Raw genomic sequence first — 138,404 nt, forward strand, 5'->3', positions numbered from 1 at the left:
CGGCTTGGAAACCCGAACCCCTTGATCTAAGCAAGAGGGGGCAAAGGCCGGGATTCTCAGTACCCCCGCCCCTGTTAGTGTTTCGATGGGTGCGCAGTCCTTCGGCGCGCAAAGCCTCTTCCAGTCTCTTTGAGACTCTCCCAATCCGAAGCGCCCTGGCCCTTGGGCCGATGACTCAGCAGATGGGAGAGGGGAGGGGGTCAGCCTGACTCAGGAATGGGAACTGCTCCCCGTCTCCAGGGAATCGAAACTGGTATTCCCTCCTCCAGGATCGCGGCCAGAGCCGAGCCGGCCCTTAGGAACCCCAGAATGCCTCCCACCTCTCGTTCTCCCGCCCCTTAGTCCTACTACCGGCACAGGGATTTGGAGCCCTACTGGGCGGCGGGTGCCGGGCATCTCCCTTTTCCCCCCTTTTCCCGTAGTCCTCAAGCCTCTGTTTACAGGCGACCAAAACCCTGGTTACAGAGAGGAACCGGGGCGTCCGGGTCGAGCCTCCTCGTCACGGCTTCCAGGAAGCCCCCCTCCCCCGCCCCTTGCGAGTGAGTCACTGGCGAGAGGGGAGGCTGCAACCGTGCCAGAGCCGCCCGCAGCCGCCCAGCTCACGGGACCGGCCGGGAAGGCCCCTCGGCCCGAGAAAGCGCCGCACCAGGGATTCCCCCGTGCTCTGTCGGACGAGCAGATCAGCGTGCCTAGCAGAATCTCCCCACCTCAACACAAGCCCGCAGTCCGCAGTCACAACCTGCAAGAATGAACTTTCCACCATAATAACTGCACTCCGTGGCAATGATTTATTTCTACCACCGTATTTTCAGTCAGGGCAGCCAGCTCTGGAGACCCCCTTTAAAAATTAGTGTTTTTACCGTACCTTAAGAGAGCATCACTCAGGGCAACTCCTTTACAGTAAAAGACGTGTCAATGAGGGGAGTGATTTCTGCAAACGCTGAGTTCTTTGAAGGGACATCCCTTTATGAGAGTCCCATCCGACCATCAGTTGGGGATGATCCATTTCTTCCATTTGAGACAGCTTTCCAGCAAAGAAACCCTCCATCATAATAAAAGATCTCCCCCTTTCCAATCTTGAGTTTTCTTGAGTGCAAACTCCCTTTAATATGATTTAAGGCCCTGGTATTAAGCTAATGCCATTCACTAACAGAATAACTTGGCCTCTTCATGTCTGGGTTTCCCTGTGTTTAAAATGGGCATAATACCTCCTTGAGTTAATGTATGTAAGACACTTTCTGCAATTGTGCCTAGCCCAGAGGAAGCCATCAGAAGCGCCATTATTTGTGTGAGGGTGAGAGGACACAGCGGTCCTGTATTTGGGAAATGAGGCCCCTTTCCAACCTCACCAGGTGTCTGGGACCCCACCTCACCCCCAATCCTCGTGAGTGGGAGCAAAGAGGGCGGTCCAGGTCTCAGGATCTGGGCAGTTCCGGAGCAAGACCGTCCAGGATTGGGGAGGCTCTTCTCTCACTGTTTTGCTCCTGCGGATTTCTGTCTGTGGATGTTTGTTTCTTCCAGTTTTCGCCCCTTCTCCCTGTATGACTCTCCCTCCCTCCCGCTTCTCGCTCTGAATTTGTCTCTTTGGGGACTGTCTACGTCTTTTTCCAAGCTCTGCCTTCCCACCTCCCCTCCTCTCCTCACCCTGTCTCCCCGGCTCTGTGCATGTCCCCCTGTGTGCGTAGCTCCCCGCCCCCCGTGTGTGTGTGTGTGTCCCCATGTTTTTCTCTTTGCGTCCCTCCATTTCTCTCTTGCTCTCCGTTCGCCTCTCCCCGCCCCTGTCGATCAGTGTCGCGCGCGCACGCCCTCTCCGCCTCTGCCCTTGTCAATTCCCCCGGGAGCCCTGCCCCCACCTCCGTCCCTGTTCCCTTCTCCGCGCCTCAGTCTCCAGCCTTGAAAACTGGGCCGACACCCCCACCCCCCACCTCACGCACTCCCCGCGGGGTCGCGACCGCCCGCGGGCCCCGCTCAGGCGAATTCGGGCCGGGATCCAGGCGGAAGGGCTCCGAACCCGGGCCGGCCGTGCTGCGCTGGGGGCGCGCGTCCGGGAAGCGCCCCTCCTCGCCCCGCCCTCCCGGGGCCAACTCCCCTTGGCCCCGCCTCCCCCTGGTCGAATAAAAGTGGCGGCTCTTCCACTCCACCGCAGCGTGACTTCAGCGCTCCCACTTTCCGTCGTCTCTACATCCTTCGGCCATCTGCGCCGCCATGGATCTCGCCGCCATCTACAAGGTGAGCCCCCCAACTGATCGACACCCCGACGTCCGCAACACCTGACTCCCTTCTCAAACCAGGGCTTTCTAGGGCCGCAAACAAATTCCTGCCCCGGACCCGCCCTCCCCGCACCGGTTTCCCTTCTCAAACTGGAACTCCCTAGCGCTTCACACCGGCCCGGGGTTCCTGCCTCCCGTATCAGATCAGTGTGATCCTCTGGGGATGGAAATGGAGCCTGTGGCTTTCTGATCTCGGCCCCAACACGAGTGGGGTGGCCCTCGGAGATGGAAAGCTGGAGAACTTTTCTCAGACCGGGGCTGTCTGGAGGCGGAAATGGCCCCCACACCTGGATTACCCGAGTAGTTGCTGAGGGCGCGGTTTTGCGCGGAGGCGTTTCTGGGGCTGGAGTCTCAGGGTGAGCGGGAGCTGACTTCTGTCTCTTCGCTCCCTGCCCCAGAGGATCTTGGAACTCTAAACCCGAAGAGATCCGGACTCCTGGCTTAATTTTGCCCGCTGTTCCACTTGTGAAATTGGAGAAACCGATGAGCGGGGTCAGATCCCGAGAGGCCCAGAGGGTTAAAAAATTGGAGAACAGCAGTCTGTCCTGACTTTAGGGCCCCTCTGATCCAGCCGGGGGAGCCGAGATTAGTGGGTCCCTCGGGATGAGCTTAAATCGCGAATAAACCTCCAAATCGGGATCCTTGAGATCCGGAACCCGAGTTGTTGTTTTTTTTTCCCTTAGGGCGGGTGGGGCTGAGGCCGGGAGCCCACAGACCGGACTGGCAAGCCCTTGGTTGCCCTGCAGCTGGGGCGGGGCGTCACCCTGTATTTTCGGTGTCTTAACCGATCGTTGTTTCCACAGAGCCTCCTGTCGCTGAGCCCTGAACTGCCATCCGACCTCGGAGAGACTGAGTCCAGCACCAGCTGGGCTTCCTCGGGACCCTGGAGCCTCAGCTCATCCGACTCCAGCCTGCCTGAGGCCGCTGCCCGCCTGCCTGGCCGCTCCACCAGCCTGGTGGAGGGTCGCAGCTGCGGCTGGGTGCCCCCACCCCCAGGCTTTGCGCCCCTGGCTCCTCGACCCAGCTCGGAGCTGTCGCCCTCACCCACCTCGCCTACCGCGACTCCCACCACCTCATCCCGCTACAAGACTGAACTATGTCGGACCTTCTCAGAAAGCGGGCGCTGCCGCTATGGGGCCAAGTGCCAGTTTGCCCATGGCCTGGGTGAGCTGCGCCAGCCCAGTCGCCACCCCAAGTATAAGACGGAGCTCTGCCACAAGTTCTACCTCCAGGGTCGCTGCCCCTACGGTTCACGCTGCCACTTCATCCACAACCCCAGCGAGGACCTGGCTGCCCCCGGCCATCCCCATGTGCTGCGCCAGAGCATCAGCTTCTCAGGGCTGCCCTCGGGCCGCCGAACCTCGCCACCACCAGCAAGCTTAGCAGGCCCTTCCGTGCCCTCATGGTCCTTCTCGCCCTCCAGCTCCCCACCACCGCCACCCGGGGACCTTCCACTTTCACCCTCTGCTTTCTCTGCTGCCCCCGGGACACCTGTGTCCCGAAGGGACCCCACCCCAGCCTGTTGCCCTTCCTGCCGACGGGCCAACCCCAACAGCGTCTGGGGGCCTGTGGGTGGCCTAGCTCGGAGCCCTTCTGCACACTCCCTGGGATCTGATCCCGACGAATATGCCAGCAGCGGCAGCAGCCTGGGGGGATCCGACTCACCTGTCTTTGAGGCTGGGGTTTTTGGGCCACCTCAGCCACCTGCCGCCCCTCGGCGACTTCCCATCTTCAATCGTATCTCCGTTTCGGAGTGACAAGTGCCTGCCTAGTACAGATCAGCTGGATCTTAAGGGGGGCCATTTCTCTTGTGCGTGGGTTCCACAAGGGGTCCCGGGGCTGTAGGGAACTGAGGGACTCGTAATCATGTAGTTCTCCCCACCTTCCAAAGTGCATTAACTCACTCCCCTGACCCCCGCGCTGGGGCAGGTCCTCAGCGTGCAGGCTGTTTGGGAAGGAGTGTTTTATGGGGTCTTTTAAAAAAATGTAGCAAGTTTGAGGGAGGTAGTAAGCCTCTTCAACTTCACCCCTGCCCAATGCTGTGAATAATAAGCCCCCAATGCCCCCTTCCAGTTCTTCCTAGATCCTGAGGCTCCAGTGTCTGGTGATAGGAACCTCACCTGAAAGGGAATCCTGGTGCTCAAACTTCCCTCCAAAAGCAAGTAGCCAAAGCCATTGCCAACGCCCGGCTCTCCCACCCCCGCCTTTGGGCCCTTTATTTATGACGACTTTATTTATTCTAATAGATTTTATAGTATTTATATATATTGAGTCGTCTGCTTCCCTTGTATTTTTCTTCCTCTTTTTGTAATATTGGAAACGATGGAATAATTATTGTTATAAGTATACACTATAATATATTAAGTAATATATATTGTTAAAAATTTATTTTTGTGGTTTTCTGGAATTTTTAAATAAAAGAAATCTGTGTAAATTGGAATCCCGGCTGTTGTGCGGTCTTGAGGCAGTAAGATGGGAGGGGTGGACGGTGTGGCCTTTTTTAGAAACTGGAATCAGCTTCGGGTAGCTCCTCCAAACCTACCCAGAGCCCAGGCGCTGGCGGCACTTACCTGGCAGGAAATGACGTCACCGGGCCCAGCCGTTCACCTGAGAAGGCGGGGCCAGGTGAGATCACCCGAGAGGAGCCGGGAGGGCCAGTTCCCGGGGCGTGGGGGGCGCTGAAACTCCTGTCCTGCCCGACTCCTCGACCCAGCTCTCGGCAAGGCGCGGGCGGGGACGAGATGTTTCCGTCCCCACGGGGCCGAGGGAGGAGGGCGGGGCGGAGTGGGGAGGACGGAATGTGCTGGGGCGCGAGCCCAGGGCGGGCGAAGGCAGGCGGCCGGCGCGGCGGGTGGGGGAGGGGTAGTCTCGGAAGCCGGGGCGTCCTGGGGTCCGGAGAGTGTGGGGATACGCAGGTTTTCGGAATCTTGGAGGAGGCATCTTGAAAGCCTCAGGATTCTAGAATCTCAACACTGGGGAATCTCAGACTTGGTCTTCTGGAGACCTAACACTAGAACGTTTGAAGAATCGCAGAACTGTAGACTCTGGCTTTCCGGGCCCCTTGAATCTCGAATACCAAAATCTTGGCTGTCGGGATTCGGGAGGCTCGGGATTGCGGAATCTCGACTTTTCTGAGCCGTGGAAACTCGCGGTCTCTCGCCCCAGGCGGGGTGGGAGTCGGCGATCGCGAGGCCAGGGAGGGTGGGTTTCGGTCGGGGCGGGGCTCCCGGGAAGGCCGCGTCCTCGGACCATACAAGGCAAGAGGCGGCGGGAACCACCCTGGGGCGGAGGAGCCCGGCGCTCCGAGCCCGGAAGCTGCCCAGCGTCAGCGCCTGCGCCCCGCCCCCTTCCGTCGCGGCCTCCTCCCGCTTCGACCCCTGCTTCTCTGCTTACCCCTGGTTTTCCTCTACCCCATCTTCGTCTCCTCTCCCCACCTCCCCCCTCCTCCCCCCTTTCAGTTCCTCCTCGCCAGACCCTCCTGCGCCACCCTTCCCCTCCCCTACGTCCCCACCCTCTCCAGTTCTTCCCCTCCCCCCAGCACTTGTCTCCCCTTCCCCTTTTTCCTTTCCTTCTTGCCTCCATCCTCCGTCCTCTATCCCCTGTTCTCTTCCTTTCCAGTTCCCTTCCTCTTCTTGCTTTCCTCTCCACTCCTCTCTCCCTGCCCACTCTTCTTCCCCTTGGTTCCACCTCCCTCCTCACCCCATTTCTGCCGTACCCCATTCCCTCCTAGAGTGCTCGTCTCTTCCCCTCCCATCCTCATGCCTCCTTGACCTCTCACTCCTTCGCCCTCTCCCGTAGCCCACTGATGGGCCCTAACCTTTGATCTCCTCTCCCACGAAGCCCTCCCATCCCCGCGCTCCGTTTTGGGAAAGGGCTGGGGAGAGAGACAGAAACCTAGAAATGTTGGAGAGGAAGCGCAAGCTACGCAGATATATACAGACACTAAAAGAACAAGAAGTAACACAAAGAGTTCTTCCCTTTGCAAAAAAAACAGATACTCTGCCCCTTGGAAATAAACTAATAAACCCTTGTTTGAGAAAACAGCACCTGCCACGAGTTACCAGTGCAGAGAGCCGGTCCTCTTGACTTTCTTTCCCTCAAAGCCACAATCCAAACCAGCAGCAACCCTGTCTGATTCACTTTCTAAAGAGATGTTACAGCCCACCCTCCTGACTCCTCTCTGGCCCCACCTGCCCGTAGCTTCAGTCTCTTCCCCACTCCCCCGCTAAACAACCAAAGGGAAACTATCATGACACCTCAGTCAGAACACAGAAATGCCCAAGTCCTAAGTCCTAATCGCCTACACAGCCTGGCTCTCATCTTTGGTCACTCTTGCTCTAGTCATTATGGCTTTTGCCGGTACACCTCAGCCACAGGGCCTTTGCACTGGCTGTTTCTGTTGTACTCCCCGAAGTATCCCAACAGCTTGCTCCCCTTCTTCAGGTCTCTGCTCAAATGTTTTCTCAGAGATGGTCCCTGACTACTATTATTGCAACCCCCTTCCTCCCTACCTTGCTCTACTTTTTCCATGATGTTTATTATCACCACCTAACATATAAAATTACTTAGATCTTAGATTTATAGCAATCAGCCGCCCCTCCCCCCAACCCTTCACAGTCGAGTGTCAAATCCTCAGAGGCAGGGACTTTGTCTTGGTCACTGCTGTATCACTCACATCTAAACCCCAAACAGGAACCAGTCACATAGTGGTCACAAGCTTCAGAATTTATTGAAAAAAATAATCGATTCAGAAACGAGGACAGAGAACTCCAACACACACACACACACACACACACACACACACACACGATAGTAACTGAGGTAATTGATGTTAATTAAACATTGTAATTATTTCACAATTTACATGTATCTAAAATTATTTTGTTCACCTTGAACTAACAGCGATTATATATATCGCGATAAAACTGAAAGAAGAAAATCCAAGATAGAAAAAGATGGACAAAGAGACAGTGTCACTTACATAGTTTGCCGAGAACTGACACTGCCTGACACATCTACAAAATTCTTAAACTGAGATTTAGACCCAAATTCCCAGACATCTAAGAGGCAACACCACCCCCTGGTGACGAAGAGGAAAACTGCACATCCCCACAATAGAAAACACTCCCTAACCGATCTTTCACCAGAGTCCCAGCATCCTTTCCAACCTAAAAATTCCGACGATCGAAATGTTTATTCTTTTAAGTGACATAAATGTTTAGGTTGATTAATAAGAATAAATTTATAAATGGTAAGAGAAAATTAAAAACTGCTCCAGGTGAGGATCGAACTCACAACCTCGGCATCGCTTCGCTCGCACTGCCATATAAGTACCGCGCGCTAACCGATTGCGCCACTGGAGCTTCGGCCGCACCCCTGCGCCTCGGAGTCCTTCAGTCATTCCTGACCACGTGACCTTGGAGGCTAGCCCCGCCTCTACTTTGCATATACAAATAGGAATCTTTGGATTGGCCGATAGGAGAAAGTGCGTTACCAGTTCCGGCTTCTCACGCCTGGAAGGCTCTTGCTGTAAAAGGGAAAAGTCTGCGAGGCTTTTGGTATGTGGGGGTGTAGCCTGTCCGGGACCGCCTTCTCATCAATATTCAGAATCCAGGGAGGAGGGGGTCTTAACCCTTTGCGGGCTGGCCGGCCGGAAGGCGGCCCCTCCCCCCTGCGGGCGGGAACAGGATATGAGCCCGGGCCGGGGGGGAGGGGAAGCCCCAGGCGACCGCCCCCCGCCCCACCGCTGGGACCGGACTCTCCAGCCACAGATGTGGCGCCGCCGCCGCCGCCAGTTCCCGGTGCCAGCCATCCCGAAGCCTGAGGGGTCTACAGTTGCAGACTCCAGCCGTCCGAAATTCTGCACCGCGTCCTGAGAGACCCCCGAAGCCCAGGCCCCAGCGTCCAGGCAGGCTAGAGGACCCCAGATATCCAGGTGCCCAGCGCCCCCTCCTGGAGGAGGAGCCAGGAGTCCGGGACATCAGCCCCGCGCGACCCTGGAGGCCGAGCTTCCTGCAACCGGTTTCGAAGAACTTAGGATCTCAGACCGGAGATTCCCTCCAGAGTTTTTCCCAGAAAGCTGAGCCCAAAACTCCCGGGACTGGAGGAACTTGGGATACGGACTCCTAGAGCCTCATCCAGCCCGTTGGGGGCTGAAGCGCCCACTAAAAGAGGACCCTGGAATTTGGGACTCTCTGCGCTCCTGTCTGGAAGTAGTTTAACCCCTGCTCTTAGAGTTAGGGAACTCAGGAATCCAGCCCTCCCCCCACCCCACGACCCCGTCTAGAAGACTCAGGAATTTGGGTTCCCAGCACCCCATCTGAGACTCGAGCGTCGAGGCTCCCAGCATCTTCCGTTTAGAGGACGAAAGAAATCTGGACCACTGCTCCCGGTTTTCCGAGAGACCCCGGATTCTGGTTCCCGGAGCCGGAGAGCCCGAAGTTCACACCCCTGACTTGCAGAGACCCGAGAGTGCCGGCTCTGCGCCTCCCCGGGGACCGTGCTAGGGTCAAATAGGAACCGGGCTGCCTCGGTTAGGGGCTGGAGACTCCCGGGGAGGTGAGGGGGGAGGCGAGGGGCCCCGAAGGGCTGGGGGAGGGGGCGGCGCCGCAGCCGCTGAACAATGAGGGGGCGTGCCGGCGGGGGGCGAGCGGAGGCGCCGGCGGGGAGTTGGGGGCTAGAGGGCTGTGGGGAGGCACTGCGGCTGTAGGGACAGTGAGCGGATCTCGGAGGGACTTGACTGAAAGGGGTCGAGGACTCAGGGCCAGCGCCCCGACTCGCAGCCCTCCGTGGGGGAGGAAGCCGTCTGCAGGACCCTGGCATCCGGTCCCCCAGCCTCCTCCGCCCTCCCTTGGGACCCCGCGGCCTCCCGCCCACGGCTTTTTCCCAGCCCTGCCCCTCGCCCTCGGCTCCGACCGGAGCCCAAACGTTCCCAGGATCCCTGAGCCTCCGGCCCCAGACAGACCAGACTCACAGCTTGGGCGACTCTTGTTCGCTTCACTCTTCTTTGTTTCACCCTTCCCGTTTTTTTCTGTGTTCTCTCTCCTTGCTCCCCTCTTTCTATCACTTTGCGACTGTCTCTCCAATTAGTTACTCCCAGGGCCTCCTCCCTGGATTCAGACCATCCTCCTAAATCTCACGGGGGTGGGGGCAGTGTGGAGACCGGAAAGTCTATGGGGTCCTGGTATCCCAGAAGGGGGTCTTTCTGCAGAAGCCGCTGAGCCACTCAGCCATGCCCGAGGGAGCCCGTGGACTGGGCCTGTCCAAACCCAGCCCTAGCCTCGGCCACAGAGGTGAAGTGTGTGACTGTGCGGCTGTGTGTGACACTCGGACAGGTGAGCGGGTGAGGGAGGGGTGGAGCCTGCTGGGCATTCATTCTTTCATTCAAGACCCTACAGCCTCCCGGGCTGACCCAGTGCAGGCAACACAGGCTGACCGAGACAACCTTGGCCCTCCTGCACAGAGCTCCAGGTCCGGTAGGGAGGGGGACTCATCCTGAGGCCCTGAGGGAAGCCCAGCACACAATGGTCAGGGCGGGCTGGGATGGGGAGAGCTCAGAGGGCAGTGGGACCCCTGTCTGGGAGATCAAGGGAGGCTTCCTGGAGGAGGAAGATATCTAAACTGAGAATTGAAAGATTAGGTGGGGTGAATTGAGAGAGGGCAGGAAGCGTATTCTGCGCAGGGGCAGAGAGGTGAGAAGAGGCTGCTTATTTGAGTAACCCGGAGAAGCTGAGTGTGCCTGGAGCCCAAAGGGTAAGAAGTGGTGTGTCTTGGGAAAAGTACGCACTGGAAAGGTCTCTAATGGCCACCTTGCAGAGGGCCCTTTGGATCTCAGGAGTTTGGACTTTACCCTGAGGGCAGGAATGGGATTATCCTCGTGAGAGTAAAAGAGTCAGGCTAAATAATAAAGTTCTCCCAGGATGACACATGGAGGTGGATTCAAGGAATGGGGGCCAGCAGTTCAGAGAGGACCCTGCCTGGAGAGGACAGGGCTGGTTAGAGAGGGGAGCTGGTTAGAGAGATGTTGATCAGGGGTGGGTGAGTGTGGGGGCTGAGTGCACTTACTCAGTTGAGGACTCCCCCTGATGGCTTGTTCCACAACCCCAGCAGCCCCTGCCACCCCCGCCATGACCTCCCCACGAGGTTCTGGGAGCTCCACGTCCTTGAGCACTGTGGGCTCTGAGGGGGACCCGGCTCCGGGCCCCACCCCAGCCTGCTCAGCCTCGAGGCCAGAGCCCCTTCCGGGGCCCCCCATCCGCCTGCATCTGTCGCCCGTGGGGACCTCGGGTTCTTCGAAACCCTCGAGGCTGGAGCGTGTGGCCCGTGAGATTGTGGAGACAGAGCGGGCCTACGTCCGGGACCTCCGAAGCATCGTGGAGGTGAGGCGGGTGGGCATCCCAGTGCCGTGGGGACCTGGGCCAGCCCTTCCACCCCCATAACCCCAGTCATTCCCACAGGACTACCTGGGCCCTCTGCTGGATGGCGGGGTTCTGGGGCTGAGTGCGGAGCAGGTGGGCACACTGTTTGCCAACATCGAGGACATCTACGAGTTCAGCAGGTCAGGGATGGGTGGGGTGGGCAGGGGGGTGGGCTAGGGAGCTCAGGAAGAGAGGCTGTGTTCTAACCCAAACCTTGGCGCCCAACAGTGCCCTGTCCAGACTGGAACATGGGGTCTTATGATATTGGGCAGGGATCACGATGGGGAATGAGGACCCAGATGAGGTCCAAATATCAGGATGGATCCAGGCAATGAGATGGGGCTAGCGCCATGTCAGATCATGGAGCACAGTGAATCAAAGACTCATGTGCAGGCTGAGGATCATGACAGTGTGAGCATTTGTGTGACTCATCCTGGGAAACCCCGCAGTCCAGACAAACCAAGATGGTTGGCCCCCCAGTGCGGAGGGTGCTAGAGTTCCAGGAGAGCGTGACACCTACATGTCTTAATGACACTTGTTGTTGTTCAGTCGCTCCATCGTGTCGGACTCTTTTCGACCCCGTGAACTGCAGCACACCAGGCTTTGCTGTGCTTCACCATCTCCCGGAGCGTGCTCAGACTCACATCCACTGAGTCGGTGATGCCATCCAGCCGTCTCATCCTCTGATGACCCTTAATTACACTTGTTTTTTTGGGCTCACCGCTTGCATTTCAGGATCTTAGTTCTCCAACCAGGGACCGAACCTGGACCCAGCAGTGAAGGCACCTAGTCTAACCACTGGACCACCAGGGAATTCCCTAATTACACATAAAGTTCTTGTGGGCGGTTTGTGAGTCACGACAAGTTTTCAGGGTCACAATAGGATCTTAAGATTATCGCAGGTCTAAGGGTCCTGACACCCCTCTCCCGGGCTGTGCCCCATGGGATCCCCAAGGCTCATGCTGCCTGTGACAAGATCTCAGGCTGAGGAACATGATGCTGCCCAAGGACAGCGTCTGAGCAGGTTGCTACCTCCCACGTCTTGATCAGAGGACCCTTCATGTGGACGTGACATCCCATCCTGGTAGCCCACCAAGGCCCAGCCTTCTGGTGTCCTCGAGGGGTGGGTGTGTGGGGGCAGGGTGGTCCTTCACCCTTTCTCTCTGCCCCTCCCCAGTGAGCTCCTGGAAGACCTGGAGGGCAGCAGCAGCGCCGGCGGCATCGCTGAGTGCTTTGTGCAGAGGGTGAGGCTGGGGCCTGGGTAAGGGGGTTAGGGTGGGAGGGGAGCAGGCCTGGGCTAGGCTTGGAGGGAGGGGTCATGAGGAGTTGGGCACTGATGTCTCCCTGATTCCCTTGCTGCCCTCAGAGCGAGGATTTCGACATCTACACATTGTACTGCATGAACTACCCGAGGTGAGGACTGAGAAGCACCTGTTGGGCCCAGGCTGTGCCCCACAAGTTGATGTGCGCTAGCCGAGCACCCCCTACCCCAGCCCAGTCAAGTCCCAACGCTGCCGGACCGAGACCATGTCCGCCTTCTCCCTAACCTCAACCAGCCCCTGAGCGTTCCCAAACCCTGGTCACTGCCTGACCCCTCCCAGCCTGGCCCACTGTAGCTGCCCATCCCCCTGACCTGTGCTGTGTCCCCAGCTCCCTGGCCCTACTCCGGGAGCTGTCACTGTCCCCGCCAGCAGCCATGTGGCTGCAAGAGCGCCAGGCCCAGCTCCATCACTCGCTGCCCCTGCAGAGCTTCCTGTTGAAGCCTGTCCAGCGCATCCTCAAGTACCATCTGCTGCTGCAGGTCAGCTGTGGGCCCCCGGGGGGCTGCCTGGGGAGGGGCGAGGTCCTGTCCATTGGCCACCTGGTGGTGCATCTGGAGTGCGGACCCTGGGAAAGCTGGGCCAGCGAGGACCAGGGAGGCCTCTGGTCCCTAGAAACTGGGCCAGCTCTGGGGCAGTGTCTTGTTAGCAGTGGGGGCTGGCGCCCGCTGACTTCACTTCCTGTCTTTGCTTGCTTGTCTCTCTCTCGGTCTCTGGCTCTCCATCTCTGCTCCTGCCTCTCTCTCTCTCTCTCTCTCTCTCTCTCTCTCTCTCTCTGTTCGTCTTTCCCTTCCTCTGTTCGTCTTCCTCTCCCTGGGTGCCTGCCCTCCAGGAGCTGGGCAAGCACTGGGCAGAGGGCCCGGATGCCGGGGGCCGCGAGATGGTGGAGGAGGCTATTGTGTCCATGACAGCAGTCGCCTGGTACATCAATGACATGAAACGCAAGCAGGAGCATGCTGCGCGCCTCCAGGTGACCCTGGGAGAGGGCTGGGACCCACCGTGGGCTGGGGGGGGCAGAGTGGACCTGAGGGCCTCCGGCCGGGGGTCGGTCAGAGCCTTGGGGTGGACTGGGACCTCACAGCCTGCTTGCTAACCACCCTGTCTTGATTTGCGTGCACCGCCCACCGGTGTGTTCCTGGGGTCCTGGCAGGAGGTGCAACGGCGCCTGGGTGGCTGGACTGGTCCGGACCTCAGCGCTTTTGGGGAGCTAGTGCTGGAGGGCGCATTTCGAGGTGGTGGAGGGAGCGGCCCCCGACTCCGAGGGGGTGAACGGCTGCTCTTCCTGTTCTCACGGATGCTGCTCGTGGCCAAGCGCCGGGGACCGGAATACACCTACAAGGGCCACATCTTTGTGAGTTCAGGGACGGGGGCGGGGCCGGATGTTACCTGCCAGGTGTATTCTATACAGAGCTGTAGAGCGAAAGGCGTGGCTAGGGGCAGGGTATACACGAGTGGGCAACTCGCTTAAAAGGACCACGTTTCCTTGAGTCGAGGAGCAAGGTAGGGTTTAATAAGGAGAGGCAGGCAGGGTCAGAGCTATGCAGAGGTGATGTGGACCTAGAAGGGGAGGACCTGGATCTGCCCACCAGGCAAGCATCTACACTACTCTGCAGTCACGTCTTCTTGACCCAGATGAGAGTGGGAGGGCTGGTGAGGGAGAGCTGAGCCCAGCCTGGGGGGGAGGGTTGACGGGGTGGGAAGGGGACATCTTTTATTTATTTACGGGTGCGCTAGGTCTTGATTACTATGAGAGCTTTTGCCCAGTCGAGGCACGGTGGCTTCTCTTGTTGTGGAGTACAGGCTCTGGGGCGCAGGGGCTTCAAGAGTTGTGGTATGTGAACTCAGTGGTTGCGGCTTGCAGGCTCTAGAGCGCAGGCTTAATAGTTGTGGTGCAGGGGCTATTCCGTGGCATGTGGGATCTTCCCTGATTAGGGATCAAACCCAGGTCTCCTGCACTGGCCTGCAGATTCTTTACCACTGAGCCACCAGGGAAGCTGGAAAGGGGACGTCTTTTAGGAGGAGGGGGCTCAGATACACTTGAGGGGTACATGGATGAGTCTGAGGCGTCTCTCTGCCCCTCACCCAGTGCTGCAACCTGAGTGTGAGCGAGAACCCTCGAGACCCTCTAGGGTTCAAGGTGTCCGATCTGACCATTCCCAAGCACAGGCACCTGCTCCAGGTGAGCGTAGGGTGGGGCTGGGCAGGCGGGGATTTCCCGCCCCCCAAGTCCCTAGACCTCACAACTGGCTCCCAATTCCACCCCCACCTCACCCCACCCCCAGGCCAGGAACCAAGAAGAGAAGAGGCTGTGGATTCACTGTCTCCAGCGCCTCTTCTTTGAGAACCACCCCGCCTCCATCCCTGCCAAGGTACAGCTCCTACCACCACTAGGGGGTCCTCAGGGTGCTGGGGATCCATGCATGCACGCTCAGTCATGTCCAAGTCTTTGTGACCATCCTGAACTATAGCCCACCAGGCTCCTCTGTCTGTGGGATTTCCCAATCAGGAATACTGGAGTGGGCTGCCATCTCTAAGGGATCTTCCTGACCCAGAGGTTGAACCTGCGTCTCTTTGCATCTCCTACATGGGCAGGAGGATTTGTTTACCACTGCGCCACTTGGGAAGGCCCCCCAACTCAATAGCATTGAAAGACCCTGAGTGCCAGGGACGGGGGTGGGGGCGCTGTCTTACCGCATGATAAAGTTGGGTTACCTGGGTTTCAGTCCTAGCTCCACAACATCCCTGCTGTGTGATTCTGGGCAAGTAACTTAACCTCTCTGGCTTCAGCTTCCTCACGTGGAGGAATAATAGCACCAACTTCATAGGGCTGTGGGGAGGATTCATCAGTATCAGTCATGTAAGGCACCTGACAGCTAGCAGCACCCTTTAATCAGACCGAGCCTGGGGTTCTCAGGGCCCAGCCCCCTCAACCCTCATGCTTATCTTTTTCAGGCAAAACAAGTCCTCCTTGAAAACAGCCTGCACTGTGAGTCGGGACCTCGGGTTGGGAGGATGTGACAGTAGAGGAATCGCTTCAAAGAAAAAGTAGAATATTAGCTCCAAATCTCTTCCTGTAGGTGCTCCTAAAAGCAAGCCTATCCCAGAGCCCCTTACACCCCAACTTGGGTCTCCCTGCCCACGAGATGCTAGAAGTTTCACTCCTGGACGACGGAACACAGGTAAAGGAGATGGAACCCTGAGGTTCCCCCTCATCCCTCCCCCAGGAACCTGGAGTGGGGGGTCCTAACAGGGTTCCAATCTACCTCTCCCCACAGCTCCATCACCAGGACCCACCGCTACCCGTCGCGGCCGCAGACAGTCTGGTGAGTGCCCTCCCCTAAGAGTTAACTTGGTGTCAGGTGGGGGAGTGGGCCCTGACGTCACTGTGTCTTCCCCTTAGAGCCTCTAAAGGACCTTTACGTCCTGTTGCCACACAGCGGTGAGTGACTGCCCAGCCCAGCCTGGTGCGCCCGTGTCTGTTCCCTGGGCCTCGCGGGCGTCGTGAAGGAGGGGTGATGGGGCCACTCATCAATAACAAGGAATAACACTTGTTCCTCCATCTCACTCTTTCCTCTTTCTCATCTCTTCCTCCCCAGCTAAGCCTAGACTCAAGGTGAGAAGCATTCCACAACGCGTACTCCTGGGTCTATTGGGGGAGGGAACTTGAGTTCCCAAGTCCCTGGTCTGAAGAAGAAGGTGATGAGGCCCTGTCCTCTGAGGGAGGGGATTGGGGCCCCCAGACTCCCGCCCTCCTTCCTTGCCTTCCTCACAGCACACCGGCAGTGCGGGGGAGCTCTACCCGCCCCTGGAGCCTCAGCCGCCAAGTCCCACTTCTGGACCCCCTGAGGACCTGGAGGACACAGGACCCCCCACACTGGACCCTTCTGGGCCCTCAATCACTGAAGAAATCCTGGAGCTCCTGAACCAAAGAGGCCTCCGGGATCCAGGGGTGAGCCAGGCGTCCCCTCCCAATGTCCTTGGGGCTCCAGGCCTGGGTGGGCGTAGCCTGGGATTCAGGGGGCCAACCCACCCTGACACCTTTTGGCTTCCTCAGGGCCCCCTACAGCCACCCCATGATGTTCCCAAGTTCCCCGGAGACTCCCAAGTGCCAGGCGACAGTGACACCCTCACATTCCAAGGCCTGCCCAGCCGAGACTCTTCAGAAGAGGAGGAGGAAGAAGAACTGGACATGGATGAACGGGAGCCTTCCCCACTCCACGTCCTGGAGGGGCTCGAGGGTTCCAGTGCGGCTGAAATTGTCGACATTCCCAGCCTTTCCAAAAGCCCCGACAGACCCAGCCTCCCTGAAGTGCCCAGCCTTTCTGAAATTCCCCAGATGCCCCGCCTCCCCAGCCTCTCTGACATTTCCAGTGTTTTTGAAATGCCCTGCCTTCCAGCCATTCCTAGCGTCCCTGACATTCCTGGTCTTTCCAGCGCTGCCCGCCCACTCCCCTGTGACTCCTGGCTCCAGGGACCCCCGCAGGAGCTGGATGAGACTCTAGCCACCCGGAGAGAACTTTTCCCCGGAAGCACTTCTGGAAAACTGGGCGAGCCCTCCTCAGAAGGCAGGGCAGGGCGAGAGGAGGATGAAGGAGGATCATTCCCAGAATTCCAGCCCCCAGATGTCACCCGGGACCAGGGATTCTCACATGAGTTGGAGTTCCGCTCTTGCTCTGAAATCCGGAGCGCCTGGCAGGCCCTGGAGCAGGGGCAGCTGGCCCGGCCGGGTTTTCCTGAGCCACTGCTGATCCTGGAAGACTCGGACCTGAGTGGAGGCAGTGGCAGTGCAGGAGGGAAGCCGGGAGTCCCGACTTCGGAGAGGTCAGCATCCCGAGTGCGAGAGTTGGCCCGGCTTTACAGCGAGCGGATCCAGCATATGCAGCGGGCTGAGACCCGGGCATCGGCCAACGCACCCCGCCGCAGGCCTCGGGCTCTGGCCCAGCCGCAGCTGTTACCTGGCCTGTCCCAGGAGCAGGCCGAGCCAGGTGAGGTCCAGGTATGTGGTCAGCAGAGGTGGCCCCAGCTGGGGGATCTGTCCTAACTCGACCCATCTGTCTTTGCATGCAGGACCCCTGCCTGCCTTTGGACATGTGCTGGTGTGTGAGCTGGCCTTCCCTCTGACCTGTGCCCAGGAATCTGTCTCCCTCAGCCCTGCTGCCCGGGTTCAAGCTGCCACACCCTTGACTAAGCAGGGAGGCTGCCAGGACAGCCAGGGTCTACATGTTTCAAGTTTGCCTGAGCAAGACCATCTGAGCCTCCAGGTTCCAGCTGCTACCCCCCTGCCTGAGCAAGGAAGCCTCTGGAATACCCAGATTCCAGCCGCCACACCTTTGCTGGAAGAGGAAGACCCCCCAGACAGCCAGGCTGCAGCTATTACAATTTCACCAGATCGAGGCCACCTGGAAATCCAAATGCCAGCTGCCACTCCTTTGCAGGAGCATAGAGACCACGTGGGTACTCAGGTTCCTTCTAGCACCTCATCTCCTGAGCAAAGAGGCCACGTGGACGTCCAGCTTCCCACCAACCCAGCTTCACCCAAGCGGGGCAGTTCCTCTGATGTCACGGTTTCAGCCACCAGTCCTGCACCCGAGCAAGAAGGCTGCTGGGACAGCCAGAGCCCAACCAACACCCCTGTAACTAAGCCAGGAGGCTGCAGGGATGTTCAGTCCCCAGCTACTGCCTGTGGGCCAGCCGTCGATCCTTCGCTCATACACAGAAGCAGCCTGGACCCTCAGATCCCAGCTGACACCCCACTGCCCTTGCAGCGTGACCTCCCAGACATTCAGGTTCCAGGTACCTCACCTTTGCCTGTACACAGAGGCCACTTGGACCGTCAGAACCCAGCTGATGCCCCACCATCCTTGCCCCAGGAACCCCCCGATTTTCAGGTTCCAGCTGCCACACCTTTGCCCCAGACAGCAAGCCTCACGGACACAGACGCCCAGGTCCAAGCCCTCCTGCCTTTGCCCCAGCAGGGAGGCCTCCGAGACATCCAGGGTCGTGCCGCTGCACCTTGGCTTCAGGAACAAAGCCTCACAGACCTCCAGGTTCAGAAGCTGACACCTTTGTTGGAACAGAAGGGCCTCACGAATGACCAGGTTCCAGCCACCGCACCTTTGCCTGAGCAAGGAGGCCCTATGGACACTCAGGGCCCGTTACCCACCCCAGTCCAGACCACCGTGCTTTTGGCCAAACAAGGAGGCCCCTCGGTCTCTCACGCTGCCAGATCAGAGTCTTCAGACTTGACCCCACCCCACAGTCCCCCACCCCCGACACGGAAGCTCCTGGGCCCCAATGCGGCTGCCCTTTCAAGATACCTGGCAGCTTCGTACATCAGCCAGAGCCTGGCTCGGCGACAGGGGCCTGGAGGAGAGGCTCCCCCAGCCTCCCGAGGCCCTTGGTCCTCCTCTGCCCCCACATCACGGGCCCCTTCACCGCCACCCCAGCCCCAACCCCCACCACCCCCAGCCCGGAGGCTCAGCTATGCCACCACGGTCAACATCCATGTCGGAGGTGGTGGGCGGCTGCGGCCAGCCAAGGCCCAGGTCAGGTTGAACCATCCTGCTCTCTTGGCAACCCCTCAAGAATCTGTGGGTCTCCGCAGAGCCCAGGGGGGCCCCGATGCCCCTTTCCACATGTGAGTCAGGATGTCAGGCTCCTTGAAAAGCAGAGACTTCAACCAGATGCCAGAGACCCTCAGAATTCACCCAGAAGTCCAGACACTGAACACAGGTCTAAAAATTGCTGCAGCTTGCAGACACCTGGAATCTTTGGAGAATGGCCCTTGTTACTTACCTGGATTAACCCAACAGGGATGGGGAAGGGGATGTCATTAATATTTTGTTAACTAATATGGAATTATGTATCTTTTCCCATTCTGGAGGCGGTGGGGATGTCAGAAGGCAACAATGAATAGGAAGGTCTGATACGGCACAAATCAGTTGTTCTGAAAATTTGGGGAATCTCAGACTCCTTTGAGAATTACTGAAAACTGGATCCATTACAGTTGGGTGTATGAGTTCAGAAGGTTTATAAGCTGCTTAATGCCTACCCAGGAAAGCCAAGTTAAGAAGTCCCCCCCGACCCCACCGCCAAAAAAAGGGTTTCCCAAGAAAATCCCTTGAAGTTCTTCCTTTAGCAGTTTATTCAGTTTATGTGTCCCACTATCATCCAGTGGTCTCATCTTCATAGCCAATTCTATCCACCCAGCTGTCTGTCTCTCCATCATCTCCCTCTCTGTCCATCTGTCTTCAAATCCATTATCCTACCCATAGACTTGCTTTATTCAGCTATCTTCACCCTTTTCATCCATCATCCTACCCCACCCCCCATCTAGCACCCATTCCTCCATAAATCTACCATCCATTACCCCACCTGTCTGCCTTCTCCAGCCAACTCTATTCATCCATTCGTCCCTCCATATTCCCATTGCTGTCCATTCATTCGTTCATAGATTTCATCATTCAGTCATCTCCTAGTCCATCAAGCCAACCAGCCATTTAACCATCTCTACCACCAGCCAGCCAGCCATTTTAATCTCTCAATCCATCCTTCCTTACCTGGATTCTTCTGGGTCTTGGTACTACAAAACTTCAGAGACAGTTCCATGCTAACACCAGAATGGATTGTGGTTTGGGATTCTGGGAAAAGTGTCCCACATCTGCCTGAGTTCTCTTGGCAACAACTCTCCACCCTCCTAAGTATTTAATTTCTATACCCATCCATCCAGTTCTTGTATTGATCCTTTTACCTGGCCTCTTTCTAGTTGGGGGACCTCTACAGTGCCTCAGTGAACCCCCACCTCCAAGTCACTCAGGTCATGAGACAAAGGCTTTTATTCTAAGATCGTTCTGTCCCCGTCACAGCAGTGGAAGGCCCAGTAAGCAGCACAGGTTAAGTCTCTTTGGTAATCTTAGCTTCTTTCATTGAGCACTTGTGTTCTAGATCTCACTGTCTTCCCTGGAATTCTCTGAGACACCACAGCACCATGGCTGAGTTGAAGCCCCAGCTTTTCCAGGACTTAGTGTGGAACCCCCGCCCCCAGCCTGGTTGCCTCATCTGTATAATGAGGACAAAAGTATCCGCCTTTATAGGATCATCATAAAGGTTCAGTGAGCATATCCTTACTTCCCAAACGTGTTTAAGCCTGATTCTTTACCAACTGAGCAATGAGGGAAGCCCCCTGACTTACTAAGGCCGTGATCAAATCAGATGCCCCAGGATCCAGTCCCAACCCATGAAATCAGAACCCCCAAGGCAGGAGCCCAAGAATCTGGTTTTAACAATCAGTTAACAGCAAAAAATGCTGTTACTGAGTTCTAAACTACATGCCACAGGCATTAGTCACTATTTCAGCTCATTCCTTTCAGTCCTCAATATCCCTAACAGGCAAGTGAGGATCTGTAATCCCCACTTAGATGAGGAAACTCAGGCAGAGGATACTTGCCCAGTCACGTGAGTGGGAAGGCGCAGAGATGAGATTCAACCACACAGCCAAGCCTGAGTCAGCACTCTTGACTGTCTTTGTCAGGTGCTATTCTTGCCACTGGGGGTACAACAGGGAATAACTCCTTGCCCACAAGAGGCTTGAAGCCTGGTACTCCAAAGTCCCTAAGTAATTACTGATCATTAGCTAAAGTGAACAAGGCCTGGCTCAGTAAATGTTAGCTGCTGGCTTCCATTCAGTTATTTATTGAGTGGGTACGATGCCATACACCAGGGCATAGGCTGATTCGGGCTCCTTGGCCTGGACCTGCTCCACTGCAGCCTCCCAAAGGTCAGGACCGAGGCTGGCCCTCCCCGCTTCCGCCCCCAGCTGCACATTCCCAGCTTGAGGAAAGTTCCCAGCCTGGCCCAGGCTCCCAGCGGCGCCGGAATTCTCGGTATTTGAGGAGGCGGCAGCAGGGAGGGCGAAGGGGGCTGTCTACGCCAAGGCCTGGAGCGAGGAAGGAGGCGAGCCCCCTTCGCCACTTCCAGATGTGTCCCAGCTGTGCCTCTGGGAAGGAGCCAGGAGCCTCAAATTAAGGGGGTCTCTGGGCCCTGTGGGAAAACCCTGGGCACTAGGCCTGCCTTGGCCCCTCCTGGTCCCTGCCCCCAAACCCCATCCCTCCTGCCTGCCCAGCTCCTACCTCTGCCCCACGGCCCCAGCTCCAACGCCTCCTCATGAATACCTTTCTTGCTGGTCTACTACAGCCTGCCTTTTGTAAGCTCTAATTAGGACAGGCTTAGAGGGAAAGTAAGGTCGGCTGGCTGCGGCATGCCCTGGGACAGTGCTGCCCTCCTGGGGATGTTTAGGTTAATGCCAGTCAAACCCAGTCAGGCTGTTATTAGTAACTCCAGCTTCAATGCAAAACTTGGTGAGGTGGTTATTTTGCCACGGCACTAACTTTCCCAGCAGCTGCGGTGAAGATACCTGCCTGCCACCCACCTCACAGAGATGGCACCTAGTGGAGCTCCACCAACCATACCTCTGTGTGTAATATCTATTTTCTACACCTCAGTACCATCCCACAAGGTTGTCCTGTCGTAAACATTCTCATCAGTGCAGCCCAGCTTCACGGCCACATGTGGCTCCTGTTTCATCAGTAGGGCAAACATACAGTAAATCCCAAGTTCCTTTCCCGGTTTTTGACAGTGCTGAGTCTTCGTTGCCGCACAGGTTTTCTCTAGTTGCAGAGCAGGGCTACTCTCTAGCTGTAGTGCACGGGCTCCAGAGCACAAGTTCCATAGCTGTGGCATACAACGTAGCTGCTCCACCCCGTGTGAGACCTTCAGGGCAGCGAAACCCGGGTCTCCTGCATTGGCAGGTGGATTCTTTACCAGAGCTGCCAGGGAAGCCCTCCCAAGTTCCTTTTATAAAGAAAATTGGTGAAACTACTCCTTGATCAAGTGTGTAATGATGTTCTTAACAGTTTGCTCAGCAGAAGTAGTGAGGAAGCCCACTTGGGGGCAGATCGCTGGCTGCAAAGGCTGTTAAAGAAGGACAGATGCCCTTCCCACCCCAATGATGCTCACTGCTGCTGCTGCTAAGTCGCTTCAGTCATGTCCGACTCTGTGCAACCCCACAGACGGCAGCCCACCAGGCTCCCCCTCCCTGGGATTCTCCAGGCAAGAACACTGGAGTGGGTTGCCATTTCCTTCTCCAATGCATGAAAGTGAAAAGTGAAAGTGAAGTCGCTCAGTCATGTCGGACTCTTAGCGACCCCATGGACTGTAGCCCACCAGGCTCCTCCATCCATGGGATTTTCCAGGTAAGAGTACTGGAGTAGGGTGCCATCGCCTTCTCCGAACGATGCTCACTAGCTTCCTTTAAATATGCGGAAAGAAACTGAGGGCAACTTAATTCACAAACAATTTACTTCCATATACCAGCACCATCCCCCAGAACTTTCTTCCATGACGGAAGTGCTGTAACATCTCTCTGGCCCAGGGGCAGCAACTGAGTTTACCTACATCAGCTCTTATCATCACATGGCAGACACAAGAGATGAACATGTCCTCAGATCTACGTATTCCCAGGCCCATAAGGATAGTCACATTGAGCGTAACTGGGACTTGCTTTAAGGAGGCCATGGGGAGTGGGGATTACCATCGACATCCTGAAGGATGAAACCAGTCAGGGGAAATCACGCACCTACCCACAACGGGGATTACAGACCCCTACCCCACCTCAATCCTATCTACACTACAGGTTGGCATTAAAAAATTTCCTTTCCCAATACATGCATGGATGGCCCTTAGCTGCTGACTTAAAAGACCTCTCCTCACTTTCTATTAAAGATTACTGATCTTACACATTTCCCCTGCTCTTCTCTGATATGCCATTAAAACAGCAAAAGGACTGAAGGAGATAAAACCCACAAGGACACTCACACAACCAATGACCAGGAACTAAGCCCACCTGAGCTGTGTTCACACACTGGACTCGAAGTTCAGAGAAACTGAGACCAGGCCTGGTCCCGCCCATCTCTCCTACCCACCTCCTAATCAGGGTGGTAGCTTCTAGAAAGGCTTCTGGGGGTGTTTCTTGCATTCCTTTTAGACAAAGTCCCACCACAGAAGACCACAGCATAGTTCCTAAAACCTTAAATCCCACAACATTTATTATAAAGGTGCTATAAAGAGAAACCCTGGTCTTCATGATGGGCTTATCGGTAGGATTTCTGGTAGCGGGCACGGGCACCAGGGCCTCCAAACTTCTTGGACTCGCAGCGACGGGGATCGGCTACCAGCAGGGTCCGGTCGTACTGGATGAGGATGTCTTTGATCTCCTTCTTGGAAGCCTCATCCACATCTGGAGGTGAAAGGACGTGAGAAGATTTAGACGCCAGCAAGTGTCCTCCCACTCTTTGTAGCCCTTCACACGCCCCCACCCACCTGCTGGGAAGGACCCACCCTCACTCACATTTCTGGTAATAGGCCACCAAGGCTTTGGAGATGGACTGGCGGATGGCTGTGAGGAAGACACAGACAAAAGGTACATCAGCTTTATGAACACCTAGGGATGGGACCCTGCCCTCAGACCCACCTATGTGCCCAGTGTCCGGGACTCACCGTAAATCTGGGCTACGTGACCACCACCCTTCACTCGGACGCGGATGTCCACACCAGCAAATCGCTCCTTGCCCAGGAGCAGAACAGGTTCCAGTAGCTAGGGTAACAGGAGACGTTACAGGATTTTAGATCACAACCTGCCACTGAGCCACCTCACGGAACATTCCTCCACAGCTCTCTACAAGTAGCTCTTGCCACTGCTGGCCTCAAAGTATTAGTGGAAGACGGCTGGGCTGTTACTCAAAGCCCCCTATACACAGCCAGCAGAGCAGGGAGGTTTCTAAGAAAGAAGAGTTTGTTGAAGTCAAATTGAATCCTGCCTGAGCGGGTCCTCCTCCTGCGTTGCTCTTTGGACATCAGGTCACCTATTTTTTAAACCTGATTCTTAGAATGTGGGCACCTTAGCCCAATAGTAAGGAAAACCTTTGCAGCCACTAAGCCTGCCCCAAATGGTGAAAAAACCCATTCCTGGGCTCTGTCAGGTGCTCTCCCCACCTGAGCTCTCTGCCCTCCCTTTGCACCGCACAAATTTCCAGAAAAATTACGATGCTATAACTCTACTTTGACTTACCTACTTTAGGCCTCAGCTCACAAGTCTCCTCCACCCCTGCTCTAACCCTTCCACCCGAGTTTGAGTCAGAAACCTTCTCTGGGAACGTCTACCCCAGTTCTGACTGTCTGGGAGCAGTGTTTGGCATTGGGTCCACTCTGTGTCCCCCACTGGATTCGAAGCTCTAGGCGGGCAGGCCCTGGAACCATCCAGGTCACTGCTTTGTTGCCAGCACTCAATACAGGATGTACACACAAAGCCTTTGAGTAAACTATCAGTGACAATAAGCCACAATACTCATCTACCTGCTCTACGAAGGTCTAACTAACCCTGCAATGTAAACAGTTCTTCACTTTCTCACACATCACACACACCAACAACCTCACAGGGAGAATCCAATTTACCCTCACAACAGCCTTCAAGGAACAACCTATCTCCATTTTACAGAGAAGGGAAGTTACTGCCCCAAATAACACAGCTAGAAGAGGCAGAAATCAGACTCAGACATCTTTCCAGTCTGAGCCAAAGAAACTGAGACCTTCCAATAAAACTTTATTCAGGAAAAAAAAAAAAAAGAAACTGAGGCTTAAAAGGGGAGGGGAGAGGAATTCCTTTCACAGCCAAGCACTACAAACCGGACTTCTGTTCTTGTTCTTCTAATGCTTACTGAGTACCTACAATATTCAAAACCTTATTTTAGTCACAATGTTTTGAGGAACAAAACATTGATTCCTGTCCTCAAGAGTGCGCAAACTACTGTAAAACGTCCCCCATTAACTTACTGCAAGTCATCAGGCCCCATAAACTTTGGGAGCCCCCATGCCACTTCGTCCCAAATGAGTGACTTCCCAAACAACCCAGTTAAGCACCTGCTTAATCTTCAACATCCACGTTTCCACTCTCAATTCAAGCTTTCATAATATCGCCTGAACCCCCAACACCAGCTGCATCGTCAAATATCCCTTTTTTCTATTCCCTACTCAGCCTCTAAACGTCCCCTGTTGACACAAGACCTTTCAGTTTCCAAGATCGACGAACTCCAGGAACCCAATTATTTCAACATCTCCGTCTCCAGAGCCCTCCACTCAACCCAAACGCCCGTCTTCAATCCCGGCACCTTGTATTGCAGCGTGCGCGGTTCGATCATCTCCAGGGGTCGTCCGTTCACCTTGATGAGGCCGTTACCTCGTTTGCAGTGCGCCACGGCCGTAGCCGTCTTCTGTGGAAAGCGAGGGGGAGAGAGCGGAGCCACGTGAGCTCTGGGCCTCGGCTCCAAGTAGACCCCAGATGCCTTCCCACAGGCCTCTCCGACACGGGCCTCCCCTCGTTCCTACCATCGGGCGCCCGTCTCACCTTGCGTCCGAAGACTTGCACCGACTGCAGAGGGCCCTTAGACGGCATGATTGCAGGCGTAGAGACGAGATCTTCACCGCGCGGCGCCGCAACCGGAAAAGGAAAGCGCGGGGCCACCCTGGCCGCTTTTCAGGGTCTGCGCAGGCGCGTTGTGCTCAGCGTTGCGACGGGAGAGAGCTTTACGGCTTGTGGGCGGGACTTTGGATTGGCGGCCGGAAGGTGGGCCCGCGGAGCGGAGGGGGCGGGACCTGGGAGTGGAAGGGACTGGCCTGAGCGGTGTCGGGGGCCGGCCCGAAAAGGCGAGTTGTTCAGTCACTCAGTCGTGTCCGACTCTTTGGGACCCCGTGGACTGCAGCCCGCCAGGCTTCCAAGTCTTTCACTATCTCCCGGAGTTTGCTTAAACTCATGTTCGTTGAGGCGATGATCCATCCAACCATCTCATCCTCTGTCGCACCCTTCTCCTGCCTTCAGTCTTTCCCAGTATCAGGGTCTTCTCTAATGAGCCCGCTCTTCGCATCAGGTGGCCACAGAATTGGAGCTTCAGCTACAGCATGAGTCTTTCCAATGAATCTTCAGGCTTGATTTCCTTTAGGATTGACTGGTTTGATCTCCTTGCTGTTCCAGGGACTCTCAAGAGTCTTCTCCAGCACCACAATTCCAATGGATCAATTATTCAATGTTCAGCCTTCTTTATGGTTGAACTCTCACATCCCTACATGACCAGTGGAAAAACTAGCTTTGACTATACGGACCTTCGTCGTCAAAGTGATGTCTGCTTTTTAATACAGTATCTAGGCGTGTCACAGGTTTTCTTCCAAGGAGAGAGGAGGGTGAAGACAGGCCATAATTCACATCCTCAGTTCTCACTGGGCACTGCCAGCTCACATTTGCGTTTGGACTCTTCAGTTATCTCCCTTCACTCCCATCCTCAATAGATTCTCATATGTGCACACTCACCCCCTGCCCACCCCCGTCTTTCCCAGGGGGAAAGCAACCACCAGGAGGTTGCTTCACAGTTGGCAGTCTTCCTATCTTCTAGAATTTCTCCTCAAGAATCCTGGTAGGATTCAGAATACCCCTCCTCCTAGAATCCATCTCCTTAAAGCATCCTCCCCAGAATCCTTTTCCTCTTAGAGCCCCTTCCCCAGAACCTTTCACCAAAACTCCCTTCATTTTAGGAACTTACCTGGTGGTCCAGTGGCCAAGACTCTGAGCTCCCAATACAGGGGCCCAGTTTCTATCCTTGATCAAGGAACTAGATCCCACATGCCCCAGTTAAGACCTGGTGCAGTTAAATAAGTAAATTAAAAAAATATTAAAGGACTTTCTTCCTTTTAGAGTCTCCTTCCAAAATTCTCTCAGAGCCCTCATCTTAGACTCCCTCTTTGCCTAAATCTCCCTCCACTCAGGGTCCTCTTACCCCTCTTTTCCCCCAGAATCTTCCTTTCTTCAGAATCCACAATGCCTAGAATCCCCCTCCCTCAGAAGCTTTCTCTCCCCTAATCCACTTTTCCCAGAACTGCTGCCCCCTCTGAACCCGTTTTCACAAAATCTTCATCCCGGGACTTCCCTGCTGGCTAAGACTCCTTGCTCCCCACTCAGGGGGCCCAGGTTCCATCCCTTGTCTTGGAACTAGAACTCACATACTGCAACTCATGCACAAAGAAAATCAAAGATCTCCATGTAACTAAGACCTGGCACAGCCAAATAAATTATTTTAAAACAAAACAAAAACCAAAATCTATATCCTTCTCAGAGCCCTCTCTCAAAATCTACCTTTCCCAAAAATGCCCAGTCCTCCCACCCCCATCTGAGGAACCTGAGGATGGGGTAGCTCCTTGCTCCCCACTGCTCAGGATGCTCCCTTCCCAGCCAGGAGCTTCCTTTCAGGTGCAGGAGACAGTCGGCTGCCTCAGTTTCTCTGGGTCTGGGGTTCAAGGTTCAAAGGGGCGTGGTGGCTCACGGATGCCTGGAGGGCGGAAACAGAGTGACGATTGGTGGGCGGGTCTGGGCCAAAGGGAGGAACCGGCAGCTCAGAGTCCAGCTCCAAAAGAGTGAGAGGGAGAGGGCAAGGGACCGGGGAGACAGGCAGCAAGGACCCAGAAGCTGACCTGGAGGGACCCACAGACCTACAGACACACAACACCAGAGAGAGAGGTGCACGTGGAGGAGAAGGCAAAGGCTGGACCAACGGAGGAGAGGAAAACGAAGAGAGACATCGGGTCAATCAGAGATGGAGCCAGAAGTCACAAGTGACAGAGGCAGAGGCCAACGCTCAGAGAAAGAAGTCAGCAGGTACAGGCAGGCGTGAAAATTCCAAGACACTTGTGGCAGAAATAGGAGAAAGGACAGCTGCTGCTGCTAAGTCACTTCAGTCCTGTCCGACTCTGTGCGACCCCATAGATGGCAGCCCACCAGGCTCCCCTGTCCCTGGGATTCTCCAGGCAAGAACACTGGAGTGGGTTGCCATTTCCTTCTCCAATGCATGAAAGTGAAAAGTGAAAGTGCATTTGCTCAGTCATGTCCGACTCTTAGCGACCCCACGGACTGCAGCCTACCAGGCTCTTCCACCCATGGGATTTTCCAGGCAAGAGTAGTGGAGTGGGGTGCCATTGCCTTCTCCAGAAAGGACAGCAAAGACTCCCAAATAAGCACCTGCAGGATTAAAGCTAACTGGTGTTTTCCAGTGGGAAGATAAACAGGCCACAGAATGCTCAGGCTGGACACACTCTGGACTGCCTCATGGGGCTGTTTGGGGGACAGGGGACACTTCTAAACTCTCCGGTCTCTCCAGGATGATCCTAATAACCTTGCTGAGTCTGGTATCTTGATTGGGGGAAAGGAAGGGAAGAGAGTTCTCTGAACCATGACTTCCCTACTCTAGGCTCACCATCTCCCCCAGCCTCTGGGAGTACACTTCCAGGTATCTATGGATTGAGTAGAGATGGAAAGGCAGGGACGGGGCATTTCCTCTCCCCTGTTTTCCAGCTTGCTCCCTCTCTCTGTACCTCTTGTTTCCAGGAAACCAGGCTGGAACCAGAGAAAGTCTGGGGATGGGCAAGGTGTCCATGTGGCTTCTCTGGACTACCCTCCTGCTGGTGCTGCCCTTGGGAGGCCTAGGACCACCCCTCTGCCCGAGGGAGCCTTTCTACTTCCTCGTTGCCATCACGAAGATGCTGGTGAGGAGGGAGGGAAGAGCCAGCAGACAGGGGCAGGCTAGTTAAGGAGTGGGGTGGGTGGCATGTTTGTGCAAGGGTCAGTCTCTCCCTCTCCAAGATCTGATTTTCCTTCCTACCCCACAATTACAGGAAAACAAAAATGATGGTAGTCTCTTCACCCCAGATAATCTATTGGTGAGTATCATGTTCCCTCCTTACTGAGGTTGGACGTTTATGGAGAATCCACCAGCTCAGGACACACTGGAGGCCAGGAGGCAGGCAGGCTGGTATTCTGGCTGTCCGATTCTTGATCCACCCCCAGTCTTGACAAATGTATTTTGTTCACAGCTGTCTGTAACACCTAGTACAGTGATTGGAATATAATAGCAACAAAGGATGCTAATGACTACAGCTATTATTTTAAATATATATATATATATATTTATTTGTTTGGCTGCATTGGGTCTTAGTTGTGGCACCTGGAATCTTTCATCGTGGCACACGGGCTCAGTAGTTGCTTCTCCACATGTGGGATCTTAGTTCTCAGACCAGGGATCAAACCCCCATCCTCTGCATAGGAAGGTGGGTACTTAACCACTGGACCACCAGTGAAGCCCCAATAACAGCTATTCTTACATAGTTTCTTACTTGGTGCCTGGTGCTGGTCTAAATGCTTTAAGTGTATTGGCCTTTTTTTGGAGGGGTGCAATCTTAGTTCCCTGACCAGCGATCGAACCGTGAGCCCCCAGCAGTGAAAGCGCCAGCGCGGAGTCCTAACCCCTGGACCACCAGGGAAGTCCTAAGCATATTAGCTTAATTACTCTTCACACTGACCCTACAAGGTAAACAGAGTTGTCACGTATGGATGTGAAGGCTGTACATTGCACAGGGGTCCCACACCTACAAGGACAGCATTCTCATTCTGGGTGTATTTGTCAGTTTCCAGCAGACGGCAGTAAAGTATCTTGTTCTAACAAAATCAGAACGTGGAAGTATTAAGGAAGGAACATCTTTTTGCACTTCTAGTAAAGGTAGGGATTATTCAGAACTCCATTTACCGCTGAGGAAACAGGCTTAGATTGGTGAAGGGGCTTGTTTCAGGCTACAAGTCAGAAACTGTGGGGTGAGGACTTGGGATCAGCCCTTGCCCAGAGACACCAGATCACTCTGTCTCTACAGGTGTGTCCTGCTGAGACTCTCCGTTGCTTCCGGCTGGAGCTGTCTGTGATTGGGTTTGAGGAGGGCCCATCTGTGGGGATTGTTGTGTTCCACCTACAGCGCCTACTGGATGCCCTGGGGTCCCGGCTGTGGGTGACTGGTCAGGGCCCTTGTCCACCCTGCGAAGGACACCCTCAGAGACCAGTCCCTCTTTTTCTGGCCAAACTCTTGGAGTTATTACAGGGGACTTGTGCTCAGGACCTGCCCTCAGCATAAACTTCAGAGGAAGTCTCCCTGGTACTCCCAAAGAGGCCAGGTGGGGAGGGAGAGGAGACCTGATTTCCAGCCCTAGTTCCTAAACCCTAAGCCTTCTCCTTCTAGGCCAGAAGACCTTACCTGTAGCCCCAAGAGCCAGGGGAAGAGGTAAGAAGGAAGAAAATAAGGTGAGATGTGAAGCCTGAAATCTCTGACCTACTGGGGCAGGAGGTTGGATAAATTACCCCACCTTCCCCCATTGTTCTTCCTCTCTTTCAGATACTTCCTCCTCTCTCTGCTTCCAGGAAGGGACAATGCACACTTGTCCTCTAACCTCATCCCCATCCCTTGAGGAGAGGAAGTCTTGTGGCTCATATCCCTGGCTACAAATAATCACCACTTGGAGAACTTTTAAATACTGCTGATGGCTAGGTCCTAGTCTGGAGAACTTGACAACTGGTCTCTGGTGAATCCTGAACATCTGTATTTTAAAAGTCAACTTTGTTGAGGAATAATTTACATACAGTAAAAGGAGAAGGAAAGGCAGAGAGAAGGAAATGGCAGCCCACTCCAGTACTCTTGCCTGGAAAAATCCCATGGATGGAGGAGCCTGGTAGGCTACCATCCCTGGGGTCACAAAGAGTCAGACACGACTGAGTGAGTTCACTTTCATTTTCTTTCACTTTCAAAAGATACCCGTTTTTTAAAAAAACTATTTATTTCGTTGTGCCGTGTCTTAGTTGTGGCATGTGGGATCTAGTTCCCTGACCAGGGATCAAACCCTTGCCCCTTGCATTTGGAGCATGGAGTCTCAGCCACTGGACCACCAGGGAAGCCCCAAAGGTACGCATTTTAAGTGTACATTTCAAAGGGTTCTGACAAATATATATATATATATATATATATATATGTATATAGCCACATTTCAATGACCCCAAAGCAATTCTTTTATGCCTCTTCCCTATCAGTCTCCATCTCTAGTCCTAGAGACTGACTAGTCTGATTTCTGTTTGTACAGATTGGTTTTACCTGCTCTAGAATCTCATATGAATGGAATAATGCTGTACACATCCTAGTATCTGGCTTCTTTCACTCAGTGAATGTTTTTGATATTCATTCATGTGCATTATCAGTGGATTGTCATCATTCCAGGGCATGTATGTGCTGCAACTTGTTTATTCCTTCTCCTCATGATAGACATTAGGTTGTTTCCTGCTTGGGGCTACTATGCATATCTCTTATCTTCTCAACTGTTCTCATGTGCTACCAGATGGAGAGTTGAGAACCCCTGATACATCAAGAAAGAGTTTTCCACAGGGAGAAAATGATGGTTCCCTCTCTTTCCTGGAGTAAATGTCTTCCTGCAGAAGTGTCAACAGGCATTTTTATGTGGAATCCCATTCTAAAGAACTGCTGTTTAAAGGAACCAAGCTTAGGAACTTCAATGGTGGTCCAGTGGCTAAGACTCAATGCTCCTAGTGCAGGGGGCCTGGGCTCCCTCCTTGGTCAGGGAACTAGATCCCACAAGCTTCAGCTAAGAGTTCACAGGCCAGGACTAAATATCCCACATGCTACAACAAAGATTAAGACCCCAAGTGCAGCAAGTAAGAACCCCGTGGCCAAATAAATAAATAAATACATATTTAAAGAAGAAAAAACAAAAAAAGGAAGCAAACTTATAGAAAAAGAAACTTTTTTGTGTGTGCCACTGTCAGCCCATCAGTAACTCATTCCCCTGTAACTAACTAGGTATATATTAAATTTCTGTAAACTGAATCCAGATTTCTCATCGCTTACATGGGAATTTTAGCAATATGTTCTAAAAGCTCCCGATTTTTTTTCCCCCTGCATCAGGTTAATTTTTACCTCTCCCTGATGCCTGTTCTCTTTGCCGTCTCTCTGACAAATAATTCAGTTCAGTTCAGTCACTCAGTCGTATCCAACTCTTTGCAACCCCATGGACTTCAGCACACCAGGCCTCTCTGTCCATCACTAACTCCTGGAGTTTATTCCAACTCATGGTCCATTGAGTCGGTGATGCCATCCAACAATCTCATCCTCTGTCATCCCCTTCTCCTCCCGCCTTCAATCTTTCCCAGCATCAGGGTCTTTTCAAACGAGTCAGTTCTTCGCATCAGGTGGCCCATCCAGTTACATACATAATTTTTCTGAGTTTAGGTTACCTCATCTGAGACATAGGGGTATCTACCTCCCAGGAATGTTTCAGAGACTTGTGAGATAGAATCTGACTTATTTGCAAATTTGTTACTGTTTGCTAAATCCCTGCCTCCTCGCGGCTTAGCACACCGCGTTAGGCATGTGGACTAAATTACTTCTGGCTGATGCTAGGCTGGAACTCCAATTCTTTGGCCACCTCATGCGAAGAGTTGACTCATTGGAAAAGACTCTGATGCTAGAAGGGATTGGGGGCAGGAGGAGAAGGGGACGACAGAGGATGAGATGGCTGGATGGCATCCCCGACTCGATGCACATGAGTTTGGGTGAATTCCGGGAGTTGGTGATGGACAGGGAGGCCTGGCGTGCTGCGATTCATAGGGTCGCAAAAAGTCGGACACGACTGAGCGACTGAACTGAAATGAACTAAGAAAAGGCCTAGAGGGGAGGCCTTTTGACACGCCCATTTGACCCTCCGAAAATGTCGGCTCCACGCCCTACATTAAGAAATCTCTGCCACTCTCAATATGGCGTCCTGAAGTACGTCATCGGGGACGAGCCTCGGGAGTCTCGCGTTAGGCGGGCGGGGCCAAGGGGTAGATTCTCGCGAGAGAGCACGTCAATCCCAGTTAGGCGTCGTGTGAACAGCAGCTGGTAGCGAAGGCTAAAGAGTCGCTAGAGCGGTGAGCCAGTGGGTTGGAGGCCGGGGTTTCAGGCCAGGGGGTTGTTGGAGGCCAGGGAGGCGTAGAGACTGTATTAGGAGCTCAGGAGGTATGGCAGGTGGCGTGGGGGAGGGGGTTCTCTTTCGGGTTCACGGTTACCAGACAAGGCTGCCGGAAGTGCGTTTAGGGATTTTTCTTCCTGGAACCCTAGGGGAAACTGAGGCTCGGGGTGGGATTCCGAACTGCGGGTTGCGCTGAGGCCGCTGTCTTTCCCTGCGAGCAGAAGATGTCGGACAGCGAGGACAGCAACTTCTCCGAGGAGGAGGACAGCGAGCGCAGCAGTGACGGCGAGGAGGCCGAGGTCTGTGGCCGGGACGCTGGGGGAGATATGGGGCCTGGGGACAGGACCAGGGCAGAACGGCTCCTGTGGGAGCCTAGAGAGGATCAGGACGAGCTCTGATCTCTGGGGACTTAGAGGTTGTCTGGAGGTAGAGAGAAATAGGCAAGCCCAAGTCAAGCAGAAGCACAGGTGCTGGGCTTGGATATTCCAGGTACAATGAAATAGCAAGTGATGTTTTTGAAGGACTTGATTATAGTAAGAAATATTAGTTTTTATTTTTAGGTATGCTCAGTCATTGGAGAAATATACTTTTAGTGTTTACTACATGCTAGACACAATTCTTAACCCTTGGGCTAAACCAGTAAACAAAGCAGGTTTTTAAAAAAATCTTTCTTTGCTCTGGTGAAGGTAAACAAACATAGCTGATCAGTTAGTCATTTATTAAGCTAGAAGACACTGGAGAAACATAGAGAAGAGAAGGGGACTAGGGAGTCCTGGTTGAACTTTCGGTAGGACCATGGTGCACCTGGGAGGGTGATGTTTGGTGGTGATGGAGTGAGTCATGTCATATGCAGGATGAGTGTTCCTATAAAGGGGAAGAGCAAGTGCAAAGTTGGGAGCATGTCTGCGGTGGTCAGAAATTAACGAGTCTAGTTTGCCTGTATCAGAGCAGAGTAGCTGTAACAGGAGCCAGATCATGTCAGATCTTGAAGGCTGTGGTGAGGAATTTATCCTTAACCGAGTGAGGTGAAGCCATGTGAAGTTTTTGAGCAAAGGAGGCATACGATCTAATATTTTGAAAAGATCACTGTGCTTTGGGTCTGTTGAATGTCAGTCTTTAGGAACCAATACAGACATTTCCTGGGACATATCTGATTGTAGATATTCTTTTATTCTGCTATTAGCCTCTTATTTATTTTTGATTTATTCATTTGTTGAACAAATGAATATTTGAGCACCTTCTGCTGTGTTCCAGAGACTTCCTAGGTGTTAGGGAGAGTGGAGCAAGGCAAATTTTTGCTTTCACAGAGTTTGCATTTAGTAGGCAATGATTACAGACTGACAAAGAGATGATACTGTGATTACAGAAATGCCAGTTTATTGTTAAAGTTAGTTGCAACACTTGTAAAAAATTTTATGTAAAAATCAGGTGAGGTCCACAGCAGTTCTTCGCTCGAAAAGTGGCACCCCGCCCCCGCACCTTTTTTTTTCACTGTACATGGCTAAGTGAAACCTAGCCATACAACTAAGATGTATAGGATCTTAGTTCCCTGCCCACAGATCAAACCCGTGCCCCCTGCAGTGGAAGCTCGAAGTCTTAACCACTGGGCCATAAGGGAAATCCTGACACCCACCTTCAAAACTGGGAATTTCTCTACTTCCCAGAGTATATTAATTGCCATTTGTCATCATGCAAATTTAAGAAAAGGAAAATTTCATAACGTGGGTTCTGGAAAACATCAGATGGATGGAGAGAGCCATAGGCTTCCCTTGAACTCCCTCATTTACTTACGTTTCCTGTTTGCCCACTTGCAGGCATTTGATTGTCAATCCTTGTCATGCTCTTTGAGGAGTCCTTAGCTTGCCAGAATAGGGATGGGGCAAATGGGAAGATGACAAGAAAGGCCGTTCCTTCAAGCTGTCTCACTGGGTCCTTGGTCCTCTGACTCATGGCTTCAAGACACTGAGCTTGTGGTTAAAGCCGGGTGGTAATGAGACCAGGATCCCCAGTTCCTTTGCCTGGCTGAGGCAGTGTGGTTTGTACTGTGCAGGTCTCACTTCCCTAACACCACGTCGGGCTTTTTTTTCCCTCCACATCAGTCTTTTAACTCGCCTGCTGGCTCACCTGCTCTCACCAGGAAAGGCAGGAGGGCAGTGTGAGGGCTTTCCTCACCTCCAGAGATAGGTCTGACCGGGCTTTATATTTTTGTTTTAGTTGTGCTGGGTTTTCGTTGTGGCACAGGCTTTCTCTAGTTGTGGCTCGCGGGGGCTTCTCTTGTTGCAGAGCGTGGACTCTCTAGTTGTGGCACATAGGGTCCGGTGCGTGCAGGCTCAGGAGTTGCTGCACTTGGGCTCAGTTGCTCTCTGGCATGTCTCAGTTCCCTGACCAGGATCAAACCTGCATGCCCTGCTTTGTGAGGCTGATTCGTTTTTGTGGTTTGTTTTTTTTTTTGAGGCTGATTCTTAACCATTGGACCACCAGGGAAGTTCCCTGGCTGGGCTTTATAGACAGCCAAGTGTTGACATGGTCCTTAAAGGACTGGCTCCTGTGAATACACAGGTGTGTGTGTGTGTGTGTGTGCTAAGTCTCTTCAGTCATGTCTGACTCAGCGACCCCATGGACTATGTGTAGCCCACCAGGCTCCTCTGTCCTTCTCCAGGCAAGAATCCTAGAGAGGGTTGCCATACCCTCCTCCAGGGAGTCTTCCCGACCCAGGGATCAAACCCAGGTCTCCTGCATTGCAGGCAGTTTCTATACTATCTGAGCCACCAGGGAAGCCCTAGATAGACAGCTAGAGATGGCAAATAATGAGCCACCATTGAGGCAGTTATCTGGTTTATTATTCAGCGTAATTCCATCACCAGGGATTAAACCAGTGGAAGCACAGAGTCTTAACCAGGGAAGTCCCTGAGTGATCATCTTATTCATCCATTCAGCAAGTGTTCTTTGAGTTCCTGTTATGTTAGGATCAGTCTCCCTCACGAGCCCTGTGTTGAGGTTGAGATAGTTTATAAGCCGATGGTTACTCTAGGGCATGCTGAGGATGGGCTGTGTCAGAGCATGTTCAAGCCCTGAGGTAACAGAGATGATAGTGAGAACTGTCTCCTCAGAGAATGGGGATCCAGGGTTAGCAAGAACACTGCTGGAACTGACCCAGGGTGATGATGCAGAGTTCCTGGAAATCAGGCTATGGTCCTGATTTGAGTTAAAATAAGGGATGCTATGGGCTAGTCAGAATTCTGTTTTGAACAAATAAAATTGACCCTTGAACACAATGGGTTTGGATTGCTTGGGTCCAATTATATGTGGTCTTTTTTTTTTTCAATAGTATATTATACCCCAGGTCCAAAATGGGTTAAATCCCGAGATTTATAATGGTGGATACTGAGAAACCCTGTAGTTGGAGGGTTGCCAATAAGTTATGTGTATATTTTTGACTGCATAGAGGGTCAGAGTCCCAACCCCCATGTTATCTGAGGGTCAGCTGTATTTTTAAAGCCGTCTTCTGTTCCCAGCCCTGGGCTGGGTGGTGTTGAGGACCTAAGAGTGTCTGAGCTATCTTGGGCCTTTCACTCAGGGAGCTAGCTCACGTGGTCAGGGCTGTGATGGTGGAAGCCCAGAGAATTGTGAGCCTAGAGAACGTGCCTGACTCTCCCTGGTGGGGAGAGGGCAAGCATCACTTCCTGAAAGAGTATTTTGATAGAAGTGTGAGTGAGAGGCAGAGGAAGATGGCTTTTTATGCTGAGGACCGATGGTGGACAGTGCTAGGAGAGCGTGCTGTAAGAGCCTCAGTGGGTTTGGACCTAGCGTTTAGGAGGGCTGCCTGGAGGGCCGCCTGGGGAGGTGGCACAGAGGGAGGGGCAGTGGGCCCAATGTGCACTTGCACACCAGGCAGCTGGGCCTTCGCCTGAGGGCGGTGGGGAGCCCTGGCTGTTTTAAGCAAGGGACTGAATGATCAGATTCATGTTTTAGATCATAGTTTCCCAAGACTGTAGATGCTTTCCAGGTGGGGAGTAATGAGAAGTGCTTTAAGGTGGAATAAAAATAAGACCGGAAACCACATTGAATCATTTAGTAAGACAGTTAATTTCCTTTTTATTTGCATATCTTACCTTTTAACTGGGTCATGGAGAAAGTTTCACTTTAGTGCTACTGTGTCTTGAACACCTTTCTGAAATTTGCCAGTCTCTGTGTTTGGCAGGGAGAACAGGCTTTAGGCTTAGCCTGCAGGAGGCAACAGGCAAGTTCCAGTCATGTTGGAACTTAGTTAACATTGTTTTCCTTTTAATTTTATGGTTACTTTCTATTTATAACAAGTGAAGTGAAAGTTGCTCAGTCCTGTCTACTCTTTGCAACCCCATGGATAGTCCATGGAATTCTCTAGGCCAGAATACTGGAGTGGGTAGCCGTTTCCTTTCTCCAGGGGATCTTCCCTACCCAGGGGTGGAACGCAGGTCTCCCACATTGCAGGTGGATTCTTTACCAGCTAAGCCACAAGGGAAGCCCTATTTATAACAAGCTAACATTTAGAGTTTTAACTTCTGAAATGTTTAAAAGCAAAAGAAGTGCCTCTTCAGTAAAATTTCCAGTGAATTTAAAGAAAAATACCAAATCGGTTGTTCTGATTTGGAGATGGTGAGAAGTCATGAAGTTAATGAGGGAAAGGTTAATGTTTGGGGACACTGTTTGGTATGAATCATGTCCTTTTGTGATTTGTATGAAAAGAGGGGATTGGAGGTCAAGAGACAGGAAAGGAGGCTGGGGCAAAGATTCAACTTTAGAGGGCAGTGTTCTGGCGCAGGCTAGGGGGCTCTGGGAAGGGAGAAGGGATAGATTGAAGAGATAATGTTCAGAAAGTAGAAAGATCAAGAGTTTGGTGCCTAGTGGGAGCTAGAGGAGGCTAGCATGGGTCTAGGGAAAGACCCTGAGGCCAGTTCGTGACATGGTGGATGTGAAGGGCTCAGAGGACATCAGGGGAAGGTATCCAGGAGGCTGTTGGCACATGAGGGTGTCTAGTTCTGGGAGAAGAGTTGGGGACTGGAGACAGATGGGGTTGTCATCTACAGAGACAGGAAGTGAGATCGTGGAAGATAAAAGGGCCAGAGAGAGGAGTACATAGAGGGAGAAGGAAAGTGGGCCTTTGGCTGAACCCTGGTGATTGGCGCCAGCATGTGAGGGGTGAGCCCAGTAAGGGGAACCCGCAGAGGAGCAGGTGGAGAGGTTAGAGAAAAACCAGGAGTGATGCGGCAGATGCCAAGGGTAGAGCAGTTCCCTAGGGAGAGAGAAGTCGGTGGGGTGAGAAGTCCTACGGGTAAGGACCAGAGTCTGTCCACAGAAACAGCTGTGGAAGGTGATCCGTGACCTTGGCAAGCAGTGTAGACTGGAAGCAGCTCTGGGCGTCATTGTCGCAGTGACACGGCCACGGGAGTGGATGAGATGGCCTGGGGGAGTCGTCGTATAGAGAGGGACAGGGACCATGGGTCAGGCCTAAAGGAGAGAGTGCTCAGAGGCCTGGCAGAGGCTAGCCAGGAGGTCTAGGGGAGGGGGAGCCCAGGTCGGCTCCCAGAGGCCGGTTGGGTGGAGGGTGGTGCCGTCACTGAGATAGGATGGCTACTAGGGAGGCCCGGCCAGGGTGGAAGAGCATGTTCACAGAGCAGAGGGGGCGGTGATCAGCCAGGCAGAGCCGAGGTCAGATTTAGGGATGGAGAGCATGGTGTCTGGATTTGGGGGGTTCAGAACACTGGTTCCCCAACCCCCCCACCCTGCAGGTAGAGGAGGAGCGGCGGAGTGCAGCGGGCAGTGAGAAGGAGGAAGAGCCTGAGGAGGAAGAGGAGGAGGAAGAGGAGGAAGAGTATGATGAGGAAGAGGAGGAGGAAGATGACGACCGGCCCCCCAAGAAACCGCGCCATGGCGGCTTCATTCTGGATGAGGCTGGTATGTGACAGGGCCGGCAGGTGCTGAGTGGACGCTGGACTTCCACCTTCGGTTCTGTTTCTCCAGGGTATTATACTTGTTAAACTTTTCCTTTTGGTAAATGTCAGACACTCACTGGTAGGATCGTATACGGTGCCCTGTGTGCTACCAGTAGTGAACAGCTCGACGCTGCACTTGCTGTGTGTATTCCTCCTCACTCCCACCCACCACCAGAAGGTGTTGAAGCAGATCTCAAATACATAATTTTACCCCCAAATATTCCTCTGAATAACCTGTAAGATAGATCCTTTTAAAACACAGAATTAAAATACCATTGTCATGTTTTTAAAAACTGGCCATATGCCGTGTTAGTCCTGAGAAGCTCAGGTGACGTAGAAGTAGGCAGCTGGACAGGGCACCAGAGGCAGACAGATCCTGGCCTGGCTCTGCTCTTTCCTCAGGGGCCCTGGGCAAGTGGCTGCCTGTCCCTCTCAGCCTCTTTACTGTTCTGTGCAAGGCAGCAGGCAGATCTGCCTACTTCAGCAGGAATATTTTCAGGGATTTGGGGGATCAAGCGTGTAAAGCACATCAAGTTGGTGGCAACCCAAAATGTAATGGCCAGGCTGCAGTAAGCCCTCAGAGAACAGGGTTGGTATTTTTTCACGTTGTATGGGCCCACATCATATCTACTGTCCTGTAACTGCTTTTCTGTTCAATGATTGTGGAGGTGTATGTAATGTACATAGTTTAAGTTCAATGAGTTAGGTTAAATGAGTTAAGTTAAATGTAAGAAAAGTTTTCTGAACATTTGGCAGGTCCTCAATAAATTTTAACTGTTAGCATCATCATCATAGAAATATGTTTTTTCTGATGGTTGCTTAGTGTTCCATTCTAAAATGTGCTTTATGGAACCAGTCTCTTAGTGGACGTTGAAATTGTATGTAATTTTCAGTAGTAAGCAGCATTACCATGAATATCTTCATATATATTTAAACATATATGCAAGTTATTGCCTGGGCTAGGGGTTCTTAATCTTTTTTTTGTGCTTTTAGAGTCTGCTGAAGCCTATGGAAGTGTGAGTCCCCAACCCTTCTCAGAATCATGTTGTGAAATGCATAAAAAAGTACATAGAATTACAAAGGAAACAATTATGGTGAAACACGGTCTCTGAATATTAGAAGAACCCTGTAATGTCGATTTCTTTGGTGGCCTAATGGCTAAGAGTCTGCACTTCCGCTGCAGGGAGTGTGGGCTCAGTCCCTAATTGGGGAGGTTCTGTGTGCTGTGCAGTGCAGCCAAAAAGGAGAACACTGTGATGTATGTGCTGCTTTTTTTTTAAGCATATTGAAAAAGCAAGGTTTAATGGAGGATCTGTTAAGAATCTAATTTTGAAGTAGCAATGACTGTGAGTAATATTTTGAGGTATCTGTAGTTATACTGTGCTATGAAAGTACCAGACTTCACTGCTTGACATGCTGTGGTTTGTTGCCATTGTTCATGATTGATGTAAATACTTAGAGATTAGTGAACATGAAGGTGCAGTTTTTTCATCTGACACAGACCGTGCAGATTTTCTACATGGTAAATCCCTAAGTTAAACTGCTGGACAAAGGGGATACATATTTTTTTAAAGCTTTTTGATACCTTTGGCCAAACATAAGCTCCCAGAAAGGTCACGCTACTTGATACGCCCGCCACCATCTGTGCAGGCGATGCCTGTCCCTGTGCTTGTTGCCTGTGCCCAGGCAAAGGGGAGTGACTTGGAACCCACCCCTCATTTTCTTGGGACCCTCTTACCAGAGAGGAAACCAGGGAACAGAAGGGCAGGAGATGCCCTGGGTATTCCTGGTTCTCAGAGAGCTTCAGGCCTTTTTTCGAAGGCTGAGGAGGAGGGAGTCCTTGCTTAGAGAAAAGGTCTTAGCAGATGGACTCAGATCAAGAGAGTGGATAACACGCCATCTGACACAGATGGTGGTCACTAGGGACACCCACTTAGTGGTGGTGGGACTGTCACTGGGTACTGCCTGTGGGAAAGCTCTGTGGCAAAGCTCTGTGGCAGTGCCCATTAACATTCCCCATGCAGGGACCCTTAGAGCGAGCAATTCCCTCTGAGGAATTCACCCCCAGGTACATAAAGATACGAGAACAGATGCTTGCTGCAGTCTGGTGTGCAGTTGCAAATGTTTGGTGACTTCAGTGTGCACTCTTGATTAGGGCCTGGTATAATGAACTCCGGGCTTCCCTGGTGGCTCAGCAGTAAAGAATCTGCCTGCAACGCAGGAGCCGCGAGTTCGATCCCTGGGTCAGGAAGATCCGCTGGAGAAGGAAAGGGCAGTCCACTCCAGTATTCTTGCCTGGGAAATCCCATGGACAGAGGAGCCTGGTGGGCTACAGTTTATGGGGCTGCAAAAGAATCGGGCATGACTTACCAACTAAACAGCAACAGCATGATGAGCTACAGGGCCGATAATCAGGTAGTGCGTGAGGCGTGTGCCGCTGTGGAAGAGCTCCAAGCCGTCTTATTGCTTAAAGAAAGGGTGAGACAGAACAACGGGCTAGAAGATTGTGTGGAGGGAAAGTAGTAGTCGGGGGGTTTATAGGCATTTCTTATGTGTGGCCAGATTATCTCTAGAACAGGAACTGGTCACATGGTTGCATCTGGGAAGGGGACTGAAAGGGCTTAGAAGTGGGAGGGAGACTCACTGAACACTTACCTCTTCTGTACACTTTGGAATTTTTTGTCATGTTAAGTGTTTAGTGTAGTGTGTGATACATACAAAAGAATACATGTAACGTAACGAAGAGGTTAGGTGCATGGACCCTGGAGCCAGATTGCTTCTCAGGTACCAGTTGAGAGCCTTCGGACAAGTTAGATGACCTCTCTGTGTCTCGGATCTCTTACTGTGAAATTAGAAAGATGGTGATACCTCCCATAGGGTGGCCAGGAAGATTCAGTGAGTAGTCTAGCAAGTACTCAGAGGAGGGGCAGGGCATTTGGTGCCCTAACATTAAGTGTTGGCTATTAGAAATGTAAGAGAATAATAAAACCAACAAACCATGAATCTTGTCTTTAAAAAAAAAACAAAACACTATGTACCAGTCTTCCCTTTATAGTTAGGAGGGAACTCTTTTGCTTGCTTATTTGGATCTTGTTTTTAAAATGGATCTGTGGGTGGTGGGAGGGAGGGATAACTTTTAGAATCAGGTGGATCCACACATGAGACTGTCCCTGGGGCTTAAAGCACCTCTGAGGCCTTGGGCAGGAACCTTGCCTGTCCGAGCCTCAGTGTCCTGATCTGGAAGCTGGGGGTCCATAATACCCACTGCCTGGAGGAGATATCTTCTGGGAGCTGGTGTGATGAGGTCACCTTTGCCCTGGCTGCACTGGTGACCCCTCAGCATTTCCGTTTCAGATGTGGATGATGAATACGAGGATGAGGACCAGTGGGAGGATGGAGCAGAGGACATCCTGGAGAAAGGTGAGGGGGGGCCCCACCTCCCGGAGACCGCCGGGGGTGTGGTTGAGAGGGTCTTGAGAGCCCACCCACCCCCGCACTGTCCTGCCCCTCACCCTCCTCACCTTGCTTCTTTCTGTCTTTGCCAGAGAGACCAGCTCTGCACCCTTTTCCTTTTAGGCCCATGAGCTGGGGGGTTGGGGGCTGTGGGGAGAGGACTCTGGGATCCCAGGGCCCCAGTGAATCCCTTCTGGGGGTTGGGGGGGGCAGGCTTTATCCCAAGCTACCCCCCACTTCTTGGGCCAGTGCCACCCCTTCCCTGTTATTTTCCGTTCTGTGCGCCTCATACATTTCGGCTTCTTCCCCAACCACCCAGTGCCTGGCCTTTACTTTTGATTTTCAACCTTCTTGTGTCCTTCCCTCCCCCTGTCCTCCACCCATTGGTTGATTTCGCTGCTATAATTTGGCTCATACTTTGTCTGCCCTCGCCCACCACCACCACCACCACCACCACCACCACCACCACCACCACCTCTTCCTCCAAGTAGAAGAGATCGAAGGTAAGAGCTTGAAAGTGTGATTCCCCCCCCTCCTCCCATGTCCTGACATCTCCTCCTCCCTGCCCGTGGCACCCTCCCTCACCCCTGGCCCCTGTCCAGCCCTGGGGGCTCTGACTCATGCAGGGTCCCCGACTCATGCAGGGTCCCCAGGCAGGGGGTTCTGGGGCCAGATTTGGCCTGGGAAAGTATGTGTGTGTTTATGTGTGAGTGTTGTGGGGTGCAGGGGTGAGGGGCTGGGTGAGTGGCGTGGGGTAGAGTTCAGGGTGTGCATAGACAGTGGTTGTGAGTGGCTAGGAACAACTGGGTGTCCCCAGCTCCTGGGCCCCACCCCCAAGGAGGACACTGGGAGCAGGATGCCGAGGGGCTGAGGGTTGGGGGTTTCCTCAAGTGAGGTGTCTCCTGCCCCAGGACCCAACTCTGACCCCCAAGCCCCCACCGCTTTCTCCTGGCCCCCGCTCTTCATCTCCCCTTACTCACCCTGTCTGCCCATTTCTTTGCAGCCTCCAACATCGACAATGTTGTCCTGGATGAAGACCGGTCTGGGGCTCGCCGCCTGCAAAACCTCTGGAGGTGAGCTGAGATGGGAAAGGGTGAGGCCGGCTTCCATGGGGAGATCTGGGGGCAGGTCAGCCCACCCTCCTCTCCTCAACCTTCCATTCTCGTTCACTTTCTCTCACATACCCCAGGGACCAGCGAGAAGAAGAACTGGGGGAGTATTACATGAAGAAATACGCCAAGTCATCTGTGGGAGAGACGTAAGGGCGTGTGCTGGGCTGGGGTGGGCCTGGGAGCATGTGGTCCCTTAGGAGGGTTGGGGTCTGACAGACGCCCTTCCTGCCTGACTGCCCCTCTCTCTCCAGGGTGTATGGAGGGTCTGATGAGCTCTCGGATGACATCACCCAACAGCAGCTGCTCCCAGGAGTCAAGTAAGAGGGTGGGACAGGAGGGCTTAGGTGGAAATTTTTATGGGGTGATGTGCCCACATGGCTCACTCCCTGAAGTGAATCAGGCCACAGAGTTGCACAGATGGAGTGATGGCTGGTGGGGAAAGAAGGGAATGGCAAGTTGGTGCTCCTTCCTCTGCCTGCTCAGTTGGTGCTTTTCTCTCTCCCTCCTCTGTCTGCGGGCAGCAGGATGGAGAAGGGAGAGGAAGAGGGGTGGGTGCGGTGATGTGTATGTTTCCCATGAGGAGACAGATTTACTAAAGGGCTTCTTTTTCCTCTCCTGTCAGGGACCCCAATCTGTGGACTGTCAAATGTAAGGTGTGTGCCCTGGCCTCATGGCCTGAGGGAGGCAGAGGAGTGGCGAAGCGGCCTTGTCGGGGGAACTCGCCTTGACCTGCCAGTCTCTTGGTCCTTCTTCCTCTGCCTCTGCCCCCTTCTCTCTCCTTCCCCCTTCTCTCTCCTTCCCCCGCCCTCTTCACCCCCTCCCCTCTCCCTCACTAAGTGTCTCCTCCCAGGTTTGCTTGTCTGTGCCTCTTGCTCTCTGACCCCTCCTTCTCTCTTGTTCTTCTCTCTCTCCTGTTTTATCTTGTTTTGACTGCACTGTGTAGTTTGTGCAGTCTTAGTTCAACCAGGGATCAAACCCAGGCCCCCGGCAGTGAGAGCACAGTCCTTTCTAACCACTGGACAGCCAGGAAAATTCCTGCTGTCTTACTTTATCTTTTGCCCAATGACACTGTCTGTCTGTATTTTTTTAATTGAGGTGTAATTGACTTACAATATTATGTAAATTTTAGGTGTACAGCATAGTGATTTGCAATTTTTAAAGATAACTGCATTCGTAGTTATTATAAAATATTGGCTTTGTCCCTTGTGCTGTGCAGTGTATCCTTATAGCTTTATTTTATTTTATACATAGTAGTTTGTAGCTCTTAATCCCATACCCCTATCCTGCCCTCCCCGGCTCTGTCTTCCTTGCTGCTCTCTCCTGCCCACTTTCCTATGTCCTGTTCCCCGTCTTGTCGTCTCTCTCAAGCCTGCCTTTATTCTTCCAGATTGGGGAGGAACGGGCCACAGCCATTTCCTTGATGCGCAAGTTCATTGCCTACCAGTTCACAGACACGGTGAGTCGGATAGGCAGGCAGCCTCGGGGTGAGAGATGGCTAAAGCCCAGAGTGAGAGACAGAACAGGGTCAGGGGTACCAGGCACCCCAGCTGAGCTGCACTGCCTGTTAAAGTGAGCTGCTTCAGCTAGAAAGTGATCCCTTTCTGGGTTGAAGGTGCTTTTGTGCCTGTCGAGGTGCTGTTTTCATTTTCTCTGCATTTCTGGCAGGGTTCCCCAGCCCCTGCACCCCTCTGAAAGTCAGCCATCTCTCTTCCTGAGCCTTTTCTGCCTGAGGGTGAGTTCTTCCTGTTCACCAACCCTGGTGGGCAGCTGTCACCCTCTTGCTGTTTGGTTGGGAGTCCTAGCATAGGGCAGTGTGGCCAAGTGCATCACAGAACAGGCCTGTCAGGAGAATTCCTTCCTTCTCTCTTTCAGTGTTATCAAAGTCCATTGAGCCGCTCCTCTGGGCTGCTCCCCACGCTCGGCGATGCTGAGGGTACAGCAGTGGCTGTGCCAGCGCTGGTCCCGGCCCCGTCAGGGCTCGCTTACATGCAGCACACAAGACATGAAGTAATGCTGACTGCGTGCAGGGCAGCAGATGCTGCAGGAAGGGCACAGATCTATCTTTAGACTGTCGAGCTTTGAATCCTGCCCCTGTGGCTTCCTCACTCTATGACCTTGATCGAGCCACTTCCCCTCTCTGTGCCCCTTGTTTTCACCTCAGCATCTTTAGAATTAAGTTATCTTTGAACATGTCCAACTCTTAAGTCAGGGCTTGTTCTACAGCACGTGTTCAGTTGTTTTCAGAGGCGTAATTGTTAGTTTTGGAACCAAGGCCTGCTGACTGGTAACTTTCTCAGTGAATGTAATTTGTATTAGACCGAGTGCATTGCTTTCACCTGTCGGAGCAGTGGGTGTGTGTCAGTGGTGCCAGTGGACAGTTGCAGGATGTGCAGATCGTGATTCTAAATGTGCTCAGACTTCTGTTTTGTGCCCTAGGCAAGATTCTAGTAACCTCATTTGAGATAGGACTCAAATGGTACATGTATATCATAAAAGCCAAAATCTCTCCATACCCGAGTCCCATTTTCCAGAAGTAATTATTGTTGGTCTGTGTTCCTTGGCTTCATAGGTGGCTCAGTGGTAAAGAATCCGCTTGCCAGTGCAGGAGGCACAGGAGATGCCAGTTTGATCTCTGGGTTGGGAAGATCCCCTGGAGGAGGAAATGCAACCCACTCCAGTATTCTTGAGGAGAAAATCCCGTGGACAGAGGAGTCTAGCGGGCCACAGTCCATGGGGTTGCAGAGTCGGACATGACTGAGGAACTGAATGCACAATCTCGTGTCTTTCCAGACCATCTTCCCTGCATACTGGAAAATGTGCTGCTTGTTAAGTCGCTTCAGTTGTGTGACTCTTTGTGACCCCATGGACTGTAGCCCGCCAGGCTCCTCTGTCCATGGGATTCTCCAGGCAAGAGTACTGGAGTGGGTTGCCATGCCCTCCTCCAGGGGCTCTTCCCGGCCCAGGGATTGAACCCAAGTCTCTTATGTCTCCTGCATTGGCAGGCGGATTCTTTACCACTAGCACCACCTGGGGAGCCCCATGTTGGGTATGTGTATTGTCAAAACCAGGAAAACATGGAATAAAAACTTGAATTTCTATGTTTACATGATTATTAAAATATCTAATACCTAATAGGTATTTTAAAAAATAAAATGGTATTATATACATATCATTCTGCAGAGAGCCTTTTCTCAGCACCATGATTGATCATCTTTCTATGCCCAGGAAATATAAAGTTGTTTCCATTTTTTGCTATTAGGAACAATACTGAAACAATCTACTTGCTTTTTAAAAAATTGAAATGTAATTCATATACGATATGAAAATATATTGCTGGATTTGATGTTCTGTTTCATTAAAGGTTTTTGCATGTATGTTTATAGGAGATTTAGTCTGTAGTTTTCTTATGTTGTCTGTGTTAGGTTTTGGTATCAGGGTAATAATGGATTCATAGGACTGATTGGGAATGTCCCCCTTCTATTTTTTGGAGGCTTTTGTGAAGAAGTGGGGGTAATTTTTAGATGTTTGATAAATTTCACCAGTGAAGCCATCTAATCCTGGGCTTTGGGTGAGTTGGTGGGTGTACGTGTGTGTTTTTTGATTATTAGTTCAAAATCGTTACCTTGTATAGGTCTATTAAGATTTTCTATTTCTTTTTGAGTCAGTTGTAGTAGTTTATGTTTTTCTACAAAAAAGAAATATTCATTTCATTTAGGTTTTTTAATTTATTGGCATGCAGTTATTCATAGTATGCTTTAAAATTCCCGAAGTTTGGTTGGTAGTAATGTCCTTTCTTTCATTCCTGATTTTGGTAATTTGAGTTTTTTCTCTTTTTTTTCCTTGGTCAGTCTGGCTAAAGATTGGTCAAATTTATTGATCTTTTTAAGCAACCACCTTCCCTATTGTTTTTCTAACCTCTGTTTCACTTATTTCCAGTCTGATCTTTATTGTTTCTTCCTTCTGCTTGTTTTGGGATTAATTTCCTCTTTCTTTCTATTTTCTTAAGGTGGAAGTTTAGGTTATTGATTTGAACAAATTTTTAAGTTGGTGTTTGCAGGTGTAAATTAACCTCTGAGCATGCTTTTTTTCTATGATAATAACTGCAGTGCGTATCCTTGTGATGGTGTCGTTGCACAACATGTTTCTATGGGATAAATCCCTGGAAGAGAGCTTGCTGAGGTGGCAGTCGTTCCTGGTACTAGCAGTCATGTCTCACTGTCTCTGCCCACCGGCTTGGCCCTCCAGCCCCTGCAGATCAAATCGGTAGTGGCACCGGAGCATGTGAAGGGTTACATCTACGTGGAGGCCTACAAGCAGACCCACGTGAAGCAGGCCATCGAGGGTGTGGGCAACCTGCGGCTTGGCTACTGGAACCAGCAGATGGTGCCCATCAAGGAGATGACGGATGTGCTTAAAGTGGTGAAGGAGGTGGCCAACCTGAAACCCAAATCCTGGGTCCGCCTCAAGCGGGGCATCTACAAGGATGACATCGCTCAGGTGCCTGGGGCTGGGCTGGGGCAGCAGAGGAGGCCAGGGCACTCTGTTCTATCCTCCCTTCTCTATGCTTTATCCGTTCCAGCCCTCTAATTTAGTCAGAGAGCAGAACCCACTCAGGTCAGGTGAAGCAGAGTCTGGACTTTGTTGCGAACACACAGGAAATGGAGGACCATCTTCTGTGGGTGTTCGATGAATGTTAGGTAATGATCTGAAGATGGTGAGGAAGTGAGCCATGTGAGGTTCTCGGGAAAGAGGTGTGGCAGAAAGCAGCATGTGAGCCAGGATGGGTGAAGCAGAGTGAGCGAGGATGAGAGTGGCAGGAGATGAGCTCAGGGAGGCAATGGGGGCCTGTAGCCCATCCAAGAACTTTGCCTTTTACTGGAGTAAGATGGGAGGCTCCAAGGGAAGCTTGGATTTTAATAGGATTACTCTGCTGACTACATGGAGATCAGACCACTGATTCTCAAGCAGGGGTACCCCCAAGGGACCTTTTACATAGAATGGAGACATTTCTGGTGGTTTTAACTGGGAAATGAGTTGATTCTAACATTCAGTGGATAGAAGTCAGGGATGCTGCCAACATCTGACAAGGCCTGGGACAACCCCGCACAACAAAGGATCACCTGGCTAAGGAAACCCTGCAATAGACAGGATGGGGCCGCAGGAGCAGGGAAATCCGTGAGGAGACTGCTGTCTGGGTTGCAGGTGATGGTGGACAGGACTGAGGTTGCAGTAGTAGCGGGGGGAGAAGAGGTCAGAACTGTTGAAGGCAGAGCTGACAGGTTTGCTTCCAGGTTGGATGTGGGTGTAAAAGAAAGATAGGAGTGAAGAGTGCCTCCCACATTGTGTGCTTGAGCAAAAGGAGGAATGGCGGGGACCTGTGGGGAGAGGAGCAGATTTGGAGGCAATCAGGAGGTTAGCTGCAGTTATGCTGGGTTTGACGGACCTTTTAGACATCCAGGTGGAGCTGTCACGTCGTCAGTGGGTACTTAATTTCAGGCTGGAGGGAAGACAGTCTAGAGAATGAATCTGGAGGAGTTGTCAGCAGTTTCGTTTCCTCTCATCGTGCTCTGTCCCTGGCCCTTCCTGGCATCTCCTCACCCTCTCTGTGTCTGGAGCTGGGGAGGGAAGGCTGGGGCCTTGCTGACCTCCCAACCGGACTTCTCAGGTGGATTATGTGGAGCCAAGTCAAAACACCATCTCCCTGAAGATGATCCCACGCATCGACTACGACCGCATCAAGGCCCGCATGAGCTTGGTACTGTGGGGATGTGCTGCTGGGAGCGGGGAGGGCGTGCTTGATCCCTGCTGGTGGCCAAGTCCTCGTCCCGCACGCTTCCCATCCATGCCTCTTTTCCTACACAGAAAGACTGGTTTGCCAAAAGGAAGAAGTTTAAGCGGCCCCCACAGAGGCTGTTTGATGCAGAAAAGATCAGGTGAGTGTCCTTGGGCTGGGCCGGGTGCCCAGATCTGTGGTGTAGGATGTCCCTTTGCAGATTCTCCTGTAGAGCTGGGCTCCCAGAGCCGTCGAGGGTTTAGATTATGAGTGGTTAAGTTGGCAGTATAGCCTTAGCCAAGTTATTTAACATACCTGTGCCTCAGAGTTTCCTCTGCTGCAAAGATCAGTAAGAGTAACCCCTGCTTCCTAGAATTGCACTGAGACTCAAAAGAATTAATATGTGTGTGTGCCCAAAATAGCACTTGGTACCTAGTCAGTGTGAGGAATGGTGTCACTTATTGAAATGAGATTTATCGACACATCAGACCTTATAGTCTCTTTCCTGATCTCCTAATGCCTGGACACCTCAGATGGGGTACAGAGCCCCTTCTGCTCAGGACATCTCTGTCCCTCTCCCCCTCCCCAGCTGAGTGGACCTCTGGAGCACCCCAGGGTTTCCATCATCCCAGGGCTTCTGGGGGCTCCAGCAGGGAGGGTAGGTGAGGAGGATGAAGCAACAAAAGCAGCCAGTGACACTTGCCCTCTGTTCCTGCTCTGGAACACATCGTAAATGTGAACAGACAGTTTTTTCATTCTGATAAAGGCTGGATTGTAGAATGAGCCTTTTGATCTGCTAGGCTGGGCTAATACCTCTAGGCCAGGCCAGATTAATACTTCACATGTCTGAACTGGACTCATTTACAGCACTGGTCTCCCCCCAACTGGAAATCCCCTTATTGAGAACAAACCAGAGTGACCTTTCCCTGCCCCGCAGCCGTCGGTCTGACGCAGTGCCCAGACCTGCCCAGCTGAGCACACTCGAACCCCTCTCCCTAGATGCACCGTGTGCATGAGAAGATGATGGGCAGGAGGAACCCAAGCTGCTCCGCACACTCCCCTTTTTGAGAAGTGGACAGGCTTTCCCTCCCCACTCTAGCAGCATGGGGCAGGATCTGAGGGTCCCCCTGCCCGCATGACCCATGTGGGTCACCGCACATGCAGGCCAGGAGAGTTAGAGCACAGGCTTGGGAGTCCTAACCCCTGCATTTGAACCTTGCCTCTTAGACTCATAGGCTTGGCCACCTTGACCATATCGTGTACCCTCCCTGAGCCTCATTCTCTCACTTCCCTGGAAAATGAGGGTCCTATTACTGATACCACGGGCTTTGGAGAGGAGTCAGTGAGGTCACCTGTGTGTGATTGTTAACTGTTAGCGTGGTCTGATACTTTGTCTAGCTCGTACTCAACGAGTGAGTGCCTGCCGTGTGCCAGGCACTATTGTAGGGTAAATAGTGAATAAAAGATGCTAAGTCCATGCCCTTCTGGAACTGCCATTCTAGGGAGATGGATCAAACAGGAGCTCATCAGAGGGTGTTAATGAGCCGTCATTAAAAATAAAGCAGGGAAGGGGGCGGCAGAGTGCAGAGGGGCGGGAGCAGTGTACCCTGCCATCGAGGCAGGGCCTTCGGGCTTTGTGAGAGGTCACTTCCACCCAGAGCGGGTGTTTGGGATGGGATGGCTCAGACATCCCCTGTCCACTTCCCCCTTTGCTAGCGGAGGAGACTGAGGCCCAACAAGCCTCTTAACACCCTCTTCTCTCCCCTACAAAATTCCAGATCCCTGGGGGGTGACGTTGCCTCCGACGGTGACTTCCTCATCTTTGAGGGGAACCGTTACAGCCGGAAGGGCTTTCTGTTCAAGAGCTTTGCCATGTCTGCTGTGGTAAGAGTCCCAGAGGGAGTCGTGCCAAGGGTCGTAGGGAGCGGGAAGGCCCAGCTTTCTCCCTCCTGCAGTTCAGGCCCCAGAGCAGTGGGTTATCTGGGTTTGTCCCAGGTAATCCTCAAAGGAGTATCCCTAGGAGAATAACCTCACCATCTTTCTAGCCCGTTAAGCTGGGCTGTGCCTCTGACCTTCATCTGCTTCCTTCTCTTCCTCTTGTTTTGGGGCTCAGATCACAGAGGGTGTGAAGCCCACACTGTCTGAGCTGGAGAAGTTTGAGGACCAGCCAGAGGGCATCGACCTGGAGGTGGTGACTGAAAGCACAGGTATGAGGTCACGGTCGGTAACCCAGTCCAAGGAGAGGGCGGCCCACGGTGAGCAGCCCCCAGGTTAGCCCTTTGTCTGCCCCGCAGGGAAGGAACGGGAGCACAACTTCCAGCCCGGGGACAACGTGGAGGTGTGCGAGGGCGAGCTTATCAACCTTCAAGGCAAGATCCTCAGCGTGGACGGCAACAAGATCACCATCATGCCCAAGCACGAGGACCTCAAGGTGGGGGCCGCACCACTCGTGTGTACCTGCTGGGTTGAGAGCATGATGAGACCATGGAGGATTCTTGAGGTCACTGGTTTTAGTTTGCTTGGGGGTGGGTGCGTCTGACACTTGTCCAGGCCCAGTGGTGTGTGTCTAGGGTGAGGCTGTCTCCAGGTGGGTCTGAGGAGGTCTCTGTAGTCTGGTGTCATATGTCTTGGGGATGGCCCATCTCTATGCAGGGTTAAGGCTTGTCCAGGCTGATATCCTGGGTTTCTGGGGCAGGCTGAGGGTGGTCTCCAGTTGGGGGCGTGAGCCTGGTGTGGGCTGTGGCCTGAACTTTCTGGGAATACGAGTGGAATCTGAAGGCGGGTGGGCACGTGGTCTGTGGCGACCTCCCTAACCTGCTCGCTGTCCTCACCCCCGTCCCCAGGACATGCTGGAGTTCCCGGCCCAGGAACTTCGCAAGTACTTCAAGATGGGGGACCACGTGAAGGTGATCGCTGGTCGGTTTGAGGGTGACACAGGCCTCATCGTGCGGGTGGAAGAGAACTTTGTCATCCTCTTCTCTGACCTCACCATGCACGAGGTAGCTGGTGGGGGGCTGGGAGCGGGGTGGATGTACACGGAGCCACATGGACCCTGCTTCACCCACTCCCATCTCCTACAGCTGAAGGTGCTCCCCCGGGACCTGCAGCTCTGTTCGGAGACGGCATCAGGTGTGGATGTCGGGGGCCAGCACGAATGGGGGGAGCTGGTGCAGCTGGACCCCCAGACCGTGGGTGTCATCGTGCGACTGGAGCGCGAGACCTTCCAGGTGTGTGTGCTGCACGCAGGGGTCTCCTCTCCCTCCAGCTCTTCATCCTGGGAGGTGGCGGAGCAAGGCGGCCGAGAACCCAGACTGCTCCGGGTGCAGACCTGGCTCTGTCGTGCGGGGCTCGCTGTGTAACATCTGTCGGGCAAGCGCTTGTCAGTTAGCCCCTCTGTGCCTCAGTATCACACCTTGTGAAAAGGAAGTAGCAGCGGCATATGCTTCATTGGCTGTGACTGAATCCTGAAGTCAGATATGTACCTGGGCACTGGGTGCTGGGCTTAAGGGCTGGGTGCTGCTAGTGTCTTCCTCCCCTTCACTGAGGATGTGGCAGCCAAAGAGTATAAATGCTTCGGACCCCAGACTCTGGGTTCTCATCTCAGCTCTTTTACGTTCTGCTGTGTGACCCTGAGCTAGTAACTTGCCCTCCCTGGGCCTGAGATTTTCCCTCTAAAATGGGAGCTGTGACAGCACCCACCTCAGAGGGAAATTTGAGGCCTCAGTGGAATCTTGGGTGAAGAGTTTAGCACCCATCTGGCACAGAGTGATGGATAGACATTAACTAGTATGTTAACGTTTGTTCCTCTGATCATCTCAGGTCCCTGATGCTCAGTCAGAATGGAGTCTCCTTCTAGAGGGTGTTTTGGAATGACGGGGACATTTTTGGGTGACCCGGTGCCCAGGGGGTGGTTCCTAACATCGCCTGCCCCAGAGTCAGGGAGTCTAGACATCCTGCAGAGCTTGGGACAGTCTCCCATAGGAAGAACCATCCCACTGCAGGGAAGCCCTGCCCCACATGATGCCTTTCCACTCTCAGCCACTCGGTATCCCCTCCCGTCCCTCCATAGGTGCTGAACATGTATGGGAAGGTGGTGACTGTCAGGCACCAGGCTGTGACCCGGAAGAAAGACAACCGCTTTGCCGTGGCCCTGGACTCAGAACAGAATAATATCCACGTGAAAGACATCGTCAAGGTCATTGACGGCCCCCACTCAGTGAGTATAAGCTTTATCCCATCTGTTACAGCTGAGAGATTTGGGGTAGAGCGTGGCCATGAGCTGACTGTCCTTCCCCCGTCCAGGGCCGGGAAGGCGAGATTCGCCATCTCTTCCGCAGCTTCGCCTTCCTGCACTGCAAGAAACTGGTGGAGAATGGTGGCATGTTTGTCTGCAAGACCCGCCACCTGGTGCTGGCAGGGGGCTCGAAGGTGAGGCGGGCATGGTGGCACCCTGTCTGCTGGCCACCTGGCTCAGCTGTCTGGTCTTCCTTGGCCTCAGGAGCGACACAAATGGGCTTGATGTCCATTTGGACAGGAGGGGAGATGTCAGTGTCAGGTCCTTGGCAAATTGTGAACAAAAAGGGTTTTGAGATTCTGATCTGTTTACCAAATCATTTATTCATTCAGTTTTATGGAGCACCTGTTAGGTGTTTGATGCTGGAGCTGCGGCAGTGAGCAGTACAAAAAACCCGTCTCCTAGCGCTGCTCCTCTGGAGATGAGCAGATAAATAAACACATGTGTAGCACAACTTGGGCTGATGGTGAAGTATAAACCAAGATGAGAGAGAGAGCATGGGGGTTGCTGCTTTAGAGAGGACGCTAAGGACAGACTCACCTCCTTGAGGAGGTGGCATTTAAGCCAGAGACTTGAAGGAAGGGTCGGGGCACCCCATGAATGTCTCAGGGGACAGCACAGTTCCTGAGGTGGGATTTGTAGGAAGTTGTGCAGAACTAGGTATCCGAAAGGAAATCAGATGTGGGATCTGGGGAGCTGGGATCAGGAGATGGTCTCCTCAGGGCCCTGCAGATGGAATGCGGAATCCCCATGGCTTGCAGTTTGTATGTCACCGGGGGTTTAAATTCCTGACCACCACATGGTAGTCCCACTCCTTGCCTTTTGATTGACAGGCCCACAGTGGCATAGGGGTGGCAGTTTTCCTAAAGGGAATTGAGCCATTGTGACCAGAAGGAGGGAGGGATGGCTGCTGGGCAGGTTCAAACAGCAGACGTGGGATGTGTGGGGCCTGGGAACCTGTCACTCAGGCCCTGGCTGCCAGTTCACTTCTTGTCCCTCTCCCTAGCCTCGCGATGTGACCAACTTCACAGTAGGAGGCTTTGCCCCTATGAGCCCCCGGATCAGCAGCCCTATGCACCCCAGTGCTGGAGGTGAGGGGGATCTGGAGTGTGGATATGTCTGGGGGCTGGAGGAGGGATGTTGTTCAGCCTGCACTCACTATCTGCTCGGGGCCAGCCTGCAGATGGTAAGACTCACAGCTCAGGGGAGACCCGACCCCCAACCCCCTGCCAACAGTGACAGCCCAGGATGGTCAGGGCTGTGAAGGGAAAGCCCTGGGATCTGGTGGGGGGCCCCCAGAGGAGGCTCCTAACCCAGAGGTTGGGGGCAGTCAGGCGAAGAGGGGGCTGGAAGGGACCCTGGCTGTGGGCACAGCATGTGGGGGGGTGAAACAGGGACTAGTGACATTCTTCCTTCCCAGGTCAGCGCGGTGGCTTTGGCAGCCCAGGTGGTGGCAGTGGTGGCATGAGCAGGGGCCGAGGGCGGAGAGACAATGAGCTCATCGGCCAGACTGTGCGCATCTCCCAGGGGCCCTACAAAGGTGATCTGCAGGGCTGTGTGGAGGCCCGGGGAGGGCCGTGGGGAGGAGAGCCCGCTTGCTGACCTCCTGCCTCCCCACCAGGCTACATTGGTGTGGTGAAGGACGCCACAGAGTCCACTGCCCGCGTGGAGCTGCACTCCACCTGCCAGACCATCTCAGTGGACCGCCAGCGCCTCACTACCGTGTACGGGCCAGGGCCGGGCTGGGAAGAAGGCTGTTGGGCGGTGGGAGGGCCCTGCTCACCCCACTTGTTCTCTGTGTCTACAGGGGCTCACGGCGCCCAGGCGGCATGGCCTCAACCTACGGGCGGACACCCATGTATGGCTCCCAGACGCCCATGTACGGCTCTGGCTCCCGCACACCCATGTACGGCTCTCAGACGCCCCTCCAGGATGGTGAGCGCTCCCAGCAGACAGGGATGGGGGTGATGTGGAGGGGTCTAGAGACAGGACAGAACTGACGGACACATCTCTCTCTCGTTCCAGGCAGCCGCACCCCGCATTATGGCTCTCAGACGCCCTTGCATGACGGCAGCCGCACTCCTGCCCAGAGTGGGGCCTGGGACCCAAACAACCCCAATACACCATCACGGTGAGCTGGGGCCGGAGCAGGGTTCCCTGAGTGTGTGTGCCCGTGTGCATGCCTGTGTGCATGAGTGGTTCCACTGGGTGTCTATGGAATGGTCAGGTCTGTGTGACCTACCCTGAGTCCTCTGCTCCCAGCCCCAGGCTGGTTATGTGAAGGAGGGTAGGCCTTGCTGGGGCTGGAGCCAAAGTCATTTCCCCAGCTCCCATCAGAGTAGTGAGCTGGGATTAAGACGTGGGCCTGGAGACAGTGTGTGACCGTCGTTACGTGGCTGGTTGCATGAGCTTGGATGGGCAACCTCATCTCTGTTTCCCAAGTGTGCCCACCTGTGAAAAGAGGCCTCTGGATGGGCTGTCCGTGAGGATGAGGTTGCCTTGGTTTTGCCTGGTGTTCCGTGCTGTCCTGGAGGCATTAGCTACATAGCTGTGACCACCATAGTCATTCTCAACAGACCTCTCTCCCCAACAGGGCTGAGGAAGAATATGAGTATGCCTTTGATGATGAGCCTACCCCATCCCCACAGGCCTACGGGGGCACCCCCAACCCCCAAACACCTGGCTACCCAGACCCCTCGTCCCCGCAGGTCAACCCACAGTACAACCCACAGACTCCAGGGACACCAGCCATGTGAGTCCATTGGGGCTAGCCCTTATCAGCTGCTGCCAAAACCTTCTCGCTGCCAAAGCCTCCTCGCTGCCATCACCTCCTTCTCTCCTTCTAATATTTATTTGGTGCATTGGGTCTGCATTGCATCATGCGGGATCTTTCATTGCAGCATGTGAACTAGTTGTCGCCTGTGGGATCTAGTTCCCTGACCAGGGATTGAACCCAGGCCCCCTGCATTGCAAGGCGGATTCTTAACCACTGGACCACCAGGGAAGTCTCTTCTCTTCCCTTCTAATGCCCCCAACTAATACCCGCTTCGCTCCTTGTCTCTGCAGGTACAACACAGACCAGTTCTCCCCCTATGCCGCCCCCTCCCCGCAAGGCTCCTACCAGCCCAGCCCCAGCCCTCAGAGCTACCACCAGGTGGCGCCAAGTCCAGCAGGCTACCAGAATACCCACTCCCCAGCCAGCTACCACCCCACACCCTCGCCAATGGCATATCAGGTACTGGTCAACTGGCACGCCCTTGAGTGTGCTGGGCTAAGATGGGCCTTGGGCCTGTAGGGACACCCAGGCCAAATGACCTGTTCCCAGCAACCGCATCCCCTTTTCCCTACAGGCCAGCCCCAGCCCAAGCCCTGTTGGCTACAGTCCAATGACACCTGGAGCTCCTTCCCCAGGTGGCTACAATCCGCACACGCCGGGCTCAGGCATTGAACAGAACTCCAGCGACTGGGTGACCACTGATATCCAGGTGAAGGTGCGGGACACCTACCTGGATACACAGGTGGTGGGGCAGACGGGTGTCATCCGCAGTGTCACGGTAAGTAAGGCCCCAGCTGGCGGGTGGGCAGGCATCCTCTCCTTTGGGGTCCCCAGTCTCTGTGGTACTGGTTTGTCCTGGTTTTCATTGTTGTTGGTTGTTTGTTTTTCTTACTATCTATCCACATCTTCCAGTAGCTGTTTATAGCTCAAGACATAGATGTGGAAAGGTTTGGCATGCAAAACTTCACAAGGCAGGGAGTTCTGCCTTTTATGCTCATGGCCCCCATCAGCCTGGGAGATCTAGTGACTGGCACCCAGGAGTATGGTTACTTTTTGACAGTTCAGTAACTAGAACTGAGTGCTCCTCTGTGCCAGGCTTTGGCTTAGCACCAGACCCCCATGCCCCACGGGCGCCCCTGCTCCAGTTTTGCCAACCCTTCATTCTCCCTAGTCACTGACTTCTCTTCAGCCTCAGGGCCTTTGCTCGTTACTTTCCTTTGTCTAGGACTCGCTTCCCTCCATTCTTTGTCTAGTTAACTCCTACTCATCCTTCAGAGCAACACCTGGGCTGTCTCAGGTCTCTTTCTTTCGGGTTCATGTAATTCTTTTTCATGTTATCTACTTGCTGCCTAAAAGCTTAAAGTTTACTCATATGGGATTCTTTGATCACCAGGTCTGTATTTTCTTCCTAAATAGCCCCAGTTTCTCGATGCAGGATTGACACTTTGTTGGCCTTTCAGTACATATTAATTGAATTAATTAAACAAACACTAGAGATGAAGACAGCTCCAGCCTGCCCTCACAGATCTCACATTCCCATCGGGGAGACAGACATGTCCCCAGACAGCCTGATGGCCCGAGCTGGGATATGGGAAGCACAGAAGGAAAGGGGAGCTATGTGAACCCTGGGGAGGCACCTTACCCAACTTTATAAGTGTTCAAGGAGGGCTTCTGGGAGAAGGTTAATGTCTGCATCAAGACCTGAAGAATGAATAGGAGAAAGCCAAGGGAAATGGCCCGGGAGGGGGTTGAGGGCGCTGAAGCTAGGGGGCATGTGCAGAAGCCTGCAGGAGTGGAAAAGCCTGGCACACGTGGGGGGTTGAAGTCTATGCACTGTGGCTGGAACTTAAAGAGTCAAGGGGGAAGTGAGTCATGAGGCCAGAGGGGAGGCTGCAGCAGGTTACATGCCAGCCTGGAGAACTTGGATTGTGTCCTGAGGAGACTGGTTGGGTGGGCATCTCAGCAGGGATGGGATCAGATGTGTGGCTGGGAATTAATTCACTTATTGCTGTGTCATAGATGGATCAGGTGTGGTGAGATGGGATCAGGGGCTGGGAGCCCAGGGGGAGGTCAGGTTGCACTACTGGGCTGTGGGAAGGAGGGAGGTGGGAGAGAGCCTAATTTAGCCTCAGGAGCCTAAATGGACAGGCCGGGGACCTTGGGGCCATCCCTGAGACGGGGGCCCAGGAGAAGGAGCAAGTGTCGGGGAGAAGCTGAGGCCAGTGTAGGACACGAGTGAAGGGCCTGAGCAGCAGTCTCCCTTTTGCCCTAAGTTAGCTTCATGCAGATGCTTCTCTTGCTGGTCTGATCACCCTGCCCCGCCATCCCCTCTACACCACAGACCTCAGGCCTTGGAACCAGGCCCAGCCTTCCCCTTTCCTGCCCCTGTGTCACCTTGGGAAAGTGACTTCTTAGAATGAGTCCTGATCCTGTGTCCCTTGAGGGCAGGGGAGTATCAGTCCTGTGTTGGGAGCTGACCAGGCTGTCCCCACCCCCAGGGAGGCATGTGCTCTGTGTACCTGAAGGACAGTGAGAAGGTTGTCAGCATCTCCAGTGAACACCTGGAGCCCATCACCCCCACCAAGAACAATAAGGTAAGGGAGGGCAAGGGGATGCTGGGGCGTGGGGCTGCTGCCGTGGCCCCTGACCCCGTGTGTTGTCCCCCTGCAGGTGAAGGTGATCCTGGGTGAGGATCGGGAAGCCACAGGTGTCCTGCTGAGTATCGATGGCGAGGATGGCATTGTCCGCATGGACCTTGACGAACAGCTCAAGATCCTCAACCTCCGCTTCCTGGGGAAGCTCCTGGAGGCCTAAGGCAGGCAGAGTGGACTTTGGCAGATAATCTGGCAGATGGAGAGCATCCCTCTTTCCTTCCCTGGTCCTTGGCTCTGCCTTGGGATCCAGGGCCGGGAGTAGGTCTAGCCTGGTGGTTCAGGATTTCTTTTATTTTCCTTTCTGCTTTCCTTTCTCCCTCCCTGATATTCATGGGAATCAGAGTAGAGTCTGGGGGAGGGTCCCCACCTTCTTATTCCCCACCTTCCCCAGCTTGCTTTTGTGTTACGGTCTTTCAATAAAAAACTGTTTCGTCAAAAGTCCTGTCTGTTTGTGTTCTGGTTTGTAAGTGGAGTCACTTGCAGACCCCACTTAATACCTTGCTGTGGGGTCTTCAGCAGATAATGGTCCTACTTACGCCTCATGTTATTCAGTGGAGTTTGAGTAAACTCCGGGAGTTGGTGATGGACAAGGAGGCCTGGCGTGCTGCAGTCCATGGGGTCGCAGAGTGGAACACGACTGAGCGACTGAACTGAACTCAGCTCAACTCAAAGCCTCATCTAGAAAATGATACTCCTGCCCCTATTGAGTGTATGAGAAGACACTGGCCAGAGATTTTAGAACAGAGACTGCCACGTGATTGACAAAGTTACATCTAACTTGCGCTTGAGTTGTGTTAGGTGAAAATTAGTATCCCTCTGCAAGGAGATCAAGCCAGTCAATTGTAAAGGAAATCAACCCTAAATATTGGAAGAACGGATGCGGAAACTGAAGCTCCAATACTTTTGCCACCTGATGCGAAGAGCCGACTCAGTAGAAAAGACCCCGATGCTGGCAAAGATTGAGAGGGGGACGACAGGACAAGATGGTTGGATGCCATCACTGACACAATGGACATGAGTTTGAGCAATCTCCGAGAGATGGTGAAGGACAGGGAAGCCTGGCATGCTGCAGTTCATGGAGTCGCAAACAGTTGGGACATGACTGAGTGGTGGAACAACAATCCCTCCACAAATCTAGATAGGACCTATGGTGCAGGCTCCAGCATCTGATGTCCTTTCCCTCGAGTCCATCTAGCAGTAACCTCAGAATTGCTGTAGCTCATCTAAGGGCTTGGGTGGAGCTGGGGAGCAGTGTAGAGAATGGGGCTTAGTACCTTAACCACCTTCACTTTTCTCATTTGATGTTCACATCTTCTTACAAATGTAATATAACTTGTATTAAAATAGTTCAAATGTTTTAAAGGATATGTCAGGAGCACCCATGTCTCCACCACCCAATTTAGGAGCTATCTGTGTACCAAATAAGAAGGACCAGTCCATTCCCCTCCAGAAGGAACACAACCCTAAAATTCTGTGTCTTTCACCTAACTTCGTATGTCTACCACCTTAGTTGCTGTTGTTTAGTCGTTCAGTCCTGTCTGACTCTTGTGACCGGCGACCCCATGGACTGTAGCCCAGGTTCCTCTGACCATGGGATATTCCAGGCAAGAATACTGGAGTGGGTTGTCATTTCCTTCTGCAGGGGATCTTCCCCACCCGGGGATGGAACCTGCGTCTCCTGCTTGTCAGGCGGATTCTTTATCACTGAGCCACCTGGGAAGTCCTTATTATCTTAGTATTTATCCCTAAATGCCGTGTGGTGATTTACATGTGGAAGATTGATCATGGCTCCCGTAGCCTCTAATTCTCGGATTTCTTCTCAATACCCTGAGCCCGCAGCGGTTCGTTTGGCTGAGCCTCCATGAAACTGGCTGACTTTCCAGACCCAGTTTAGGAAACTCAAGCAAGAAAGGGCTGGGAGAAGGGGAGGGAAGGCGGATGAGGCCTCTCGGTCGCTCGTGAGGAAGGTGTGTGAAGCTGGCTTTTAGTTTTTAGGACAAATCCAGCAACAATTGGGTCCCTCCCTTATGGCCTCCGCTTGACCTCGGGCAGTGGGTGTCCCGCCCCGTCCTGTGGCGTGGGCGCTGGAACGCCCTCTGGCCTGAGCAGGACGCGGCGGCGGGAGACTCCCAGCCCGCAGCCTTTTGTCTCTCTCGGGCTCCCGTCCACCCGCCCCGCCCCTGCATTACCATTGGCCGCGGCCCCGGCGCGGGGCGGGGGGAGAGAGTGAGGAGGCGGGGCCGCGTGGCGTCAGCGCAAGATGGCGGCCTCGGCGGCGCTGTTCCTGCGATTGCGGAGCGGGCTCCGGCAAGGCGCGCGGGGGCTGTGTGCGAGGCTTGCGACGCCGCCCCCTCGGGCCCCGGACCAGGTGAGCCGGATGGGGTTGGTCCCCGGGTGCTGGGGCTCCTTCCTGTGGTTCCGGGCGGACCGGGGCCGCCCGGAGCTTCTGGAACGCAGCACCTCAAGGTGCTGAATGGAACGCCACGCGCGTTTTGAGTCTCTTCCCCGTTTCCCGGGGTTGGCAGCCCTTGCTTCCCTGGGATAGATGCTTGGGGACTCAAGTGTGTCCTCTGAACCTTACCTCCTCTGGATCCCACCTCTTCTGGACCCCAGCTTCTCGACCCCACGTGGGCGCCGGGGAAGGAGGGGTCACCTGCTCTCCTGTCTCGGTGACGGTTCAGGTAATACTCGAGGGGGAGGGGCCCGGGACACTGGAGTCCCAGCCTGGCCTCGCGGTATTTTCCCCGCCGTGGTGCTGGTGGTGTTGCTAGGGCTTCTGATTCGACCTGCCTCCATCTTGACAGAGACCCTGCCCTTCTGACCTCCGGGTCCATTACTTCTGTGCCCTGCTCCCCAAGTCCCAGCAGGCGATTGCCCCTCCCTTCCGTCTCCCTCCATACGCTACTGTGAGCTCCAGACGGCCGGAGGACTTAACTCCCCGTCCTGTCCTCTTGCGTGGCCTTCAGTGGCTTGCTCCAGAAATCTTAGTCAGTGTTCAGTCAGGGTCCCTGATCGTATCTCCCTGCCCTGCTTCCCCACCCGCGCTCCGGTTCTGTAGGATCCTGGGCCCCGGGCTTGTCATCTCTTGAACCCCTGGGATCATAGCGCCAGTTTAGTTCTTGACTTTTCTGAGAGACCCAGTCCCCTACCTGCCCCTTTAGGCACACAACACCTGGAGGCCATATGGGTGTCCTCTTCCTGGCTCTCAACCTTGATTCTTCTTAGACCAGGGTGCTGGAAACACCCCGACCTTGTTTCTCGTCTTTCTTGGCCAAGCTACCCCCTCTCAATTGCAGGTAGCAGAGATTGGGAGCCGAGCAGGCACTAAGGCCCAGACGCAGGGACCACAGCAGCAGAGAAGCTCTGAGGGTCCCAGCTATGCCAAAAAAGTGGCACTCTGGCTCGCTGGGCTGCTTGGGGCTGGTGGGACCGTGAGCGTCATCTATATCTTCGGTGAGGAACATATCCTTGTCCCCCAGTTATGTTCTCTTGGCCCTCTATTCTGCTGGGGGGGACTGCCCCCTCTTTCCCCTAAGGACTTCACCCATCTTTCCCTGGCTCCTCCCTCAGGGCAGCCAACTGGAACTTGGAAATGAGAGAAATCCCCCTACTACCCCTCTGCTCAAGGTTCTACTCCTTCTAGTTGGTTCCTGTACTAAGCTATAGGGAGTCAGTTTAAAGGGGGGAAGGAGAGGTCTGGACCAGCCCCCTAAGCTACCTTTTCCCTCAGCACCCAAAATTCCAGTCCTCCCTCTAGTCTCTTTATTCCTCAGAGACCCAGGAGACCCTGCCCCAGCCCTCCTTGGCTCAGAGACCCAGATATTCTGGGTACCAGCCCCCTCCTCTTTCTCAGGAGACCATACCTCTAGCCCCCTTCCCTCAGACCCAGGAGGCTAGGCCCTCTGCCCTCTTCCTCCCATAAGTCCCAGGAGACCAGGTCTCAAGTTTCTCATTCATCACTATCTCCCTTGCAGGAAACAATGCTGTGGATGAAAATGGTGCCAAGGTGAGTGGGAGAGAGACACAGAGGCCTTACCAGGGGTCACATCCTGTGGGTCTCCTCCCATCTGGTCTGTTCAGGCTCCTTTCTGGTCTGGAGTGAACCCTCCCTCCCAGGGACCTTTGCCTGCTCCTCCCAGGGCCCCGGAGATTCCTTGCCTGGGTTTTGCCTCTGCCGTCCCAAACCCTTCTTTTTTCTCTCTACCTCCCAGATTCCTGATGAATTCGACAACGGTGAGTATACAATCGTAGATTCTGGGGTCCCCTGACCCTCTCTACTGTGCCCTCCCCATTTGGTTCCCCCCCGCCCACTTCCACTGGGAGGTGGGGGAGTCAGCAGCTGTATGGCTTGGGGGAAGAGGGGCATACAGAACTCCAGTCCCCTTCCCTGGCCCCTCAGCCCAGGAGCAGATGGTCAGGGACAGTGGGGGAGGGGACTCCTGGGTAGGTGGGACTGCCTGGGGGAGAACTGGGCTTTCTCTGCCAGACACATGGCTTCCTGTGCCTTAGATCTGAGCATCTGCAGCCCCTCACCCCCTTGTTTATGACAGCCTCTCTTTCCCACCAGGCCATAGCCCATCCAGCTCATTTCCAAAACAATGCCTCCTTCCTCCCTCCCCGCCTTCTGATTAGCCAGCTTTTAGGAAGTTTCTGACAAATTGGATAGTAGGGGAAGCTGCCAATTCTATCACACCTGGTCCTTCCCAAGAGAAATATAAAACTGGTAGGTCCAGAAAGCCACTTGTTTGTGCTGGAGATGTTTGCAAGCCGGCATGTTATTACGTTGGTGTTGGCTCAGAGGGTAAAGCATCTGCCTGCAGTGCGGGAGACCCGGATTCAATCCCTGCGTTGGGAAGATCCCCTGGAGAAGGAAATGGCAACCCACTCCAGTACTCTAGCCTGGAAAATTCCATGGACAGAGGAGCCTGGTAGGATATAGTCCATGGGGTCACGAAGAGTCGGACACGACTGAACGACTTCACTTTCACTTTAAACTTGGCAGGTAGCTAAGTATGTGTTAACTGGGCAGATGTAGAGTCATACTATTTTAAACAAGTCAACATACTGATTTAAGGTGAACGGGTAAACCTGTAGGTTTAAAGTGTGTGTGTTCACAGCTTAAGTGGTGTTTCAGTGTTTTGGTTTCAAAAAGACAGGTCTAGAGATAGTAGTTTAACTACACTAAAAATACTGTATTGAAATAGGGAGTCATGTAAGATTTCTGTTTTAAACTGGACTTGGTGTATTGCTTTAAACCAGGATTTGCTAATCTCAGCCACATTGATAGCTTGGGTCATATAGTTCTTTGTCCTAGGGGAGTGTCCTGTGCATTGTAGGATGCTTAGCAGTGTCTGGGGTGTCTGTCCACTAGATGCCAGTGTTGTGACAATCAAAAATGTCTCCAGACATTGTGAAGTTTCCTGGGAAGCGAGGAACAAAATTGCTTTTTAGTTGAGAACCAACTAGTGGTGTGCTAAGTTGCTTCAGTCATGTCCAACTCTTTGCGACCCCGTGGACTATAGCCTGCCAGGCTCCTCTGTCCTGGGATTCTCCAGGCAAGAACACTGGAGTGGGTTGCCATGTCCTCCTCCAGGGCACCTTCCTGACCCAGGGATTGAACCTGAGTCTCTTATGTCTCCTGCATCGGAGGTGGGTTCTTTACCACTAGCACCACCTGGGAAGCCCATATAGAGGTGTGTGTATTTATCGTGGCTTACCTAGATTCCCCATACTCGCTTAAAGTGGGCACACCTGGAGACCTAGAGGTTCAGAGTTGACAAAATATACTGCCATAATGTTAGCAGATTTATTTATACATATGTGGGATTTAAGTGGGCAGATACAGCATTCTATTTTATACCTGGGGTGATGTGCGGATATAAGTATTCAGATTAAAACTTGACAGGTGAATAAAAACATTTGTTCCTACCTGGCAGTAGGTTATGTCATTCCCTTTTGCCTTGGTTCTTGGAAATGAGCTATTTCAAACCAGGTGGGTGTTTTAGGCCTGTTTGTATCTGGTAGATAAACCCCTGGTTTGTCCAGGGGGTTGAGCAGCAGCTTATCCTGGAATCCCTTTTTGCCCTGGTGTTCTCCTAGATCCAATTCTGGTACAGCAGTTGCGCCGGACATACAAATATTTCAAAGATTACAGACAGGTGAGCAGGAGCCCGGGGCCGCAGCCCCACCCTACCCCCACCATCCTCCCGCCCCCCTTGTCTGAGTCCCCAGACCTGTTTGCTCTTTTCACAGATGATCATCGAGCCCACCAGCCCCTGCCTTCTCCCAGACCCTCTGCGGGAGCCATACTACCAACCCCCATACACGCTGGTCTTGGAGCTCACTGGCGTCCTCTTGCACCCTGAGTGGTCGGTGTGTCTTGGGGAAAGCAGCGGGTTGGGGACACTGCATAGGCCTGGGTGGCTGGCTTGTGGTGACATGGTCAGGAGCACAGATGCTGGAGCCAGAGCCCCCATTCTGCTCTGTGTTCTTGGGGAAGAGGGGTCACCCCTCCTTGCCTTGTGTTCCTCACCTGTGCTGCTTCCCAGCCCGTAGGTTATTGCAGGTGGACCTTGGCACACAGTCAGTGCTAGAGGGGAGTCAGCTGTTATTGGGGGACCCGATCCTGCAGACTCTTAGACTCTCGGTTACAGCCCTGTACCTGTGGATCCCTCCGCAAGCCACCGAGACAGAGAATACTCTGGGTCTCAGCGTGTCACTGTTCTCACTGCATTTCCAGCTAGCCACTGGCTGGAGGTTTAAGAAGCGTCCAGGCATCGAGACCTTATTCCAGCAGCTCGCCCCTTTGTATGAAATCGTCATCTTTACGTCGGAGACTGGCATGGTGAGGGCCCGGGGCTGGGCTGGAGTGGTTGATGCGGTAAGAGGTGAGGGAGAGCTGCAGGGCCAGGGCTCAGCCTGACCTTGTTCTTCCCCACGCCCCACCCCCAGACTGCCTTTCCACTCATCGACAGCGTGGACCCCCACGGCTTCATCTCCTACCGCCTGTTCCGGGACGCCACGAGATACATGGATGGGCACCATGTTAAGGTGCCATGTGGGGGCCATGGTGGGCCTCTGGGATTTGGGGGAAGGCTGGCACTTGTTTGCCTTGGGATCTGTTGCTATGACTGGTGATAGGGGTCCAGGAGTCTGTGGGGCTGTGAATTGGGTCTCTTTATGGGTTGTTGTCCAAATACCCATGCGTCTTGATCATCTATTGGGTTTCTGACTGTCTTGGTGGGTCTAGGGGTCTATGGAGTTTTTCAAGGTTCAGAGGGACATGGGTTGTAAGGGAGGCTCTTGAAGGGTCTGTCTGGGTACCTGTCTTTGTGTGACTCCATGTGTGTTGCTGTGGAACAGTCTGCACCTCTACCTGTGAGCAATTCAAAAACTTGCAACCTGTCACAAACACCAGAGGCCTATGGTTAAATGCGCAAGTGGCCACCTCCCTCCCCAAGGAACCTCCGAATCAACCTGTCTGTGCTCCCAGGCTCGGGTCCAGGAGTCTGTGTGGCTTGCTCCCCACTCCCTGGAAGGTTGGGTGTCATCATCCCAGCCTGGTCTTCAAGAGGCCCTTTCGTGGTGCTCTCAGTGTGGGATTCCAAGTGTGTGTGGTCTATCTATCTGCCTCTCTCCCCGTCTTTGGTTTCCTGCCTGGCAGAGAAGGAGCATAGGCGTTGACCTGACCTTTCACCCACTTTCAGGACATTTCGTGTCTGAATCGGGACCCGGCCCGAGTAGTAGTTGTGGACTGCAAGAAGGAAGCCTTTCGCCTACAGCCCTACAACGGCGTTGCCCTGCGGCCCTGGGATGGCAACTCCGATGACCGGGTCTTATTGGACCTGTCGGCCTTCCTCAAGAGTGAGGCTGACCCCTGACCCCCTGGCCTCTGACCCTGAAGCCCTTGACCCCCCAAGAGGAATGACTGATGCTTGATCCTGGCTTGTTTTTTATGGAAAACTGGGGTTTTAAGATGCAGGAGATCCATAAGCATCTTGCAGTTTTTAGAAGCTTCCTAGAATGTTGGGGATGCTCTTCTGGAGTGGTTAGAGGATGCCCAGGAATGTTCACGGGGAGCCCTTTTAGGCTACTGAGAAGGGTCCATGTAACTCCAACCACCCCCCCCAAGTGTGACCTTTACCCTTGTGGGCCCCACCTCCCTCTGGCCTTCATCCTGGCTGACCCCCACCTGCTGTGTCCCCAGCCATTGCTTTGAATGGTGTGGAGGATGTCCGAACCGTGCTGGAGCACTACGCCCTAGAGGAAGACCCACTGGAGGCTTTCAAACAGCGGCAAAGCCGGCTAGAGCAGGTGGGTGCTCAGATCCCCAGTGTGGGTGGGGGATGTCCCATCAGCTTCCCAGGCTCTTGATGGAGGAGCTCTAAGCAACCTGTCTCCACTCTGGCTGTGTGACCTCATTTCAAGGGCCTTCTCTTCCACACCACCCATCCCCGAAGGCCCTTGTAATGAGGGGTGAATAGATCCTACAGCCTGCTTTGAGGACAGGAGGCAGGAAATGCCAGGCATTTGAGATAGGTCCAGAGACCTTGAAGGTTTCCCTGGTGGCTCAGATGGTAAAGAATCTGCCTGCAATGCAGGAGACCCAGTTTGATTTCTGGGTTGCCATTCCCACTCTATTATTCTGGCCTGAAGAATTCCATGGACAGAGGAGCATGGCAGGCTCCAGTCCACAGGGTAACAGAGTTGGGTACGACTGAGCAGCTAACACTTCTGTCTCTCTTTTCAGAGACCTTGATGTTCTGGGGGCCCTGGTATTTTGTAGGGTGGGGGTTTGGATCAGGTCTGGGAAGAGGGATCCTTGGACACTTGGCCCGAGGTTTGGGCAAGTTCTGATGACCTTGGTGTGATCCTCATCATTTGTAGATGGGGCTAAGAATATAGATTGAGAAAGAGATTCCCAGGCGTTTAGGCTCAGGTTGACCAGGTTTGGGGTTGTGTTCCTGACTGGTGCTCCTGAGGGCACAGAGGAGAGGTCCCTGGAGATTTGGGCCTGGCATCCCTCAGCATCCAGACAGGGGTCTTAGGGCTCAGGACTGGGCACCAGGGGCTCAGGGAGCAAGATGACATCATCGGGGGAGGGCCTGGGCTAGGTCCCTAGGGTTCAGGGGACGGGGATTATGAGAGTCTGGGCTTCTGTGGCTCACAGCTGGCTTTTTCCAATGTCTGACGGCAGTCTTTGCAGTCTGGTCTCATCCTGTGTCTGGGCTGGTGTTCTGAGGTTGTGGGTAAAGGAGTCTAGGCTGGGCAGAGGTTTAAGGATGGAGGTGGCCCTCAGGCTGACTCTCCTCTCTGTCTGCCCCCAACTCCAGGAAGAACAGCAGCGCCTGGCTGAGCTCTCCAAATCCAGCAAGCAGAACCTCTTCTTCAGCTCTCTCACCAGCCGCTTGTGGCCTCGCTCCAAACAGCCCTGACCTCTGGGCCTCCGCAAACTCAGTGCCTGGGTTCCAGGCCCGAGGCCCAGCGCTCCCAGACCATGGCTTGGGCAACCACATGTCCAATAAAGTTAATCCCAGACGGCACACTCCAGTGTCCAGAGGGTCTCCAGATGGGCGTGTCAGGGTGCAGTGCGGGACACTGGGGGACCTCGTCCCACAGTGGCTGATCAGCTGCCGACCACAGAGTGGGTTGGTCTTTGACCCTGGCCTGGGAATCTGAAACCCTGGGCTGGACCCTGCCCTGCCTGCGTCTTCCTGTGTGCCGTGTGGTCTGCGCAAGTGTGTCTTCCTCTTTGGCCCCAGATTCCCTTTGGAAAAAGAAGAGGATGGCGCTGTGGGGTTGGAGCCACCAGGCTGCTGTGTGAATGTATCAAGTGTGGGCTTGTGGGGCACCGTGGACCAGAGACTCCTCATGTCAAGGGGGCAGCTGCTGCCTGGCTCTGCCGGCTGGGGCCCTACGGTGGGTCTGGAGTTGCCTGATGTTCTGATTTTTCAGTGGAAGCCAGGAACGGGGATGTTTATGTTGAATCTCTCAGTTTTAAATGTTGGCTCCTAACTCTGCAGACTGTAGCAGAACTCTGCAGTGGAACTTTCCACCATGTTCACCCCACGTACTGGCCAGTGCAGCTGCCAGTGGCCGTGGGGCCATGACGAACTTGAGATGCGGCGAGGGTAACTGAAGGATGAGATTCTTAATTTTGTTTCTTTTTAATTAATTTTAAATAGCCACCTGCGGCTCCTGGCTCCTGCATTGGATGACACATTTGGGTATCATTTAAGTGTGAATTCCACACTTTGTTTTCGGAAGCACAGAGTCTCAACCACTGGACAATCAGGGAAATCTCTCCAGACTCTCAAATCCAAGTTCAGATCCAAGCCCTACCACTCCCTGACTTGTGTGGTCACAAGCAAATGAGCGTTAACTTCTGTGCTCCGTGCCTCAATTGCCACATTGGTGAAATACTAGTACTCACCTCACAGGCTAGGCTTGAGGGTGGATGGAGACCCTCCACAAAGACACTCAGATGGCAGCTGTGGGAACCTCGGAAGCACCTTTCTGCCTCCCTTTCCTCAGCTCTAAAATGGCGATGATAACGCCTGTCTTAGAGTGGTCGGGAGGAGTAAACGGGCTCATGCTGAGGCTGTATGTATAGTCAGTGGAGCTTATTGTTGCCAGGCCATATTGGTTCTTCACAGGCTGAACTATCCTGTACTATCTTGGCAGGCCCCCACACCAGCTGTCTTAGCCTCCTGCTCCAGCCAGTGTTTAGTGCTAATACTAGTTAAATACTTTTAGAAAGCTCTTCCCTCGTATTTGTTAAAATAATTAAAATGTATTTGAAACTGTGCAGGCCAGATTGAACTTTTGAACTCTGGTAGATTTTTTTTAAAAGCTCACAGATGTCTATAAGGAATTTAAAATTGCAACTCCCCACCCCCACCTGGAAGTGTTACCATGAGATAAACCATTTGTAATCCAAGAGGGAGTTTCCCAAAATCCAGGACACCCTAGCTTGAGGGCATCTGCAAGACTGAGGGAGGGCCTATGTTTTTGCACATAGCTTTGAGAGTTGGAAACTCCTAACAAGATGGGCGGGTCATGGTGGAGAGGTCTGACAGAATGTGGTCCACTGGAGAAGGGAGTGGCAAACCACTTCAGTATTCTTGCCTTGAGAACCCCATGAACAGTATGAAAAGGCAAAATGATAGGATACTGAAAGGGGAACTCCCCAGGTCAGTAGGTGCCCAATATGCTACTGGAGATCAGTGAGAAATAACTCCAGAAAGAAGGAAGGGATGGACCCAAAGCAAAAACAATATCCAGTTGTGGATGTGACTGGTGATAGAAGCAAGGTCCGATGCTGTAAAGAGCAATATTGCATAGGAACTGCTGGGAGGGATTAGGGGCAGGAGGAGAAGGGGACGACAGGATGAAATGGCTGGATGGCATCACTGACTCGATGGACATGAGTCTGAGTGAACTCTGGGAGTTGGTGATGGACAGGGGCCTGACGTGCTGCGATTCATGGGGTCGCAAAGAGTCAGACACGACTGAGTGACTGAACTGAACTGAATGCAACGTATTTGGGGCTCGTGATCCTGGGGAGAGTGGATTGTGGACGGAGCCATTGCAAGTGAATGTTCACCTACCAGAGGAGGTGACACATGGAGCCTTCTGAACTAAGACTTGGATCTGTCCACCCATGGGGCACGAAAGGAGGAAGTACCTCAGTTCCTTGGCCTGTAGCCCCTGGGAATTAGGGCTAGCACTCTGGGCAGTGCTTCAGTCCAGTGGGTTCCCCCAGGCGTTCTCCCCACCGCTGTGCTGGTTTGGGGATGGTGTAGTCAGGTCCTGGTCAAAGCTGGAGGGGAGGAGAGGGCATTTGACTTGTGCCAGGTGGTCTCTGAGACACTGCTTATGTAACGTGGCCTTGGGTGTTTATATTAAACACTCGGGCTGCATCAGGGGATCCTTCAGTTGGCAGGACTGGGCCAACATTAAGGCATAATTCCCAGGTTGCACACCAATCCCAAGTCATGTGACTCTGGGCCAGGTCTCAGCTTGGTCATTTATAAGAGGTTAATAATAGGACTTCTCTCAGCAAATACAAGTACCAACTGCCAGACCTCATTTTAGGCACAAGGGTGCATCAGTGAACAAACTAGAGAAAAAGCTCTGCTCTCAAGTTGATGTTTTCATAGAGGAGACAGAAAATGGTCTGATTGCTTGGGGTAAAATAAATGCATAAAGAAAAGTATGATAAGGAGATAGAGTGGTTTGGGGAACTGGAGTACTGTTTTAGATTGAATTGAACAGTTAGGGAAGGCCTGGAAGGATGTGTTTGAGCAGAGATCAGAATGAAATGAGGCAAACCATGGAGAGATTAGTGCCAGGCATGGTCACCCCAAGGCCTTTGCACTTGGCATTCCCTTTTCGTAAACTTTTTTTTTCAGATCCATAGGGCTCCTTCCCCTCCTTTAGGTCTTTGCTCAGATGTCACCTCAGTGTGGCCTTCCGTGGGCTCTAAGATGGGCACATAAGGGAGAGTCCTAAATAGCCAAGAAGATGTTTGGAACGCCCTTAAGGTACACATGTAGACCTGAGAGAATTCACAGGAAACAGGCCTGGCACAAACCCTCAATAAAGGCTGGCAGTTTTTACAATCTTTAAAATTTTTGAGCTGTATCAGACCTGGAATCTGTTACCTTTTCCAGTTACGATTCAGGGCAGGAATTTGCCTCTCCAACAGCTAACGGCTATCCAAACTCCACGTGAGTATCTCCTAGGATGGGATGCTCACTGCTTTACCTATCCCAGAAGAGGGCCTAATTTGCCTCCCAGTAACTGTGATCTACAAGGTTCTATGGCTTCGGGGCCACAGAACTTGTTGAGTACGGGGAACTTGTCAGTCACTCAGTCATGTCCAACTCTTTGCAGTCCCATGGACTGCCAGGCTCCTGTGGCCATGGGACTCCAGGCAAGATACTGGAGTGAGTAGCCATTCCCTGGAACCCAGGTCTTCTGCGTTGCAGGCGGATTCTTTACCATCTGAGCCACCAGGGGCATCTCAGAAGTCCGAAGGCACTGGGGAGCCACGGCAGAGTCTATGTAGGAGAGGGCCATGGTCAGATGTGTGCTTAGAAAGACCTTACTAGCCATAGTGGTCGCGGCTGGTATAGAGGAGACATGGGGGGAGTGGGGCTGTGGGGACACAAGGGGTGCCTGACCCGCTTGGGGAGTGTTAGGGAAGGCCTCCCACGGGAGGAGCAGTCTGAACGGTAAGAACAGAATTAAAGAAGGAAGTGGAAAGCATATACAAGTAGGAAAATCTGTGCAAAGAAAGCTGGGACGTTCTGCACAACTGACCACGGCCCGCCCCTGCCCAAATCCTCCTTGACTCCCATCCTCAGGACGACGAACAAACTGTTTAGATTGAGTCCTTTTATTCATTAAAACTGCCAGAGCCCTCACTGTATGCCTGGCTCTACTGAGCTGTGGTGGATTGAGCACCTTCTCCAAAAGAAGAAAATGTATGTACGTAACTGAACTTGGATTTTCCTTTTTAATTATTAGCCTCTAAGTAGGATTTTTTTTTTTTTTTAATTCTAGCAGGGAAAAAAAAAAAGTTTACTACATCTAAAGGGCTTTGCTCAGCACCTGGCACGGAGTAAAATGATTATGGCCAGAGGGCTGGAACATCTGCTCTAACTGGCTGGCCTTGCGGACGTCCTGGAATACTAAGGGGCTTCTGGAGGGCGAGGGGGTGGCCCCCTCTTCCATTCATCCTAGAGTGGAGGGAGCGGGCCCCTGATCCGTGAGGACAGAATTTCCTGCCCATTTGCTGCTCACACCTTCCGGAGGCCAAACGGGCAGCCCAGCTGCGGCCCTAAGGGGGAGGGGCGCGGCCGCCCGGCAGATGGCGGCATTTACATACAGCTGGGAGTCCCCTCTGAGGCGGGGCGTCTGGTGCGTCTGTGATGGGGGGGCGGGGGCGGGGAGTTGGGAGGGCGGCTTCGTTTTGGGGAGGGGAACATACTTGAGCATGCAGGCATACACACGCACACACGGGTCCACAAAGAACACTGGATCTTCATCCTAGCCACACAAGGCTACACCCCTGGACCTTCCACACCCAGACTCCTTCACACACAAATCCTCAGTCATTCACAGCCTGATGCAGACCTTACCATGTACACAAACCGAGCCACCTAGAGGCAGCTGCACAGACCACAAAGTCACAGGTTCCTACAACTATACAGGAGCTCACAGTCACGCACTCAACTGCACAGAGAGGCATCTACACAGCCACGGCAATCTCAGAAAGTCACACAACCATGAAATCATGTTCGTCGTCATGTAGGTGTGTGCATGCGACCACCCCTCCCACCACCGCACACCGCACACACAATCTTAGAATTATTTACGACTTCACAAAGAGGTTTAACCATACACGTGGAGCTACACAATCTCACCTAGACACACAATCACAGTCACGTGTACCCTCCCCTTCCTGTAGCTCTTATACCACACACATACTTACTGAGTCTTAAAATCATATCCAACCTGACACGCGAGCTTAACCCCCAACCCCACCCTGTCCTCAGTCACACAAGGTTGTGCCCACAACGGCATGTAAGATCACACACTCACTACATCGCCTGTGGCCAGGACAGGATCTCACTGTCCCTCCAGCGCGCTGCTCTCCTTCCCCTGCGACCTCCTCCCCTGGGGTCCCCCGAAGCCCGCGGCTGCCCGAAGGGGCGGAGCCGTCCTCTCAGATATAAGGCTCCGAAGCCCGCAGCTGCGGCTCCCAAGGCCCCCCGAAAGGCCATGGTCGCCCCGCAGATGCCCCAGCTCCTCTCCTCGACGGTGATCCTGGCGCTCTTTTTCCTTCCCCAGGTCAGAGCCAACGTGGAAGGGGGGTATGGGAGGGAGGGAGACCCGGGAGTTTTGGGGACACGGCGCGGGAAGGATGAGACGCCTGCTTCCCCCCCGGCCCCCTCACGCGGTTCCCCTCTCCGCCCCAGGCACAGCCGGCCGGCGTCTTCGAGCTGCGGATCCACTCTTTCGGGCCGGGACCAGGTCCGGGCGCCCCGCGGTCCCCCTGCAAGCCCGGGGGCTCCTGCCGTCTCTTCTTCAGGGTCTGCCTGAAGCCAGGGCTCTCCGAGGAGACCGCCGAGGCTCCTTGCACCCTGGGCGCGGCGCTGAGTGCCCGCGGGCCGGTCTACACTGCGCAACCTGGAGCGCCAGCGCCGGAACTACGGATGCCGGACGGCTTCCTGCGCGTGCCTTTCCGGGACGCCTGGCCGGTGAGACCCAGCCCCGGGGCATTCCCGTGTTGGGGGGCGTCACCAGAACCTCGGCTGCCATCTGCCCTCAAACTTCCAACACCCTGCCCTCCTGGGACTCCAAATTCCCAGTACCGCTATCTCGAATTCCACATTCTCACACGCGGAAACCCTACCCATGCGCGCATGCTCAGCAGCTAAGTTGTGTCCGACTCTTGCGACCCAATTTTCTGACTCCAACTTGCCCTCTAGGGATCCCAAATCCACCCTCCCCCAACCCACATCTGGAAACCCGAATTCCCAGAACCCTACGCTTACCTTCTGGAAATTCTCAATTCCCAGAACCCTCCCCGTGTTGCTTGGGGATCCCTAAACACTGGGATCCTAATTTTTATCCCCAAATTTCCTTGCACCTGGGGACCCTTCTACACTCTGTCTTGGGTACCCCCAATATCTTCTCACCTTATCTCACACCTTTCAGTCGGGGCCTGAATCCATGACTTTTTCACCTCCAAAATCTTATTTCCCATCCCACAACCCTCAAAGCATAGGGGTGAACACAGGTTTTTTAAAATTCTAGACCCCTGTCCTTTTAGGGAAGTGACTCTCTTTTCCAGCCTCAGCTCCCTCATCTGTAAAACAAACGGGGGACCATCATGGTAGATCACAGCAGTCCCTTTTGAGGGATTCAACTAGGTATCTTGAGTTCCCACATAGTGAGTGCTCAGTTGTCATTGTTCATTCACTCAGTGGTGTCCGCCTCTTTGCGACCCCACGGACTGCAGCACACCAAACTTCCCTGTCCTTCACCATCTCCCAGAGTTTGCTCAAATTCATATCTATTGAGTTGATGCCATCCAACCATCTCATCCTCGGTCATCCCCTTCTCCTCCTGCCTTCAATCTTTCCCAGCATCAGGGTGTTTTCCAATGAGTCAGCTCTTCACATCAGGTGGCCAAAGTATTGGAACTTCAGCATCAGTCCTTCAATGCTCAATAAAGACAGCTGAAAAAGTCATTCCTTCCCTGGGCCAGTCCCTGTGGGAATCGTCCTGTCCATGTCTGGCATCCAGCACGGTCATCATTCTTTTCCCCTAAAGTCTGGCCTTGACCAGTACCTGTCCTGACCACTGTCTTCATTCTTTTCTCCCACCTTCCTTCACCCAACCAGGGCACTTTCTCTCTCATCATCGAAACCTGGAGAGAGGAGTTAGGTGGACAGATTGGAGGTGAGTGTCTTCAGTTACGGGTCTTTGCTGCGGAGTGTGGGGGCTCCAGGGAGTTGGGGCATGATGTGAGGTCAAGGAGAGTAACATTGGGCTGTCCACAGGGTGGGGTGTTCACAGAATTGCTGCCCCCAACTGTGTCATCACAGTTCTAGAGTGTGGTGCGGGCCGTTGACAGCCCCAGGACTCTTGGCGTGTCGATACAGAAATGTCCTGACATCAGACAAAGCGGGTTGGGGGCCGGGAGAAGCTCTCTTACTCTCTTGGAATTGAGTCAGTGGACCAGGACATAATATTTAACAGTCCTGCTCTGTCACCATCTGATTTTGAGAACCCAGGGTCCAATATGAGTTACTTTCTTGTTCTTGTATGCCAAGCTCTGTCACCTTGTCTACATAGAGGGCCCCAGGAGCCCTTTGGGACGTTGCAGTTTCACCAGAGAGGTTTCAGGGAGGGACAATCGATTATCTTAACCTTAACTGGAGGGGAACTTTGGTGCTATATAAGACCCACTGTGGGGGGTCTGTCACCATTTTCATATAAGAAGATCCTGAGGCACAATTTGGAGGTGTTTTGACCTCACTTCAAAGACTGTCATTGTCCCTTGGCCATAAAGGGGTATCTATCATACATCCCAGGGTGGTTAAGAGGTCTCTTCGCTACTTTAATATGCAAAGATTCTAGGGCAAAATACAGGGGCATTTCAGCTTCGGGAGCATCGTTATCATCATGACTGTCATCAGGATCGCGTCATCAAAGATCCCCAGGGCTCACTGGCGGTGTTTGCAGCCTTGCTAAGTTACTGTCATCCTCAGAACTCAAAAGGCGTGTTTTGACCTCCTTGAGATGGGCAGGGAGAGTGCGAGCCTGCGCCCTCCGTCTCCAACCCGAGACTGAGTCGGGCCGCATCCCAGCACATCTCCCTTCTCCCCGCAGGTGCCGCCTGGAGCCTGCTGGCGCGCGTGGCCGGCCGGCGTCTTCTGGCAGCTGGGGGCCCGTGGACCCGGGACGTGCAACGCGCAGGCGCCTGGGAGCTGCGCTTCTCCTACCGTGCGCGCTGCGAGCCGCCGGCCGTCGGGGCTGCGTGCGCGCGCCTCTGCCGCTCGCGTGGCGCTCCCTTGCGATGCGACCCGGAACTGCGTCCCTGCGCGCCCGTTGAGGACGAGTGCGAGGCACCGCGTGAGTCCTGCATTCAACCCCACCCCATCCCGTCAGGGCCCCCAATCCCCTTTCACAACCTGGTTACCCGCTTCAAGGGACTGGGGACCCGAGAACCTCTCCCCAGTTCCACTCAGTGTCTTCAGCCCGCTCCCAGGATCCAGCTACCACCTTCAGGGAAAGCCCTGCCTGGACGCTCCAGCCCCGTTCCCTCTTCCCAGCACTCTTGTCTCCCCCAGTTGGAATCTCACACCCATTTCCCATCTTGTACCCCCAGTTCATCCCCTAATCCATACTCACACCCCTTTCCCGATGCTCGGACCCCAAAGCTTTTCTAATTCTGGGGCTTTCCTACTCCTACTCAGGAACTTGGGAATCTCCTCCCATTCCCCACCGCCCTGCCCCACCAATCCCCGCTCCCTGCGATTGCACTCCAGACCCCACTGTGTTCTAAAGCTTGGGATCCCCATCTACCTGGATACCCCAGTGTCTGAGCCCCTAGAACTCCCAGGCTTACCATATCCTCCCAGACCCGCCCTAATCCAAGGCCCTCCCATTTCCCCTGAAAGGCTGGGGGTCCCTCCTCAACCTTCTTTCTTCCTTTCCCTCTCTCCAGGCTCAGACCTGGGAGCCCCCACTCCATTCTCCTTCCAAGAGCACAGACTCTGGAACTCATTGGTCTGGGTTTTAAATCCTCCCTCTACTGCTTCCTCGCTGGGTGAATCACCCCGCCTCTTGGGGCCCCAGTTTCCCTGTCTGTAAACGGGGGGGTCTCAATACCAGGTAGCCTAGTGGGTTGTCAGTCACAAAGATCAAACGAGGGACGCAGGGAAAGTGCTCAGAATGGTCTCTGATTTCCTATCCTCCTGACTCTGCCCTTCATCAATATTCCTCTTCCTTCTGCTTCTCCTTCCCCCCACAGCGGTGTGTCGAGCAGGCTGCAGCCCAGAGCACGGCTTCTGTGAGCAGCCCGATGAGTGTCGATGCCTGGAGGGCTGGACTGGGCCCCTCTGCACAATTCCTGTCTCCAGCAGCAGCTGCCTCAGCTCCAGGGGCCCATCGTCTGCCACCACTGGATGCCTCGTGCCTGGGCCTGGGCCCTGTGATGGGAACCCGTGTGCCAATGGGGGCAGCTGTAGTGTCAGTATCAACCCTCCCACCTCATCCTGGACCATACTTTACTCGGGGAGTCCCCTATCTGGGGCTCCATGACACAGCGGCCTCAGGGAGGATAGCTGTCAGAGAGGGCTTCCTGGAGGTCTCCAGCCTGCATCTGGGGCTCTGAAGTAAGATGAGGTGATGGGGGTTGGAGAGAGCAGACCCAGTGGGTGGCACCTAAAGGTGTGGATGTGGGAATGCTGAGGGATCCTGTGGGGTAGGGGACAACTCAGGGCTCAGGTAAGGGTGGTGGGACCAGGTGGGTTGAGGATTCGGGATGGGCGAGCATCAGAGAAGACTTCCTGGAGATGGGCCGGGGCTGGGCTTCTGAAGTCCAGTTTGGTGGATGGGGGGTGATTGGAGAAGCTAGACCAGATGAGTGGCCTAGGGGAAACAAAGGTGGTGGTGGGGGTGAGCCTGCGATGAAGCAGAGCTCAGTGAGGGGGCCAGTGACAAACACTCAGCGTTCAAGTTAGAGGGAGGGTATGAGAAGGGGAGACCCAGGGAAGGCTTCACGGAGGAGGTGGGCTTAGAGCTAGGATCTGGAATTGGGCCAGGGCCATGCAGGCAGCACCAGGGAGGGCAGACAGGGAGGGCAGCATTTGATCGGCAAAGGTATAGAGGTGGGAATGGAATCTCTCTGGGCCTCCAGAGCCTCCTCTCTGTGGGGCTGGGTGGGCAGACCCAGAAACATGGAACAGAGGGGTTGTCTTGGCCCAGGGACTTCCCCAGGAGGCCTCTGTGACCTGGGAGGTGGGACCGGAGTGAGGAGCGGGATAGGGTTTCACTCCAAGGGAATGCTGATCCCAAGTCTTCTTGCCTGTGCCCAGGAAACCCTGGGGTCCTTCGAATGCACCTGTCCCCGAGGGTTCTACGGGTTGCGGTGTGAGGTGAGCGGGGTGACATGTGCGGATGGACCTTGTTTCAACGGTGGCTTGTGTGTGGGGGGCGCAGACCCCGACTCTGCCTACATCTGCCACTGCCTGCCCGGTTTCCAAGGCTCCAATTGTGAGAAGCGGGTGGACCGGTGCAGCCTGCAGCCATGCCGGAATGGTGAGGTGGGGAGAACAGAGTGGTGAGGGATGAAGGTGGGGGACCCTGCATGGTCAGTGGGCAAGAAAAGGGCTTGGCTCACACAGTTGCGGGGCGGGGTAGGCGGATCCTGATTCTGCCCTGAGGCCTGAGGAAGTGATCCTCCCCCTGGCTGCCCAGCCTGTTTGTTCTGTGAACTGGGTGAGATGCTATTCCTATCTCAGAAATCTTTGTTGACCATCCACTATGTGCCAGGCCCTGTTTTGGGAATGCAGTAGGAAATGAGATGGAAACTCCTACCATCATAGAGGAACTTCCCAGGTGGCGCTAGTGGTAAAGAACCCACCTGTCAATGCAGGCAGACATAACGCAGGTTTGATCCCTGGGGTTCAAACCAGGTTTGAATCTCCTGGAGGAGGGCACGGCAACCCACTCCAGTATTCTTGCCTGGAGAATCCCATGGACAGAGGAGCCTGGCAGGCTGCAGTCCATAGGGTTGCACATGACTGAAACGACTTTGCATGCACACAGACACACAAAGGTTAGATGGTGATAAAAACCTAAGAAGAAAAATAAAGCCGGGGGCGGGGGGTGGGGAGTAGTGTGTATGGGTGGCAGATTGACATGTCAGCTAGAATGGGTAGGGAAGGCCATGCTGAAGGTCGGGAGGGAGTCAGAGGGAAGAGTATGTTTCAGCAGGAGGGATGAGCACGTGCAAAGACCCTGAGGCAGGAATGTGCTGAGGACGGTGGGGAAGCGGGTGTGGTTGGAGCAGAGTGAGTGAGGGTTGATTCAGAGATGAGGTTAGGGAGGTCAGCCTGTAGGGCTTCATGGGTTACGGGGAGGATTTTGGTGTTACCGTGAGGGAGATGGAGCCACAGGAGGGTACTGATTTGATATAGGTATTACAACATTAAAGGAGATCAGGAATGTGAAGGGCTCAGTGAGCTCTTCTTCTTATAATACTTGTTGTTTAGTCGCTAAATCTTGTGGGACTTTCTGTGACCCCATGGTCTGTAGCCCACTAGGCTCCTCTGTCCGTGGGATTCCCCAGGCAAGAATACTGGAGTGGGTTGCCATTTCCTTCTTCAGAGGATCTTCCCGAACGGAGCCACCGGGGAAGCCTTTTAGAAGCCCACTGCTCTCCAAAACACTCATTGAGTGTGTTTACTCTGGGCTGAGTGGTACGGGGGACACAGTAGTGACCAGGACAGCTCTGCGCTCTGTCCTCAGAGGGGTATCAGTCCAGAGGGGAAGACAGAGTCGTCCTCAGACAGAGCCAACAGTGGCTAAGGGAGCGCAGGGCTGGGATGGAAGAAGAATCAGGGATGGCTTCCGGGAGGAGGGGGCGCCTGAGTACATCTGAGAAGAGAGCAGGGGAAAATGGGAGGAAAGGAGGAAGACAAAGGGGAGGAGGAGGCATGGGCAAAGGCAAGGTGGTTCAGACCCGTCGTTCTGGAACTGTTAACTATTTCAGTAAGGCTAAAGACGAGACAACGAGAGACAAACAGAGGTGTGAGGCTCAGTCAATCCAAGACCACTCGGGGGGAAAGGAGGCGGGCTGGCTTTCCAGGCGAACTCCCAGAGCCTTTGAATTAAACGAGATAGAGGGGGCCCAGAGAAGAGGTGAGGGCGGGGACTTCCGAGCTGAGAAAAAGAAGCGCGGGTGGGTCGGGGGAGCCGCTACCCTGACGCTCCCTTCCCCACAGGCGGACTCTGCTTGGATCTGGGCCACGCCCTCCGCTGCCGCTGCCGCGCCGGCTTCGCGGGGCCGCGTTGCGAGCACGACCTGGAAGACTGCACCGGCCACACCTGCGCCAACGGCGGCACTTGCCTGGAGGGAGGCGGCGCGCGCCGCTGCTCCTGCGCGCTGGGCTTCGGCGGCCGCGACTGTCGGGAGCGCGCCGACCCGTGTGCCGCGCGCCCCTGCGCCCACGGCGGCCGCTGCTACGCGCACTTCTCCGGCCTCGTCTGCGCCTGCGCGCCGGGCTACATGGGCGCGCGGTGCGAGTTCCCGGTTCACCCCGACGGCGCGGGCGCATTGCCGGCGGCCCAGCCCGGCCTGAGACAGGGGGACCCACAGCGCTTCCTTTTGCCGCCAGCTTTGGGACTGCTGGTGGCCGCGGGCTTGGCCAGCGCTGCGCTCTTGCTGGTCCACGTGCGACGCCGTGGCCCTAGCCGGGATACTGGGCCTCGCTTGTTGGCGGGGACCCCGGAGCCATCGGTCCACGCGCTCCCTGATGCACTCAACAACATGAGGACGCAGGAAGGTCCCGGGGACGGCCCGAGGTGAGGGGCTCGATCGCAGACGTAAGCCTTGAGCTCCTTGGCTGCTTTCATTAATCTCTGTGGTGCAGTTGGCCTGAGTCCTTGATGGACCTTCCTGATTGGTCCGTTTCTCTCCAGCCTTTTTCTGGTTGGGTCGTTTCACAAGTCCCTTGGTTGGCTTTGGGTTCCTCTCTGTGGCGGGTGGGAAAACAGGATATGAGAATTTAAAGGGTCTAGATCTTACTTTTCTCCCCCGTAGCCCATCCTCAGACTGGAGGCACCCTGAAGATGGAGACGCTCGTTCGATTTACGTCATATCTGCTCCTTCCGTGTATGCTCGGGAGGTAGTTAACCCACCTCTCCCGCCTCTGCGCACTTGGGCACAATGGACAGAGGCAGCCCCTGCTTTAGCTGTAGATCCCCTTTCTCCGTAAAATGGGTGTGGGGTGGGGGTGGGTAGAGTCTCTGGAAGATTCTAAAGGCCACTTATCAGTTTTCACTTGATTTAGTTCTGTTTCTTGCCTGGAGAATCCCAGGGACGGCGGAGCCTGGTGGGGTGCCGTCTTTGGGGTCGCACAGAGTCGGACACGACTGAAGCGACTTAGCAGCAGCAGCAGCAGCATCCCTTTTAACTGTCCTTTTGAGCTCCTTGGCATCTTCTCTTTAGATGACCTTTGGGCCTCAAGAGGTGGGGAGCTTCAGGCTTGAGCTTCTCCACTGATCTCCAGTCACTGGAGAGAAGGAGGAAAGGCAGAGGGCAGCCCCCCTTCCCCTATTTTCGCCCTACCCATTGGCTTGGGGGATCATAGTTCCGGTTCAGGCATGGAACCCGGGTCTCCGGCGTTGAAAGCCTGGATTCTTAACCACTGAACCCCGGGGAAGCCCCAGAGGCAACCCTTTCTAATGCTTCTTACTTACTCTGTTTCTAGGCTTGACCTGGCCCTTCTCCATGAGCACGTGGAAACAGAACCTGAATGTTTTTGTGTTTTCTGCTTCAGACACTTAGGAGCTCAAGCTGGAAAGGGTGACGGGGAGAATTTTGCCATTGGAAGTTGTACATAGTGGTTATTTATATCCTGTCTCTCTCTCCCTATCCCTCCAGAGACATCTATAAAAGCTCTTAGTTTGATCAGCTTTGACTCATCAAGTTGAGTGCTTTGTATGTGGTGTTGGGGCTGAGGGAAGAGATTTTTGTCTCCTGAGAAGAATAATAGACAAGACTCTGTTGCAGAGGGTCGGAAATAACTCAAAGTTGTTTAAATAAACAAGAGAATTAGTTCATAAAATTGAAAATCCCCTGGCAGGTGTCGCTTCAGCAGGACTGAGTTGAGGCTCAATGTTTTTCTCCAGTTATCTCTGAGAGGACTTCATATGTAGGATGGGTGGGCTTTCACTGCCCCTGGCTTGTCACATGGCCTTACTTGAACTAGTGGCCAGACAAGTATGACTTATTTTGATTGGCCAGGCTTGGCCATTTGCCTGGTGTGTGGCGGGGATTAAGGTTAGCCTGTTCAAATCACATGGAATACGTGGGCAAAAGAGTGTCCCTTTCTCTACCAAAAGTCAGGGTTTGTTATTAATACTAGATGTAAGTACTGTACGTGGCAGGCAAACAAACAGAACCAGTTGGTGAGAACAGAAAGAACCTGTTCTACAGAGGAATGGGAGGCTCAGAGAGTGGGGTAATTGTTGCTGCTCCTTCCTAATGAGATGGAGCAAATCTAAGATCTAGTAGAGAGGGGGATATCTTCCTAAATTTGGGGACTGTCCTAAAACAGCGCATCATACATCTAATGCTACTTCGACCACTGAAGCTATAAAGAGTCTGCATCAGGACTTCTCTGGCTGTCCAGTAGTTAAGACTCCACACTTTTCTGTGTGGTATGGTGCAGCCAAATAAATAAATAAATGAATTTTTTTAAAAGCCCACATCAGCCAATTTCTGCCAGTCCTCCTTCCCCGTATTTTCTAATGGCTGGGACAGTGCCCAAACACCTTTGGAAATGAGCAAAATCATAGGGGTGAAAGGTGAGAGAACGGTGAGATAAGTAACAACAAATGAAGGAGTCCTATGAAGGACATCAGCCAAGGGATCCACATATTCTTTAAAAAAATTTTTTTTATTGAAGTATAGTTGATTTACATATATTCTTTTAATTTAGTCAGCAGATATCATGTTGAATACATACCTATATGTACAAACTCCTCTTTCATGTTTCACCATGTTGAATTTCTGTGTTATGAGGATAATCTGTACCATTAAGGAATATGGACATTGAGGGACTTCCTGGTGATCCAGTGGTTAAGATTCCATGCATCCAATGCATGAGGCTCAGGTTTGATTCCTGGTGGGGAGCTAGGATCCCACATTCCACACGAAACAGCCAAAAAGTAAAAATTAAAGAAAAAAAAAAAAGGCGGGGTGGGGGGTGGAATATGGTCATGGAAGCAAAAGCCTATCATCAAATAATATTTAAATTGAGATTAAAGACAGACATCAACACCAGCCCCATTATTCCTTCAAAGACAAATTGCTTTTCAGAGCCCAAGTCTTTGCTGCCTTGAACAAATTATGCCATCTGCCCAGAGTGCAGAACTCAGTTTAAAAGCAAAGATGGAAAGTTGTTACCCTCATCATGTGTTTTTGATCAACGACTGCGTAAAATATGAAAGCGGGCAGCTGAATCCCATGGGCTCTCGCTTTGATGTAGTTCCTTGTGTTAAGGATGCCTTACCTGTCTCAGAATCTTGGCACCATTGCGGTACACATCTCTGAGTCATCACAGGAACAGTGATGGATTATCAAAGAGCGATGGCCAGAGTTGTGATTCACCACCATAAGGGAAGAGTTCCACACCCAAGTCAGCAGGCCCTTTAAAACACAGGATTTGTTCCATGGCTTTTCTTCACAGGCTGCTGTAGGCTTAGCCTAAGCTAGCAGCTTCTGGGGCAAGGAAGACCATCTTGGATGATCAGTGCTTGCAGGGAAGATAAAGTTATTCTGGTACAAATCCTTCACTTTAAAGGTGAAAGGAGGGAGAGCCCCAGAGGACTCAGGTATAAGGTATTCCACACCAAGGAGAAACTGGTCCTTTTTTTCTCTTTTGGCAGAGCTTTAAATCTTTCAGGTGTACACTTACTGCATTTAGCACAATGGTAATAGGAAATAAAGTAACCTAAATGACCACTCCAAAAAAAAAAAAGCAAAAACAAAGACAATTCCCCACCACCTCACCTAGCCAGAGACTTCCCTGGTGGTCCAGTGGTTAAGAATCTGCCTTGGAATACAGGAGTTCAATCCCTAGTGGGAACTAAGATCCAATAAAGCCTGTGCACTGCAAGCTTACTGAGCCTGTGTGCCACAACTAGAGTTCACGGGCCACAAGGAAAGATCCAGCATGCCGCAGCTAAGAGCCGATGCAGCCCAAACAAACAAAACCCAAAGCTTGCAAACACAGAAATCCGACTGCTGTGGTTCAGATCTTGGTTCTGCCACTTATTCAAATAAGTCACTTTACCTCTCTCTCCTGTAAAATGAGACTAGTAATAGAATCTGCTTCAGAAGTTTGTGAGTAGTGAGTTAATAACTACAAGCATTTTATAACAGAGGCTGGCATATGATAGCTGCTCAGTAAATGTTAGTTCTCAATATTATGCTATAAGAGGAAAGCCTACTTCAAGTTCATTTCACAGAGGAGCAAACTAAAGCCCAAAGATGTGGAAGAGGCTTACCCAGCATCACACAGAAAGTTCATTCTTTCTTGATCCTCCTGGTTTTGGGAACCCAGGCCCCAAAATTAGCACAGGAAGGACTCAGAGGTTGAGAAGCACTGCAGGCTTCTGCTTGAAACCCTTGCATGAATCTGAATAAGGTCTGTACCTGACCTAATAGTATTGGACTAGTTGGTTTTGATAACGTACTATGGTTACTTAAGATGTTGTTATTGAGGAAAGCTGAGTGACAGTTACACTGGGATTCTCTGTACTATTTTCCCAACTTCTGGGAAGTGTTACAACTGTTGCAGGGGCTTCCCTGGTGGCTCAGTGGTAAAGAATCCACCACTTGCCAGTGCGGGAGACACGGGTTCGATCCGTGGTCTGGGAAGATCCTACATGCTATGGAGCAACTAAACCCATGTGCCACAACTTCTGAGCCTGTACTCTAGAGCCAGGGAACCGCAATTACTAAAGCCTCTGCACATCCTAGAGCCCAGTGCTCCTTAACAAGAGAAGTCACTGCAGTGAGAAGCCTGAGCACCACAATTAGAGAATAGTCCCTGTTCACTGCAACTAGAGAGAAGCCTGAGCAACCACAAAGACCCAGCACAGTCAAGAATGAATGAATGAATGAAGTCGCTCAGTCGTGTCCGACTTTGCGACCCCATGGACTGTAGCCTACTAGGCTCCTCTGTCCATGGAATTTTCCAGGCAGTAGTACTGGAGTGGATTGCCATTTCCTTCTCCAGCGGATCTTCCCAACTCAGGGATCGAACCTGGGTCTCCCGCACTGTAGACAGATGCTTTACCATCTGAGCCACCAGGGAAGTAAATAAATAAAATTATATTTAAAAAGCTGTTTCAAAATAAAGACATTTATTGAGTGCCTACTGTGTGCCAGGCCTTATTGTAGGAGCTGGGGATTCAGCAGTGAGCCAGACAAGTTCCCACCATGGAAGAGCTCACAGTGTGATAGAGTCCTGTATCCAGGATTCTGTGTCCAGACCCTGGAGTCTGATAGCTGTGGTTTGAATCCTGGTTCTGCCGCGTTCCAGCTATGGACATGTGTATAGCATTTAGTGCTATGTGAATGTAAGATCTGTTGTTATTCTTCTCCAGGTCACCCTCATTCTGACCTCACTGGAATGTCATTGTTTGGGTATATCTCCCCTGGGCTCTGCAGGTGGCTCAGTGGTAAAGAAGCCACCTGCCAGTGCAAGAGACACAGGCTCCATTCCTGGGTCAGGAAGAACCCCTGGAAGAGGAAATGGCAACTCACTCCAGTATTCTTGCCTGGAGACTCCCATGGACAGAGGAGCCTGGCGGGCTACAGTCCCTGGGATCGCAGAGTCGGACTCACGCATATCTCCCCTACTGTACAGGGAGCCTAATCTCCGGACCCGGTCTCCTGACTGCTGTGTCTGAAGAGTCACCCAGCTCAGGAGGGTGCACATTGCAGGCACTCGATAAACATATAGTGAATGCCTGAACATTAAGGGCATTGGCAACTGGAGGTAGGGATTCGTGGGATGGGAGTTATCAGGTGAGATCCAGAGGTCCCTGCTCCATCCCCAACTCTGGGCGGTGGAATCCGCGCGCCCAACGGAACCCCGCGCAACAGCGCCCCATTGTGGTCGCTAGAATCCAGTGCGGATGAGACTCTTCCCGCCCCAAGGCAGGAGGGTAGGGAGGGATCGCCACCCCGACTACCTGGGGTGCGCCGCGGGACCCCATGAACAACCAGCCGCGGACCCCAGCCCCTACCCCGGCCCAGGCCTCGACTCCGGTCCGGGGTTCGACCCAGCGCAGGACCTCCATTCAGGTTCGGACTCCGACTGCGGGCCCGAACTCGGGCCCGACCCGGATCACGACTCTGGTCCGGACGCCGGCTCTCATCCAGACCCTGACCCCCATCCGGACCCCAACTCCGGTCCCGCCCTCAACTCCGGTCCGGACCCGAACTTCGGTCCGAACCCCAACTCCGGTCCCGCCCTCAACTCCGTTCCGGACCCCAACTCCGGTCCCGCCCTCAACTCCGTTCTGGACCCCAACTCCCGTCCCGCCCTCAACTCCGTTCCGGACCCCAACTCCGGTCCCGCTCTCGACTCCGGTCCGGCCCCCGACTCCCGTCCCGCCCTCAACTCCGTTCCGGACCCCAACTCCGGTCCCGCTCTCGACTCCGGTCCGGCCCCCGACTCCCGTCCGCCCCCCGACTCCCGTCCGGCCTCCGACTCCTGTCCGGGTCCCGACACCGATCGGGACCCCGACACTGATCCGGTCCCCGACTCCGGTCCAGATCCCAATTCCGGACCCGATCCCAACCCCGATCCCATCTCGGGTCCTGATGCCTGCCTTGGAATCCCTCCCTGACTCGTCTCTGCCTTCGGGCCCGCCCCTGGAACTTGAACCCACGCTCACTGTGTCACCTGCCAAGAATCTTGAGCCAAGCCCGAGGGTGAAGCAAGTTTCATCAGCCGCCAGTGGATTTCCTCCCATCCAAGAGCCCCTTCCTGCTCTTACTCCATTGGCCACCGATTTGCCGTCCCCATCCCCCGGGTCCCCTCTGAGGACAGACCCATCGACCACCAAGTTGATAGCTTCCTCTTCTGGACATGTCCCAGGGACGCCCATCCTAGGGGCCATCCAGGCCATCTTACCGGTTCCTGCCACCGCATTAGCCTCCATCAGTGGGAACCTCAAAGCGGAAAACAAGATCATGGTTCGAGTGGTTTACTGGTAAAGAGCTGTCCCTGCCCACACCTGCTTCCGCCTCTGGGCCTGCCATTCTCTTTGGGACCAGAAAGCTCTGGGTTCATTCATTCACTCTACTGCCCCTGTGGGCCAGGTCTTCAGGAGACAGAGGGCTGAGTCAAGCCATGTTTTCCTGGGGTGGGGGCGGGAGATGGGGGCAGGAAGAGGGAAGAGGAGGAATGGGAGAACTGCAGAGGCTGAGGGCTTAGAAACAGCCTTTCTTGGGAGGTGGGTCTTAGGCTGCAACTTCTCAGTGATGAGGCTACCAAGTGGGGTGGGGAGGGTCAGATACAAGTAGGGGGATCTGGGTAGCAAGGGAAAGGGGGCCCACCGAATACAAAGGCCAGAGGGGTCCACATTTGTGATCCCAGAGTGGAATCTTTGTGTCAATGACAAGAGTAAACAGCAGTGACCTTCCTTGACTTCCTTGAGACCCAGGACTGAACGTGGCCGGGGGTGAGGCTTTGTCTTCCCCTCCAGTGCCCCCCAACCCCTCCTGCCCCCGCCCGCGTGCAATGGTTTCTCTCTAGCTCTCTCTCCAACTCACTGCCTGTTTCTCTTTCCCCTTGTGATGTGTAGCTCTTTCTCCTTCTCTATTTCTCCCTCTCCTCTGCCTCTCTTTCTCTGCCTATGTCCTCCTTTTTCTTCTTCCTTTTATGGTCAAACCTGTGCTGCACGCAAAGCTTCCCTGACCAAGGATCAAAGATCAAACCCGTGCACCCCTCAGTGGAAGTGTGAAATTTTAACCGCTGGACCACCAGGGAATTCTCCATCTTCTTTCTCTTTCTCTGACTCCATGGATTCATTCATTATTTTATTCACTGAACAACCATTTATTCAGCACTTACCATGTGCTGACCGTACTCTCAGCATCAGAGACACAGTAGTGAATAAGACAAAGATGGCTGTGGCACTGACATTCTGATGTGGAGGGGCAGAAATGGGCAATAAACACAGCACATGGCAAGTTATCTAGTATCTTAGAAGGTGACCAGTGCTATGGACAAAAGGCATCTTGTGGGGGTGGGTGGGTGTCACAGGTTAGCTGGAGTATCCACAAGGAGGCAATACTCAACCAAAAATCTGAAAGAGGGGCGAGAAGGAGCCTTTGAGCTACCAGGGAAAGAGTATTCTGCAGAGAGACCAGCCAGGTCAAAGATCCTGAGGCAAGGCAGCCCTGGAGTTTTGGAAGAAGGGCTAGGAGGTCCCTGTGGCTGGAGCCAGAAGGACAGAGGGAAGAGATGGAGCAGAGAGGTGATGGGGTGGATCCTGTCGGGACTTGTGGACCATGGGGAGGACTCTGTTATTTTTGTGTTCAGATGCTTCTGAGCAGGGAAGCGACGAGATCTGACTTAGCTCTTCACAGTGTCCCTCTGGACTTCAGGAAATTCTAATGATGTATCTTCCTTCCACCTCTCTCTGCCTCCCTCCTCTCTGTCCTCGGCCTCCAGTGGCCTCTGAAGCTACAGCCTGCGGGTAAGTAGTTTTGGCTTTGGAGGTGGGGGGAGTTTGAGCCACGATGTCTGGAAGGGGCTCCTGTTTTCCCTCTTCTCAAGACCTATGACCTTGTGATCCCATGACCACATAATCCCATCTCCTCCCCATAGTACATCCTACTGAGAAAGAGTCTGGAGCAGCAATTTCCAAACTCTCTAATCTTTGTGAGTGTGCTGGTGGCTTGGGACAGTGGGGGGCAATCAGGGCTCCAAGACTCCCCAAGGGACTTGGAGGGGAGTTCTTTGCCTCCACTAACCTCCACCATTCCCTCCCCAGGAGGAAGAAATATCTGCCCAGGCTACAGGGGAGTTTGAAGTGTTTGTGGATGGGAAACTGATACATTCAAAGAAGGTGATTCTGAGCAAGGTTCCTGGACAGGGAGGGAGGCTGGAGCTCCGACGGGGTGAGAGACCTACATACAAGTCTGTGCTCTTTCCCTTCTGTGCCCAGAATGGTGATGGCTTTGTGGATGAGGCCAAGCTACAGACAATTGTGAACCTGCTCAATGAGGAGTTCAAGAAAAGGGTAGCAGGCAACTAATAGGCTGGAGGTGAGGTGAGGGAAGTGAGGTGGGAGGGGTGGAGGCTGGACCATGGGTGGGCGGGCAGGCAGAAGGCAGGACCTTGCCTTGGAGTCAAAGACACCTTAGCCCCAATCCTAGCTCAACCAATCCTCACTGTTGCAATCAGGTTAAGTTACCTATATCCTTTCTGAGCCTCAGTTTCCTCATCTGTACAATGGGGTTGTTAATTCCATAAAATGCATCTTATAAGGTAATAAATAGTGCACGGCTCAGAGTATGTTAGAGTATGCTCAGCGTATGTCAACTATACAGTTTTTTTTTCAAATAACTTTTTTTTTTAACTTTTAGTTGTAAAGCTGTGCTGTGGCAGTATGTGACAATAACAGCATGTGTCTTTTCACCTTAATGGAGTTAATGAAAATAATACATTAAAAATTCAGTTATTAGTCCCACTAGCCACATTTCAAATGTTCACAGCCACATGTGGCAGCTGTATTGGACAGTGCAGATACAGAACATGGACTCAATAATTGCAGAAAGTCCTATTGCTAATGTTGTCTTAATGTTTTAAAGCATAGACACAACCATTTATTTTCCACCAATACTGGATTTTTAAAACCACTCACTACGTAGATATTTGTAAGCTGCTACTGATTTAATACTTTGCCTATTGTGTATCTACTTTACAATTATTTCCAACTTTATTGAAGTGTAAGTGATGCATAAGAAACAGTACATGTTTAAAGCACACAAGTTGTTGAGTTTTGATATACTCGTCATAAGTATACCGTAAATCCCAGCGAAGATTCCCATTGGCATGGATTAAGTTACACATCCGTCTCTGAATGAATCACTCAGGGCCAAGGGAACGTCACTACACTGCTATCATTGGCCCGTCTTGAGTCACGTGTCTTTAACCCCACTGGATTTCATTTTAGTCAAGTATTTCCTGAGTACCTACAAGGTATGGTTCTAGGTCCTGGAGATGATACAGTGGTGAACCAAATAGACACAAACCCTTGGCCTAGTGGAGCTGACAGTTAATGGAAGACAGTGAACAAGACCCTAGGTGAAGAGAAGGCATTTCATTACTTTTTATTTCTTTTTTTGGCCGCACCATTCAGCATGTCCAATATCAGTTCCTCTGTGCTGTGCTGAGTTGCTCAGTCATGTCTGACTCTTTGTGACCCCCGTGGACTATAGCCCCCCAGGCTCCTCTGTCTATGGGGATTCTCCAGGCAAGAATACTGGAGTGCGTTGCCATGCCCTCCTCTCTTAGTTCGTCTATCAGGGATCAAAACTGTGCCCTCTGCAGTGGGAGCGAGGAGTCTTAACCACTGGACTTTAGGGAAGTCCCTAGAAGGCACTTTAGGAGATAAGTGATGAGAAGAAAAATAAAGTAGGGAAAGGGCTTTGGAGGCTGCCGGGGACTTTTTGCAACTGTAAATTGAGTGGTCAGAGACAATCTCATTGGGCAGGTGATATTTAAACACTTGAAGGATGTAAGGGACTGAAGCATGTGGATATCTAGGGGAAAGTATTCTGGGCAGAAGGGACAGAAAGTGCATGGGCCCTGTGGTAGGAGTGTGTCTGGTGTATTTCAAAAATGTCAAGGAGACTCTGCCAGGCATTATAAGCCATAGAAATGGAAAATCTTAGAGGTGCCTGAACATAGCAAGCCCTACAAATGCTATTATTTATTTTTTAGAGTTTTTTTTTTTTTTTCTTTCTTGTTTCCCCATTTCAGGAGCCTCAGCAGGATGGTGAGAAGGGCTGAAATGATGTCAAATCAGGTCCTTTTCTGATGGCAGCTGGGACAGGGTCAGGGAGAGGTGGAGAGGGAAATACAGAGTCTGCCTCCTGTGTTCTTGTGTGATTGCTCCTGTCCCCGCACTCACTTCTGATGTCTGCGGACGTTGCCTGCGACCGTGCTCCCAGCGTCTCCTGGACCGGGTGGGCGGGGGCGGGGAGGCCAGCTTGGAACAGAAGGCTACTCCTGTTGCTCCCCACCTGGTGTAGCTTCAGCGTTCTCACACTGTCAAAGTCAATTTCTTTCTTTTGTGGGATCTTTATTTCCCATGGCCTGGTTTGGAATTTGAAAACCTCCCATTTCGTTGGCATTTGTAGGGGTTGAGACAGAAATAGGAATGGTGGCAAGGCTCAAAAGACATTCCAAACTTCCATACATGTTGGTGTTCACTTTCTAAACCCACAGATCTTAGAATGTCAGTGCTGGGAGGGGTCTCAACTGTCTGGGAGAAGACCGTCCATGCATTCAGTAGGCATTGATGAGCCCCCTGCTCACCATCTGACTCCGTGGGGTCAATAGGCATGTTCCAGAAGGTCCAGTGTAAGACATGGGAGTCAGACCTTTATCGTGGAGCTGCTGTGTGACTTCCAACAGGGGACACTACCTCTCTGATTCTCAATTTCTCCTGCAAAATGACCGTCATACTGCTTAATTGTGAAATTTCCAAAGTTTTATACAAGATACATAAGTTTCAGTTAGAAGTAGATTTTTGAGGACTTTCCTGGTAGCTCAGCTGGTAAAGAATCTGCCTGCCATGCAGGAGACCCCAGTTTGATAGCTGGGTGGGGAAGATCCTCTGGAAAAGGGATAGGCTACCCACTCCAGTATTCTTGGGCTTCCATGTGGCTCAGAGGGTAAATAATTCACCTGCAATGCAGGAGACCTAGGTTCAATCCCTGGGTTGGAAAGATCGCCTGGAGGAAGGTGTGGCAACCCACTCCAGTATTCTTGCCTGGAGAATCCCCATGGACAGAGGAGCCTGGGGGGCTACAGTCCATGGGGTTGCAAAGAGTCTGAAAAGACTGAGCAACTAAGTACAGCACTGGTGGTCCAATGTTTAAGAAGCTGCCTACCAATGCAGGGGACATGGGTTTGATCCCTGGTCTGGGAACTAAGATTTCACCTGCTGAGGGGCAACTAAGCCCATGAGCCACAACTACTGAAGCCTGAGTGCCCGAGAGCCCTTGCTCTGCAACAAGAGAGGCCGCTGCAGTGACCGCACACCACTAGAGAAAGCCCACATGCAGCAACAATGACCCAGGGCAGCCAAAAGTAAATAAATAAAAAATTTTAAGTAGACATTGGTTAGGATGGTCTTGCCTTCGAGTAACAGCAAGCTGGACCGTCAGTGGCTCACAAAATATGTGCTCAGTCGCTTCAGTCGTGTCTGACTCTTTGCGACCCTATGGACTGTAGCCCGCCAGGTTCCTCTGGGATTCTTCAGGCAAGAACCCCTGAGTGGGTTGCTGTTTCCTACTTCAGGGGATGTTCCTGACCCAGGGATTGAACTCATGTCTCTTATGCCTCCTGCATTAGCAAGCAGGTTCTTCACCACTAGCGCCACCTCAGACAATAGAAGCAGCAAATGATTTTGATTTCAAACTGATGAGAGAGGGCTGAGTTCAGCCAGCTGTCCAGCTCTGCCATGGGAAGCCCAGAGTGTTTCTCCACTTCTTTTCTGCCATCAATGTGTGATGATGTGTTGGCTTTGGAGCTCATGCCTGTGGTTTCATGGTTGCGCCCTTACCGGTTATTCTGTTTTCCAGGCAGAAGAGAGTAGACGGCAAGGACATGCCCACTGGATCACTTTATTAGGAGAGTAAAACTTTCCCAGAAGCCCGGCTCAGTCTTCTTTTGTGACTCCAAGGCAATGCCCCGCCCCCTGCCCACCCATCCACCCACAGCCCAGCCTGTGCCCCTCCCCACTCCCCTCCCTCAGCACACCTCCAGTTCACCAGTTGCCTACTGCCTTTTCCTGATCTCATTAATAATGCGTACAGATTTTCTGCAGCCTGGCCTCATCCACAAAGCTGTCTGGATCATGAGAACAGGGAGTGATCCAACAGAGATTGAGCAGGGATAGGAAGCAACAGCTGGGGGCACCATGAAGCCCCCATCCTGATATATACACTAGCATTGGGAGCATGTGAGTGAGAGCGCAGTGGGTGAATCAAAGGGTTTGACTCTAGAGTTCTTAATATGTCATAAAGTGAACGTGAAGTCGCTCAGTCGTGTCCGACTCTTTGCGACCCCATGGACTGTAGCCCACCAGGCTCCTCCATCCATGGAATTTTCCAGGCAAGAGTACTGGAGTGGGTTGCCATTTCCTTCTCCAGGGGATCTTCCTGACCCAGGGATTTTTAAGTTTGAGAAAGTTTATGGTTATCACGATTTGTATACATGATCACAATCAAAACAAAGAGATAGACCAAAGAATAAGACTTTTTTAACCCCCCTGAAAATATAATAAATTACAGTTTCTGGTCAAATGTTATTCCTATGCTATATTCATTTTGGTCTCATTTTCCATTTTATACTCTGGCATTTCTTTTCTGAATACAGTTACATATAATATTTTGTGCTAACTCCCTTGTCTTAATACCACAAAGTCACCTGTTTTACCATGGGTATATTTTTATCATTTAGAGTAGGATATCGGAGAAGGCAATGGCACCCCACTCCAGTACTCTTGCCTGGAAAATCCCATGGATGGAGGAGCCTGGTGGGCTGCAGTCCATGGGGTCCCTAAGGGTCGGACACGACTAAGCGACTTCACTTTCACTTTTCACTTTCATGCATTGGAGAAGGAAATGGCAACCCACTCCAGTGTTCTTGCCTGGAGAATCCCAGGGACGGGGGAGCCTGGTGGGCTGCCGTCTATGGGGTCACACAGAGTCCGACACGACTGCAGTGACTTAGCAGTAGCAGTAGCAGCAGAGTAGGATATGCTTGTTAATAAGCCAGTTATACTTCAGTAACTTTGTGAATACAAAAACACTGAGAAGTAAGAACAAATAATGGAGTTATCATTTCACGGATCCTCATTCAAGTTCAGGAAAATTACTTCCAGAAAGCTGCAATTCTGCCAAATATATTCCATGTTTACATGGAAACTGAAAGAAAAGTGAAATTACTGGAAGCTTTTGACTGTTGACTAGACATTGTGTGCTTTCAACAGTTCAACACTGTTATGCTTGAAAATCAAGAGTAAGTTAATAGGCTAACGTTTTTAAATGTATAGTTTAATTAAGGTATACAGTATATAAACAATCAGGTAAGCTTATAGAGAAGCCTACCAAGATACATAAATTAGGAGATATAAGTGTCCTAAATTTTCTATTCATCTTTTTTTTTCTTTTTACAGAATATTTATTAAAATTGTTTAATATACAGTTTCTCACTTGTCATTCTGGAAGTCCTTTTTCAGAAAGACTCTTCTTTTTCTGATGACAAACAGCAGCCACATTGTCAGTGATTACTCTGGACCTCCACGTTGGATACATTTAATTTCTTTTCGAAACACATTTCCTTCTGTATTTCTGAGGTAAAATTTTTATTATCTCTGCGGTGTCTGGTGGACCCTGATGCATCAGCCAGTCTGGCGATTTACTTCCCTTAGAATCTTGTGAAATTGAAGAAGTGTGAGATGGTAGTCCTGCTGATCTTAGAACTTCTGATACATTTGGTTTAGGATGTCTTTTCTGTCAGGGAACCTTATTAACGGAGTCTGTGGCCTGACTACCTGAACGAACCCGCTGGCAGACGCCATCTTGCTGCGCACCATGACCCCCGAGAAGGAACAGCTTCCGGGTCGCTGGCGAGCCGCGGTTATAACAGGAGTCCTGGGCGGCTGGCGCCCCTGACCCAGGGATTGAACCCAGGTCTCCCGCATTGCAGGCAGACGCTTTTACCGTCTGAGCCAACAGGGAAGCCCAATATGTCATAAGATAAATATAAGGAACCGTAAGGTAGTATTTTAATAAAGGTTTTTATTGTAAGCAGAATTCTAAGGTGACCCTCAAAGACCTATACCTTCATATACCCCCATCCCTTTTTTACAAACAAACAAACATGTTTATTTATTTGGCTGTACCTAGTCTTAGTTGCAGCACAAAGGATCTTCATTGCTGCCTGTGGCATCTTTAGTTACAGTAGCATGTGGAATCTTTTTCTTTTTTTTTAATTGCGGCATGTGGGATCTAATTCCCTGAACAGGGATTGAACCCAGGCCCCCTGCATTGGGTGTCGAGCCTCTTAACCACTGGACCACTGGGTTCAGTTACTGTATCCTTCTTTTCTGGTGCTTCTTTATATTTTCTAGCTCTTTTGTTATAAAAAAAAGTCTGATTTCTCACTCTGTATATCTGTTCTCCTCCTAAGTTCTTCATCACCTTTGTGATAATTACTCTGAAAACTTGCTCAGGTAGATTGCCTATCTCCACCTAGTTCTGGGGTTTTATCTTGTTCTGCCATCTGGGACATAGTCCTCGACCATCTCATCTTGTGTACGTTGCTGTTTGTCTTTTTATGTATGTGGCAGGTCAGTTAACATTTCTTTTTTTCTCTTCTTATTCTTAGTTTTTTGAATGTTGAGTTATTTTTCTTTTTTCAATTTTTATTTATTTTTAATTAATTTATTTTAGTTGGAGGAGAATTACTTCAATATTGTGGTGGTTTTTGCCATACATCGACATGAATCAGCCATGGGTGCTCATGTGTCCCCCCATCCTCAACCCCCTCCCACCTCCCTCAGGATCCCATCCCTCTGGGTTGTCCCAGAGCACCATAGTTACATTTCTTGACCTTGGAGCAGTGACCCTCTGTAGGAAGCAGCCTATGTGTCCTAGCAGTGCACTCCCTTCTAGTCAACCAAGCTATATGCTCTAGGGGTTCCCCCTAAGTGGGCTCTGTGGGTCTTTCTGTAGTGGAGGGCTCCCTGTGTGGGTAATCTGATAGGCTTGGTTGGCCCCTACTCTGGTTGGCTGTCAGGCCCGGACTTGTGTGAGTGCTCCTGGCTGTTGTTTGGGGGGAGTGGGGTCTGGTAATGAGGTGGCTGGTTGCAGATTACTAGGCGCCCTAGGGCTAGCGCTGGCTCACTGGTGGATGGAGTCAGAGTCCTGAGGACTCTGGGGCTGTTGCCCACCCACTGGCAGCTGGAGTTAGTGCCAGACTACTGGCAGGTGCAGCTGGCTCCTGGCATCTGGTTGCAGTGCTCAGGGATCCCAGAGCTCATTTCAGGTCATTGACAGTGCAGTAGGGGTGGGATATGAGGTTGGATATGAGGTCTGGGGTGTCCCAAAGGTTCACTGGCCTGCTAGTGGCTTCTGGGGCCAGGGTAGGGTTCTGGCCTGCCCTGGGAGATCACAGCTGTCTCTCTCTTTTTCTTTGGCTGCTCTGGGTCTTCGTGGCTGCGTGCAGGCTTTCTCGAGCTGTGGAGAGCAGGGGCTGCTCTCTAGTTGCGCTGTGTGGGCTTCTCATTGCGGTGGCTTCTCTTGTGGAGCATAGGCTCTAGGGTGCACTGGCTTCAGTAGTTGTGGCTCATCGGCTCACTGGTTGCTGTTGGCGCTACCGGTGCGAGGCTTTGCACCAAGGCCAGAAGCAGAGCCCAGAACCAAGGTCACCTCCGAAGCTGACTGACCCCCCTTTGTAACCTTTCCAAAAGCCCCCTGATCTTCACTAACAAGCTGCCTGGCTCCCAATTAGGCAAAGATGCCCACTCCAGTAAACACCCTATGGCGCACCACCCAACCACCTAACGCAACCTTCCAGCAGGAATTTTCTTTGTCTGGAGGCTATGAAAGTTGGCTAGTAGCCTACGAAAGGCTTCGGCTCTCCCTTGAGTTAAGCCTGCCATTTTAACAGCATCTCCTTTCCTAATAAACCCTCCTCTCATTCTGCTTTGGGTCTGGAAATTCTTTTCCAACCCCAGTTCCGACCAAGACAGGTGGGACCATGGCCCTGCCCCTCTAGTTGCCTGGCCGGAGGCATCCAGAACCCAGGCCCCACGAGCGGCTGGCGGGGCCAGGTTCTAGCACCGAGGAGCCAACAGGGCAGCCGCCACGCTGTCTTGGCCAAATGCTTCTCAACGTGTCTGCTGCTAATGTCCGTGTTTCCACCGGGAGCCACAGTCACCCCCACCTCAGCAGGAGACTCTCCAAGACCAGCAGGTAGGTCTGGCCCAGGCTCCCACCAAATCACCGCTTTTGCCCTGGGTCTAGTGCCAAGTGCCTTTTTAAAGGGACGCCTCCACCTCCCTAAGTCCTGTGGGGCTCCCGCAATCCCGCACTGAAATGAAGTGTTAGTTGCTCCATCCTGTCTGACTCTTGGCGACCCCATGAACTATAACCCACCAGGATCCTCTGTCCATGGGATTCTCCAGGCAAGAATACTGGAATTGCCATTCCCTTCTCCAGGGGATCTTCTCGACCCAGGGACTGAACCTAGGTCTCCTCTGTGGCAGGCAGATTCTTATCTGTTTGGGCCACCAGGGAAGCCCTGCTGAACTTTAAAGCCAAATGCTCTGGAGGCTCCTCTTCCTGGTACCAGTGTCAGGGGCTGGGGACCCCGATGTGCTCAGAACTCTCACTCCTGAGGGAGAGCCTCCACAGTACATCTGTTCTCCAGCTTGTGGGTTGCCCACCCTGGGGTATGGGATTTGATTGTATCATGAATCTGCCCTCCCACCTGTCTCACCATGGCTCCTCCCTAAGTCTTTTTAAAAGTATGTGATTTTTTTTCTACTTACTTGACTACACCAGGTCTTAGTTGAGGCAGGTAGGCTTTTTAGTTGATGCATGTGGGATCTAGTTCCCTGACCAGGGATTGAACCTGGGCCCTAGAGTCTTAGCCACTGGACCACCAGGGAAGTTCCCCTCCCTAGGTCTTTTTTTTTTTGGCCCCACCGCAAGACATGTGGGATCTTAGTTCACTCACCAGAGACTGAACCCATGCCTTATGCAATGGAACCACGGATTCTTAACCACTAGACCACTAGGGAAGGTCCCATTTGGTAGGCTCCAACTCCTTGTCACTGATGGCTGTTCTGCAGACAGCTGAGACCCCAGCGCGCTGGTGAGAGGAGGTGAGCCCAGGGCCTCTCCTCTCTGTTGCCTTGGCTGCTCTTCTATTCTTTCTTTTTCTGAGTTGGAGTAGGCCCAGGGTTATAATGGTGCCCCCTCCCAAACCCATTTTTGTTATTTTGGTTTTGATGCTCTGTTCTACTTGACAGAACAATTTCCAAATTTACATGATGGGATCATGGCCCATCAGAGTCATAAGGCTAAAGAGGCTTCATGTAGCACCTTGGCAGCTGGGTTGGTGGCCTGGTGTTCAGGCCTCCTCCAGAAGCCTGTCCTTTCTCCTGGCTGAGCCAGGGCTGGCTTTTCTTTTTCCCCACACTGCTTGGCTTGTGAGATCTTAGCTCCCCAACCAAGGATCGAACCTCGGCCCTTGGCAGTGACAGCGCAATAGTCCTAACCACTGAACTTCCAGGGAATTCCCTCGTATTATTTCTTTTTAAAAAATATAAATTTATTTATTTTAATTGGAGGCTAATTACTTTACAATATTGTAGGGGTTTTGCCATACATTGACATAAATCTGCCACGGGTGTACATGTGTTCCCCATCCTGAACCCCGCTCCCACCCCATTATTTCTTTAAATAAATTCTCTGCCCTCTCCTCTCTTCTCCTGAGAGACCTACTCCCTTAATGTTGCCGTTGCTAAAACAGATAGCCCTCCTAGAATTTCCTCATTTAAAAAATCTGATTGCTAGTTTCTCTTCTACTTGTATTACTTACAGATTTCTATCTTCAAGCTTGCTAATTGTCTTTTTCAAACATTGTGTGCTCTATGTCCAGTGCTTTCTGGTGTATTCATCTCATTGACTGAGTTCTCCAGCTCCAGAATTTCTGATTTCTCTTTAGAGTTTCCATTTCTTTGGCAAAGTATTTCGTCTGTTCATTAATTTTAATCCTGAGTTCACTAAACTACCTTTCTGAATGTTCTTGTGGCTCTTTGATTTTCTTCATAGAGCCATTTTGAATTCCCTACCAGTGAGATCTCAGTACTCTTGGCGCGACTTCAAGGTTAGTTTCTGGACGATTGCCATTTTCTTTTGTGTTCCAGTGTTTCCGTGGTTCTTCATGGTTCTTGACGCGTTGCTCCTTTGCCGTTGTATCTGAAGTAGGGGACCCTTTTCTGCTTGATGCTAACGATTTAACAGGCTAGAAGTTGAGGCGTTTCAGAGAGCTCCCTGGCGGTCCAGTGGTTAGGACTCGTAACTCTCATTGTCAAGGGCCATTGTTCAAACCCTGGTTGGGGAACTAAAGCACCGCGAGCGAGGGGAGACCGGCAAGAAAAAAGAAAAAATTGACGCGTTTCTCCCGTTTTCCAGTAGGTGGTGCTATAGCACAAGGTTTGGGTTTCTCTTTCCGGCGCTGCCTCGGCCTCTCTGGTTACACTGGCCTTTTTCACCCTCCACTGCTTTAAGGTTGCTCCAAACCCTCCTTATTGCTCCTTGTGCCTCTGGGGTCACTGATGCCTTGTCTCTGCCAGTATTGCTGGTATCGCCGCCTGGGGCTCGGAGACGGTGGGCTCTTCCCTTACGTTCGGGCCCCGGGCTCCGTGCAGACTCCGCCCCTGAGGGGAGGGCGAGGGTGGCGGGGAGCTGGCTTGCACCTGGCTCCTCTGCCGTGTCCAGGGTTGTAAAGTTTGTCCCTGTACAACCCCCTCTGCGTGTACAGATGTGTGGAATTCTCTGGACACCTGGTCTGACGGACCCAGGTGCTTTTATTGTGTTGTGAATGTTTTAGTGGTTGTAGATTGAAGAGGAGAGAGTTTCTCATCTGCCAAGTTGCTGATGTCATTCTTCTGAAACAGTTATTTTTCGTGCCTGCTTCAGTCGTTTCAGTTGGGTCCAACGCTCTGCGATCCTATGGACGGACTGTAGCCCGTCAGGCTCCTCTGTTCATGGGATTCTCCAGGCAAGAATATTAGAGTGGGTTGCCATTTCTCCTCCAGGGGATCTTCCTGACCCAGGGATCCAGCCTGAATGCAGTCATCTCCTGCATTCTTTACCCACTGAGACAGCTGGGAAGCCGAGCTATTTTTCATTAAATAGTTAACATGTAATTTTATTTCTTTATTTATGGTGGCTGTGCTGCCTGGCTTGTGGGATCTTAGTTCCCTGACCAGGGATTGAAACGGCCCTTGGCAGTGAACTTGAAGTGCCCTAACTATGGGTTGTTGTTTAGTTGCTAAGTCAGGTCTGACTTTTTTGCAACCTGGTGGACTGTAGCCCGCTAGACTCCTCTGTCATGGGATTTCCCAGGCAAGAATACTGGAGTGGGTTGCCATTTCCTTCTCCAGGGGTTCTTCCCAACCCAGGGATGGACACTGCATGCATGGGTGGGTGGATGGCGGGTGGATTCTTGACCACTGAGCCACCAGGGAATTTCCTAATGATTTAAAAAACATTTAAAAAATGAAGCAAATACATATTTTAGAAACCTTAGGCTTAATTTCTGACGCAGTAAATATGGACAAACATAATGCATATAAACAAGAGCTCTTTGGTGTTGTCAATAATTTTTATGAGTCTAAAGAGGTTTTGAGACCAAAAAATTTCAGAACCATTGTCCTTGAGAATTCAGTAATACTTAGCCCAGCCGGTTAAGCAAGTCTCAATGTGACATTGAAAGGGCGTGCAGTCACCAACTGTCTTACTTGCAGACTGTGGATAATTTTTCATAATGTAACTCTATGAGATCAAGACTATTAACATCACCCCCATTTTGCAGATGAGAGACTGAGAAGTTGAGTAGTTCCCTTCGTGCTCACTGCTGGTACGAAGCAGAGTAGGGATCTGAACCATGGCAGTCCAGCTCCGTTACTGGAGTATCTCGCTGGCTCTGCCTAGCTGAAGTGCCGCCATCCGTCAAAGCAACTATCGTTGCATGGGAAGTAAAGTCATAATGGTCAAGCATCATTAAGAGGGTGGAATGAGATTCTTGGAGAAAGGAGGATGTAGTGGGTAGACATCTCAAGAAGTGTCTTCTCAAGTCAGAGTGGAGTCCTGGGAAAAAGTTTTCTCATCAGCACTCCAGTTCCTTTCCAAAGGTGGTGCATTTTGGCAATCGCTGATGAATTGATTATGAGTATCAGTTTTGGAAGTCAGATTAGGGTTTGAGCCCTAATTGTACTGCTTCTTAGCTGCATGAACTTGGGCAAGTGTGATGGTTAATTTTGTGTTCACTCGGCTAGACTGTGGTAACCAGTTGTTTGCTCAAACTCTAGTCTAGATGCCGCTGTAAAGGCATTTCTTAGATGTTCTTAGATATACAGTTGGCTCTGATTGAAGCGAATGTCTTTTCATAATGTGGGTGGGCCTCATCCAATCACTTGAAGGCCTTAAGAGCAAAAACTCAAGTTTCTTGAAAGAGTGGATTTCCCTGGCAATTCAGTGGTTAAGACTCCTCACTGCCAATGCAGGGAGCACTGGTTTGATCCCTGGTCAGGGAGCTAAGATCCCACACATGCTGAGCAGCCAAAAGGCTTTTTAAAAAGTGGAATTTTCCTTCAGATTGCAACAGAGATATTCTGCCTGAGTTTTCAGCCTTCACATTCAAGACCACAACATGAGCTTTACCTAAGTTACCAGACTGCTGGCTTCCTCTTAGAATTTTGGACTTGTCAGCCTCCATAGTCTTGTGAGCCAGTTCCTTAAAATCTCTTTTTCTCTTTGTCTATACAGTATGCATGCTAAGTTGCTTCAGTCATGTCTGACTCTTTGAAACCCTAAGCCCACCAGGCTCCTCTGTGTGGGATTCTTCAGGCAAAGAATACTGGAGTGGGTTGCCATGCCCTCCTCCAGGGGATCTTCCCGACCCAGGAATCGAACCCATGTCTCTTATGTCTCCTTTCTTGGCGGGTGGATTCTTTACCACAAGTGCCACCTGGGAAGCCCATATACAGAATATATGTATACATATATAATGTATGTTATACCCACATATGCTGCTGCTGCTGCTAAGTCGCTTCAGTCGTGTCCGACTCTGTGCAACCCCATAGACGGCAGCCCACCAGGCTCCCCTGTCCCTGGGATTCTCCAGGCAAGAACACTGGAGTGGGTTGCCATTTCCTTCTCTAATGCATGAACGTGAAAAGAGAAAGTGAAGTCGCTTAGTGGTGTCTGACTCTTAGCGACCCCATGGACTGCAGCCTACCAGGCTCCTCCGTCCATGGGATACCCGCATATACACAAACATAAATGACGGAAGTTTTTCCTATTGGTGCTACTTCTCAGGAGAACCCTGATTGAGACAGCTAGTAAGCCCCAATTTTCTTATCTGTAAAATGCACATGCTAACCCAAACAGTCTTTACAATTGTGAGAATTCCATGAGATGCCATATATAAAGCACTCTTAACGAATGACCATGGTAGGTATATCATCACTGTGACTGGTTTCCAAAGATGGCCCCTCATGAACCACAGTGCTCAGGATTCACCTCCTTTGGTATGGCCTTCCCTCCCCTGAAATGAGCTGGGACTTTATAACCCATAGCATGAAGCAGAAATGCGCTAGCTTGTGGCCTGAGCTATCGGAGGGCCTGGCAGCTTCCTACTTTTGCACTTTTGGAAGCCCTGAGGCAGCCACATAAGAGATCTGGCAGGACTTCCCTGGTGGTGCAATGGATAAGCATCTGCCTGCCAATGCAGGGGACATGGGTTCGATCCCTGGTCCAGGAAGATCCCACATGCTGTGGGGCAACTAACTAAGCCTGTGAGCCCCAACTACTGAGCCCACATGCTGCAGCTACTAAGGCCCATGTGCCTAGAGCCTGTGCTCTGCAACAAGAGAAGCCAGTGCAATGAGAAGCTGGGGCACCTAAATGGAGAGTAGCCCCTGCTTGTCACAACTAGAGAAAGCCGAAGGGTAGTGATGAAGACCCACTGCAACACAGAAGAAAGAATGAAAGAAAGAAATTTGGCTATAGTGTTGGAGAGGAAGAAGGTTTGGAACTCCATGAAGGGAGAGGCCCAGCCTTCCAGCCTGCCCCTACCAGGGTGACAGACGTGTGAATGACATGTCCTGGACATTCCAGCCTAACTGAGCTTCTGGCCAACATCGCAAGAGCGGAACTGCTGAGCTGAGCCCATCAACCTACAGAAGAGTGAACAGGGAAAAAAACAGTTGTTGCTTAAAGCCGCTACATTTTAGGGTGCTTTGTTGCACAGAGAGATAACTGGAACATCAATCCTGGGGGCAGAGACTGTCTTCCCCCAGAGTTCATAAAGAGAGGCCAGTATTATTTTGGAAGAACTATCATGTTAATTTGCCTGGACTTTGTCCCTGGTTCCCAGAAGGTGTCATGTAAGTCTTTGGAATTTCCAGCGACAGTGTTTCTGAATGCAAGTCCGATGCACAGTGAGGTCAAATAACACCAAGACATCAGAGTTTGGAACAGAGAAATGTTTATTACAGGGCCACTCAAGGAGATGTGGCCCATGCCTTAAAAATCCCAAGCTTTCAGCAACACCCTTTTACAGGCAAGGTGAGGGAGAGGCATGGTTGGTTGCTGTAAGCTTCCCGGTGTCAGATCCTTTGTTCTTGAAGTTAGGTCAAAGGTCAGGTAATGATGTTTCTGTAAATCTCCAAACTGTTACTCTGTTCTGACAAGAAAGGTCAAGGTCCCAAGGCACAACTTTCACCCTCTGAATCCCGGTCCTGGCTAAGAGGAGTGGGGGGTCCCTGCAGGGGTCGTTACCCTGCTGGGGAGTGTTTATCCAGCACAGCACCCAGTCTGGGTCCTCCCACCAGTGCCCAGGTCTGGCTGAAGAGGCGGATCTCAGCTGGTAGTACCCTCCAGGCCAGGTCCCCAGGCCCTGCCCAGCTGTCATCTCCGAGGGGCTTGGGTGCCCAGGATTTAACAGGCCCTCAGACTTCAGGCTGCACTGACCCGTGCTGGCTGCCACTGCCATTAGAGCACAGGGGCCGGGGTAGATGAGGCTCACTGCTGCCTCAAGACCTGGGCCCTGCCAGTGCGTGGCCTTGGTGAGGCCCCTGGAGTCCTGTTGGACACAGCCCCAGGCTGTTCCCTCGGCCTCTCAGCTCACCCTCCAGCCCGAGGCTGGAGAGTCAGGAGGGCCCCTGGGAGAAGGTTGTGATCCACTTCTTACCTCAGTCTCCATAGGAGAACCGCAGGATCACTGGCCAAAAGAGGCCTCTAACGTCTGAGCTAACAAGCAGTATGGCGATAATGGTTGCCTGGTAACGGTAATGTGTGCCTGCTAACAGCTGTCCCTGTTATAACAGGAGTGTCTTTGTTACTCAGGTGGGGAGAGGTTTGGGCCACCCTAGAGTTTTAGGGAATTTGAACCTTGCAATTTAAATCTGAGCCTACAATACAGGAGACCTGGATTCAATCCCTGGATCAGGAAGATCCCCTGGAGAATGGAATGGCTACCCATTCCAGTTTTCTTGCCTAGAGAATTCCGTGGACAGAGGAGCCTGGGGGGCTACAGTCCATGGAAATGCAAAAAGTCGGATGTAACTGAGCGACTAATGTGTTCAGGGCTCGGTGAGCTTCCCTGGTTGGTAAACACTCTGCATGTTTTCAGGCTTCCCTCATATCTTAGTTGGTAAACAATCCGCCTGCAATTCAGGAGACCCCAGTTCGATTCCTGGGTCAGGAAGATCCCCTGGAGAAGGGATAGGCTACCCACTCCAGTATTGCTGGGCTTCCCTTGTGGCTCAGCTGGTAAAGATTCCACCTGCAATGCGGGAGACCTGGGTTCTGTCCCTGGGTTGGGAAGATCCCCTGGAGAAGGGAAAGGCTACCCACTCCAGTATTCTGGCCTGGAGAATTCCATGGACTGTATAGTCCATGGGGTCGCAGAGTCGGACACGACTAAGTGACTTTCACTTTCACTGCATGTTTTCTTCCACGGATGTGTTGGCGGGATGATGCGTTCCTGAGGATGGCAATAATGTCACATTTGGGAACCCCTCCTAGGCCTGGCCCTACTCATCTCTTCCTTTTGGCTGGGGTTATGATTTGTATCCTTGGCTGCCATGAAACTGTAATCATAACTGTGATGCTTTCCTGAGTTCTGTGAGTCATCTTAGCAGATTATTGAACCTGAATGGGTAGTGAGAACCCTCGAGCTTGAAGTCAGCTGGTCAGCAGTGGGAGAGGCCTGGGGTCCCTGAACTTGTAGCCGTGTCTGTAACTGAGCCCTGTGTCCCTGACCTGGGGAGTTGGCGTCAAGTCACTGTCCATGGTGACACTGCCGCTTAAATTGTCAGGGCAAAAGTTAAAATGCTTTGAGAGACAAAAAGAGGACTTGATTTTGCTCCTGAGATGAAAGGGGAAGAGGAGAGAGGGGAAAAAGGGTTGAGGTACAGAGAAGTTGAAAGGAGCCAGCCAGGTGGGGAGGACTGTCCTCCATGGGGTGACCCCAGCCCTGTGACTGCTCCCCCCCAACCAGATTTTCAGTCAAGTCTACCAAAGTGAAGGGGTCTATTGTGAGAGTGGATTTGATTGGAAAGGTATGAAGGAACTGGTAGGGAAAGGGGAAATTTCCCCCTGCATCCATCCTGAGGTCTTGTGGCTGGACTAATAGTAAAATTAACACAAGACAGATTAACAGGAGAAAAAGAAACAAAATTTAGTTTCTGTGCATGCAGGTCTCAAAAAAATGGAATCTAAGAAGTGGCCAAGGGAATTCCCTGGTAGTCTAGTGGTTAGGACTTGGCGCTTTCACTGATGAGCCCTATTCAGGGAACTGTTCCCCAGTTTGGGGAACTAAGATCCTTCCAACTGCTTGGCAGGGGTCCCCCAAAATGGGGGGATTATACCTCATTTGTAAATAAGGATCATTTGAAGAATGCAAGAATTGCAAGAACGCAATCATGGTGGTAGATAGAAATATAATACCTTCATAGATTATGAAAAGGCCTTTCAGGGCTTCCCTGGTGGCTCAGTGGTAAAGATTTCGCCTGCCAATGCAGGAGACATGAGTTAGATCCCTGATACAGGAAAATCCCCAAATCCCGTATGCCGAGGGGCAAAACTAACCCCCTGAGCCTCAACTCCTGAGCCCAAGCTCTAGAGCCGGGGAGCTGCAAAAAACCAGAGTGAGAAGCCGAGCACCACAGCTAGAGAGTAGCCCCCACTCTCTGCAATGAGAGAAAAGCCGGCACAGCAATGAAGACTGAGCAGAGTCAAAAAACAGCCTGTGACAAAATTCGGGATGTTTCACTATCATTCATATTATTTTACATTAGAGAGTACTGGCCAAGGAACTAACAAAGAGAAAGAAGTCAGTGGTATGAAGATTATAAAAAGGCACTACTGTCACTATTTGCATATGACATGTTCCCCAATCTAGGAGATTCAAATGAAAAACTATGGTAAAACAGAGAATTCACTATGTTAACAGGCTATCAAATAAACATGCAGCAATGAATTATTTTCAGATACATGGGCAAGCTTTTAGGAAATATAACACAGGGACTTCCCTGGCACTCCAGTGGCTAAGACTCTGAGTTCCCAATGCAAGGGGCCCAGGTTCGAGCCCTGGTCAGGGAACTAGATCCCAGATGCTACAACTAAGAGCCTGCACGTGGCAACTAAAGATGCTGCCTGCTGCAGATAAGACCTGGCACAGCCAGATACATAGACATTAAAAAAGGAAGGAAATATAACACATAATCCTCATTTACTATAGAAAAACCATAAAAGATAAAATACCGACAAATCAATGATTAGATCCATGAAAGATCTACTTGAGGAACTTTCATTTAAGGACAAACATTAATACTCTTCTGGAGGATACACAGGAAGTTTTTAACAAATGGAAAAACAGGACTTACTTCCTGGTGGTGCCGTGGATAAAAATCTGCCTGCCAATGCAAGAGACATGATGGGGCAAATCCCACATGTAGCGGAGCACCTAAGCCCATGAGCCACAACTACTGAGCTTGTGAGCCCAGAGCCTGTGCTCCACAAGAGAAGCCACCGCAACGAGAAGCCTGCACACTGCACGGAATAGGAGTGACCCCTGCTCGCTGTAACTAGAGAAAAGCCTGCAGAAAGCCACGAAGACCCAGTGCAGCCAAAAATAAATAAGTAAATAAAGTTCAAGTTTTAAAAAATGGAAAAACGAATCATTTGGATATGTTAGAAATAGCAGTTATTCCAGATTTATTAAGTGTAATGTGATTCTAATAAAGAACTTTGTTTGAAATAAGGTAAGCTGACTTTGAGGTTGGTATAATAATAAACATAAACAAAAATAGCCAGAACACTCTGAAAATGGGGTATAATGAGGTGGGCTTCCCTGGTGGTCCAGCAGCAAAGTATCCACCTGTCAAGGCAGGAGATGCAGGGGCTGTGGGTTTGATCCTTGGATTGGGAAGATCCCCTGAAGAAGGAAAGGGCAACCCACTCCAGTCTTCTTGGCTGGGAAACTTCATGGACAGAGAAGCCTGGTGGGCTGCAATCCCTGGGGTCACAGAGAGTGGGACAGAACTTAGTGACAAAGACCATTACCATTACATGTAAAATTAATCAGAAAATTTAAGCCACAGTTTGGTATATGATGAAGAAGCATCTTTAAACAAAGTTAGTAGGGAAATGCTGGGCTAGTTAGTAACTGGTGTTGGGGCAGCCAGGTAGCCATCTAAAAAAGAAAATTGGATCGTTGCTTCATACTGTATGTACATCAGGATAAATTCCATATGGTTCAAAGACTCAAATATGAGTAATGAAACCGTACACATACATACCAAGAGAACCTTGAGATTCAAAATCTTGCAGGTTTTTCTTTCTTTTTTTTATGGCCATGCCTGGAAGCTTGCAGAATCTTTGTTTCCCCACTAGGGATCAAACCCACACCCCAGCGCTGGACAGGTAAGGAATTCCCCAAATCTGGCAGGTTTAAAAGAAAAGAGGAAACAAAAGCAAAAGTCTCCATGCCAAAGGCTTTCAGGAAAATGAAAGACAAATGACAAAAGAGGAAAAAAGATCCATAACTCACATTATAATCTATTATGATATCTCACTATGTCATTAGTAGTTACCACAATCAATTAAGAAAGGACAAAATGATTCAGGAGAGAAAGAGAGAAAAGATATGAACAGGGGCTTCCCTGGTGGCTCAGTGGTAAAGAATCTTCCTGCCAATACAGGAAACACGGGCTCAATCCCTGATCTGGGAAGATCCCAAAGGTCTTGGAGCAACTAAGCCTGTGTGCCTCAACTCTTCAGCCTGTGTTCCAGAGCCTGGGATCTGCAACTCCTGAACCCACACACCACAGCTACTGAAGCCTGCAAGCCCTAGAGCCCAGGCTCCTCAACAAGAGAAGCCACCACAATGAGAAGACCACGCACTGCAAGCAGAGAGTAGCTCCTGCTGTCTGAAACTAGAGAAAGCCCGCCCAGCAAATGAAGACCCAGCACAGCCAAAAATAAACGAATAAATAAAAGTACACACATACAAAAGAGATGAACAGATAGTTCATGGAAAACGGAATACATGAGAGTCAAACGAAGAGATATTTAACTTCACTCATAATGAGAGAAAAGCAAATTAAAACTCTTATGCCATTTTTCAACTTTCTAGATTGGCAAAATTCAGACATTTGATAACACTGTTGGTGAGGCTATAGGGGAAATGCCGACCATGCAAAGCGGTACAACAAGGATGGAAGGCAACATAGCAATATCTGTAAACTTTCAAATGGGTGCATTCAGCTCAAAATTCTCACTTCTGGAAATCCTACAAACTACAGCGAGCTTGTAGCACAGAGAGCTTCCCAGGTGGCGCTAGTGGTGAAGAACCAGCCTGCCAATGCAGGAGATGTAAGAGACGCAGGTTCGACGCAGGTTCAATCCCTGGGTCGGGAAGATCTGGAGGAGGGCATGGCAACCCACTCCGGTATTCTTGCCTGGAGAATCCCATGGACAGAGGAGCCTGGCAGGCTACAGTCCATAGGGTGGCACAGAGTTGGACATGACTGAAGCAACTTAGCATGCACACACGTACTACAGATATTCTACGTAATAAAGAATCTAAGATGTGCTATCATTTTTATGAAAATGCTGTATTCACCATCAAATGTAAGATAGACCTCAATTTCAGAGATGTCAATATATGAAAACTGCATTTAGAATCAGTAATACTGTATTTGTGCCCATGCTATGAGATATGCAGACAAGATTAACTATTATTGCTTTTTATTTTTTGGCCAATAGAAAAAAACCTAAATGCCCATCAGTATGTTCCTGGTTATGTAAATTACAACATAACCACAGAATGGAATGAAATACACCTCTAAAAAAGAATGAGGAACTATAGTGGTTTGGAATGATCCTTACGTTCTTACTGAAAATGCAATGCATAAATCAATAAATATAATTTGCCAACTTCTGTAATGAAGAAAGCAAAACCAAAAAAACCACCCAGCTTTGCATTTACTTGTGTATATATAGGGAAACTGGAAAGACAGAAGTACTGTGGTTATAGATGGGAATTGTACTAAGCACTGGGTGGAGAGGGGACAGAGATAGAAGACTTTTCATTGTGCAGTTTATATCTGGGGGGCTTACAAATATTTACCAAAAAGGTATTAAACAAGAAAAAAAATCCAGAAATTTCAGATATTCTTGAATACACAATTTATCGTATAATATATACAGCATTGACTTTGCTTGTCCTTTGAAATGCCTCATAAAACACAAAACTAATCTTACACTAAAAACTTCTGTTGAAACTGACATGAAGAAAACTCAAGAGGAATTATCAGAACTGACAATTTCCAGTTCTCTCCATGGCCTTCCAGTCCTACAGGAATTCCTATTCCTATCACTGCTATTTGATGATTTCTTTCGTCACCATGGGCTCTCTTGGCAGTTTTTCTTCATCAAGCCTCAATTTTAGAAAACCATTCTTCTCTTCAGTGAAGCAATTTGAAAAGACATTTCCACAATGCAGGGAAAAGAATCTGGATCAATCACAAACTCAAAGGACGTCAGAAGAGTCATAAGGTTTTGATCTTTTTTTCATTTCTTCTGAGTTTTTCTTGATAAGCTTCCTTTTTCCCCCCAGCTGTGGTTTGCCTTATTCTCACGTACTTTGTAAATTCAAGTTGCAGGAGTGGTATACAACACTGTCTTGAAGGCAGAGTTCTTCTGAAAGTAGTTGCATCATTAAACTACTCTCTACTGATAAACTTATCACAACCAAGTTCTTCTATCAGAGGATTGATAATTTCAGATGCAGTCAGAGTTATACTAAATGTTAAAATATCAAAATCCATCCTCTGAGGATTCCGCTGATATTCTGCGTCAAACGCCGCTTCCCTGGCTCTGCAGGCTTCCACAAATCTCCTGCGCCGTCCTTCAAGCTCCTGAATTCGGCCAGGAGCAATCGGGTAGTGTTCCAGATAGTGGCGGAGGAACTGCTGGTAATTAATTCCTAAAACGCCAAGTGGGTGACGGAGGCGGAGATATGGTAACGCAGCCAGGCCCGGGCCGTTCCTGGACCAGGGTCTGCCCTCGGGACCCTCTTCCTCCTCTGGCTCCGCCAACAATCGGGCGACCTCTGCCATCCGGGCTTCCCTGGCCGCTGCCTCCAGGCCTTCTCTGGACGCCGCCATCGGACCTTCCCTGGCCTCCGGGACTGGACCTTCCACGGGTGAAGCCATCGGACCTTCTCCGGCCGCAGCCATCGGACGGTCCCTGGCCTCCACAGGCTGCGCGGGGGCCGGCTCCCGCCTCCTGCCGCCTACCTCCCCCTGCCGGACGTCGCCGTTGTCATTTGCTGCGCCCGCCGGTGGGACACCTTTGTCCGCGGGTAGCTCGGACATCCCGGATCGCGGGGTCAGCTCGGCCGCTCCCACAAATACTGGGATAACGGCACAGCGCGGTTAGCGATGTGCACGTAAGTGCACGTAACTGCACGTTCGTGAGCGCTCTGCACACTGATCCACGCTGTGTGTGCAAACCCACGTGCGCGAGCGTAGGGTGTGCTGCTGAAATGAGTACTGCGCATGCGTCCTGCCCGCGCGACTGCAATCTTCCAGGTGCCACCTAGCGGCTGGAAGAGCCAACACACCTGAAATCTTACCCAGAACGTCTGAGGGCGGTGTGTTAAGTCTCTTCAGTCTTCTTTGAGACCCTATGGACTGTAGCCCGCCAGGCTCCTCTGTCGATGGGATTCTTCAGGCAAGAATACTGAAGTGGTTTGCCATTCCCTCCTCCAGTGGACCACCTTTTGTCAGAACTCTTCGCTATGACCTGTCTTGGGTGGCCCTGCACAACATGGCTCATAGCTTCATTGAGTTCGGCAAGTCTTTTCACCACGACGAGACTGTGATCCATGAAGGTGTGCGCCACCAGGAAAGTCCTCTAAACCTTCTTTTTGTACAACATACCATGCAGAAAAAATATACAAAATATAAATATACAACAGAATGACATTGCAAAGTGAACGTACCTGTGACCACCACTCGGGTCAAGGAATTATTTCTAGTACCCCAGAATCCTTTCTCCCTTCTATCACTTTCTCCCCGGGGGTAACTACTATACTGATGGTATAATAGTGGTGATGGTAATCATTTTCTTGCTTTTCTTTCTGTTTGACTACCTAAGGGTGTATCCCTTAATTTTGCTTGGTTTTTTTTTTTTTGAAGTTTATATACTCTTGTGTCTGGTTTCGTTCAAACCTTATTTTTACGGATCACCTATGTTTTTCATTGTAATTATAAATAGATAATTTTTTCCATAGTTACACGTTCATTACCATTATTTTTATGTCTCCTAATATTGCAACATGCATCTTAAGTACTGACTCTCCAGTTATTTTTCTTTATTCTAATTAACATGAGAAACATCTTATAAAGAAATTCCCCCTTTAATGTTGCTCACGATAACCCCTGTCGTGATTCAGGGGCATCAGCAAATATAGTGACTCACTGTTTTCTGCCCTGTCAGGAGCAGTTATTTTGAGGCATTAGGTCTCATCTGCAGATCATAAAGTTGAATTTTTATTTTCCTAAGCCCTACATTGATAAAAACACAACATCCAGCCTGTGTTGCTTCAAACACAACTTCCCCCCAGCATCTCTGCAGTCTCTTAAGTGTGTGTGGCTCCTTTAAGGTGCCCAGGCTAGTTTGGAGACCTAAGGTCCATTGCTGCCACCCTCAGGCTGCCTGGAAAATCACAAATATTTAATAAAAGAATTTCCAGACTTAGATGGGATAGGAATAGCTCTAAACAAAATCACGGTTTACTCGGGTCTTCCCTGGTAGTACAGCGGATAAGAATCCGCCTGTCAATGCAGAGGACACGGGTGCGATCCCTGGTCCTGGAAGACCCCTCATACCACAGAGCAACTAAACCTGAGAGCTACAACGACTGAAGCCCGTGAGCCTAAAGCCTGTGCTCCTCAGCAAAAGAAGCCGCTGCAATGAGAAGCCTGTGCACTACAATGAAGAGTGACCCGATCGCTGCAACTACAGAGAGCCCGTGCACAGCAGCAAAGACCTAGGACAGGCAAACAAATACATAAAATCATGTTGTATTGGGAATCCCTTGGCAGTTCAGTGGTTAGGACTCTGATCTCTCATAGGTGTGTGCTGCAGCCCCCAAACACCTAAAACAACTCTCCCCCAGTTATGGTGTGTTGAACAAAAATGCTCATGTGGGGGAGATGAAAGCAAATGTTTGAGATAGATTCCAGGTTAGCTATTGCTCCCAGTATTTCTCCTGTGTAGTGGCTGCAGCATCCTAGTCTCTGACTCACTACCAGTGTTTCAGAATCACTTGAGGACAATTTCAGTCATGCTTCAGACTAAGCAATCAAGAGAGCTGATATCAGGGGCTCCACGCTGATATATTCTTTACAGGAAAAATAAGAGAGATAATGAGGAAAGAGACAGGATCTGCTTTTCCCAAAGGCTGCAAAGTCTGTGAATAAATAGCACTGGTGGGAAATTTGTCCTTCCTCTGACCAAAGATATCCTTTAAAGGATAAATACCCATGTTAACCTTTAAATTAAATCTGTACTTTTATGGATATGGAATGAAACCACAACTCAGAATGTGCATTTGGCTTAGATAATTGGGGAAATCATAATGTCCTTCTTGCATCTGGTTTTCTCCAAAGACTATTCTAAAAATTAAAATTGTCTTTATTTGTGGCTGTGCTGGGTCTTCACTGCTGTGTGCAGGCTTTCTCTAGTTGCAGTGCGCAGGTTTTTCATTGAGGTGTCTTCTCTTGTTGCAGAGTACAGCCTCTACGTGCATGGACTTCAGTAGTTGCAGTACTCGGGCTTAGTCGCTCCAAAGCATGTGGAATCTTCCTGGACCAGGGATCGAACCTGTGTTCTCTGCATTGACAGAAAGAAAGGAGAAGAAAAGTGTAGCTCAGTCATGTCCGACTCTTTGTGACCCCATGAGCTGTACAGTTCATGGAATTCTCCAGGCCAGAATACTGGAGTGGGTAGCCTTTCCCTTCTCCAGGGAATCTTCCCAACCCAGGGATCGAACTCGGTCTCCTGCATTGGCAGGCAGACTCTTATCAACTGGACCTCCAAGGAAGTCCCATTCTTATATCCTTATTACCCCTGATTATCCTAGGCCTTACATCTTCTGCTCACTAGATGGGCTTGAACTGACTTAATGGTAGATATGACCAAACTAGACAGCATATTAAAAAGCAGAGACATTACTTTGTCAACAAAGTTCTATCTAGTCAAAGCTATGGTTTTTCCAGTAGTCATGTATGGATGTGAGAGTTGAACTATAAAGAAAGCTTAATGCCGAAGAATTGATGCTTTTGAACTGTGGTGTTGGAGAAGACTCTTGAAAGTCCCTTGGACTGCGAGGAGATCCACACAGTCCATCCTAAAGGAGATCAGTCCTGAATATTCGTTGGAAGGACTGATGTTGAAGCTGAAACGCCAATACTTTGGCCACCTGATGTAAAGAACTGACTGATTGGAAAAGACCCTGATGCTGGGAAAGATTGAAGGCAGGAGGAGAAGGGGATGACAGAGGATGGTTGAATGGCATCATTGACTCGATGGACATGAGTTTGAGTGAACTCTGGGAGTTGGTCATGGACAGAGGGAGACCTGGTGTGCTGCAGTCCATGGGGTCACAAAGAGTTGAACACGACTGAGCAACTGACCTGAAATGAAATGGTAGATATAGGTGCCTCTTCCTCTAAAGGGCTTTTCCATGTTTGCCTGTCTCTCCTGAGATACTTAACGCTGCGGTGAGACCTAAACATGATGTTACAAGCCTTGTCTCTTTCCCCATGATTGTTACTGTGCTAGATTAATTGTAAAAGTAACCCCCATTCTCCATCCTCTCTGTTTCTTACACCCTTTGTGATAAGAGTTTGCAGCTCTTCTCATCAGAAGGTGGATTATTTTTCTCTATCCCTTGAATCTGAGCTGGCCTTGTGACTTGCTTTGACCGGTAGGATGAGGCAGAAATGATGGTGTGTCAGTCTCGAGACTGGGCTTTAAGAAGCATTTCTTTCTTCCATTCTCTCCTGGACTCCTGTCTCGACCAGGAGAACAACCCTGGACCAGCTTGCTGGATGGTGGAAGACAATTTGGAAAGTGGTCTCAGACAAGGCATATAAGACCAGTCAGTCCTTGGATTTCTTTCTCTCTTTTTTTTTTTTCCGGTCCTGGGAATTCTATCTGTCCAGTGCTTAGGACTCTGTGCTTACACTGCTGGGGTCTGGGTTCAATCACTGGTCACGGCAGGCAAAAAACAACAACAACAACAAAAAAACAATCAGTCCCCAGCTGAGCTAGACTTAGGCTTAGGCTCATAGGCTAAATAAATGCTTGTTATTTTATGTTGTCGTGATTAACGTGAATTGCCATGCAACATTATTACAATGACAAATAGCTGTTCCAGAAATTGGTATCAGGACTTAGGTAATGTCCTAAGAAAAGGCTAAAATGCGGAGGGAGAGCTGTGAGGAAATTGTTAGTGGAGCAGAAAAAATGATGACTCATGTTACATTGTAGTGAAATAATTGGCCAACTGTTGCCTGTGATTACCCAGAAATAGAGACAGAAATAGAAAACGGAAAGTATTTGGCTAGGGCAATACCCAGACATAACGCTGGTTACTAACTGTTGAGTATCATGAGGGTTAGCAAGAAAGGGCTGACCTATAGAAGGAATTGACTGATTTCCCAGAATTTAGAAGAACTACAGAAGGCCTATGACTTGCTAGCCTGGGAAAGAAAAGCTTTTCTCACATCCAGTCTCTCCAGTCACAAAAGATGGTCAAAGTGAAAAAGCCTGTGAGTACTGATCAAATTAAGGGTGTGGCTTTACGACCCTTTATTACGAGCTCAAAAATATGAGGCAGTGCCTCCCAATGAGACAAAAGGATTTCTAGGAAGTTTATGGGCATGGTCCTGTAGAAAAATGATCTTAATATAGGAAGAAGTCTAGAGAGCAAGGTGCGCCCAGCTTTACTGAGACGAATTGACATGGAATATTGTTTAAGTTTTGGGCCTCCCGGGTGGCTCAGACGGTAAAGAATCTGTCTGCGATGCAGGAGACCTGGGTTCGATTCTTGGGTCGAGAAGATTCCCTGGAGAAGGAAATGGCTACCGACTCCAGTATTCTTGCTTGGAAAATTTCATGAACAGAGGAGCCTGGGGGGCTACAGTCCATGGGATCGCAAGGAGTCGGACCTGACTGAGTGACTGAACACACACACACACACACACGTACATATTGAGTAAGTTTAAGTCATGCAATGTGATGGTTTGATACGTGTATGTATTTTCTAGTAATTACAATGGGGTTAGTTAACACTTTCATCCGCTCACATAACTAGCTTTTTTTTTTTGGTGATGGTAGTAAAGATACTTAAGTGCTACTGTCTTAACAACTTTGAAGTATATAACACTGTTAATTATAATCACCGTGCTGAATATTAGATCACCAGAACTTATCCACCTTTTAAAAACTTTTTGTTTTCAATTGGAGGATAATTGCTTTACAACTTTGGTTCTTCCATTACAACAACATGAATCAGCCATAAGTATACGCATAGCCCCTCCCTCGTGAGTCTCCCTTCCACCCCCACCCCTCCCCAATTTACTCATCTTAAAACTGGAAGTTTGTACCCTTGACCAATTCTCCCCACTTCCCCCACCTCCCAGTCCCTAAGAACCACCAGTCTACTCTCTGCTTCTGTGAATATGGATTTTTTAGTTTCCACATGTAAGTGATACCATTTCCCTGTCTGACTTATCTCACTTAGCGTATTGCCCTCTAGGTCCATCCATGTTGTCACAAATGGCATGATTTTCTTTTTTCTCAACAGTGAAACAATTTGTTGTTGTTCAGTTGTTGAATTTTGCTCACCTCTTTGCGATCCCATGGACTGCAGCACGCCAGGCTTCCCTCTCCTTCACTATCTCCTGGAGTTTGCTCAGACTCATGTCTAATGAGTCAGTGATGCTATCTAATCATCTCATCCTCTGCACTCTCTTCTCCTTTTGCTTTCAATCTTTCCCAGCATCAGGGTCTTTTCCAATAGGTCGGCTCTCGCGTCAGGTGGCCAAAGTATTGGACCTTCAGCTTCAGTATCAGTCCTTTCAATGAATATTCAGGGTTGATTTCCTTTAGGATTGACTGGCTTGATCTTGCTATCCAAGGGACTCTCAAGAGTCTTCTCCAGCACCACAATTCCAAAGCATCAAATCTTTGGTGCTCAGCCTTCTTTATGATCCAACTCTCAAATCCATACATGACTACTGGAAAAACCAGACCTTTTGCTGGCAAAGTGATATCTCTCCTTTTTAATACACTGTCTAGGTTTGTCATAGCTTCCCTTCTGAGGAGCAAGCATCTTTCAATTTCATGGCTGCAGTCACTGCCCAAGAAAAGAAAATCTGTCACTGCTTCCACTTGTTCCCTATCTATTTGCCATGAAGTGATGGGACCTGATGCCATGATCTTAGTTTTTTGAATGTTAAGTTTTAAGCCAGATTTTTCACTCTCCTCTTTCACCCTCTTCAAGAGGCTCTTTAGTTCCTCTTCATTTTCTGCCATTAGAGTGGTATCATCTGCATATCTGAGGTTGTTGATATTTCTCCTAGCAATCTTGATTCCAGCCTGGCATTTTGCATGACGTACTCTGCATACCTGGGGTTCCTAGGTGGCATTACTGGTAAAGAACCCATCTGCCAATGGAGGAGATGCAAGAGATGCAGATTCGATCCCTAGGTTGAGAAGATCCCTGGAAAAGGGCATGGCAACCCACTCCAGTATTCTGGACAGAGGAGCCCTGCAGGCTACAGTCCATAGGGTCGCACAGAATTGGACATGACTGAAGTGACTTAGCATGCACGCATTCTGCATATAAGTTAAAAAAACAGGGTGACAGTATACAGGCTGTCATACTCCTTTCCCGATTCTGAACCAGTATGGTGTTCCATTCTAAAGGAGATCAGCCCTGGGTGTTCCTTGGAAGGACTGATGCTAAAGCTGAAACTCCAGTACTTTGGCCACCTCATGTGAAGAGTTGACTCATTGGAAAAGACTCTGATGCTGGGAGGGATTGAGGGCAGGAGGAGAAGGGGACGACAGAGGATGAGATGGCTGGATGGCATCACCGACTCGATGGACGTGAGTCTTAGTGAACTCCGGGAGCTGGTGATGGACAGGGAGGCCTGGCGTGCTGCGATTCATGGGGTTGCAAAGAGTCGGACACGACTGAGCGACTAAACTGAACTGAACTGAAGGTGTTCCACGTAAGGTTCTAACTCTTGCTTCTTGACTGGCATACAGGTTTCTCAGGAGACAGGTAAGGTGGCCTGGTATTCCTATTTCTGTAAGAATTTTCCAGTTTGTTTTGATCCACGGTCAAAGGATTTAGCACAGTCAATGAAACAGAAGTCGATGTTTTTCTGGAATTCCCTTGTTTTCTCTATGATCCAACAAATGTTGGCAATTTGATCTCTGGTTCCTCTGTCTTTTCTAAACCTAGCTTGTACATCTGGAAGTTCTCGGTTCACATACTGCTGAAGCCTAGTTTGAAGGATTTTGAGCACAACCTTACTAGCATGTGAAGTGAGAGCAGTTGTACAGTAGTTTGAACATTCTTTGGCATTGCCCTTCTTTGGGACTGGAATGAAAACTGACCTTTTCCAGTCCTGTGGTCATTGCTGAATTTTCCAATTCTGCTGACATATTGAGTGCAGCACTTTATCAGCATCATCTTCTAGGATTTTAAATAGCTCAGCTGGAATTCCATGACCTCCACTAGCCTTGTTTGTAGTAAGGCTTCCTAAGGCCCACCTGACTTCAGATTCCAGGATGTCAAACTCCAGGTGAGTGACCACACCATCGTGGTTATCTGGGTCATTAAGACAGTTTTTCGTTATAGTTCTTCTGGTGTATTCTTGCCACCTCTTTTTAGTCTTCTGCATCTGTTAGGTCCTTACCGCTTCTGTCCTTTATCATGCCCATTCTTGCACGAAATGTTCCTTGATAGTGCCACTTCTCTTGAAGAGATCTCTAGTCTTTCCCATCCTACTGTTTTCCTCTCTCTTTCTCTCTCTCTCTCTCTACATGTACATATATACAACATATATATATATATAGTATCTATCTATCTATCTCATCTTCTTTATCCACTTACCTATAGATAGAAATGCAGGTTTTTTCCATATCTTGGCTATTGTCAATAATGCTGCAGTGAGCACCGGGGTACAGACACCTCTTTGAGATCTTGATTTCGTTTCTGTTGGATGTATACACAGAAGTGGGATTGCTGGATCATAGGGTAGTAGTATTTTTGTTCTATTTTTTTAAGAGCGCTTCATACTGTTTTTCACTGTGGCTATACCACTTTACATTCTCACCAAGAGAGAACAAGCGTTCCTTTTTCTCCACCTCCTTGCCAACACTTGTTATTTCTTGTCTTCTTGATTATAGCCATTCTAACAAGTGTGAGGAGATACCTCACTGTGATTTTGACTTGCATGTCCCAGTGATAAGTGATGCTGAGCATCTTTTCGTGTACTTCCTGGCCATTTGTATTTCTCCTTTAGAAAAATGTTCCTCCAAGTGCTCTGCTCATTTAAAAATTAGATTTGTTGTCTTTTTTCGCAATTGAGTTGTATGAGTCCCTTATATATTTTGGACATTAACCCCTTATCAGATGGTTTGCAAATATTTTCTTCCATTCCATGGATTGCCTTTTCATTTTGTTGAGTGTTACTTTTGCTCTGTGGGAGCTACTTATTTACTTAAAATTTTAATTTTTATGCAATTTTCAAGCTTACTTCTCATTTACAGTTACTACAAAATATTGACTATATCCCCCATGTTGTATAGTACATCCTTGAATGTATCTTATTCCTAATGGTTTGTATCTCCCTGTCTTCCTCCACGCCTGCATTGGTAATCACTTACTTGTTCTCTATATTTGTGAGTCTGTACAGAAGCTTTCTAGTTTTATGTAATCCCACTTACTCATATTTCTTTGCTTTTGGTATCATAGCCAAACAAATTATTGCCAAGATCAATGTCAAGGTGCTCTTTCCCTGTGCTTCCTTCTAGGACTTCTGTGGTTTCCTGTTTAAGTCTTTAATCCATCACAAGTTAATTTTAAAAATTCATTTATTTATTTGGCTGTGCTGGGTCTTGGTTGTGGTGTGCAGAATATTCGTTGGGGCATGTGGCCTCTTTAGTAGTGGGATGCAGGCTTTTTTAGTTGTGGCACACGGGATATTTCACTGCAGCATGTGAACCCTTAGTTGTGGCATGGTGGGATCTGGTTCCCTGACCAGGGATCGAACCCAGGCCCCCTGCACTGGGAGTTCACAGTCTTAGCCATTGGCCCACCAGGGAAGTCCCCATTGCAAGTTAATTCTTGTGATGGCATAAAATTGGGGTCTATTTTCACCTTCTGTCTATTTTAACATCCCACACAGTGTTTTCTAATTTTTTATGTAGTGGGCACTCAAAAAATATATGTTGAATCAGAGTGAAGTTAAGCTCCCTCTTCCCCACCACTGACTTTCACATACCAAGGTGTCCGATAATCCTGAAGCTCCTTTGAAGCCTAATTCTGAAAGAGATGGGAATACCAGACCACCTGACCTGCCTCTTGAGAAACATGTATGCAGGTCAGGAAGCAACAGTTAGAACTGGACATGGAACAACAGACTGGTTCTAAATGGGAAAAGGAGTACGTCAAGGTGGTATATTGTCACCCTGCTTATTTAACTTACATGCAGGGTACATCATGAGAAACGCTGGGCTGGATGAAGCATAAGCTGGAATCAAGCTTGCCGGGAGAAATAGCAATAACCTCATATATGCAGATGACACCACCCTTATGGCAGAAAGTGAAGAGGAGCTAAAAAGCCTCTTGATAAAAGTGAAAGAGGAGAGTGAAAAAGTTGGCTTAAAGCTCAACATTCAGAAAACGAAGATCATGGCATCTGGTCCCATCATTTCATGGGAAATAGATGGGAAACAGTGGAAACAGTGTCAGACTTATTTTTTTGGGCTCCAAAATCACTGTGGATGGTGATTGCAGCCATGAAATTAAAAGATGCTTACTCCTTGGAAGGAAAGTTCTGACCAACCTAGACAACATATTCAAAAGCAGAGACATTACTTTGCCAACAAAGGTCCGTCTAGTCGAGGCTATGGTTTTTCCAGTGGTCATGTATGGATGTGAGAGTTGGACTGTGAAGAAAGCTGAGCGCTGAAGAATTGATGCTTTTGAACTGTGGTGTTGGAGAAGACTCTTGAGAGTCCCTTGGACTGCAAGGAGATGCGATCAGTCCATCCTAAAGGAGATCAGTCCTGGGTGTTCTTTGGAAGGATGTTGAAGCTGAAACTCCAGTACTTTGGCCACCTGATGTGAAGAGCTGACTCATTTGAAAAGACCCTGATGCTGGGAAAGATTGAGGGCAGGAGGAGAAGGGGATGACAGAGGATGAGATGGTTGGATGGCATCACTGACTCGATGGACATGGATTTGGGTGGACTCCAGGAATTGGTGATGGACAAGGAGTCCTGGCATGGTGCGGTTCATGGGGTCGCAGAGTTGGACACGACTGAGCGACTGAACTGAACTGAACTGAAATCCCCAAATCTAAATGAATGATATGGAACTCACAAAAATTCACTCAATAGGTTCAAAATATCTTATCCAACGGGTGTGCAAAGAAAATGAGTATCTTGCTTGACTTTTATCTGTATCATTTTTGGTTTCCTTTCATATGTATCTTATAAAAGCTCTGAAGCTACCAAAGAAAATAACCCATACCATTCATCTACTGCCTAGGACACAATATTTCTGCAGGATGTGTGACAGCCCAGTAACTATGACAGCTGTTCTCAGGACCTAGAGAGACTTAACTTGTTTTGAGTTTCACAAATTCATCCCTTCTTATTGGTGACTTGCTATTGCCAAGAATGGGATTAGGATATTGATCTGCCACGTACGTGCGTGCTAAGCTGCTTCAGTTGTGTCCGACTCTGTGTGACCCTATGAACTGTAGCCCACCCCCCTCCTGAGGCTCCTCTGTCCACGGGATTCTTGAGGCAGGAATACTGGAGTGGGTTGCCATGCCCTCCTCCAGGGGATCCTCCCAAGCCAGGGATCGAACCCATGTCTCTAATGTCTCCTGCGTTGGCAGGCGGGTTCTTTACCACTAGTGCTGCCTGGGAAGCCCTTGAGCCCAACAGTGAATTCTTTCTAATTACATCAAAATTACTTTCTTTTCCCTTCAAAATAGTGACATTATATGAGAAATACTGATACAAAACCACAGTGACAAACATCTTCCATAGCCTACTGCGGTTTTCTTCTAAATGCAGATATTTCTGTTTCATTTCCTTGTCTTGTTTCTCTATCTGCTGTTGTTATCAGAGAAAGAATATAGACACAGCAAAGGCCCATCATTTATAAAGAACTTCCGTCTTACCCAGTCTTTTTTATAAAACCAAGTTTGTTTGTTTTATCTTTGGCTGTGCCGGGTCTCCGTTGCTGCGCGGCCCTTTCTCTAGTTGCGGTGCTCGGGCTTCCCGTTGCCATGGCTTCTCTAGTTGCCGAGCACGGGCTCCAGGCTCGAGGGCTTCAGTAGCTGTGGCTCCCAGACCTTAGCGCACAGGCTCAATAGCGGCGGTGCTCTGGCTTAGTTTTGCTCCACAGCATGTGAGATCTTTCCTGACCAGGGATCAAACCTGTGTCTCCTGCATTGGAGACACAACTACTGAACCCATGTTCTTTACCACTGAGCTACCAGGGAAGCCCCTATCCAGTACTTGAACATGAGACTTATTTGCTTTACATGTAGGGGACTCAGTGACTAAGTCAGAACATTTAGTATTAACAGTGCAGTTGCCAGAAACCCTCACAGAGCTTGCTCTCTGACACCACGTGGTTGATTTTTTTTTTTTCTTTCGGCTGAGCTGTGGCTTGTAGGAACTTAGTTCCCCAAACCCAGGTGCTTGGCAATAAAATCTCAGAGTCTTAACCATGGACCACCAGGGCAGTCTCCTCGCCTAGTTGATATGAGCCAAGGTTGGTAATTGTATTAATATCCCTAGGCTGCCATAACAGATGAGCACAAACTGGATGGTTGAACACAACAGCAGCGTATCCTCTCACAGTTCTGGAAGCCAGGAGTCTGAAATCAAGCTGTTTAGCAGCGCTGCACTCGCTCTGAGACCTCATGGGAGAAGGCACCCTCTTACCTCTTCCGGTTTCTGGTGGTTGTTGACCTTCCTTGCCTTGCGGCTCTATCACGTCCGTCTCTCTGCCATGGTCACATTGCTTCCTTCTGTCTCTCTTTTTAAAAATGGTATTTATTTATTATCTCTGTTTGGCTGGGCTGGGTCTTCACTGATGCATGGGCTTTTCTCTAGTTGTGGCCAGTGGGGGCTACTCTCTAGTTGTGGTGGCTAAGCTCCTCAGGGTGTGGCGGCTTCTTTGGGGAGCACGGGTTCTAGGGCTCAGGCTCCAGTAGGTGCGGCTCCCAAGCTCTAGGGCACAGGCTCAATAGTTGTGACACGTGGGCTCCTTTGCTCCATGGCGGGTGTGATCTTCTGGGACCAGGGATCGAACCCGTGTCTCCTGCACTGACAGGCAGAGTCTTTACCACTGAGTCACCAGGGAAGCCCACAAGTTATTTTCTAACCAAATCCTTGCGATAGGTTCAGTCATGCTGTCTGATAGCTAACCAGATGAATAGTGAGTGACATAGTCAAGATTCCCATGATGTTAATTCAGTTATATTTTCTTCATTCCTCTTTGTTCCCAACCCACCCACAATAGAGGCCAGTTTACTAACTTGGTAAGCAGTTTCTGCTGCACTCCTACGTGAGCACTGATAATGGTGTCTGATATAGAGGAAATGCTTAATCCTCATTTACCGACTGAAATAATAAGTTCTTTCTTTTCACAGAAAAAATTTTCCAGCATAGCATGACAACTTCTTTTTTCACCCCAATTCTAAGCAAATTATTGAGGTCACACTGAGCTTCTGACCAATCAATAATCATTTATTAGATTGATGACCTGACTCTTCTTCAAAACGAATATATTTTATTTATTTTTGGCTGCTGCCTGGACTTTCTCTAGTTGTGGCAGATGAGACTGCTCGGGGCTACTCTTTGTTATGGCGCGCAGGCTTCTCATTACGATGACTTCTCCTGCTGAGTGGAGGCTCTAGGCTTGAGGCCTCAGTAGTTGTGGCACTCGGGCTTAGTTGCCCTGAGGCATGTGGGATCCCCTGGGACCAGGGATTGAACCAGTGTCCCCTACATAGCAGAGAGATTCTTAACCACTGGCCCACCAGGCAAGTGCAAAAGGTACATTTTTAAAAGGTGGTCATCAAGTATACTTCAATAAAAAAATTTTAAAAAAAGATGGCCATTTTGTTTTAATCTCTAGCCTACAAAGGTGAAAGTGAAAGTTAGTCACTCAGTTGTGTCCGACTCTTTGCAACCCCATGAACTTGTAGCCCACCAGGGTCCTCTGTCCATGGACTTCTCCAGGTAAGAATATTGGAGTGGGTTGCCATTTCCTTCTCCAGGGGATCTTCCTGACCCAGGGATCGAACCCAGGTCTCCCACATTGCAGGAGGACTCTTTACTGACTGAGCCACCAGGGAAATCACTGGTGAGCTACAAACGTAGCTCATATTTTTGGTAACATCCTTCTGCTGTCCGAGTTTGATTTTTTTTTTATATATCCTTTCTCCCAAGTCACTACTGTGAATAAACCTTGGAAAGATAAGTTTGCACATAAACCACTGAATAGGGGGGAATTCCCTGATGGTCCAGTGGTTAGGACTCTGTGTTTTGACTGCCAACCAAGCACCTGGGTTCAGTCCCTAGTCAGGGAACTATGATTCCCCAAGCCATGTGGTGCAACATGAAATGAAATAAAATAAAGGGTTTCCCTGGTGGCTCAGTGGTAAAGAATCCGCCTGCCAACGCAGGAGACGCGGGTACAGTTCCTGGTCTGGGAAGATTCCACAGGTCGAGGAGCTGCTAAGCCCGGGAACCACAACTACTGAACCCATGTGCTGCAACTACCGAAGCCTGAGCGCCCTAGAGCCCATGCTCCACAGTAAGAGAAGTCACCACGATGGCAAACCCGTACACGCAAGTCGAGAAAAGCCCACGCCACAGTGACGACCCAGCATGGGCGAAAATGATGCAAAGTAAATAATAGAAAGCTCCAAATAGAGTTCAGTCCTCAGAGGATCCTAGAAATGGCTGTCCAGAAGCCACACTCCAGTTAGGACCACTAGGTGGTGGAGTTCAGCCATTATTTCCCAGGACTGGTCACCCTGGGGTCAGTCTTCTGCCCTCTAGAGGGCAGCCAAGTCAAATTCTTGATAGAAACAAGGGCTGAAAGGAGTTAGAGGGACTTCTCAGATTTGCTGAGGACTTCTGAAATTGATGGGCTTCCCTGGTGGTTCAGAGGTTAAAGCATCTGCCTGGAATGCTGGAGACCCAGGTTTGATCCCTGGGTCAGGAAGATCCCCTGGAGCAGGAAATGGCAACCCACTCCAGTACTCTTGCCTGGAGAATCCTCATGGAGGGAGGAGCCTGGTAGGAGCCTGGTAGGCTACAGTCCATGGGGTCGCAAAGAGTTGGAAATTGTTGACACTATGAGAAAATTTAGGCAAGCTGTCAACCACTGTTCATGTCTTCCTATGAGTGTTGTTTGGAGATTATGTCAGAGTAATTGATCAAGTGCTTCCTCTCTCATTAACTTGTCAAGTGGAAGTCTTTTCTGAAATTTTGGATGTGTTTTGAGATGCACTGTTTCTGAAAGTCCCCCCTGAAGTGGAACTGATCTTACCATTCAGAATCTACTGGCTCACTGTCTTCAAATAGGCAAAAAAATCAGGCGAAACATTCTTAACCTTTTTTCCCCTTTACGTTTCACTGAGGAAAATGAAGTGCAAGCTGGTCTGATTCATTCTACTGGGCCGGTTCAAATTAGGCTACACTCTTTGCAACTCACAGATTGTAGCCTGCTAGGCTCCTCTGTCCATGGAATTCTCCAGGCAAGAATACTGGAGTGGGTTGCTATTCCTTTCTCCAGGGGATCTTCTCCAGCCCAGTGGTTGAACCCGGCTCTCCCACATTGCAGGCAGATTCTTTACTGACTGAGCCACCAGGGAAGCCCAGGCTACACTCACTCTGATGAGCGTTTCGCAAACTTTCCCAGCACCTCTTGTGGAGGCTATGACTATGCTCATGTAATAACGTCAATCCTGCGACAAATTATTCTTCTAACCCACTGGTTCTCAGTCTTGTCTGCACACTGGAGTCACCAGGAGCTTTGCTGGTGCCCATATCCCTCTTCTCGAGATTCTGACTTGATTATTGTCAGAAGCAGCCTGGGACTGGGGTTTTTAAGAGCTCTTTAGGAAATGTTAATGCATAGCCAAGGTTAGAACCATGGTACTAACCAAACTCCTGCAATCACCCTGCAATTTTTGTTTGAAAGCTAATGAGAATATCTATTCATTTGTTAATTCAGTTATGTTGCCTTCATTTCTTTTTTTGTTTAATATTTATTTATTTGGCTGTGCCATGTCTTAATTTCAACCTGTGGGTTCTTTTTAGTTGTGGCATGTGGGATCCAGCACTGCACTGGGGGCTCAGAGTCTCATCCACTGGACCACCAGGGAAGTCCCCTGTTGCCTTCATTTCTGATGGTTCCTAATCCAGCCACAGTTTTGGCCAACTGATATACAATGAACTATGTCACACCTACACTCCCCAGCCCTTGTTTATTCAGGTACCTTTAACAGTTTCTGACACAAAGTATGTACTTACCATACAATTATTGGATGAAGAAACTACATTCTTGGGACATATTCTTTCATAAAAGCAAGGCCCTCAATATTCCCAGAATCATTGTCTTTTGATGCAACTTTTACAATGTAAGGGACATTGTGTTTCCTGGCAAATGGTTACTTAATACATTGTTGTTGTTTTTAACCTGGTTTTCCTTCACCAGGTATATTAAAGAAAGTTGGCATTTTGCTTGCATGTCTAGCCTGTAAGACCACAAAGCTTACAAAGTAGAATTTCAGTTGTGCTCGACATGACTCTGAAACCATTTGGTTGTTGTTATAGGGGGCTCCGAAGAGCTCTGTACGGTACCACAGTCCTTTATGTCTCAGTGCAGAAAAGAATTCAGCCAAAGGCAAAGTGACAGGTAAGAAGTGATTTATTAGACTAGGACCCTTGTGAGGTTTACAAGTGGGTGGGTGAGAAATGCCATTCCCCTGAGGACTTACTGGGCTACTGTCTCATGTGTGTTAGTTTCTCAGTTGTATCCTACTCTTTGGATCCCATGGAGTGTAGCCCACCACGCTCCTCTGCCCATGGAATTCTCCAGGCAAGAATACTGGAGTGGGTTGCCATGCCCTCTTCCAGGGGATCTTCCCCACTCAGGGACTGAACCCAGGTGTCCTGCACAACAGGCAGATTCTTTACCACCTGAGCCACCAGGGAGCCCACAGTTTTATAATCAAAGGAAGGGGAGAAGAACTTCTTTGTCATTCTTGAGTAGATGTCATGCTTCCATCATTAGCTCCTCCTCCAAGTTGAGCAGGGGAGTTTTCTTGTCCTTACCTGGTCAAACCAGGTCCATACATTTTTGTTTTTTATGTGTGCTGAGAGAGTGTCCTAGGGATCATTTAACTTACTGAGCTCACTGGGCAGGCTGTGGGGCTCACGGCACTGGTGTCTTATTGTTTGGGGCCATGTCTTGTGCTTCTGTTGCTAAGCAAGCCTGCCTGGTTTTGTGGTTAAGCAAAACTGCTTTCCTTCCCTTTTAAAGAAAGTGTCTTCTCTTTCACTTATTTATTTTTGGCTGAACTGGGCTTCCGTTGCTGCCCGGGCTTTCTCTAGTTGTGGCGAGTGAGGGCTACTCTTCACTGTAGTACGTGGGCTTCTCATTGCCGTGGCTTCTCTAGCTGCAGAGTATGGGCTCCAGGCAAATGGGCTTTACTAGTTGTGTCCAGTGGGTTCAGTAGTTGCAGCTCCCTGCCTCTCGAGCACAGACAGGCTCAGTAGGTGAGGCACGTGTCTCCTGCATTGGCAGGCGGATTCTTTACCACTGAGCCACCAGTGAAGCCCCGAACCTGCTTTCTTGAGTAATCACTAACTTACAGGGGTCTCCCATATTTTTTCTACTTATAATCTTTTAGTGGAATTAACTATTTAAATTATCTGCTTTGTCCCTTTACTCTGTCCCTATCAGTTCCACAGTCTAGAAAACCATAATCCTGCAGGAGAGTGATGATTCTCCACAGCCAGGAGAGACTCTGTTCTCACTTTCTTCCAGACATATTAAGGTTTCAAAAACGCTTTTCTTTCTTTCTTTCTTTTTGGCCGTGCTGTGCAGAGTGTGGAATCCTAGTTCCCTGATCAGGGACTGAACCCGGGCCCATGGCATGAAAGTCCCAAGTCCTAACAACTGGACCACCAGAGAAGTCCCACAAATGCTTTTCTTTATAAACATTAGTGAATACAACCAATGCTGGGAGACAGGATTCACTACTGTAACTGCATTAGAAACAACCGAGGCTGAACCCTGGAAGTCTCACCTCTGAGGATGGTTTTCCTTCTAAAACATTTCTACGTCCAGCTGCAGTGCTGGAGCGTCCTGCACAGAGCAAACCACTGAGCACTTCTTCCACAGAAAGTACAGATTTTTTCCTGGGAGTCACAGTGCAAAGCCATGGAGACAGCTCTCATAGCAGAGACTGAGAGTCTCTTTTTTCTCGCTCTCTTTTTGGGCCATGTGGGATCTTAGTTCCCTGGCCAGGGATCAAACCTGTGCCCTCTGGATTGGAAGTGCAGAGTCTTAGCCACTGGACCACCAAGGAGCCCTGAGTCTCTCTTGAACGCTTTTGCTGCCATCCCACCTCCCTGTGGATGACTTCTGTTGCACATGTAATGACAAAGGGTGTGTGTGTGTGTGTGTGTGTGTGTGTGTGTGTGTGTGTGTGTGTCTGCATGTTACTTAGACCCTTCTCTGTCCCAGGGATGTACTATGTACTTATGTTATTGTTTAGTCACTCAGTCATGGCTGACTCTTTCAACCCTGTGGACTGTAGCCCGCTAGGCTTCTCTGTCCATGGGATTTCCCAGACAAGAATGCTGGAGTGGGTGGCCATTTCTTTCTCCGGGGATCTTCCTGACCCAGGGATTGAACCCATGTCTCTTGCATTGGCAGGCAGGTTCTTTACCGCTGAACCACCCTTAATCTTGGACTTCAGCCTCCAGAGCTATGAGAAAATAAATTTCTTATAAGCTGCCCAGTCTGTGATAGCTACGGCAGACTTGGGGACCGATACAGCTCACGCAGTTCTCACAGCCTCCCTATCTCACACCTCCTAGGCTATGTGATGACTCCAAGCTCAGGAAGACTTGCTCAAATGACTGCCCATCACTCAAAGTCAGGCTGTGGACTCTCCCCTGCCCCTCCCTATTTGAGGACTTATGAAACTCAGCTCAAGGTGGGGGATAAAAAGTGATGATGAAGCATCTGGAGAGCAGGAATTCACCAGGATGTGGAGAAAGCGGAAAAAGTCTGAGCCTGCTGGGGTGCAGCTCCTCCTTCGCACTGTGACTGTGCTGGGGAATTGGTGTGGCTCATCGTGTAACAACCTGCAACTGACTTAATAGCTCTGTGACTCAGGTGCTGTAGGTATGAAATTGACGTAATGTTCACAGTACCTACCTCACAGGGGTGTTGTAAGGAATAAGTCAGTTAACTCATGTCATGTCCTTGTAACACAGCACAGAACTTATTAAGCTCAATGAAAATGTTGGGTACTTATTAGCATTAATCTGGCCCATCAATTGGGTGCCAGCTGTCCACCTTCAGTCCCTCTCAGTTGTGTGCGTGCAGTAGATGTTGGTGCTGGGAATGAGGCTGCTCACTTTTCTCCTGAAGGCTGGAATGTTCCCACAGGGAACAGAGGGTGAAGGGCATCTGGTTTGGCCCAGGCTGAGGTGGAAGGGATGAGAGGTTACAGGCACATTCACACCAACCCACCTCCCTCTGACTTTGGCAGAGGGAATAACCGTCAGCCCATACCCAGGACAGTCACAAGACAGTATGTTAATAACAGGCACGCAATGGGACACACACTCACCTCTCTTCTCCTTGGAGCTGTGGTTAAAGGTCCTCAGAGAAAGGGGAGGGGTAGCGAGAGGGTCCCAGGCCTAGCGCCTGTCTCACCAGGCTGGCAGGCATCGTCTGAGTAAGATCCCTTCTGTGTCTTGGAGTGCTGAGGAGAAGCCTTTTTAAGGGGGCATCTGATGGGGATTTTTCAAGCCACCCCTCCACACCAACCCCATTCCAGAGCCTCATCTATGACTGAAGGCTTTCTCAGGAACCATGCTGCAACGCTGGATCATGACACAGACATTCCACTAGGAAGTATTTATTTGGCTGTGCCAAGTCTTCGTTGCGGCATGCAGGATCTTTAGGTGCAGCATGCAAACGCTTAGTTGAGGCATGTGGGATCTAGCTCCCTGACTGGGGATGAAACTCAGGCTTCCTGCACTGGGAGTGTGGAGTCTTAGCCACTGGACCACCACAGAATTCCCACAAGTACTCCATTTTTTTCCATCCTTTGTCTAAGGAAGTTTTATGTGGCTCCAAATGACGGGAGGCTACTGCTCCTGGGAGTGAGGCTGGCTGGCCTAAGGGCTCCAGCCCACACTTCTTCCTGTGAACCAGGAATAAGTGGTAATTTGCTTTGCTAATAAAAATCACCCAAATCTCAATGGTTTATGACAATAGAGTTTTTTATTATTTTTAAAACTTTTATTTGTTTTTTGGCTGCACTGGGTCTTCACTGCTATGTGTGGGCTTTCTCTAGTTGTGGTGAGCGCGGGCTACTCTCCATGGTGGTGCACAGGCGTCTCATTGCAGTGGCTTCTCCCGTAGCAGGGCACTAGCTCTAGGCCCTCGGGCTCACTAGTTGTGACCTATGGGCTTAGTCGCCCCAGGGCATGTGGAATCTTGTACCAGATGTCCCCAGAATTTATGTTTTACTTACAATCTGCTCTGGGTCAGCAGTGATTCTGTTCCATGTATCTTCCTCAGTTCAAGCCTGAAGAAGCCTTGCCTTCTTGGGACATGCCATTCCTGTGGCAAGACGGAACATAGAAATGATGGAACTACACACGCTCTCCAAATTTTTGTCCAGAAGTGACACTCATCACTACGGCTCACATTTCACTGGCCAGGTTAAGTCCAATGGCAAAGCCTGGGGTCAATGGGTGGGAGGTCTCTGCTTCTGTTGGAACCAATAACATCATTTACCTTCCCACTGCATTTTAAAGTATCTCAGAGCACACACACACACAAATTAATGGAGCTTTTAAATTCTTTGTATAAAGTGAGTATACCTATTTTAAAAGCCAAGAAAGACTACACAACAGCACATATAGCAATCTCACTTATGAATACTGATGGAAAAATCCTAAATAGACTATTCATGAATAGTATCAATAGAACACTAAAAGGATAATGCATCTTGATCAGATTGGCTCACTTCCTGAATCATGCAAGGTTAGGAAATTCTGTTAATTCAGCAGAGGAACAGATCTAATAAAAATCATGTGGGCAGTGAACCCAGGAGCCCCAGTGAAGACTCAGGACACCAATTTTCCAGGTGTTAAATTTAGAAACTTGGATCTTATGGTTCTTTCTTTTCTCAACTTGGTTAATATTCATGGACTTTGCTATTTGCAAGTTGCTGAGTCAAGCTTTATTCTTGTAAAACCAATTTTTGTAGTGAGGCAAAGCTAAAAGATACTTTCCAAAATGAAGACAAAAGAGTCTGCAAAATAAAGTAAAAATAAAAATAAATAAATAAATAAAATGCAAGATACACACACACACACAAAAAAAGAGTCTACATCAATCAAGATTTTTCTAAAAACTGGCTTCAGAAGATCCAACACGAATAGTACCTATTTTCTGTTTCCTGATCATACTCTTCCATTTTCTCCAAACTGTGAAAGAAGTGCTTTCTTTCCCCCTATTTACAGTCCATGGCACTCCACACCACATGCTGGAATAAAAATGTTTCCGTTGTAGGATTGGCAAAAGACTCTCTTAAAAGAATCCAAAAGAGAAGGACAGGTTTCTCTGAAGGCAGCCTTCTCCTCTTTTGATGTACAGGATATCGCATGTCTTTCAGCCTATCATAGTCGAGTTCTGCAGCCAGGCGACTGAGAGCCACAGACACAAAGAGATCTTACATAAATGTACAGGCATCCAGATAACACGTTGGGATTACGCGTTTGCCAGAGGCTATCGTGGAAATGTTTCCTTTGCTGTACACACATCCACAAACACCCAGCTGGGTTTGCCATACCCTCTTAATTGGCTGCCTGTGCACTGGGCACCCCTTCCCCAAACAGAGGCTGCACTTGCTCCAACTCAGGCCTGAAGCCCTCGCGCTTGCGTTGGGGTTGTGGGAAGGCAGCTGGGCCGGGGGCCATTCTCCTGCCAGGGCAGTTCTCAGAGACCCGCGTCCTCTTGTGGTCAGAGGCCTTCTCCAACCTTGTCCGTCATGCAGCATCCCTCTGGGGCTCCGTGGGCCTTGCTGGCCACCTCTCGAAGCCTATCTCCACCTGCAGGACACTGCAGTCGGTTTTTGCCACGCTGGGGTCGGCGGGACACTGCTGCCTGTAGGCAACTTGGGCATCTCGAACCCACAGGCTCAACTGCTTGCTTCTCTGAAACAGCGGAACAATGAGACACCGCGATACTGTGTGTGACCACGTGAGTGCGTGCGCACGTGCGTATGTATTACTCTGCGCATGCGTGAGCGTGAGTGTGTTTGCTTACGCGCCGCACTTTGAACTCACAGGTGTGGAGACCGTGCCTGAGAGAAGGTTAGTTATGCTGTTTCCGTCTGGCTGAAGAATCCCTTGGACTGCAAGGAGATCCAACCAGTCCATTCTAAACGAGATCAGCCCTGGGATTTCTTTGGAAGGAATGATGCTAAAGCTGAAACTCCAGTACTTTGGCCACCTCATGCGAAGAGTTGACTCATTGGAAAAGACCCTGATGCTGGGAGGGATTCGGGGCAGGAGGAGAAGGGGACGACAGAGGATGAGATGGCTGGATGGCATCACCGACTCGATGGACGTGAGTTTGAGTGAACTCCAGGAGTTGGTGATGGATAGGGAGGCCTGACACTGTTTCCACTGTTTCCCCATCTATTTCCCATGAAGTGATGGGACCAGATGCCATGATCTTGGCCTGGCGTCCTGCGATTCACGGGGTCGCAGAGTCAGACACGACTGAGCGACTGAACTGAACTGAAGTTGCTCTTAGTACCTAACGAATGAGAACGGCTGCTTCACACTTTGAATCTTAGTCAAGTAATTCTTGGTAAGACACACTCACAGCATCAGTGTCTCAGACCCTATTTTGTTTTGGAAAACTGCAACTTTTGGTGCTGGAAACCTGAAATGGCCCTCCTGTGTCTGCTGTTAACCCATATGCCTTTGCACCTCTTTGTGTTTCCCATCTGCTTTTCTCTTTCCAGCTTTTCTTTCACCTTCCCTTTTTCCTCTCTATTCCTTCTCCTTCTTGGTCTTTCCCCCTGCTGTCTTCTCTTTCCGTTTCCCGCATCCACTTTACCTTTCTCCTTCTCCCGCTCTTCATTTTCTTTCTCCCAGCCTCCATCTTTCATGTTTCTTTCTCCACACCATCTACCCCTCTGCCCTTCCTCTTAAATCTAAGTCTCTGGCAGGCTTCTCTGCCTACCCTACAGTTGCAACTCCCCAAACTTTCATCCCAGACTGCTCCTAACTTATAGGGGAACTGTCTTCCAGACCCTCTTGTAATGCCACCTCTGTGCTTGGGTCTGTATCTGGACTGTCCTCCTTCCCCCTCTCCTTCCCTTCCCGCTGGATCCGAGTTTCCTGACCAGGGATGGAATCCATGGACCCTGCAGTGGGAAGTGAGGATTCTTAACCACAGGATCACGAGCTAAGTCCCACCTCTGTTCTTTCCTATTAATTTATTTGCTTATCTGCACCAGTGCGTTGTCTTACTATATTTATATCAGACACTTTAATATGTGATTTATTGACAGTGAATGAGCTTGAATCTCCTTTCTAGTTCTTCGAGATTGTCTCAGTTCTCTTTGGACTTTACAGTGTGAAGTTTTGAGTCAGTTTGAGAATTTCTCTAAAAGCCTACTGGGATTTTGCTTAGGAATTCTTGAATTCTTAGATTAATTTAGGGAAGAACTGGAATTTTTAAAATGAATCTTTCTCGTGTAGTAATGTGATGTATGTGTCAGTTTTCTTTATATAAGTTTTATAGTTTTCTCCCCCCTAATTGTTCATAGATGTAGCTAGTGAACCTGTGACTAAAAACGAATGAGAAACAAATTCAAAATGGAGTTTACCTGGGGCAGTGAGCAAGTTGAGGCAGTGGGGAGGGATGACTAGGGAGATTCACAGGTGTTACCAACCAGGGTTCTTAGCCTCTTTAATCAACGGACATTGAACAGGCCAGGCACATTCAGGCGAGGCTTTATTGGGACTCGTGTTGCTGTAGGAGTGAGTGAAAACAAGGAACAGGTTCTCTTGCTCTGCTCTCTGAAGGAGTGATGAGCCGGTTTCCTATATGGGAGTGAGCGTCGGGGTGAGGGCCGGGGTGGATGGAGGGATGGGTTAGTTGATCTGCCCATCCGCTTGGTGGTGCTGTTTGGGTTTTTGGTCTTTTTGTATCCTGTTCATAATTTGCCTCAACCCTGCAGCACGCAGTTATCTTTAGTTCCTTATGGTTTCTTTATATTTTATTGCTCTAGGAGGCCCTTGTCTAGGCACCTTGCCTAGGTGTAACCACGGCAGCAAAGGGTCCCAGGTTTGAGCTCATCTCACAGGTACAAATGTTTTTATTTCTGAAGCTTGGTGGTTATATGACTATTTTTTAAAATTTCATTTTAATTGTTCTAATTTGTTATATAAGCTTTATGTGTGTGATACATTTTGCAATTTAAACTTTGCCTGCCTTTTATTGTTTTTGATTTTTAGAAACGTTAAGCCTTTGTTTGCTGTTGTGAATGGGCTCTTTATTGCTGTGGGACTCTTGGGCTGGTGTATAAGAATGCCAGTGGTTCCCATGTTGCCTTGTCCAGTAACTTTGCTGAATGTTTGTAAGTTCTAATAAACATTAAAATTAGTTTCTTTGACAATTGCAAATAATTTGAGGTGGTTTTTTTTTCTTGGTCAGTCTCCCTAACAGTTGTCAGTTTTGTTAATCTTCTCAAGGAACCAACTTTTGATTCTTGATTTTGTCTGAAAATGATTTCTTTCTGCTTGTTTGGATTTAGTTTTCCCTTCTAGTTTCTTAAAGTGGAAGGTGAAATTATTTGAAATTTTTATTTTTTGTTGATATAGTCATTTACAACTCTAAATTTCCCTGCAAACAGTGCTTGTGCTACACCTGATAAGTTGTTTTCATTTATCTCAAAATATTTTAAAATTTCTCTTGTGATTTTTTTCTTTGACCAGTTGATTCTTCAGGAGACTATTGTTTAATTTCCACACATTTGTGAATTTCCCAAATTTTCTTCTGTTGTTGATTTTGATTTAGTTCTGTTGTGCTCAACATACTGTGTACGATTTCAGCCTTTTAAAAATGTTGAATTGGCGGGGCCGCCCCGCCCCCGCGGGCCCGAGTGCTCTAAGTGCTGCGTGGAGACCCTCTGCCCGCCTTGGAACAGTGCACGCCGTCGCCCTGGGGAATGTGGGCGGGTGCTGTCTGAGTGCTGTGCACCGGCCTCGCTCTGCTGTGGGTACGGAAATTCACAGAAAAACACGAATGTGTTACAACAGAAAACGGTGTTGAAACACTGGGAATTAGCAATTTTGCACAAGAAGCTTTGGGAGATGTTTACCGTAGTCTGCCTGAAGTTGGGACGAAATTGAACAAACAAGAGGAGTTTGGGGCTTGAAAAGTGTGAAAGCTCCTAGTGAACTCTATTCTCTATCAGAAGTAACTGAAATTTATAAAACTCTAGCAGAAAGTCCAGGACTTGCCAACAAATCTTGTTATGAAGATGGTTGGCTGATGAAGATGACATTCAGTAACCCTTTAGAACTAGATGAACTAGTGAAGAAGCATATGAGAAATACATAAAATCGACTGAGGAGTGAAAATGGAAACCCTAAATAAACTAGCTTGAAACAACTTAAAAAAAACCACTTGAACTTCTAGATGTTCAAGCTGGATTTAGAAAAGGCAGAAGAACCAGAGATCAAATTGCCAGCATCCGCTGGGTCATTGAAAAAGCAAGAGAGTTCCAGTAAAACATCTTCTTCTGCTTTCTTGACTATGCCAAAGCCTTTGTGTGGATCATAACAAACTGGAAAATTCTTAAAGAGATGGGAATACCAGACCACCTGACCTGCCTTCTGAGAAATCTGTATGCAGGTCAAGAAGCAACAGTTAGAACTGGACATGGAACAACAGACTGGTTCCAAATAGGAAAAGGAGTATGTCAAAGCTATATATTGTCACCCTGCTTATTTAACTTCTATGCAGAGTACATCGTGAGAAACGCTGGACTAGAAGAAGCACAAGCTGGAATCAAGATTGCCGGCAGAAATATCAATAACCTCAGATATGCAGATGACACCACCCTTATGGCAGAAAGTGAAGAAGAACTAAAGAGCCTCTTGATGAAAGTGAAAGAGGAGAATGAAAAAGTGGGCTTAAAACTCAACAGTCAGAAAACGAAGATCATGGCATCTGGTCTCATCACTTCATGGCAAATAGATGGGGAAACAGTGACAGACTTTATTTTTGGGGGCTCCAAAACACTGCAGATGGTAACTGCAGTGATGAAATTAAAAGATGCTTGCTTCTTGGAAGAAAAGCTATGACCAACCTAGACAGCATATTAAAAAGCAGAGACATTACTTTGCCAACAAAGGTCCATCTAGTCAAAGCTATGGTTTTTCCAGTGGTCATGTATGGATGTGAGAGTTGGACTATAAAGAAAGGTGAGCACCGAAGAATTGATGCTTTTGAACTGTGGTGTTGGAGAAGATTCTTGAGAGTCCCTTGGACAGCAAGGAGATGCAACCAGTCCATCCTAAAGGAAATCAGTCCTGAATATTCATTGGAAGGACTGATGTTGAAGCTGAATCTCCAGTGCTTTGGCCACCTGACGTGAAGAACTGACTCATCTGAAAAGACCCTGATGCTGGGAAAGATTGAAGGTGGGAGGAGAAGGGGACGACAGAGGATGAGATGGTTGGATGGTATGACTGACTCAATGGACATGAGTTTGAGTAAACTCCAGGAGTTGGTGATGGACAGGGAGGCCTGGCATGCTGCAGTCCATGGGGTGGCAAAGAATCAGACAGGACTGACTGACTAAACTGAATTGATGGTCTACCCTGGAGAATGATTCATGTACACTTGAGAAGAATCTGCATTCTCTTGTTGGGTGAATGATAAATTTCTGATAGGATTAGTTGTACAAGTCTTCCGCTTCCTTGGCTTTCTGGCTAATTGTTCTGTCCATTATTGAAAGTGGAATACTGAAATCTCCAACTATTATTGTCGAATTGTTTGTTTCTCCATTTGATTTTGTTTTTTGCTTCATGTATTTAGGGGCTCTGTTGGTGGTGCTTATATGTTTGTTTACTTCTTGATTAAATGATCTCTCTTAATATGTCATTCTTTGTCTCCAGTAAAAAAAAATTTTGTCTGTAGTAATAATTTTTATCTTAAAGTCTGATTTTCAAGTGTTAGCATAGCCACTCTGGCTTTCTTTTGTTTACTGTTTGCTTGGTATATCTCTCTCATATTTTTACTTTTAGTCTGTTTGTGTTTTTGAATCTGATTTGTGTCTTGTAGATAGCATGTAAGTGAAAGTGTTAGTCGCTCAATTGTGTCTGACTCTGTTAGACCCCATGGACTGTGGCCCACCAGGCTCCTCTGTCCATGGAATCCTTCAGGCAAGAATACTGGAGTGGGTAGCCATTCCCTTCTCCAGGGGATCTTCCTGATCCAGGGATTGAACCTGGGTCTCCCACACTGCATGCAGATTCTTTACCATCTGAGCCACCATATATTTGAATCATAAAAATAATTTTTACCAATCTCTGCCTTTTAATTGGAGTGCTCTGTGCTGTCTTTCAGGAAACCAGGTTGGTTTCAGCCCTGCCATTCCTTAGCACATGGGTTCCCAGGTCACCTTGGAGATTTGCTTCCAGTCAGCTTGAAGAAGAAGGGAAAATGGAGCCTTCATAGGAGGTTTTTGTGGGACAAGCTTGGACATGGTGCCCACGACTTATATTCCATTGGCTACAAGTCAGGCATAGAAATGCTTAACTGCAAAGGAGGTTGGGAAGTGTGCTTATCTCTATGCTAAGGAAAAAATGACAAGGACTTTGTGAAATACTAGCAGAGTCCACCACAGTAAT

The 138,404-nt window shown here is 50.7% G+C and overlaps 8 protein-coding genes and 2 non-coding genes across 16 annotated transcripts; 6 read left to right on the plus strand and 4 right to left on the minus strand.

Moving 5' to 3' along the window:
- Positions 1–2,163: 2,163 nt before the first annotated feature.
- On the plus strand, positions 2,164–4,626 carry ZFP36 (ZFP36 ring finger protein). Its single transcript, XM_068992109.1, has 2 exons — positions 2,164–2,229; positions 3,074–4,626. Exons 1-2 carry the CDS (start codon positions 2,206–2,208, stop codon positions 4,025–4,027), a joined length of 978 nt encoding a protein of 325 aa, XP_068848210.1. The 5' UTR covers positions 2,164–2,205; the 3' UTR covers positions 4,028–4,626.
- Positions 4,627–7,540: 2,914 nt separating this feature from the next.
- TRNAI-UAU (transfer RNA isoleucine (anticodon UAU)) lies at positions 7,541–7,633 on the minus strand. Its single transcript is given in 2 exon segments — positions 7,541–7,576; positions 7,596–7,633. It is a non-coding gene; the product is annotated as a tRNA-Ile (tRNA).
- A 1,369-nt stretch (positions 7,634–9,002) lies between these two features.
- PLEKHG2 (pleckstrin homology and RhoGEF domain containing G2) lies at positions 9,003–19,011 on the plus strand. Of its 5 annotated transcripts, none has more exons than XM_068991868.1 (18): positions 9,003–9,604; positions 10,377–10,648; positions 10,727–10,827; positions 11,865–11,931; positions 12,054–12,100; positions 12,338–12,488; positions 12,839–12,976; positions 13,157–13,357; positions 14,093–14,185; positions 14,289–14,375; positions 14,959–14,992; positions 15,084–15,185; positions 15,282–15,329; positions 15,407–15,445; positions 15,603–15,619; positions 15,779–15,955; positions 16,061–16,991; positions 17,074–19,011. In XM_068991868.1, the coding sequence occupies exons 1-18, from the start codon at positions 9,502–9,504 to the stop codon at positions 18,645–18,647; spliced, it is 4,182 nt and encodes a 1,393-aa protein (XP_068847969.1). In that variant the 5' UTR covers positions 9,003–9,501; the 3' UTR covers positions 18,648–19,011. The 5 variants fall into 5 exon arrangements, with proteins under 5 accessions (XP_068847969.1, XP_068847970.1, XP_068847971.1 ...); XM_068991869.1 differs by having other exon boundaries at positions 10,380–10,648; XM_068991870.1 differs by having other exon boundaries at positions 10,380–10,648; positions 16,073–16,991.
- Positions 19,012–22,378: 3,367 nt separating this feature from the next.
- On the minus strand, positions 22,379–25,582 carry RPS16 (ribosomal protein S16). 2 transcript variants are annotated; one of them, XM_068991949.1, is made up of 5 exons: positions 25,463–25,538; positions 25,278–25,328; positions 23,560–23,656; positions 23,411–23,458; positions 22,379–23,299 (listed from the first exon to the last, which is right to left on the minus strand). In XM_068991949.1, exons 1-5 carry the CDS (start codon positions 25,508–25,510, stop codon positions 23,154–23,156), a joined length of 390 nt encoding a protein of 129 aa, XP_068848050.1. In that variant the 5' UTR covers positions 25,511–25,538; the 3' UTR covers positions 22,379–23,153. The 2 variants fall into 2 exon arrangements, with proteins under 2 accessions (XP_068848050.1, XP_068848049.1); XM_068991948.1 differs by having other exon boundaries at positions 22,402–23,299; positions 25,227–25,328; positions 25,463–25,582.
- A 7,267-nt stretch (positions 25,583–32,849) lies between these two features.
- On the plus strand, positions 32,850–59,361 carry SUPT5H (SPT5 homolog, DSIF elongation factor subunit). The gene is made up of 30 exons (XM_068992570.1): positions 32,850–32,891; positions 33,154–33,231; positions 38,701–38,866; positions 42,259–42,324; positions 42,849–42,860; positions 43,361–43,430; positions 43,547–43,615; positions 43,721–43,786; positions 44,092–44,122; positions 44,857–44,925; positions 47,715–47,966; positions 49,135–49,224; positions 49,332–49,402; positions 51,021–51,126; positions 51,356–51,449; positions 51,537–51,673; positions 52,086–52,241; positions 52,323–52,469; positions 53,312–53,458; positions 53,545–53,670; positions 54,543–54,627; positions 54,957–55,076; positions 55,158–55,260; positions 55,344–55,471; positions 55,562–55,667; positions 56,130–56,288; positions 56,603–56,771; positions 56,887–57,090; positions 58,811–58,906; positions 58,983–59,361. Exons 2-30 carry the CDS (start codon positions 33,157–33,159, stop codon positions 59,124–59,126), a joined length of 3,264 nt encoding a protein of 1,087 aa, XP_068848671.1. The 5' UTR covers positions 32,850–32,891; positions 33,154–33,156; the 3' UTR covers positions 59,127–59,361.
- A 1,853-nt stretch (positions 59,362–61,214) lies between these two features.
- Positions 61,215–69,718, plus strand: TIMM50 (translocase of inner mitochondrial membrane 50). 2 transcript variants are annotated; one of them, XR_011146426.1, is made up of 12 exons: positions 61,225–61,334; positions 62,263–62,419; positions 62,941–62,972; positions 63,178–63,199; positions 65,066–65,124; positions 65,219–65,338; positions 65,706–65,810; positions 65,918–66,016; positions 66,673–66,829; positions 67,173–67,279; positions 68,299–68,884; positions 69,151–69,718. XR_011146426.1 is itself a non-coding variant. In XM_068992215.1 (11 exons), the coding sequence occupies exons 1-11, from the start codon at positions 61,227–61,229 to the stop codon at positions 68,398–68,400; spliced, it is 1,068 nt and encodes a 355-aa protein (XP_068848316.1). In that variant the 5' UTR covers positions 61,215–61,226; the 3' UTR covers positions 68,401–69,718. The 2 variants fall into 2 exon arrangements, 1 of the variants encoding a protein (XP_068848316.1); XM_068992215.1 differs by having other exon boundaries at positions 61,215–61,334; positions 68,299–69,718.
- Positions 69,719–73,756: 4,038 nt separating this feature from the next.
- Positions 73,757–81,466, plus strand: DLL3 (delta like canonical Notch ligand 3). The gene is given in 9 exon segments (XM_068993459.1): positions 73,757–73,825; positions 73,954–74,235; positions 75,385–75,442; positions 76,376–76,618; positions 77,520–77,737; positions 78,586–78,808; positions 80,497–81,076; positions 81,315–81,432; positions 81,434–81,466. Coding segments are annotated over 9 exon segments (1,824 nt in total).
- Positions 81,467–86,504: 5,038 nt separating this feature from the next.
- On the plus strand, positions 86,505–89,560 carry SELENOV (selenoprotein V). Its single transcript, XM_068993456.1, has 6 exons — positions 86,505–86,706; positions 86,815–87,508; positions 88,975–88,999; positions 89,131–89,184; positions 89,297–89,371; positions 89,471–89,560. Exons 1-6 carry the CDS (start codon positions 86,505–86,507, stop codon positions 89,558–89,560), a joined length of 1,140 nt encoding a protein of 379 aa, XP_068849557.1.
- Positions 89,561–110,575: 21,015 nt separating this feature from the next.
- On the minus strand, positions 110,576–111,229 carry LOC138095756 (EP300-interacting inhibitor of differentiation 2). Its single transcript, XM_068991644.1, has one exon. It carries the CDS (start codon positions 111,227–111,229, stop codon positions 110,576–110,578), a length of 654 nt encoding a protein of 217 aa, XP_068847745.1.
- Positions 111,230–128,730: 17,501 nt separating this feature from the next.
- TRNAG-UCC (transfer RNA glycine (anticodon UCC)) lies at positions 128,731–128,803 on the minus strand. Its single transcript has one exon. It is a non-coding gene; the product is annotated as a tRNA-Gly (tRNA).
- Positions 128,804–138,404: the final 9,601 nt, after the last annotated feature.

This window comes from Capricornis sumatraensis, chromosome 20, assembly GCF_032405125.1.
Source record: "Capricornis sumatraensis isolate serow.1 chromosome 20, serow.2, whole genome shotgun sequence".
NCBI lineage: Eukaryota > Metazoa > Chordata > Mammalia > Artiodactyla > Bovidae > Capricornis > Capricornis sumatraensis.

Bases quoted from the DNA above. Each gene is read 5' to 3' on its own strand.
- ZFP36 (XM_068992109.1), top strand. From the start codon at position 2,206: ATGGATCTCGCCGCCATCTACAAG. The intron at 2,230-3,073 runs GTGAGCCCCCCA...TTGTTTCCACAG, and splicing joins ATCTCGCCGCCATCTACAAG to AGCCTCCTGTCGCTGAGCCC.
- PLEKHG2 (XM_068991868.1), top strand. From the start codon at position 9,502: ATGCCCGAGGGAGCCCGTGGACTGGGCCTGTCCAAACCCAGCCCTAGC. The intron at 12,977-13,156 runs GTGACCCTGGGA...GGGTCCTGGCAG, and splicing joins AGCATGCTGCGCGCCTCCAG to GAGGTGCAACGGCGCCTGGG. The intron at 14,186-14,288 runs GTGAGCGTAGGG...CCCCACCCCCAG, and splicing joins AGCACAGGCACCTGCTCCAG to GCCAGGAACCAAGAAGAGAA.
- RPS16 (XM_068991948.1), bottom strand. From the start codon at position 25,510: ATGCCGTCTAAGGGCCCTCTGCAGTCGGTGCAAGTCTTCGGACGCAAG. The intron at 25,329-25,462 runs GTGAGACGGGCG...CGCTTTCCACAG, and splicing joins TGCAAGTCTTCGGACGCAAG to AAGACGGCTACGGCCGTGGC. The intron at 23,459-23,559 runs GTGAGTCCCGGA...TCTTCCTCACAG, and splicing joins TCACGTAGCCCAGATTTACG to CCATCCGCCAGTCCATCTCC.
- SUPT5H (XM_068992570.1), top strand. From the start codon at position 33,157: ATGTCGGACAGCGAGGACAGCAACTTCTCCGAGGAGGAGGACAGCGAG. The intron at 43,787-44,091 runs GTAAGAGGGTGG...CTCTCCTGTCAG, and splicing joins CAGCTGCTCCCAGGAGTCAA to GGACCCCAATCTGTGGACTG. The intron at 58,907-58,982 runs GTAAGGGAGGGC...GTCCCCCTGCAG, and splicing joins CCCCCACCAAGAACAATAAG to GTGAAGGTGATCCTGGGTGA.
- TIMM50 (XM_068992215.1), top strand. From the start codon at position 61,227: ATGGCGGCCTCGGCGGCGCTGTTCCTGCGATTGCGGAGCGGGCTCCGG. The intron at 61,335-62,262 runs GTGAGCCGGATG...TCTCAATTGCAG, and splicing joins CCCCTCGGGCCCCGGACCAG to GTAGCAGAGATTGGGAGCCG. The intron at 65,811-65,917 runs GTGAGGGCCCGG...CCCCACCCCCAG, and splicing joins TTACGTCGGAGACTGGCATG to ACTGCCTTTCCACTCATCGA.
- LOC138095756 (XM_068991644.1), bottom strand. From the start codon at position 111,229: ATGTCCGAGCTACCCGCGGACAAAGGTGTCCCACCGGCGGGCGCAGCA.